Genomic DNA, 143441 nt, shown 5'->3' with positions numbered 1-143441 from the left:
GAAGCAAGCTATAATAACAGTTTTTGCTAAACCGCAACAAAATACCACCTTCCCTCAGAACTATCGCCCTGTCAGTTTACTGAGCCATCTTTCTAAAGTTACAGAGAAAATTCTACTTTTCCACATCCAAAGAATTCACCCTTCCAGGAGTTTTCTCCCAGAAAAACAATTCGGATTTAGCAAACATCATAGAACTTGCCACCAACTTCTAAGAGTTATCAACATTATCACACAACTGCAAGCTTCCGACCAGTGCCATATTCCTCGATATTGCGAAGGCTTTTGACAGGGTATGACATCGCGGCCTCATTTACAAATTAATTACACTCAATTTTCCAAATCATTGTATTCTCTTAATTGCCTCTTTTCTCAGCAACAGAACATTCAGAATCAAAATTGGAGCTGCATACTCAACCACCAGAGTAATCAAAGCCGGTGTTCCACAGGGGTCGTCACTTTAGCCGTATCTTTTTTATATTTATACGCAAGACATCCCTAAAGACCCTTCTGTTCATCTTGCACTTTTTGCCGATGACACCGCCATACTTACTAAAGCCTGCACAGCAATCGCAGTAAGAAGCCAACTCCAAAACTATCACATAAAACTGGAAAAATGGCTCACCCTTTGGAGGATTAAAATTAACACTAATAAAAACAAGGCAGAAATTTTCCATAAGGGAAACATAAACTATTACCCTCCACCCCCTGAAATATTTGACGAAGAAATAGATTGGATTGATGAAACCAAATACCTTCGAGTCCCCCCCCTGGATCAAAAACTGACCTTCAGAACCCACTTTAACTCGGTAGCACAAAAATTTTAAATCACCTCAGCTACTATAAGACCTCATTCTTCTTGGTAGAAGAAGCAACTTATCTACAACAAACAAATTAATTTTATATCGCTCCATACTTCGTCCAGCCCTCCTTTATGTAGCTCCGATCTGGGGACATGCAGCTAAAACCAATATTAAACAATTCCAAGTACTACAAAATAAAATCTTACGAGAAATTATCAATGTTTCTTGGTATATTCCAAACACTTACATTCACAGAGGCCTTGAAATAGAACCTATACAAGACTATTAAACGCTTAGAGGTCAACTTCTTTCACCCAGTATAATCCCACAGTAATAGCCTTATTAGCACTCTCGGACACTCCCCGCACACCCCAGGGAAAAACATCGCTATCCCTTGACATCATACTCACATAACAAATAAAACCAAAATTGATTCATTCACGTTTAATTGACTTTGCAGTTTCACCCGCTGCTTCATCTTGTAACGTCACTGACCCACCAACTTCGTCGCCACAAGCGCGGACCAGATCCTCTCAAAACCCACTCTTACACCTTCTACTACACTGTTCTTGTTTCTTTTTTCCCTAGATTGCTTTTCAGAAGCCGAGTAAAAAGTTGTTTCTACATCTTGACACTCGAGAATAAAATACGATCTTCATCTTCATCAGGAGTCAGAAGCATTATCTGCCGCCAGCCACCCACAAGTGCTTTTCTTTGGCATCGGAGCAATTTTCGAGGACTACTATTTTTTCTTCTCGCTATGACGGCATCTAAATGAACTCAGTCCATCAGTGTTTTAAACTGGAAAGGAATTTACCGTTCTTTTAAACCCTCTTTATACAGAAAAGAGTATAATAAATCACAATCAAAATGTACTGCTTAACAGTAAAGAAGGTCGAATTAGTCAGCGTTGATGAAGAATGATGCTGAATTACAAAAGATGAAGGTACTTCAAAAAGAATATATTTTATATTAATGTCAAAATTCGATCTAAAAATTATCCCACAGCTAATAATAGCTCTTACAGTCTTTGAAAGCAAAAGTGAATTGAAATTTTGCTAAATTTTCCTAATAAGCAGTTTTCATATTAGGACATCTTCATAAAAAGGCGCCGAAGTGAGGTGAAATTTGAAAAATAAAAACGAATTTTCATGTAAGTGATTATGTGGAATGTGAATGAATATATTATAATAAACTCTACTATTTGACAGCTGAATGAAACAGGATAACAAAGAGAACGTATTACATTACAATTTAGTATTGTATAATAAATCATAACTCGTTAAATTTACCAAAATATAAGAAAAACGGAATTTCAATTAAATGAAAAAATAAAATTACCAATATCACTTATTTGCATATTATTTTTTTAAAAAAATCGATTTAGCTAATTTTTTCCAAGTTAATTTTGGTGTAGTATGGAGGAGATTCAATAGATGGCACTATAAATTAGATTTTCATAGTTTCGCTTAGAAACTTTCAGAATACAGAGGTTCTTGGTTTCCTATACGTGACTGTAATAATGATTTGAAGCGGATAGTATATGTAAATTTGAAGCGGATAGACGACGCTTCAAATTCGTCTGCGATGTTGATTAGACCTGAGGTGAAATTTGTTTCTACCAGCGATCCTAAACTTGCGACCCGCGAATACATTTTCAGTAAACTAATTAGCATTGTTTTGATAATAATTTGAAGGAAGGTTTAAAATCCTGAGGATTTAATACACATCAGTAGCACACCAGACAATCTGTAAATAGAGCTTTAATATACTGTATGCTATAAATCTTATTCAGAGATTCCAAAACACAGATTTGATTAATTTTTGTTCGTGCATGTCAAAAAATTAGTATCCTCAAGTATGAATTTTTAAAATAAGAAAAATCACTTTGTTTGGAAGTATATTTAAAAGTGAACAGTTTTTCGCTGGTTGAGAATAATTTAGCCTAGCGAACGAAATACGAATGATCGATGAATATCTGCAGTACATGATGAAGTTAGTTTCTAGTACTTTTTCTGCAAGGCTACACACTTTATCAGAATCGAAATGTCATCAAGCATAAAAATGCAGTAAGAAATAAAGAAATTTATAATTATTTGCATACACATATATGTAAAATTTCTTTATTTATTGACTAAATCAACATATTAAAATTATTTTAAGCCTGAAAATTAAATATTTTGCTGTCAATACGCTTAATTGCAAAGTATAATTAGCCTAAATTTCTTACAGGTACCAATCTTAAATTTCTGATATAAAACAAATCAAAATATGAATTTTTTCTGTTGCGTTATTATAGTTATTTATGAATGTTTTGATAAATATTTAGTAAGTGACGGAACACCTAAAGGAAATGGAAAAGAAAAACTGAAAGAAAACAGCCTCATAACTTTAGCTACGGAAAGGAGAAAAGTATAAACTTGAAAAACAAAAAAGTAAATATAGATAAAATATTTGTAGAAAATACACTTGAACATTATTGAATGAATTTTCAACTAAACCATGCTCGAGAGAAAATAAATTAAAAAAAAAAAAATTCAAAGTTTTTCATAAACTTACAAGCAACACTTACACGCACGCGTCACGTGTAACACCGGATTATAAAGGATGCATCTCATATTTTTCATTTTGTTAGATTTTGATCCGTCAGATTGTTTACAGATTGCACATTCGATATGAATGCAGTTCGAGTTTGACACTATTGCTTAACTGCATGCTGTTTCTAAAAATTAAAATATTGTTTAAATATGGAAAAAAAATCGAAAATGAGAATCATTACTGAAATTAATATTCACTCAATTGTGCTTCTGTTTCCTTATAAACAATATTTTGAATTTCTTAAGTTTTTGAAGATTTTACAATTATAAATCCATTATAAAAGCTTTATTGTTTTGATAAGGGAATTAAGCTAGTGGAATGAAAAAAAATAATTCCCAATTCGAAAATACACTGAAAAAAAAACAGAGTAAAGGTCTTACACATTTAATCCGAAACATATTTCCAATGTTCTTCCAATAATATCAATGTACGTGTCGACTTTTTAGGACACAGGTCATATTTCACATCTTGGGAGGCTTACTGAAATCTTCCCATATATCAGGACTTGCACTAGTGCATTTGTTGAATACTTTATTTTTCTCTCACTTTTTTGTAGTTTCTGGGAAAGAAATGAGATACAGCAATTTGAAAAGTAGAATTTAAAATTTTACATACCGCTGCACGTGAAACTGGATTATTTGGATTATGGAAAAGCATGCGAGGGCTATATGCCTAAGAGTAGATTTGCTACGTTGAGGAGTTGCTAAAAAACCACCGGCTACGAAAACTCCCATGCAGTCGACCCGTTTACTAGATTTGGAACCAGTTCCGGATTTTCAGTTTTCCACGATTTTACCACCATATGTTTTGGACACTAATGGGACTACGCACTAGATGCGAAAACGTATACAAGAAACATTTGAAAAGATTATTAATAAATTTATTTCCGATACCGACAGAGGCTTATTTAGTAAATAATCTAATGTAACATACAGCAAAGCTACTCAAAACACTTGATGAAATAGCGAATTGAAAAGAGTGTTTATAAGAAGTAAACAAAGGGAACGAACTTCACAAGTTATTCTAATAATATGTCAAAATATAATTTACAAATTAGCGGTGATAGTTTTCTTGTATCCCTTCATTATTCCTAAATCAATGAGTAAATAAGAGGCTAAATTAGTTGGTATTAATATCTTTTCTGCATAATCTAAGAATAAAGGCAGATAGACTTCACGTGTTTTGCCATAAACAATCCTGTATAAGAACAAGAGGTCCCAAAGTATTTTTTAATTACAAATTATTCTTTGTTTCACATTGAAATCTTTTTAAACAACACTTTGCGTTTGAGTTTCTCTTATATTCGAAACGCTAAGAGAAGATTTTAGGCTTCGCTTCCAAAGACTAAAACGAAAATTGCAATCTGACCTTCATATTTGTACTTTAGTTTAACACCTGAAACAGTTTTAAACTAAACAGTTGAGATAAATTTTCTTAATTTAATAATAATTCCCAGAACTTTGAAGCATAGATCATAAAATCGTACAGCATATGTAAATAGCTGTTCAAAATGGCAGTGCCAAATGGTAGGAGCACAAACATGATACTGTATTGTTTCATCATAACTTAAAGCTAAGTTTTGACATTTGCATTTCTTTAATGTAGAAAAAACGCAGCTGTGCATTTTTCTCACTGAATTGCTTATGCATAAGCCTTGCAACATATATTCCTCGAAAAAGGAAGGGGGCCATAATTTTTATTTTGTCAGGATATGAATTTCATATTGAAGAAACGATAACACCTAGGATTTCAGGCACTAATAAATGAAAATCACCTTCTCGTAGGGAATCATATGTTCACTAACCATTTATTTATAATTTCAATCTTTGCTACAATTTCTTCTTTCCTTATTCCTTACCAGAATTCAAATTAGTAGTATTTAAACCTAGGTTTTTGGATTTCAGATATAAAGTGTTTCTGGTATCGCATGCGCGTTAGTGGTTAGTTTCCTGCCAGCTCTAATAATTGCAATTATTGGTCTTTGAGGTTTCTAGCTGCTCACACTTTAGTTCTGACGCTCCGATAGAGTTAATGAACCGGCTTCTAGTAATATTTAATTTTGTAGTCCTTGACTGATGTTCAACGTTTGATTTAACTTGACTTTTCTATATTGCCTCATCACGAGTTGCAGAAACTGATGCATAAGAGAGTGCCCTTATGTTCTAAACTCTATGTTTAAGTAAAAAAGATTATTTTAACCTCTTCAAAACTTGCTGTTGTTCTCAGACATAACGATAATTCGCTTCACGTCTGTTAGGGTTTATAGGACTAAAATAACAATACCAGATAAAGTATAACCTTATATACTCTAGCGCCCGAACTAAGATAGTGTGGATCATAATTCTTCACCATCAGGATTCGCTTACTGGTTCCGCTCCTGCGCGATTGCCTTTTAAGCGAAGCAGAATGCAAAGAATTTTCTTTTTCCTCATCGCACGCCTTCGTAGAATAATTAGAAGCAATCCGGCTAGATATCGGAAGCCCGTAGTCCGAGTCCCGGTAACGGCATCGCTGATTTTTCATATTTCCTCCTCCATAATAAATCTAATGAGTTTATAATTATAAATACTCAGCAGTATTGTTCATAAGTTTTGTGTCCCATTGTTCCCTAGTAAATTCTTTTTTACAAGCCAAGACCTGGTCTCAATAAATTTATTCATAAATGAGTTTCATATGCAGCTTCCAAATGGTATGTTTTCCCCATAAATTACTTTAATTCGAAATACTATACATGTTTTATTCCCTTGGCCGCAAAACCATTTTATTTCTTTTTCATACATAAAAGCAAAATTCATAAATCTCATAGTATAAAAGAAATCTCTGAACAGAGAAATTTCTGAACAAAGAGCTTCAAGCAAGACATCCCTGACACACACTGGTGTGCAAAAATTAAGGACGAAGTCGAAAAATTAGCATATCAGCTGAACGAAGAGGCAGAGCGGACAGAAAGACCAATCAGGAGATTAAGTAAGGTGATGTACGGTAGCACATGCGCAGATATGCAGGTAGACGTAATGGGGGATTGTCTGAGTAGTATAAAGCATGTTGTCGGTGTAAGATCAGTATTTCTGGCAAAGAGATTGCACGCCGTATAGCAGTTAAAATCACATCGAGTTGCTGCCTCAGCGAGAAATGGCGAATAATCAATCTGTTAGACGACATCTGGATGCTTTTACCCGAGGTCGAATCATTGGGAAGTTGGAGGAAGGCCGCAGTGTGACAAGTGTGGCTGCAGAGTTCGGAATTGCTTACAGCATCGTTTCACGACTATGGAGACAATTTCAAACTACAGGAACAGCTATCCGGGAGTTTAGTAGTGGTCGTCCACGAGGAACCACACCCGCAGATGACCGGTATATTGCCTTACAGGCCAGAAGAAACAGGCGGCAGACAGCGGGAGAAATCGCTAGACACACGACACAGGCGACTGGACGACCGACATCGCGTTTTACCGTGGCCAGAAGACTGCACGGTGGTGGTCTGTTTGCACGACGCCCTGTACGGTGTGTACGTCTAACGCCTGCCCATCGGAGAAGGCGTTCTCTGTGGTGCCGGGAACACCGGAATTGGAGAGACAATGAATGGGGACGAGTACTCTTTACAGATGAGAGCAGATTCAGTCTGAGTAGCGATTCTCATCGCATACTCATCTGGAGAGAGCGGGGAAGCCGCAATCATCCCTCGAACATCATTGAAAGGGACAGGTATGGAGGTGGCGGTGTTCTCGTTTGGGGAGGCATCATGCTTGGTAGTCGTACATACCTTCACATCTTCGACGCAGGTTCAGTCAACGGGACCCGTTATTGTAACGAGATTCTTCTTCCATATGTGCGTCTTTTTAGAGGCGCTATGGGTCCGCAGTTCCTTTTCATGGACGACAATGCACCATGTCATCGCACAGTAGCTGCCGAACAGCTCTTAGAGAGTGAGGATATTGAACGTATGGATTGGTCGGCACGATCTCCGGATCTCAATCTCATCGAGCATGTATGGGATTTTCTAGGCAGACGCTTGGCAGCCCCTACCTTATCACCAGTAACGATTTCGGAGCTTCGATTGGCGCTGCAAGACGAATGGGCAGCAATGCCTCAACAACTCATTGACACCCTCATTCTCAGCATGGGCAGACGCTGTGAAACCTGCCTAGCAGTCAGGGGAGATCATATCTCCTATTAAAGACCGGATGTTTCTTGCTGGACACCCATCACAGGGATGTTTCGGCCTTCAGTCGCATTGCGCTCCATGCTACTTTTTCAATAAAGCTTCTTTTTATCCCTCTGATTTCTCTTTTAGTAAGTGCTGCTTACATTACTCATGTCCTTACGTATTGGGGATCTTACGGTATTAAATGTTTTGATTTGGAAAGCTTTTGTACAAAGTTATATTGAAAAAACCGTCTCGTCCTTAATTTTTGCACACCAGTGTAGTCTTACTTCTCTGGGTAACGATATGCGATGCAGGAAAATTCTCCTTTTTGAAATCTGGAAACATTTCTTAGTGTTATATGCAAGTTTTAGTTTATATATATGTTTTTGGTTTTATTGAAACAAAATTCGTTAAAATGTGTCAGATTCTGACTCAAAAGTTTGTAAGATTCTCACTAGTGTATTTCTCAGTTACTGCAGAAAGTGACGAATCTTAAGAACTAGTTAGCGAATAATCGCTTAAGTTCGTGTAACAAGAAACAACAAGATGGAAGGGTAACTAACCCTTTATTATTTCAATAAGATTAAAAAAAACTCCGTCTTGGAGTGTACAATCACAGCCGACACTTGGGCTTGAACTTAAGAGACCAAAAATTAAACTAAAACTAAGATTAAAATATTAAATTAAAGAAATATAATATATTAAAGAAATATAACCGAAGCTATCAAAATTCTAATCGAGTTGGCCCCTTAACTTTATTTGACTACGAAGCCTATCAAGGGCCTGAGTACGGCCGAGCGTAATAACAGCTTTCAGAGAGAGAGAGTAGCCAAAAGGCAGACGCGCGTAAATCAGAAACTCTGATTCTCTCTTGCTCTGTAAGTATACTTCGCGGTTTAAATACCGCTCCTCCTCATTAAGTATTCAGAATGATTCCAAAACTACGTTCTGGACGGAAGTAGTAAGTTGAAGTTAAGAATTTGACAAGAAAGGAACTTTAATATTTAAAACTTAACTGTTAATAAAATTAACATAATCCTTACAAGTTAATCATCAGGACTTACTCCGGAAAGTAAGAAGAAAAATTGCAATATTTAAAAATAATATTGTTGTGTGCGTACGCGTTCGCAATAGATTGAACGCACACAGGTCCGACGATAGGTTGATAAAATTTATTTTATCAAAAGAAACATTTCAGAGTTCTGCAATTTTCCACAGAAATACTCGTACAGGTGTTCACAATATCACAGAGTACAATCAGTATTTACACCTCCAACTACTTAGAAGGTGAAACACAACGCATTGCAAATGGCATCTAAAGAGAAAGCTATACTCCGAACACACGCTGAACTAACAACTCGCAGCAGCAACAAATGAGAGCAGATGCTCTTTTCGTCATGATACAGCTTTCACTCTGCCGCCGAAATATGTCTAGTACTTTCTGTTTCTCGAAATTAATGGAAGGCAATATAAGGGTTTAATTACGGTTACATCTAATATAGTGATCAATTACATTTATTCAGTTACAATGCCTATTTCTGTGATACAGGGATCGGACTAAAATGCTGTCTAAGTGTTGCCATGTTTGGCGACTTTTAGCAATTTTTTGCCAAATTTGGTGACTAACCATTGCCAGCTTGGTGCTATGTCGCTAAATTACCGAGATACCCATTTACTCAATGCTAAATAGACTTCCCTCTGTATTCTTACTTTTCCGGCATAGTTTGTCTCTATAGAATTTTCATGTTACATTACGAAGAAAAATTCAACAATTTCACATATAATTGCTCTAAAATCATCTATCTATGTACAAGGTTCGTAACAATATCTTTAGAAAAATAGGAAGGAGCTTTCACTGGATAGTACGAAGGCCGACAGAATCGCGCTTATTGTGTGTTCTGGCAAAAATATTTAATCCTTTCCTCATAATTTTGCTGATTTTTAGATGAAAAGCAGCATAATCTTATAAAGGGAATAAACCAAATGAAACTGAACATTAAGTTAACAGTAATTAACATTAAGAACAGAATATTAAGATAGCCGATTATTTTTCAAATCTTGATAAGTTTAACAAACATCAAACATGATATAGTTGCAGTTTGTGAGATAGAACTAATATACTGTTGTGTAAAACATAGACAAATTTCATACAGCTTAGTTTGTGGAAATATATTATCAACATCACATTTTACCGATACAGAAATTGCATATAAATAACCTTCTAATAAAAAAAACGTCACAGAACTATAACTAAATTACTTGTTTAAAATGCTAAATTTTGTAAAATTTAAAAAATAATATAAATTTTTTTTCATTAAATTTTGATGTCTGATGAAATTTCACCAGTAATTTTTTTGTAAATTTATGCAAGATTTAGGAAATCATTTAATTGATTTTAGATATATTTTGCTGACAATTCAGTTACAGTTCGGAAAGATACATGCAATTTATAAATTGCTTAAATGCAAAAATAATAAAATCATGAATGTCAAATTCTCATAGCCCACAATACAATAGCCATGCAGTGTTCAGAAATTTGCTTCGGAAGACTTAGATACTGATATTGAAACTACACGATTAAATAATAAAACTACTTTTCAGCATCTGGAAAAGAGAAAATACCAACTTCAGTCTTTTTGGAATTTTAGAGGGTATTTTTTAGCCTTTTTTGATTTTAAAACTATAAAACTGTTTAAATTAATTTCTTAATTAAAAACTATAATCAAGACCTCCTATAAAATTTGCAATACTATGATTTAGAAAAGTTACATTCGTCTCGAAAACAGAAGTGTGCGTATATATTTGCATTGTACATAGCTATTTGTCTCATGTAAAGAAATGCGTAGGACGGATATGAGGACAGGTGCATTTAGTGATGTCGAAATGTTCCTCATTAGTGGAGGATTTATTTTAATTTCTAGATCATTTGCAAAATGTTCTCAATTATGTGTTCTTCTCTTCCCTAATTACAGCATTTAATGAGAGTATATATGTATATGTACACACATGTTCAGATAGGTCAAGAAGGTCTTTGTTCACACTAAAAGACAATCATCAAATCTTTATTCAAATTTGTCGAACAGAAAAAATAAAAGCAACCGTTTCAATCACGTTCTTCTGCGTAGTTCTGCTAATTGTAGGTAAGATATTTTTATCAAATTTTGCAGATGTTTCTAACAAATCGGGTAAGAAATTTAAAGTAAATCCTCCAAAAGTAATTTTTGGGGCTTTCTGATTGTTTTCCGCTTTTTGGAAAACATAAATTCGGTGTATTAAAACTTTATTTCAAACATAACTGTTATTTGGTTGTTTACATGGTATTTAAATTCGTTTTTATGTTAAAAAAGGAAATAATAGAATAGAATATTTCTACAGAGATAAAGAACTGAAACGTTTTAGAGTCTGTCTCCTAAAACCCATTTAAGTTAATATTTTGAATAGGGAAGATCGTTTTGATTACGAATAATAATAAAAAAAAATGCTTCGATTGTAACCCGAATCTGAATAGTCTCAAGCTGTCGACGAGTGCTTTACACTGATGTACTGTGAAAAAGATGATCTTTTAGACTGCAATGGCGAACTACTTTTGCTGAATCACTCTGTCGACCTTAATTTGTTGAACAAAATTTCAAACAATGATAGACTGATACCAATACACAAAAAAAGGGGAAGCTTTGGTATAAAATTTCAGAGATACTGTGGTAATAATTCAATATATTTTACTTCGATAAAATGATACCGTAGTAAAATGAAGAAATTCTTTATTTCCAATACTAATAATAATTCGTTCTTCTCCAATGACACTGCCCACTTGGCGATGCAAATGAATAGACAATCACAAACCAAAGTAACACAATACAAACAGTTTAAGGAATAGCAGCACTGAGTAAACAGTCTAAAATGTAAGTGTAAGAAAAACACGATTAATTATTTAAGTCTTTAAAATGCCTACAGTGCCCACATTTAGCATGCCCACAGTGCATGCTCTTGCTATGCAAGTTATTTATATTATTTACACAAATATTTCGTTACATCCTCTTAAGATTAAGAAGTTCATCAAAAAATAAAAGGTTATATCATATGAAATTATGAAATTAAACTAAAATACTTTTACAAACTTTTAAAGCTCCAAATAGGAAAGCAGTTACGATGATCTCCTTAACGTTTCAGGTGAAGTCTTCAAATTACAACTACTTATCTTACCGTCTCGTCTTACGCCAATTTCTGAAATTTTTCCGATTTTCCACGTATTATGGGGTTACTATAATCATCTTGGATTAACACGATGCCACCAGTCTTAAACTGCTGTGTCACGTCGACAGATGTTACGTAATGACAACTTTTTAACTGCAGCAGATACTCCTTGCGGCATCTACGCCAGACATTATTCAGCAACCTCTGGCGTTATAGGTACCTCTTCAGGACACCCTATCAGTGGCCGAGTGGTTAAGCCCGCTGAATGCTTGGTAAATCGTTCTGGGTTCAAACCCAGCCGAATGAGTCGACTGCAGATCTGTTTCTCGTGGTTTTCCTCATGTGTAACGTTAATACGGGCCAGTTTCGCTCCATGAACCCTCGCCTTAGACAGATGAGCTTTGCCATATTTCAACAACAATCTCCTCAGGGTGGTATTTTTGCTGCAGTTGCCTTCCTCGGTATATCTTAGCATGGTCAATACAAATGTCAGTCTTTCCTTTACTCAGAATTGAGATTGAGTTAGAGAAGATGATTCTAAAGCACATACATTATGCACATAAGTTATCGGCACAGAATTAACGATAGTTTCAGTTTCTGTTATTACACAGTTTAGCTCCTCATATGATAGTAAAGCCCTTCCAAGAATTTTTCTCAAAATGTTTTTATTATCTTTATCATCCTTCCCAGATATCTTCCCAACCAAGCAATTTTTACTACTATATATTTAGATCTGATTCCCTTTTTACCGTAATAGCTCTATAACCGATTATCTGTAACTGAATTCTATAATCTTTGAATACAGTATTCCGCTCTTATAAAGATTTTTGCATTATCACTATATTCAGCTTTACATAATCCCCGTCATGCGATGAAATGGTGAAAAGCCTGAAGATATTCCTCACTTTTAAACCCGAAACTGTCTCCAAACGAATAGCGCGTGTTACTGCACATGCAAAGAGGTCAATGTTTAATTTTTCACTTACACCTTTCACTTAAAGTGGTCCTGCAAAGCCCCTGCCTTAGCCTCAAATGCGTATGCTTCTTTAATTCTGTCAAAATACAGTGGAGCTCTTATTCTTTCTTCTATAGTCAGTCCACTGTCGTAACCTCAAACGCGTAAGCTTCATTAATTCTGCCAAGAGACAGTGGAGCTGTTACTTGAGCTCCTTAAAGTACTTTGAAACTTTTGCATTTATAACAATTGTTCAAATTCGTTTAAGGCACTGGCGATCTCTTATTATCTAGTAAAGGGTTCTAATTTGAAGGAGTGTATCAGAAACACTGGAATGCAACAACGTTTAACGTTCTCGTACAAAAGACACCGTTTAATATGATCGCGGCGAATGTTCTCATTCGGATCTTGTTATCGAATTACCAAAGTCCCGCCCATTTATACATGGAAACATTGAAAATATACTGTTTATTGTCCTCAACAGTTCAGTTAAAATGATCAAAATATCACTAAAATAAACTTATATAAATTCGTCAAACAGAAAGAAAAGTCGCCAAATAAGATCAAAATGGATTATAAAAATTGTTAAATGACAGAGAAGTTGTTGTTGCTGCTAATGCTCACTTGTCTGACCTTATAGTCAGCCAAAACTCACAAAATTCCTCGTGGCAAAGAGCGCTAGTTTACGCTTGTCGCTGGCAGCAGCTTTGAACACCTTACAGATGATAGGCGATTTAGCTTAGTTCCGCCCCCAATTTTGATGGAAAGCACTCCGAGGGAGCGTCGGGTCCGAGGTTTCTCACCCCTCTCTTCTTCTACCATCAACCTCTCGGGAGGACTTTCGGCTCGCCGCATATTTAGAGTGCTCCCATGCCGTACGGACACTATATTTTTAATGCCTTCTCCGGGATTCCAGTCCGGGCTCTTCGGCACGGCAGTCAGCGAAGCTAAAACTATACCGGTTGGGCGACAATATCGCTAAGTAAGGGGTTGAATAGCTAAACATCTTGGTTTCGATTTTAGTCAACCACTAAGCAAAAAAGCAAACTTAGTTTTGCATCAATTTTGAGGGCAATCCGTCTTCAGGAGCAAGAAAAGTCCATGCAGAAAAATTTTCTTTCCTTACACGAGGAAAAAAGTCCATGAAAACACCTATGCAAAACTAAGGTTGCTTTAACTGTCTAATTTTAAATTTTACTTTCGCATGTTCTCTTACAATAAGGAATGCCCTCCGTGTGTTAACAATAGGGGTATACCATCGACCAATTAAGCTCCAGAAGTATTATAACCAGGTCATAAATGAACTTTTACATTAAAGACATTATGAGCTGTTCGCAAACAAACTTTTGTATTTTCTTAGTAAAAACTGCAAACAAATTTTTGTAATTTCCTAGTAAAAAAAAAATTCAAATTACTGTCGGCCACCAGCAGTAGAGCGGTAAAGTCGCTGAGCACTGGTAGCTGAGTTCGAGGTTCGAACTCCGGCAAACTGGCTTTTTCGTAGTTTTCCCCATGTGTAACGTATATACGAGCAAGTTTTCCTTAAAACGTCCTCCACGGAGGCATCCCACCCATTAGGCAGGCAGCGATCGAGTGCTTTGTCGTAATTAAATAAACCAAACTAAATTCCTGTGAGATTTATTGTTTATATGTTTCCAGTAATATTTATGTTAAATTAGTCAAATTCCATGGCTATTTTAAGGTCATTTTTCTCATCATTTAATGTTATCATTCGGTTAATGCTATTAAAATAGCCATGGAGAAACGTGATCATATTACGGACGCCTATTGTATAATGCTCCTTTTGCACTTAAGAGGTGACTCTCGGTCAACACTTGATTTGATGCGGTAACTCGAGAGGTGACTTTCGATTATCACTCGGTTTGACGCTTTACTTCGGTAGCGGTGTTTATTTAGGTTTGGTTCGGGCAATACCGATTCATGAGTTTATTCAACAAAACATACTTATAAAACAACTGCCAATCTTTAATCTTAAATATGGTTTTTAGACTTATTTTTATATATCCGATACTTCATGAGTGTATTTAACAAAACATACGTATAAAACAACTGCTAATCCTTAATCTTAAATAAGTTTTTTTCAGATTTATTTTTATCAGTCCTGGATCTAGCGGGGGGCAAGCCGGGGTTCTTGCCCCGGGAGGCTACTCTCGTGGACGGCAAATTCAAATATAATGCTGGATCGTATTTGGTATGTTGTTAACTAAAACAGCTCTCTAATTTTAGTACAATGTTAATAGAGTTTAAAAACCTCTTTTAAGAAGATTTATAATTAAATACTAAGAACCCTTTTAAAGGAACATGAGTTAAAATAAAGTTAAGTGCAGTCGATTACAACTACAGTAAGATCAGAAAGAAGCAAATAGAAGGACTCCAGGCGTCAATGATAGAACCAGACTGACTCCATCAGTAACGTCTGAAGTCCCTCTATAGTTTTCTGTCTTGGCGGGGTGTATTCAAATGAGAAATAGGACGATAGTTTGTTGAAGAAGTCGCCTGGTTTCCATAGAAACATCTGCTGGGAAGCATTGTAACTATTTTCTGAGAGCAGACCCAAAAAATTTTACCTTGGGCCATCCCGGACAAATGAAATAATTTAAATTAATATTCGTCGTGTATATTCAAGACACCATCATTATGTCTTCAAGATGAAGCAAGGATTCTTCGGGATTAGAATTAAGATTAGGACTGAATCCAAAATTAAGCTCACCAGAAAGTCCGTGAAAGTCCAGAAAGGCGATTCTCCTAGGAGGGGACGATTTTCTAATTATGTCACTTTGGTACGTATTTTTCTTTATTAAAAAAAAAAAAAAAAAAAAAAAAAAAGCACGTAAGGAATTTAGTATAAAATGGAGCTTAGTTTTTTACTTCAAATCCTACCTGTTTCATATTTATTAAACAAATTAAAACTTGTTAGAGAAACTTAAAGGATGATGGGTGAGGGCGGAAGTTTTAGCTTTTGCTCCATATCAGAAAAATCAAAGATCCGGCGCTGATTTTTATATACGCGTCTTCGATGTCAGTTCGAACTCGACAGTCGTAGCAATAGGAATATTATTTTCAAAGTTACGGAGCCCAGTAAGCATGGACTATGGTGAAAGAATCTGTTCAAGTGAAGATGAGTTCTATTTTTTGGTTGAATGAAGAACGAAATTACGTTTCTGCATAGACCACTTGGCGATAGAGAGGAAGAAAGCGATGAAGTAAGAGGTGTAAGAAGGAGAAAACCGGAGTAATAAGCTAGTGAACGTGAAAAACGCAGTGATTCCTCAGAAGATGTAGAAAATTCACCATGGATAACGTTCAGAGAATCTGAAGAAAGAATACCATTTGTTTCCTGCGAAAGAGTCACAAGACCGCAAGTACCTTCAGATATAAAAAGAACCATTAGATTTCTTTTAATTGGGTATGTAATCATTTTAGTAAGTTGTAAGAAATTCACCAAATATGCGGAAATCATCTCTAATTTCTGGTTCGCCGAGAGTAGTAGGAAAGTGCCGGTTCACCGCCAGGAGGCGGATTGCGGACGAGCTCGCAGGCGGAGTACGCGGTGCAAGTTCAGAGGCGGATTGGGGAGGCGGTGCAAGAGGAGACGCAGCAGATAAGTAGGAATGTTTCGGGATTCATGATTTAATGGATAAAATTGGGATTCGAACCTGTAACAAAAGGAGTTCATAGAACAGTACTATGCTTTAGAGCACTACCCCATGACCTGTAGTCCCTGATTGGCAAGAAAAAGATTAAAAATAAATTACGAGTATATTTTTTTTAGGATTGTCCCAACCACCACCCGGTGCAGTTAATTGCACCTCGACAATGTAAGCTTTCCATAAGTTTTTCAAGAGGCCGAAAAGTAACACTATACTTAAATACCTATAGTGTTTATGAAAACTTAAAATGAAAGAAAGTAAAAATTAAATTAAGAAAAATATTTATGAACTAAATGTACTTAGTATCATTAAAAATTAAATTAAAAAAAGATTATATACAAATTTAATACACAGAACTTCATTAAATGCAAAAAAAATATAAACTAAATGAATAAATACGTTAAAACTAAATATATAAATTGCGTTAAAGATAAAAGATAATTCGATACATACATTGAAGTAAAAGTTAAGAAAAATCATTAAAATATGTTACATTTAATATATACAAGTTAAATATGCAAAATATTATTAAAAGTAACATTAAAAAATCTCAAATTACGAAAAAGAAAATTAAATGTAATAGATTAAGAAATAATTATATACATAAAAAAATTAAATAGCATAATGCCCATAAGCATAGCTGTTCACACTATCTATCAGATAGCCCTTATCATCATAGGGCGACAAAGTCACTTTGTTGGCTTCAACAGTGAGTTTGTGACTCTGGCTAGCAATTTGATATTTTACATCTCGTGATCGTTTCTCATTGAAGAGACATTCTTTGTAGTTTATATGTTTAATATGCTTCCCTAGCACAGTTCTGCTCACCCCTTTTGCTGTTTTCTGCTCTCCACAGGGAGTCAGCAAAGAATACATTTTTGCTTTTAGTCCGACGAACTCGTAAACAAGTGCTCCATTCAATTCGTTTTTAACCCTTTCGCCGTCCTCTCCTGTCCGCGAAAATTTCTCCCCAGCGGCCGTCTGTTTTTCGTAGCGTGTAATGTTGTTTTCTTTGTACATCATTTTCCATACATAACTTTCTTAGTGGATGAATGTCAATGAATATTAAGTAAAATTACAAGGAAATAAAGCATAATGGAAAAATAATACCTCTGCTTATTTCTAACAGCAGGATAATTTGATAACGTCTGTTCCAGGCGGTCCAGTCCTCCCATTTTGCAGTTGTAATCTTTTACAATTATTGGTTTTTTACAGTTCTTTTCCGTGTTCCAACATCAATCATCGAGCTATTATGGACTGTATTCATCAAACGTATATCCATCTTGTCTTTCCAATTCACAACCTCATTTCTTCTCTTTTTCTGCTGAGTAGACGTTGAAGCCATCGGCCCACCAGCGGCCGAGCGGTAAAGTCGCTGAACACTGGTAGTTCGGTCCGAGGTTCGAATCCCGCGAACGGGCTGGCTGCATGGGCGTTTTCGTGGTTTTCCCCATGTGTAACGTGCACACGAGCCAGTTTCCCTTAGAAAGTCCTCCACGAAGGCATCCCTCCCCTTAGGCAGATAGCCCTCGAGGCTTTGCCATAATCACACACACACACACACACACGTTGAAGCCATCTCTCACTGTCTTGTATCTTATGTAAAATGGCACGAATATTCATAAAAACCGGGGCAAATTCAATTAGAAATATAATGCCTGATTAGTAGTGCCCTCTAGGAGGTATTAGAACAAACAAAAATAAAAACTCAATTAAACATTTAGAAAGCGTTTTAAAATGTAGAAGAACGCTTGTAGCGAGTTACGGCCGCCTTGTGGAAGTTTCACTTGAAAGCGCTAGACGCGTTACGGACCACCGAAGAGGTTAAAACAGCCAATTCTCTTTTTTATTTTTCTCGCTGTAGAGGGGGTGCTTATTCGGATACTCGGACGTATCATACAAATATAAATGCAGACTCATATCCCTATAAATGTCCTCTGTTTGCACAGAGTAAGTCAATGAATCTGTGTCAGTGAAAAGGAGTTGAGCTTTTGATCCGTAGTTTTGCTTCATGTGTTCGTAATGACATGTGCAGCTTGCTCAGTTATAAAATAACAAAACCCACATAAATAGGTCGATTCAATGTAATGACATTTTTCCTACGTTGATGCCTACTAACACTTCATCAAAGATTCTAAATTCCTTAAAAGATAGAGCTGCGACGAGTCTTTGCGCCTTTCGCACATTATTGACAATTTGGATATCCACCCTATTTCGTACGTTTTCACGATCCGAAAACGATCACGGGGCACGACGATCCGAAAAATTTTAGCAGCTTAAACATAATGATGTCAAATTTAATTTTAAAAGCTGAAAACTAAATGTCACGTTGATTGCAATAAGAACCTCATTTCCAAATTTTATCCTATTAAAATCATTTTTTCATATTTAAATATACTTAGTTACGCTGCTGAAGTTCTGCTTTTAATTACACCTCTCTTATTCAAATAACGGGAAAATACATTAGAAGGTATTTTAAACTCGTCAGTTATTTCAAGATTGTTACTTCTCTTTACTGCTGCGTCAGTAATAAATTTCTTAAAAAAATATCTGCGGTCTTTGTAAACAAAAGGCTATGAGAATTTTTTAATCCTTACAGGTTCCTCGAATGTCATATTTATTTTTATAATGCATATAAATTTTTAAGAAAAAATGCAATGATGAGAGACTCTCTTAAATTATTATTTTTTTTCGCTCGATCTATAGTGTAAAGAATATTGTTTTCTTAATAATAATTCCTAAAAACATGATAATAAATTTACAGTAATAATTTTCAAGCCAAAATAAATGCTTAAACAAGAAGCTCCCGAAGTTTTTTAGACAAAAAAATTTCAGAATTCTTGACTAAGATTTGACGTCTATAATACTGCTATGAAAGCAACTTAATATATAGCACAGTTCAAATTTTATGGCAGTGCGACCCAATAAAAACCCAAACGAGCCCCAAAAAATCTTAAAAAGAGTTTGATAAAAATACTGATTTGATGAAAGCTGAGTTAGCTTATAAGGTATTTCTCCCGCCTTCGTTGTGTGGTGGTCTGCACGCTGGGAGCGTATTTCAGAGGTCAGTGGTTCGATTCCCGGCTAAGGCATTGCTAATTTTTCATCACTATTGTTTCCAGAAATATCTAATGTCTCTACAGTGGTGCCCGAACTAAAAGGGTGGTGGATGATCATTCTCCAGACACAGAATTTGGCGATTGGGTCCCCTAGAAACCCCAGTCGTCCTTTAGAAGGAGGGTATATAAGGTATTTCTCCAACCTTCTTAGTATGCCTTCGTAGTGTGGTGGTCTGCACGCTGGACGCGTATTCCAGAGGTCCGTGGCTCGATTCCCAGCGAAGGTGTTGCTCTTTTTTCATGACGCCTGCTTCAAAAAAATACCTAACGTCTCTACAAGCTAACGAACTTGAGATTCTTATGACAGCACTAAAAACAGTTGTTTATGATAGGTTTACTACTATTATCATAAACAACTGCTTATGATAACAGTTGTTTATTGTTGATGAAACTTCAGAAATTTGTGGACAGTCCGTTTCAAAGAAATTATGCGTTCAAGATAGAAACAAAATGGGGAATAGATAGTTGTCAATATAGGCCATGTGATGCGTTACATGATAATAATAAATTTACAGTAATAATTTTCAAGCCAAAATAAATGCTTAAACAAGAAGCTCCCGAAGTTTTTTAGACAAAAAAATTTCACAATGACATGCCTTTTTCAAAAGACATTTTACAGGAATCACAAATTGGCGGAAATGCAGTGCCTGCAAGAAAGGTTACAGAAGTTCCATCCACTTCGAAAGTGCAAGTTCCCAAAATAAACAGACGGGGAATCACAAATAATGAGAAAGAAAAGAAAATGGCCAAGGGTTGAATCATCAAGAGGAATTGAGCGGCAACAGAAGCAGGGACAAGACTTAAAAGTAGCAGACTTCGAATAAGGAAACGAGAAGTATGATGATCCATAAGATCAAGCTAGCAACCAACGGACAATTCACGCCTGCTCAGAGATCAACGGAAAAGATTCCAAGTGCCGAGACAAATTACCAACGACGGTTCTACACTACAAACTACTACTGCTGAAACGCCGAGCGGAGGAGGATTCACCACAGCAAGAGGAAGACGCAGAGTTACCAGATATCAAGCCAGCAATAGACGACGGACCAGATGGAAACAGCGTACCGAAGAGGATTCTACAAACTAGACACGGAAGCAGAGTTCCAACAGCGACGTAATAAAACCAAAAATTACCAGAAGAGCGCTTACAGCCCAATCAGACGGCGAAATATGCCCCAAAAGACAACTTCGAGTGCAGCAGACCAGAATTTATTCGTCATGGGACAAGTTCACAACCAAGTGGATGAGCGATCACCGAAAAAACGAAAGATAAGTGGAATTTATTTTCCTCGAGGTACTCAGTTTCTGTTTTATGTCAAAAAGTAAAAGAATTGCTATTTATCTTATGTTTTACCCTACAGTAAGGTAATTTCTTTTGTTGTTAAGTAGCAAGAAGCTTTTGAATTCAATTACGCATTATTCGCAATGGTTTTTAACTTTAGTCTAAGAAGAGAAATTCTGATTTTAGTTCAAGAGACTGATGTTTGAGGAAGTTTGGCGAACCTGAAAAATAACTTTGAGCAACTCATGTACATGTGATGTAAAGTGTAAATAAATAAGTAATTTTAGTAATTTCTCAATGTGATGCATTGCAAATATTTCAAGAAGGATGTTTAATAGCTTAGACTGCAAGCATAAAAGTTCTTTAATCTATGTGTTAAAGTAAAGGTTTGCATAATTGTAAAAGTTGAATTCTTTATGTAAATGAAATGTTCAAATGTAAACTAGCAAAGTAAGATAAAACTGAGATAAAGTAAAAGCTAGCAGAATCATGAAAATAAAAGTTAGACTCTCCATCCAACCAGTGGCGTAAATAAGGGTATGCAAAGAATGCCGTCGCATAGGGACCCGAAGGCTTAAGGGGGCCTTGAATGTTCTGCTGAACTACATTCACATGATTAAACTTAAAAGAAGACGCATTCTTTTATAAATACTATGACCAAGGGCAAGGTACCCTCATAAAAGTTGAATTCAGCGTTACATATACCAAAATGTCGGGTATCATATTTCAACGGAAATATCCATTTTGACCGTAGCCAAATCCATTTAGACGGGTTTTTTTCGTGACGTCTATACGTACGGACAGAATAAACGGCTTTTCCTTTCACAAAAGGATTATAAAAAGGGTTTAAGATGAATTCAAAAGGGATTTTCCTCGTGACATCTGTACGTTCGCATATACGTACATACGTATGTACATAGAGAGATAGAGATATATATCTCGCATAACTCAAAGATGATTAGCCGTAAAGCGTTGAAATTTCGTATTCCAGCCCCTTACCCGGCTTAAAAGTCCTTACCCGACCTTTATTTTCGCAGTCGTTGGTCGTAGTCATAGCTTTCCATTCAGAAGTCTCTCAGGACGAAAAATGTTTTGACAATATCAAATTTAAAAAAAAAAAAAAAAAAAAAACATAATTTTCGACACATAACCAAATTTAAATTTTCCTCCTGTCTTATATTTGGGAAAGTTTTATACTCATGGGAAAAAAAAAGAAAAAAAAAATTGCAAAAAGTTTGACTTCTGTGCAACAAAAACTGACCATGATTATTTAGTTTAAAATTTTAATTTTTTTATGCATTTTCTTCTTGCCTTCAGAGATCGGTTCATTAAATTAGAATCATTCAAGGAAGTAAGTTTAGATGAAACGCAGAAGAAAATGTGTATAATTTAATACAAGGAAGTCATATGGTGTCCATATAAAATTTTTTAATTATTTTCTGATCATCATCAAAATTATCATTAAGATTTTGGCTCCGGGAATCATCGAATTTGGGGGTGGAGAGAATACTGTAAATTTAATAGGGGGCCCAAAAATGTTTTTGCATAGGGGCCCAAGAGTTCTAGTTACGCCACTGCATCCAACACAAAAGTTTAATCACCTATTTTGTATACCACATTAGATTTAGTTTTGAAATTAAGGCATTTCTGAGATCTAATGTGTCTAAGTTTCTAACATGTTGAACATGGTTAGATGTTAATGTTGAAATACTTAGACAAATGTCCCACGCTCATACATTTCAGTACATTTTACTAGAGAGCAAAGAGGAAATAAAATCTAATTCTAAAATAAATGAAAACGTACGAAAGATTATGATACAACTGAAAGAAAAAAGATTCTGTTAAAGCGATTTAAAAAGGAAAATGATGTAAAATGGTTTGAATTTTTGCTAAAATCTTTTTATCTTTCCAGACGCCTAGAAGAATATCAGTTGTTATTAATATGTAAGAGGAAGAACTCTATTGAACTCAAGTTACAGGTACTGTAAAATTAGTTTGTAAGTTTATGGCTTGTAAAAGTTGGCTATTGGTCAGTTAAAATTTAATATCTTAACAAGGTCGTTAAAGACCTTCATTGCGATTACTTAAATTCTGGCGGGGAAAAGTGTAAGGTTTATTTAATTTGTTCAATCAGTTATTTTATGTTTAGAATCTTTACTGTCACTTCTCCCTTTCCGTTTACCTGCCAGAATGCAAATTATCTCGAGTGTATTTAAGTGAGGTTTTTGAGGTTGTTTAAACAGAGCGTGTTCTACCTCTTGAAGGCCACATTACTAGGTTTGCTATTCTAAGTTAAGAGTTCTTTTTTTCGGCTTTGCATTATATTTGCCGATAGCTAATTTCAAACTGGTGAAATTTCAAAGCTAACTTCGCAATTAAATTACTCTGCTTTGCCTTTGACTATTAGCTATTTAAATTTAACTTTGCTTCTGAGTTCTCGCCATAAATGCTGGCTGGTGGATTTGTAAGCACCACGTGTGCCTTCTCTTCATCTATTTTTGTTAAAATAAAGGGTCTTTTACACCATTCGCAAGTTTCTGTTGTTACTTTTAGACTTAAAAGTCGCTTTAAGTCTTCTAAGGTCAGATTCCAAAGCTACAGTAGTGAAAGACGTTATACCTTACGACTGCTTGGTTTAAAATTATTTTAAACGTTGACATTAAATACGTAAAACAATATCAAACTGCATTTTTTAATGTTATCTTTAAAGGTTTCTTAATTCTTTGAAATTTTGATAATAAATTCTTAGATGTGTTAGATTGCGATATGAAATCTTCAGAGTGTACACTTTTATTGTAGGGGATAACACTTATATTGAGGGAGCGTTCTATACTATTTTCTATAAAAATTTCCATCGAATTCAGTTTTGGTAAAGGTGAAGAGTTTTCCGCAAGAAAAATATCCGCATTATCGAAAGACTGTCCTTGGGCCTTTTTTTTAATGACAAATCCTGGGGTCTTATTTAATTTTATGATAAATATAAAATAGAGTTGTAGAGTCATTAGGTTATTTTGAAACAGGAGACGTGAAAAATGTGCAATGTCCTGTCCGGGACTCCAGCTTGGACCTCTCGAATACGCCCCAAGTGTGCTACCGTTACACCACGAAGGCATGCAGAAAGCAGGGAGAAACTACCTTATACTCCCCCTTTTAAAGGGAGAATGGGGATGAGACCCAATCGCCAAATCCTGGCTATGAAGAGTCATCATCCACCACCTTTTAGTTTCGGCGCCACTGTAGCTTTATTACGGTTTTTTTATGCGGGAGACGTGAAAAATGAGCAATGCCTTCGCCGGGACTCTAATCTCGACCTCTCGAATACGCGCTGTGCTAATCGTTACACTACGAAGGCATGCTGGAAGAAGGTAGAAAAAACCTTATAAAGTGCTTTTTTTTTAGCAAGAGATGTTTATATTTGTTAGTACAATGAATCAAGGCAAAAGTCCTACCATTGTTATGAATTTCAGAAAGAATTTTTACTTATAAAAATACCTTTGTGATTAAAAAAGTGCCTTCGTGCAGACTTTTAAGGGTGACCATATTTCTGGCAGGGAATTAATGCTCCATTTTAATGTACAAGCATCCTTTAGGGAAAATTAGAGAAAAAATGACATTTTAAACCTCAGGTCGAAATTTCATTATTTTTTAACTCAGCAAAATAAAGTTCATTTCCTCTTTCTAAGTTTTCTAAAGACAACCTTGCATATGAAGTACTTTTTTTTTCTTCCTTCCACTACTTTCCTTTACTTAAAATTAGGGTGAAATAATATTTACCTCTTTTCTTTGTTTCTTTTTTTTTTTTTTTTTTTGTATCTGTGTGTGTGTGAGAGAGAGAATTTCCTCTTGAAAAATTGGTAAAACAATTTATCTAAAGCAATATCCAATTTTGTAATCGTTTGCTGCCTAAAATTTACAGCAACATTTATTTTAAGTAATTTGCTGTCGATTTTGGATAATAAATACTTTGATATATTTTTCTGTTTAATTCTGTGCATCACAGAAGAATCCTAAGTACAATCTGCAGCTTATTTATGTATTTTAAGAGAAATCTGTTTTCTTATATGTGTATTATCAGACATAAGCTATATTTTTTGCAGGATATTAGACCCATCCCACTCATAATGATATGCATAATATTTTGAACTCAAGCACAGATTATACTACTATAATTATAAAATTGATTATCTAACCGTAAGTAAAACATTAAAAAAATAAAAGTAATTTTGTATTATTTGTGAAATCTAAGAGGAAAAGCTGACTATAGTTAAACATTAAATTAAATTATTCATTATGATGTATCATGCGATCTACCGCTTTCAGTTGGTTACTTCTTTCAGAGGCACCATCTAAGCAGAATAAATAACTAATAAAGCAGTAGATTGCAAACTACATAATTATCAAATTATTTAAATATTTGATTGTTTAATATATCATGATTGTTTTTTAATTTTTATTTTACAACAAAAATCATTTTCTACAGAACAATTACAAATTTCTACTTAATGTAATTACTTTGATACTGCTAGATATGTCTTATCATGGGCATTTTTAACATACGTTACACATTGGAACTGTAAATAACTATTATTGTGAATAAATCACTGTATTAGCTACTTAATCTCAGATAATATACTGAAGACTCAATTAAAATTACTTAAATTTTTATATGCGCATTTGTTCTTTTATTTGATGCCTCTCATTTGCACAAATAATATTTATATGAAGGTAAAGAAGAAAAGTAAAGTTTAACTTCATAAACTGAGCACTTTTCTACAACGTTTAACAGAACGTTTTTATTCAAAAGCTTTTACATTAAGAGAAGATACGATATCTTCACCACAAACATGAACACCACATATAGAAAAACTTTACAGCATACATCATTTAATGAAACTAAAAATTCTTCAAAACACTGATATACAGTAAAAACCATTATTAATTATCAAATTATTGATCTCATAAAGCTCAGTTCACACAAAAGAAAAGCATTACGTATAGTTTTCTTCAACACTTTTTTAAAGGTATTCATTTCTTTAGAATTCACAAAAAGTAATTTATGAAATCTTCACATCCTTCATGTAATTTCTTCTGAGTGGCTTCAATATAAAATCTTCGAAGTGAAACATTACAGTGGAAAATTTTTAAAGACAGCACAAATTTTAAAGTGAAAGATTTTCAGATATCATTCTTTTAATTCTTTTTATTCAAAAGCTTTTATATTAATAGAAGATATTACATATAACATATATATATATATCTTCATCACAAACATGAACACCATAAATAGAAAAACTTTACAGTATATATCAATTAATGAAAGTAAAAATTCCTCAAAACACTGACATACAGTAAATGCCATAACTAATTATCAAATTATTGATGTCATAAAGCTCTTATATAGCTCAGATAAAAGAAAAGCATTATATATAGTTTCTTCAACACTTTCTTTAAAGATATATTTCTCCAGGAATCACAAAAAATAATTTTATGAAATATCTACATACTTTATGTAATTCTTTCTGAGTGGCTTTAATATAAAATCTTCCAAGAGAAAAATTTTTGAAGTGTGTGATGCACTTTAAAAATTACAGTGGAAAGTTTTTAAAGACAGAACAAGTTTTACAGTGAAAAATTTTCAGACAACATTCTTTTAAAATAACCTTTTGTCAAAACTTTCAATTCATATTAGAAATGACAAAACTAATGACTTATTTCTGCCAAACGTGTATTAGTAATTTGGATATTTATAAGTATCAAGATCATTTAAAAAATACATATATATTTTACATAATGCAAAAATATAAATATGAAATACTAATTAGAAAAAACAATACTGTAGTATTGAATGAATGCAAAAATAAATGTAACTAACATATCAGTTTTATACAAATGTTTTACTTTAATCAATAATATTCTAATATAGACAATTTTATTCTAGAATTAAAAATTATTCTAGCAAAATAACTGCCCTAAAATGCTTAAAAAAACTTTAGAAGATTTTTTTCACAGAAATAAATAAATAAAATATGATTATACATTATAACTTTTTGTAGTTCATTATAACTTTTTGATCTTTACATTATAACTTTTTGATCTTTACATTATAACTTTTTGATCTTTTGAGAAGACTTAATTTTGTAATCTGAAAACGCATAAAATTATACGCATTTTATGTACTTCGTATTTATCTTAAAAACGAAAGTAAAAATATATGATTTTCCTTAAATGCTCCCTAAGGCATGCTACTTATGAAGATGCAAAATTAAAAAAGACGATAAACATAGGAACCCCATTTTAAAATAAGTTCTTTTCGCAAGACTTAAAGTAAATCAATTTTCAGTATTAAACTGATCAAGCTCAAATGTTTGGACAGAGTTAGAATTCGGACAGAGTTCTGTCTTCAGAGTTTTTTTAATATAACAAATATTTATCACCTTCAGAAGTTTACTACATTTTCAAATTTGTAACAGCTTACATTTCATTCCAGGTGATTTTCAAACCTATTACAAATATATCTGCTTATTCTCAGTTATATTAATCTTTTTATTTTCCCCTTTTCAATAGAATTCAAAAACATAAATTTCTTATTTAAAGTTTTTCTCAATAGCTACACATAAATTGCATAACATGAGGTGTATCTGATTAAACCTACAATGAAGATACTAAATACCATGCAAATTATAGCCGGGTATATAATTTTTTGTACATTATATCTTGGTCTTAACTTTCCCTAATGACCAGATGGGTGAGTGGTCAATGTACTCGATTTTTTTTTATTATTATAAAATATCAATATGGGCAGAGTAAGATCTAAATTATTGTAAGCTCAATTTTAAAGCATACACACACACACACACACACACAAAAAAAAAAAAAAAAAAAAAAAAAAATCAATGTTCATATTAAAATTACAGTCAGGACATTTAAAAGTAAACATAAATTACACTTAAAAATTTAGAAAGATCTAACTGTTTCATGTTGCACAACATTACAATATCAGTATCAGGCTTTAAACTTATTTACTTAATAAGTATAATTAAAAAGAAAAAGGAACTCTTAGTACTTATGCCCGCTTATGACTTAGGTGACTTAAATTTGTGCTACTGTAGATCGCCAAAGAAATAAATAAATTGTTTTTGTTGTTTTCAAAACAAGACATATCCAAATTTTAATAGCCTTCAATTAAAAAAATTACTATACTAAATAGTTTTTCTCGAAATAAAGTAAATGTTAAGAAGTTAAAAAAGGCCTTGTACAAAAAACTTTAAGAGCTCCTAGAAGATCCCATATGCAGAGAAACTTTGGGTTTTTATGTTCTAAATACAAAAATACATACGCTACCTTATACATAAGGCGTCGCTCGTAATTCTTCGAAAATAGTTTTAACTATTTTAAACTTAAATAATCTAGAGATACAGATTGTGTGCTTATTTATAGGTGAATATCTACAACAATATACATTCACCGTAGAAGCACAGTTTTAATTATTGGTTTCCAAAACTATATTTTTTATAATTTCAAAAGAATTGTCATAAACTATTGGCAATAATTTTAAAATGCATATGAATTAATAATACACATACTTAAAATATATGTCAGATGGGATAATAATAAAGAACATATGAGACACTTTCATCTAAATTTTATGTTAAAATAACAGCAGAAACAAGAGTTCAAATATATTCATGCATAGTGTAAATATAAATGATTATCTTAGATGACAAACTAATACATGATAAACAGAAAATTACAGTGATAAATACTACAAGAATAACTCCACTATGTAGGATGAAAATACTTTAAATGGTTACTAAATTATATGAATGAAATCTAATGTGTGATATTTCAAATTACTTTTAAGTATATTTCAGTAATTTTCTATGTTTTTACTGAAAAAATACTTAGATATACACATATGTTAATTATTTAAATTTCACAGCAATTTTTCAGTTCACAATCATACTACTATCAAGAGTATCAAGATATCAAGAGTTATCACAAATCTGTAACCACATAAGAAAATGTTACGTTTATTAATAAGAAAATTAGATAACCTCCAGAATTCGGACGCCATTACATACATCCTATATATGATTTAGCATTATTTTTGCCATTTAGGCCTCCAAAAGAAATGAATTAATTTAAAGATGTTATGCATTTTCACTACAGTTGTACATATGAATGAAATGAGCTGGTTCTAGGAAAAAAGTCATCAGGAGAAAGGCCCACAGGAATAATGCTCACAGGTATAAATGCTCACAGGAAAAAAGCCCACACAGAAAAAAGCTCACATGGAAAAATGCTCACTTAGAAATATGCTCACGCGGAAAACAGCTCACATAGATACATGCTCACATGGAAATAAGCCCACTGATAAATAAAATACATAGAAATATCATTACATTAATCAATAATAATTAATCGATCTAAACACCGTACACCTACTTAATTTTTAAAAGAAAAATTATTTAATCATTTGAAAAAATTATTGGACAAATGCTCACATTAACCTTTTCAGAGGCGAAGAAAATCCTCCACTATGTAGAGGAAAGAATGAAAACAATATTTCTCCACCACAAAAGAATGAAAACTATAGTAAAATTTTGCATGTACTATAATATTTTATACCACTGTCCCTGTACGACATTTTTATTTTTGTAACTGCGAATAGTTAATTTTTGTTTTTTTACTCTATTTTTGCATACTTTTGATGTGTATCTATAGGAATTGATATTTGAATGTAGTTATTTAAGTTTGGAACCAAAAAAGTTCTAGAAGACCATAGTTTCCAATCGAAGTGTGGAATCATTATGAAGCAGCCTCAGAAAAATCTCTTAAAATCATACATCGTTACGAAAGCTTTCATAAGGTACTAAATTCATTATTTAATTGTAGCCATCCCAGTATGTGGTTTTTATTTGACGGACTGAAAAAAGATTTAGCCTGTCAACGTTTATTATTAGATATTGTAAATACAGAGTGTACTGAAGTTAAAAAGAAAGAAAATATGAAAACTTACATTTAGTAATCGCGAATTATGTAAGAAACTATGATGAAATCGATGATAAAATTAGATATTTACGCATATTAGTTAATATTCAGTAATTTTATGTATTTATAACTTTTTGAAATACATATTTATGTTTTATACATAATAAGGTATTTTAAGTAATTTAAATAAAATAATTATTTATATTTGCTATTTTTCTAAATGTTTATATTATAAAATGTGTAACTTATAGTTACAATTATTTTTTTTAACAATTAAAATTGTTATAATTTTTCACTGTATATTCTGTTTCATTTTTCTTCCTTCCTCCTCTCCTTTTCCTAATTCAAAACAGTCCATTTGTTAATCTTATATAGCAACTGAATCTACACATAAGTTATACAGTTATATATATATATATATATATACATATATACCATATATGTTTTCGTAATTTAAATAATTTTTCTTTGAAAAATTCAAGTAGGTGTACGATGTTCAAATCGATTAATTATTGATTGATTAATGTAAGGATATTTCTACGTATTTTATTTATCAGTGGGCTTATTTCCATGTGAGCTTTTTTCCGTGTGAGTATATTTCTAAGTGAGCATTTTTCCATGTGAGCTTTTTACTGTGTGGGCATATTTCTGTGTGGTATTTTTTCCTGTGAGCATTTATATCTGTGAGCATTATTCCTGTGGGCATTTTTCCAGTCACCAAATGAGCTACATACACACACACATTACGCCAGCGCAGGCTTGAAGCTACATTTTACGATATGAATTTGACTTTTATCAATTAAATTCAACTGCTATTAAATAGCAATTAAAAAACAAAATGATTAAAAGACAAATTTATGCTTTCATTATATGTTTTAAAAAAGCTACAAAATAAGAAAATTATGATAAATCAAAAGCAGATAACATTTTAATTAACAAATTTTTCAAATAATTTTCGGTTTACTTTAATAACATGAATTTTTTTTCATGTAACTTTCACTTGCTTTTTATTTGGAAGACTGAAATCTTTAATTTCCGTATTCTTTTTCAAGCATTTCCAAGATAAGTAACACATGATACCAAAAGTCATATATATTCATCCTAAAAGAATTTATTAACAATTTATTCAGGTCACTGTATTCATTTATCATAATTTAGGTTTATGCTTAATCAGTACTTATTTCTAAAAGCCCTTATAAGTGGTATACAATACCGTTATGCATAAGTGAAACTCAAAATAATAGCTGCTTGTCTATGAAGTGGATAATTAAGTAATCAGTAAATGATATGTTCACTGGATCATTTGCACTTTAAAACTAATCACCTGTGAATGAATGTGTCAGTTATATGTAAGGATGTAAATCTCAAATCTTTTTTCTATATTGATAATGGAATCATTGTAAATATTATTTAATGCATTTAATACTTTTTAAAAACTTTTTATGACTGTACGAAGATAATGTAATCTGGCAGACATAACAGTACCATCCCACCCAAATCAATTTGATCATAGCAAAACTGTCAACTTTTTAATATTAAATATCCCCATAATAATATAGAAGTATTTTTGTCACATATACAATATGTGAATAAATTCCCCAACTGTGAGTTGAGATGAAACAAATCATTAATAAAATAAGTAATTATTAAATGATTTAAAGCAACATTTTCAGTAAATTTCAAGATATTCTGTAGATTGATTAGCAACGATCCACGATATGAATATCGAGGAAGAATTTTTGGAAAAGATTAAATAAAATTAAAATATAGATGGTAAAACGTAGACAGCCTACTGTTGACAGAAGAAATTTTTAGTGTCTGGATAAAAATATCTAACTAGTCATTTTTATTTAAGCTCTTTTCAGTCTTTTCAAGCTTTTCAGTCTTATCCACAACAGCAGCTTCCGAAACATTCTTTTTATCTTCAATTATATCACTCGTGATAATCTCTTCTGTAGTAACTCTTGGCATCTGTTGTTCATCCCATATTAATCCTTGGGGATAATCAGCTGTTTAATAGTGGAGGAAAAAGAAAGAGTTCCTTTAAAACAGTATCAATGAAATAATTTTTACAAAACATTTCTTCACCACAAATGATGAAGTGATGTCTTTAACTGATTACAAATTAAAAATGCTATTATATACAACATGAAAAAAGCCAATGATGCAATTAATTAATATCAATATTTAATTTTCCAAATAACTGATATTATCTCTCTGAAAATTGCTTGAATTCCAGTATTAAAGTTATCTGGCACTAAGAATTTTCAAATTAGTTTCATTTTCCAGTCATTCATTATTCAATTTCTACAAAAGCATCCTAAAGTTAAAATTCACTGATGATAACAGGGAACGTTCCAATGAATTACACATATAATTACATAATCAACGCACAATTTAGTAAATAAATTTATTCATAAATGAACATCAGAGGCGTAGCTAAGGTTTTCAGCGCTCGGGGACAACTGAAGATTTTGCGCCCCTTTCTGTGTTCCAAGAACGGAAAACATTTCATTCTGCAATTTCATCACATCAATTTGGCGCCCCTTGGATGCTGCGCCCGGGGACAGATGTCCCCCCTTGCCTCTACCCTAGCTGCGCCACTGATGAATGATGAAAATATCATTCATCAGTGGCGCAGCTAGGGTGGGAATCCCATGACTGATGAAAATATCGAAAAAGAAAATTTTTATCTGTCTGAGATAAGTAAGCAATAGAAATAAAGAATCTTCAATAAAATACCTTCTCATCATTTACATATGTGCAGCACTTTTATTTTCTTTGTTTTAGAAATAACACTTGTCAGGAATTGTAAGATATGTAAACAGCATCTGATTACTAACAAAGATTAAAAATACCCTCTATCACAAATATATATATAATTGATTTAGCTTTTAATTGCCCATTTTTATTTAATCCAATTAGCAGATCATTTTCATTTTATATGAAACTCCTAAATTACCGAATGATCCATAGTGATTTTAACTAAGTAGGATTGAATTTAAACTTTCTGCGTCATAACTAATTCTAGCAAAGGAAAGAAAGATGGACAGAGCAGCGCAGAGTCTTGTAGCTGCGATATTAGGAAGCAGTCTGACTGAAAAATGGCGCGTACTCAGTATTTATAGTAGCGGTTACGTAATAGACTAGCAAATTCTAGAAGGTACTGGTCTAGGGAGAAGATCCTATATTGCAGAAAATTAATTAAAGGTTGCGTGTTCGCGAAAAGCAAAGCCATCGTATTTTTTTTATATTTTACATATATATATACTATATACACACACACACCCAGAAGAAATCGAGCCACAATCACGAAACTCGGCATGAATGTCTGGTAAGAGATATGCTAATGACTTACATTTAATGCTAATGAGACAAGGGTAAGCGCACTATGCTTATATGAGATGCGCAGATGGAAGAGTTTAAAAGCATGATTGCCCGTGCAGTAGGGCTAGTCAAACGAGTCTGTCGACTTGGATGGACGGTATTGTGACTAGAGATGCCTCTGAGACGTAAGCGACGGCAGCACGAACAGTTGTCAAACTTTGAGAAGGGGGCGAATAGTAAGCCTCAAAGAAGCAGTTTGGCCGAACAGGCGTATCGGCCGCCACCTCGGTTGGAGCGATATGGTAGTTGCTCGGTGTTGGCGACTATGGATCACAGAAGGGATAGTCTACCGTCAGGGCGTTCCAGGAACACAAATGAGAGCGAGGATCGCGCAATCATAAAAGCGGCCACTACCACACAAACGCCGTAGCTAGCATCGATTAGATGCCATTTACCACCATTCCAGGTATCCGGTGGTATCAAGGGAGACTATTCGGAGACGACTGGACGGTACATGCTGCCGACGTCCACTAAGATACATATCACTTACCCTAGGTCATAGACAGTGTTGATTGGATTTTTGCCAAACCGGCCAAGCTGAAATGTGACCGTGTCGTGTGATCTTCAGCGATAAATCCTGATTCAGTCTCAATGCTGATGACCAACGCACACGCATGTGGAGGAGGCCAGGCCAGTAGTCCGATCGGGAATTTGTTGTCGAGCGGCATACGGCGATCACACAAGGGGTAACAGTGTGGGGAGTGATTTGTTGGGACACACGACACGACACTAGTCGTCTTTTGAGGCATAATGACGGTTCGCAGTTACGTGGACGACATTTTAACGCTGGTTGTACTGCCTATACTACCAAGTCGCCCATGTGCATTTAGCAGCAAGACAACGCTAGTCCACATACTTCGCAACTCTCCCAACAATGTCTTCAAGGATATGATGTACTCCCGTGGCCTGCAGGTCCCCAGACCTCTTGCCAACAAAGCACGTTTGGGACATGCTTGGAAGGCAACTGCAGCCGTTCCCGAATATTGGTGAATTAACTGCCTAGTTGCAAAGATTATGGCATGATCTTCCGCAGGGAGTCATAGGTGACCTACTTGATTCGATGCCACGCCGTGTTTCTTCTTGTATAGCTGCCAAAGGTGGTTATACTACTTACTGATTTATAGCCTTTTTCATGCCGCAACTTCTTAGTTAAGTGATCTTTTGTTCTGAATTTATAATAATTTGTTAATTTCTTCATACAATACATGCATGTTAAGTTTTGTGATAGTAGTTCGTTTCCTTCTGGGTGCACATATTTTTTTGTGATAGAGTGCATGATAACAGTTTTATACATTACAGCTTAAACTTTTTAAAATTGGAATTTCTAAAATTTATACCTGTTAAATTTTTAACAAAAAATTAAATTAAATATGCAGGTGATATTAGCTGAATTTCATATTAAAATTTCTGAGGTATAATATTAGAAGATACAAATCCAAAAACGACTCAATTATATAAGGTTAAAATACTTTTTGAATTACTTTAAGTCTATTAAAACTGTGGGTTAAATCTATCTCGGTTAAAAAGTAATTAATGTACATTCTGAATCTATAATAATGGACTCTTAACGACTCCCTAAGAAACAGTATGCCTTCATTATGAATTTTCTGAAACAAATTGGCTCTTCTTTGGGTTATACATGGAAAAAATCCTTGAAACTCCAAAGAGTAAGCCTGCATACAGTCACTTGAAGCCAAACCTATGATGAACTACTTGCATAGCTGCAAATTTTGAAGTAACGCGGGGACGCAATTTCAAGAGAATGTCAAACTGACTTGAAAGTTACTTTATAATACAGGACTCAGGTTACTGAACTATTGCTAATATAACACTTATGCAAAACATTGGATTACGATGGCCGGCACTAGCCATTTCGGCTTTTGCCACTAAGGTCAGAAGTGGTGGTCATTTTTTTATGGAGGCACCTAATAGGCGGCCATCGTTACCTCCTATGATGGAACGGACAATTTACATCCATACCTTCTCCACACTTCGAACTCGGGCCCTTCGATATAGCAGTCACTTATGCAGACTATATTAGCGCTTAATTGTGTATTCCAAATGTTATGTTCTATAACTAATTTTAATTTTTTATTTTCTTACACACTTTTATACCGAAAGAAATTTGATTAGGGAAGGAAAATCTTTTATTACTTATTATTTATTTATCTTTATCAAAGTACTTTTAAATATAATGCAAATAAAAATTAATAATTAACGTACCTAATATTGTGTGGATAAACTTAGTAATATACCATATATTGATGTAAAAGAAAATTAAATACAAATATTAACTGATCAAACGTTGCTTGGGTCTTCTTAAAAAGTTCAACAAATGTCTACATTTGATTTAGACAATTGAGATAAAACACAGTGAGAAAAATGAGACTGAAAATTATTCGGGATGGGAAAAGGAATTTGCACACTTTAAATTTCATTTATTGCTGGGAAATGTTTCCTTGGTCGTTTTCGGTAGTTAAGATTAAAAATTAAAAACCGGGAAATTCTGTTATATATCGGGAGACTGGAAGATAGTTGAAAAGCCGGGGAAGAAGTGTATAGGCCATGTCTCCCGGTAAAACCTGGAGAGTTAGAATTTACGCATTTTAGAGCTTTTATAGTGGATTGGCATTTCAACCAGTTTTACGCTGAGAACCCGCAGGGTTCTAATCTCTGAAGATTGTAAGTATTAGAAGAGTTTATGGATTAGATTGGTTTATTTAGATTATGGCAAAGAGTACGGGGGCTATCTGCCTAAGACGTGGGATGCTTTCATAAAGAACTATTTGTTACTATAGTGTAATTTTAAACGAAATATATATATATATTTTTTAATGTGATGGGAAGAAGTGGATATTACAAAGCTTGAGAATTACAGCATTCTTTGAAAACAAATGTCTGGTGTTTCACGGGCAAGCCTGGAGAAAGAATATGGTTTTGTGCAACAATAAAAAAAAATTTCATTTCAGAGTGTGACATGTTTCTTTTACATATTTTTAATGTTGAATATTACAGGTAAAAGGTAGTCTAAGAACTCATACGAAACAAAAATACTTTATATATAAGTATTTGAAATTCTATTTAATAATAGAGAAATTACTTATTATATTTATTAGAATGCGTAATATTCTAGAACTGAAGATTTCATTCCATTGTATTAGAATGAAAGAATTATTTAAAGCATAATGTTACGTAGAAAACATAATTTACCATACATTAATGAAACGCATTATCCTTCTCTATAGTAAATTAAGACATTCAGAAACAAATATACCTATTAATTTCATTTGTACATATTTATTTTTATGAAGTTTTTAGTATATACACGTAGCCGTAGCTTTAACATGTAAATGGCTTTACAAATTATTGTTGGATGAGGCCTATAAATAAATAAAGAATTGACACATTTTAAATACTTTTGGATTATTCTTTGGGCATTTAACTGAAAGTTTTGGATAACAAAAAATAAAGAAACTAAGCATAAAGAATTACGAGAACCTTATTCCGGAAGTACTGTTTCAGAAAACTCTATAAGAAATATTTAAAAATATATATATATATATATATATATAATAATAAAAATTCCATAGTCAAAAATACACTTGGCTGACGTCATTTCTTGGAAGCTCCGCCTTTCCAGAGGCTATAAAAGGACTCGCAAAGGAATATCGGAGTCTTTTCTTTAATGTAACGATGAAGTAAACTTCATACAAAAAGTTATTAGTAGTTCTTTTTTATTTACTTGGGAGATCTGATTTTTGGTAACTGCTATTTCTCCTGAATAATAATAAATGGATCCTGTTTTTTAAACTTATTGTCTGATAATTTAAGCTATGACTACATCTATGATTCTTCACCAATCTATTTAGTCCGGACAAAAGCTGGTGCATCACACACACACATATATATATATATATATATAAACCCCTCATGATGTTAAAAGTAGTATTTGACGAGATAGTAGGGTACGAACTGCGTGAAATTTAATCGAAGATCCTCCCCCCGTTATCTAATAGACGAACTGCGCGACATTTTCATGTCCCCTCTTTCTAAGAACTTAATTCCCAAGAAGATTGGGTCAAAAAGTCATTTATCGCCCTTAAAGGGACATTTTATTGAGACTGCAAGCCTCTATTTTCGTTTAACAATATTGTAAAAAAGTGAGCATACAAAACAAATATTAAAGTCTGGCGTGTGCTAAAGTAAAAATGAATTTATTTTACTCTCATTTTAAAGTTTTATGATGCTTAAAAGAATGATAAGCCAGATCTTTTTTATTCTCTGTAAGAATTAAAATCTTTCCAAGTTGTAGATTTTAGTCACTGATTTATATACACTGGTGAAATAAATTAAGAGAATTTGCATATTTTATCGAATTTCATGAAAACAAATGAACTGAAGGGAAAAAACCACTGCTTCTAGATAAAAATACAAATCTTGTACAGCAAATACGTAAGCGTACACGTGTGTGTAAGCTGAGCCAGCAGAAAAACAGGCTTTATAAGCGTGTGGAGGGTAAGACGAATTGCGTTCGATAGCACACTTTGGTGAATATTTTGGTGTTATCTTGCAACAATCGATTAAATTCACATCGGAACAGTAAAAATGAAAAACCACCAACGTTTAGATGATGGAATGAGGTGGCGAATTGTGGGGAGGCTAAAGGCAGGCCAATCGCAAGTCCAGATATGCAGAGAGTTAAATTTAACGCCCAGCGTCGTGTGTAACCTATGGAAACAGTTCCAGGATACTGGATCCATCGAGAGAAAGCCTGGGCAAGGTCGTCGAAGAGCCACGATGGCCAGAAAAGGTCCCTATTTATCCATTTGAGCGAGGCGTAACAGAGGGGCTACAGCTTCTCAGCTCTCTCGGCACCTGCATGCAGCCACAGGTACCCGTGTAACAAAGGTGACTGTTTCCAAAAGACTGAATGAGAGAGGGTTGTTTGCCAGAAGACCGGCTGTTTGCGTCCCGCTCAAGTCTACGGACAGGAGAGTCCGATTAGCATGGTGCAGGCAGCATAGTGATTGGAGTACGGAGCAATGAGCGACCGTTCTGTTCACTAACAAGTCCCGTTTTAGCCGATTCTCGTCGTACTTTCATATGGAGAGAGTCAGGAACCCGCTACCTAGCCTAAAGTGTTCGCGAAATCAACAATTATGGCGATGGCGGTGTAATGGTCAGGATAGGCATCCTGTTGGATGGCCACACACCTCTCCACGTCTTTGACAGATGCTCTGTGACTGGTGTGAGATATAGAGATTAAGTCTTGGAGACCTATGTTAGCCTTTTCCCGGGTGCAGTGGGCCCCGAGTTCATCTTACAGGACGATAACACAAGGCCACATAGAGCTCTTCTGGAAGACGAATTACTCGAGAGTGAGGATATTCGCCGGATGGATTGGCCAGTCTGGTCTCTAGACCTCAACCCTATAGAGCATGTCTGGGACGCTCTGGGGAGGGCAATTGCTATTCGCAACCCCCTCCGAGAACCATCCAGGAACTGAAAACACCGTTGCTGAATGAGTGGGACCCATTGCCACAGGCACTGATAAACTGCCTTATTTCCAGTATGACATCACGCTGCGAGGCCTGTACGGCTATAAAAGGGGACCATACCCCCTATTAACCCATTTCTTTTGTGTCTTCTGCAACCGCTGTTTCAGACTTTCACACTCCCATGAGTGTTACACATGAACATGTGTGTCTATTATAACTGTTGAATGTTTATTTTGTTTGTATTATATCAGCCTATATTCACACCAAATTTTATTAAAATATGTCCAGTAGTTCTGGAGATCGTAGATCAAATATGAAAATTCTCTTAATTTCTTACACCAGTGTATATCAGTTTTGAATAATAAAATTGATAGATTAATGACATACACACAACTGATACATAACCAATCTATCAAATATCGGATTTGTAGCGCACCTTAAATAAGTTTCTTGTCTCTAGATAAATATGAACAAATCTTCTTAGATAGCAGATTGGTTTTAACTTTCAAATTTACCATTTTAGGTAAACAGTTCTAATTTAATTTAAACAATTCTCTTTATTAAATCTAAAAATTGGATTTCTTAAGTGGTTCTAAATTCACACTAATATTATTGCAATATATTGCCTTATTAAGCTTTCCATTTTAAATCATTGAAGTTATTTTAAGGTTATTTAACTTTCTTACAAAGTCCATATTTTAATACTAGAAACGTTTAAATATTTATTTTGTTTTCCAGTTACTCTACGTGATGTACTTTGGCATACATTTAATTTCTAATACACATTTAATTAATAAATTGATAATTATGAGCGTCTGCAGAATTTTCATAATTAAAAAAAAAAAAAAAAAAAAAAAAATTCGAACTCCCTTATATTCATATCTTAGGATTTTGAGTTCTCTTTTTATCCATTCCTTTTTCACATATTTTTGCACTGAATTCAAGTTTTCATGTATGTAGAATTTATATGTTTTGTATTGTATTTATGCCAATTTATATTTAAATGATAATTTTTACAAATTCTTGCATCATAACTCTAGTTAAGAGAAGATATTTTTGACACCTTGGTAAAGCTTAATCTTCAGTATGCAGCTTATTTTCTAACTTAGTTTCAGGCTGAATTATTTGCAAAATTAATTATTTGAAATTATTTGTTAACAAAGATGGTCGCTAAATCACGATAATAATATTTCTAACTGTTGTAATTTATAATGCAACAAGTTCATGTGATTTATAATAGAATTCATTTATAATTTTTTCAGCAGTATTGAAATTAATAGCAGATATTGATTATGTTATACATTTAGATTATAATGATTTAGATTGCCATTGACTTCTTCGCTGATGCTTTTATGCTACATTCCTAATATTTCATATTAGCATACAGATAAGTTGAACTCATTCATCAAACATGTAAATCTCTAATTCAGCCCACTTTTGTTCTTACGTGTGCTGTATCATCTTTTTTCTTTGATATATTGTCCAGCCTAATTTCAAAAGGTTTGATGATCAAGCGGAAAAGTCACTAAACACTGGTAGTTCGACCCAAGTTTCTAATACCAGAAATCCCCCAAGCTCTTCCTTTTTTTTTTTTTTTTTTTTGTATTTATTTACTGTGTAAAAATGTATCATAAAAATTTCAGTTCATGAAGCAAAAATATTTTTTTAATTTATTATTTAAAAATATTGCAAAAATTTTCACCTTTGCCTTAGCATATCTTTTTACAAATCCCTTTAATGAGAAAAAATAAGGAAAGAAATTAACTCGAATTCGATAATTGATACCTCGGTCCAAATTATATGTAACCTTTTCCAAAAGCATAGAGTTTATGTGGATATCAATAAATTAAGGATTATTTCTACATCTAATTTGCTTAACATGATTATTCCAGAATTTTCTTTTCACACTGTAGCGCTTAACTTTATGAGTTTTTCTATAATCATTCAATTTCTGTAGCTATGATAACTTTGCATACCTTCTGACAAGAAGTCATATTTTTAACCACTGTATTTTAATTCCTGTTGACTATCAGTATATTATTCACTTGTTTCAGAAGTGCAAATATTTATTTTGTACGCAAATCTACGTAAAATAGCAATAAAACTTCAGTTATGCGGAGCTCCTGATCGATTGCTTGTTTTAGATTGAATGAAATTAAGCTTAATGTTACTGTTAATTAGCTTGTTATTAATTTAATTGTACGTTTCTAATTAATTATATGTTCAGATATTTCCAAGTAGTATATTACACAAACTTTTGCATCCCAATTTTTAGTTTTTGGTTAAAAAAATAAGCTTTTATTTATTGAGAGGTCTGATTGATTATATTAATTTGCAGTACTGTTTATCTAATTCTTTTCTTCTAGATAAATTTTAGAAAAAACTTCTTAGCATAATAATTTAAATCTATTTAAAATTTATACGTCAGTGTTAGTTTTCATGCTAAGTTTTTTTTTAAAAATTTAACTACTATTAATTTCTGCAAACATTCACATGATTACTTTAATTAACGAAAAATATTTCTAGCACACTTTAACACACTTTGATTCGGAATAATCTTTTGCACATCAGTGAACTATATTAAATTTTCCAGTCTAGTTCAGACATCTTGACAATTATTGATGCAATTTATAAAAAATATAATTGGTATGCTTTATAATTATTTAATTTATGATATTATTATAATACTCTTTGCTCTAATATTGTAATTAATGAAAGATGTTTGCAATGCTAATGTGTATGTTTACCAATACCTTTTATTTTCTTTGTTAGTTCTCCCATTTATTACTGTTATTCAAGTAATTAGCTTGCTTGTTAGATATTCTTTACTTGTTCTTCTGATTGCTGATATGTAATTCTATTTCTTTATTTTTATTTTCATCTTGGCTACAATGGGCATCAAAAAGTTAAATTGTAACCCTGTAGGCAACGGTGGAAAGAAATTTTGATTCGCGCAGTTGGATTATAGCAGGTCGGGGAGGGGATTTTCATCCGCGCAGTTACAGCCCACCCGACAAGGTAATATTGTTAAAGAGGTACCAATGACAAGGATAAATTAAAAACTCTAAACCTTCATTATAAAATTTAAAAAAATTAATAAAATAAAAATAATGTAAAATAAATAAATAACATAAATAATAATAATAATATAAAATTAAATTATTAGATAAACTATAGTTTTATCTAATAATTTAATTTTTTAACTTAATTATTTTGTTAATGATTTTACCTATTAATGTTCCAATCAAGGCATATGATCATTTTTTAATCCATACTTAAAATTAGAACTAACGTGTACATACGAACATGTTCCAGAAAAGGCCTGAAAATCTTGCATGACTAGGAGATGAAAATTACGCATGTATCAAACTGAACATTTGAAAGGAATTCCACAAAAATTTAAATATAGATTTGTTTTTCATATATAGTTTCATTCTTCTCTACTCCCTCCCTCCAAAATGGTTTCTTGTAAGAAAAGAAAGGGAAAGTAGAAAATTTCTGAAAGGCGCCAAATTTGAAATCGCCAACCGAGCCGAAAAGCCTAGCGTCAGCAGTGGCCAAAAGTGGTGAAGTAGCTAACTATTCCAACTGAAGTAGAGATAAAAAACAGACTTGTCTTGGAAAGAGAACCATGAGCAGAAGCTATTGAATTAACCCCTTAACTGCCGCGGGCGAATATATACGCCTTGCTCAGCCGATGCGTTAACTGCCCCAGATGCGCCCAGATGCGCAGCCGGTGCGTTAACTTTGCGAATAATTTTAGGTGTAGCAGCGCAAAGCAAATGATAGCAGTTTGGAAGGACGTATATATACGCCTGGGGCAGTTAACGCATCGGCTGAGCAAGGCGTATATATACGCCCGCGGCAGTTAAGGGGTTAAAGAGACAAATAGTAGCTGGCAGAGGAGTAAAATCATCAAACATCATGAAATGGAGATAGCTGAATCTCATGACATCATGTGACTATGTTTCATTCTGAAAAACTGATGAAACTGTTATGTGAAAAAGAATGAACAAGAAGTGAAAGAGAACCGCAGATGTTTTATTAAAAGTTGATCTGAGTGCAAATTTTCACAGTCTGGGCCAATATTTATCAAAATTTCGATAGTTTTGACTAGTTAACAAGAGGAGAAATCGTTCTTTTATGCCTTTCTGCTGCATAAATTATTTCCTGAATGAAATGATTCCCCTCGGAGTCGTGTAAAAGTTCTAAAATCTTACTACTGTTAGACGAAGAGTCTTTAAGCATACAGCTGACTTCATTCCACTTAAGGTTTTCGGAAATAACTGCAGGGAGGCTTCAGCCCCTAGGCAGCTTGTCACTAAGTATTCTGTTTATTTATTTATTGTGCACTCCTTCCCGGAGTTCCTTCGTTTAGGGGACATCTCACCCCCTTATAAACCTCAAGGATATCCTTTTCAACAGAAGTGGCCTTTGCCTTTCTCCCCTTTTTATTTTTGTTTTGACACATATACTTGAGGTGATTTTCAGCATATTTCAAGCACTTGCACTTAAAACACCCAAGCTATCACTGGCCAAATCGTTCGCCCCTATAGCATCGTATAAGTAAGTATCTTCTCAGCTTTGTAGCCAGCAATGTCTCACACTGAAGTGCTCTAGATGTTTCATAGATGGTGTATTTAGAATACGGCAAAGCACACTACGGCTACCTGCCTAAGGAGAGGGATGCCTTCGTGGAGGACTTTCTAAGGGAAATTGGCTCGTATACACGTTACACATGGGGAAAACCACGAAATCGCCCATGCAGCCAACCCGTTCGCGGGATTCGAACCTCGGACCGAACTACCAGTGTTTAGCGATTTTACCACCCGGCCGCTGGTGAGCCAGATGTTTCATAGAATAATTTTGAGACCTTCATATCTTCGCGGCAGTTTCCCGAAGAAAGTTGTGCTTTTTAAAATACCTGCTCTCTTCCGTGGGAAATGTTTCACCTTTAAAAGAGTAATTTTTTTAGCAGTTAAAGTTGTTAAAAATACCTTTTCTAACGCATACATTGGTAAACCTCTGATGACTACTTTGATTACCTTACCTTTCTCTTCAGGAAGTTGCAAAATTTTATTTCAGTTTTTTTGAGAGTATGTGATGGCATGGTTACGGCAAAGCTCACCGTAAAAGTCATATTTTATGTTTACATAACATTCCAGCGAATTCATAAATTGGGTATTTGGTGAACAGTTCCGAAACTTCGCTTTCGATCTATTATTAAATGTATTATTTGGTGAACAATTCCGAATCGTCGATTCTATACCCGCTCTAGGAGAAATGAAAGGCAAAAATACCCCCCTCCCCCTCGTCTGGGGACATTGGTGTTACTGTTTCTGTTTCTACAGGAACTTCCAACCATCAGTTTTCCATTAAGAAAAATGAAGCGAGCATATTTTTCCGTCGGATGGTGAAAGACCCGTTTTCCGTAAAATCTTGGGTATTTTCTTGCTTCTTGGGTGAGATCCAGTTATTTTCTTTAGCATCACTATTGAAGGGCTTGCACTCGAAATTCAGTGTCATTCTTTTTTTCCCCTCCTTTCTTTGTTTATTTCTGGCGGATAGGTTTTTCAATTTACTATTTTTTTGGCGTGCTTTCTTCTACAGACTTAATTCATCCAACAGGAGAAATGCTGACTAGTGGCAACATGGCGAAATCCGTATTCCCGATATTTCATTTCATCAAATACACCAGTTTTGAAACTAGCTTGGTTTTGGAGTAACTCAGACATCTTCATCATAGACCACATACAATTATCAAGATCATGTTTTGCCAGAGTACCCATTGAAATGCTTCTTTATATAGATATACATGTAAATTTATATATACATGGAAATTTATATATATGTATAAATTTATGTAACTTATATATACGTGCAAATTTATCGGACAATATATTTATTTTTGACAATGCACAGTACCTTTTCTGAAGCTAGCTGGGACGCATTGATTTTTAACCCCCAATCTATCCACTACAACAACGGTGCCCAACCTTGTGCTCGCCGATCGTTTTGTATGTGCTCGACAGCCCGATTAGGTTCTATGAACAAAAAATATTTTAAAAATAACCATTCATTTATAATTCTTAATTGTTAAAATATGGTAAGCATTTATAGTCATAAGAGATGTCTTGCAAGACGTTATAAAATAATTAATTGTTGACTGATGATAGCGAATATCGAATCTTATTGCTTCATTCCGATGTTAGATAGCTCAACAGCGGAAAAGTACTGTAACGATTTGTAGAGCTTCTTTCGCCAATGAAGCAGTTTTTCGGAATTCGGAAACGAAAATTATAAAGAATTGGACGATAATAATTGATTATCCGATTTGTATTTTCTCACGGATATAATAGTTAAACTGAACAAACTGAACGAAATTCTAAAGGGAAAAGACAAAACCCTTTTTCAATTGACTGGGACTGTAACTGCTTTTCAGATAAAGTTAAATTTGTGGATAAATCAGATGAAAAAAAAAATCAACCATTTTCAGAATTTACCAAGCCATATTAATAATCGCAAGGCAATTGAAACAGAGAAATACTCGGAAAACCTAAATGCACTGAAAAATAATTTTGAACTCCGCTTCTCTGATTTCCATAAAGTTCAACTAATATTATTATTCATCTCAAACCCATTTCTACAGACTTAATTCATTTAACAGGAACTTAATATTTCAGATGTATCACATAAGATTGGAAATACGTTTAACAAAAATGTTGATGTTTTGGAAACGCGCTCGCGATAGGCCAAAGGTTGGGGCACCACTGCACTACAACATGAATTACGTCTGCCACTGCCACTATGTGCTTTTTCTTCACCAAAATCATCACGAATCTTTTTTTACCGCTGACTCATTTTCGATGATGATGTTTTAATTAAAACGAAAAAACAGCATTTTTAAATGAAAACAAAGAGTAAAAATAATTTGATAACCACAATTGAGATAGTAAATATCACTATTTGGAAAAAATGTTATGCAAAATATTTTTCTCTTGGAGAACATATATATTTTACCACAACGAAATTAAGATGAAATAATTATTTTTTAAATGTTACTAATTTTGTTCCACAAATCTTTACGTTAACTAATGTAAATTATGCTGGAATCGTAATAAATATTTTTTGTATAATATTCCTTGATGTAAACATGATCTTGAGTTTGTATAATATGCTTTGGTATCGCTTTTTACATTAATTATGAATGTATTACTTTAAACCGAGGAAACTTTAAATGCATGATGTTACGAAATTGTTGGGAATATAATTTTTTTAACTTCTGCTTTCAGTATTAATATTTCCACGACTATAATTAAATGCCTGAAAATGCGTTCAACCAAATTGAAACTGGCAGCGGCTTAGCTCACCAAAAGACTCATGGGGAAAGTGCATGCAAATAAGAATGTTTCATAGCTATTTCCTTTCTTATTCATTTTATAACAATATACTCACAATATGTCAGCTGCTAAAAATTATCTCATTTGCAAATTTGAGGTAGCCAATATTTATAAAACGTCACAAATAAATATTTGCTATCGTTTTTTAGCAATTGCTCTAAGCAGTTAAAATTCATTTTCACAAGTAATTTTCCGTAAAAAAAAACTTTCACATTCTTAAATTTATGGCATTTGTATTTATGGAATTTACATTATTAATTTTTAAAATTTCTTAATGCGTACGGATGTTTGAAAGCAGTGTTGTCAGACTGGCGGCTCGCGAGCCACATTCCACAAGCATTGTTATATCGCCCGCGAAGACATTCCAATTACATATTTGTTTCAAATACGGTGATGCAAAGATTTCAAGATTTTAGTTATTTGTAGTCCAAGTTTACATTATTCATATTTCCATTAAAAAAGAACTTGAATAACGCACCAGAAAAACTATAAATGGCACTAATTAATTTATAATGTGATATAAGTCTTATTCAAAGATATGAAGATCCAGATTTATTTTTTATTTGTACTTGTCAAAATACACTAAGTAAATACACTAAGTTAAGAATTTTTGCACCAAGAACAAAAACCTTTATTTGGGAATTGAAATTGGAAAGAGCCCGAGTGATCGATGAGCATCTACAATCCGTAATGAAGACACTTTCAAGTAATTTCTCTCCAACACTACAAACTTTAGCAGAATCGAAATGCCATCAAGTGTCAAGTGTAAGAAATAAAGAAATTCATAATTATTCATGTACAGACATACGTATTTTTAGTATTTTTAGTTATGCGTTGAAGAAAAGTTTATTAAATAAGAGAAAGAGACCAGGATGCCATAAATTATTGTTGTTGTTGCTGCTGATGCTCACTTGTCTGACGGATATTCAGCCCAAGCCTACGAAATGCCTCGAGGCAAGAAGCGCAAGATATGCCTGCCGTTGGTAACAGCCTTGAGCACCTTACAGGTGACAGGGAGATTTAGCTCAGTTTAATGGAGAGCACCCCAGGCGAACGGGTCCGAGGATCTCACATCCCTCTTTCCCTACCATTAACCTCTCGAGAGGACTTTCGGCTCGCCGCATATTTACAGTGCCCCCCATGCCGCACGGACACTGTACATTCACAAACATCTATGCCTTCTCCGGCTTCGAGCCCAGGTCTTTCGGCACGGCAGTCAGCGACGCTAACCGCTATATTGGTTGGGCGGCCCCATAAATTATTTTCAAGTTCTGTGAAATATCAGTCTAATAATTTAAAATTTAACAGCGAATATATTTGAATTACAAAGTGCTACCAACAAAAATTCATTACAGGTACCAAACTTCAGATTTCAGATAGAGAATAAATATATATTTTTAATTTCTGATGGCAAGGCAAAATATAACAAGAAGTTCAAAGACAGAATATTAATAGTGGTGATCGAAGTCATTGCTTAAGACTATCTCTGGCACGCCAATATCGGGTGGTTTCGAAAACATAACCCAGAAATGCTCCACAGCGACGAAGGGGGCTCTCTGTTCGTGGGTTCCTTAAGATCATATAGTGCGCAAAATGGTAGAGCAAATATACCATTTCAGTAAAGATGTTCGCCCAGGGAATTCATGGCCTGCAAGTAGCCGAAAAAAGGTCATAGCATTACGACGTGGATATTTTGGCAGGCAAGCGAGATCTTCAGCCTTCCACTGTTTCGTCTTAATGCTATCTAACAATTTCAACTAATGTCTTTGCTCCACAGACTGTTTTATGTTTAGTTTTATTGAATGATATATTTGAGTTGCTTGATTGTAATAGTGATGCACCTTTTCGTGCTAGGAAATCTGCCTATTCATTTCCATAGATGCCACTGTGTCCAGGGATCCATTGTATTCTAATTTTCTTATTTTTCTGCAATAGGCTTCGGGTTAATTCTTGGCACTGACGAATTCCTGTAGATCTAGGGATTTCTAAAGAGCCAATGGCTTCACTTACTTGAATCTGATGGCAGGATAGCATTCTCGAATTTATGATGTAATGTCAATAATTGTATCAGGGCAATTTTAAGAGCACCTAACCATCAAATGCATTTCGGTTTTTCCCAGCAAAGGCATAGAAGAAAAAAAGGCTAGAATAAGCCTCCGAACATGCAGACATTACATCATCACTATATCCCCCCGTCTGTATAAACATGCCCCCAGTTATGATTCGGGTATTCGAAGAATAAACTTGATTTTTTTCCCTTTGCAGTAACATTATTATTAATTACGTATGTTTTAATAGATATTTATTAAGCGAACTTTCAAATTTAGTTAAAATACTACTTATTTTATTAATAAAATTTGACATTTTGTTAAAAAAAATATCTGGCCGATTGTGCAATTTGAGTTCGATACCACTGCTTTAGAGAATATCAGGAATGTAAGGAAAAAATATTAAACCTTTAATTAAGGTTGTCAATATCGAATTCTGAAGAGAAATACGAAAAATGTAGTTTATTGGATATTAAAAAATTAAAAACTGCAAAGACGGGATTAAGATAAAAGATAAAAGTCGATTTTGTCAATCTGACAGTTTTATATCTTTAGTCAAGAAACAAATATTTATAAGGAAAGACAAATTCAAACGAAAAAACATTCCAGTTCCCGAAATTTATACTGAAGAAGAAAGAAAATTGCACGAAGAAGGCTTTGTCATATTAACTAATTTTCCACAATCGCTAGATTAAAACTTTATCAAAGCTGTCAACATCGAATTCTGAATAGAAATAAGGAAAATGTAGTTTATTTGATATGAATTAAAAAATCAAAAACTGCAAAAGCGCAATTAAAGACAAAAGATAATGCCATTTTAGAAGATACTGCCATTTTAGATATGCCATTTTATCGATCTGACAGATCTAAATCATTAGTCAAGAAAGAATTATTTGTAGGAAAAACAAACTCAAACGAAAAACCATTACAATTCCCGAAATTTATACTAAAGAAGCAAGAAAACTGCACTACGAAGGCTTTGAAATATATAATTAACTAATTTTCCACAATGTGCCAGTGTCAAAACTGCACTATTTCCATCGAAGGATACGTTTTAGAAGCTCTCATTTGGACCATTAGACGATTCAAACGTTTCGCTAATAATTAATATGAGCAGCTTCTGCAGATCTAAAGTTCAAATTCATTTCTAAAGATTTAATTTCTTCTGACAGAAATGAGTCATAATTTCAAGTTTTTTATTATTTGACCATTTAAAATATAATCAATTTTGATCTTTTCCAAATAATAACGGAAAATAATTAATTAATAGTGCTTATATTTTCATTATAGATGATATTTTTAAAAGTTGTTGGAAATTTCTTATTTAGATTTATAATATTTGGTGGTGCAATAATAGATAGTCAGGAGTAAGCTTTTAACTTTCTGACTATCCGCCAGATGGCGGAGCAGGATGGTCCACCAACCTGAGCACGCTGTTGAATGCAGCATGTCTGAATACTTCTCATTAAATATTATTACGTTTTTACAATTTCTGTAGTCACTATACATTTCTGTAGTGCCATTCTTGGAATTTTGTTGCTTGTTTTTTTGTTTTACATCTGAACCGCAATATTAACAGAAAATTCGGTTATCAGTACACTATTTTATTTATCAATTAGTAAAACTTATATTGATACTAGATACTGAAAATATACATTTTGTTTTCCCCACTCAAAAGCAAATTATAGGGAAAACTTGAGCAGCTGAAAGATAAAAATCTCCCATGTCAAAACCCGAGCACATTACGAAGAGCAGTGGCGTAGCGAAGGGGAGGCAAGGGTGCGCATGATGCCCCAGGCGCCGCTCGCAGAGGGGCGCCAAATGGTCTCCAAACAAGATTTATCACTGTGTTTCTTTTCGGAGGGAGAGGGGCGCCAGAAAGGTATTTTGCCCCGGGCGCCAGTTATGCTCGCTACTCCACTGACGGAGAGGCATGTTTACGGACGCTACTTATAATATCTGGTCAAAATATCTTTAAATGGATTAGAAGACAAAATAAATAAAAATAATAAAATAAAGAGGCAATTTTTACGTGAGTGCAAACGAAACAGATCGAAATATTCATCGGCTTGTTTTAGCCACTGAATCATGTACAATTACTATTAATTTACTCATTTTCTATTTGTTTTATTATTTCATTTAATTTTGATGAATTCATTTTAATTTACTTCAGTTTGCTTGTTTTCATTAATTTGTATGATACTTCAATTTATTAATATTCATTTATTACAATGAATCAATTTTATTAATATTCTTATCAGCTCTTAGGTTCACTAGCGGGCGAGCGGTAAGATCTCTGAACACTGGTAGTTCTGACTTGAGTTCGATTCCAGAGAAACAGGGTGACTGCATTAGCATTTTTTTGGTTTTCCGCATATGTAACGTGTATACGAGCCAGTTTCCCTTAGGAAATTCTCCATGAAGGCCACTCGCCCCTTACGCAGATAGCTCCAGCGTGCTTTCCCATTATCCATCAAACTTTATCGGCTTGTGTTTTATTTAATTTTAATTGTTCATTATCTGTCACTGCTTCATTTAATTTTTCACCCTTCCTGGCAGCCTTCTGTAAGACTCCATCACCTCTGTGTGAAATAAAACCATACTCTAATAAGAGAATAAATTTACAGCTTTTCGTACACGAGATATCAAGGAATAATCTTCAGACACAGGAGCAAATGAGAATATCTATGAAACTTTAAAAGGTACGGTAGTTAAAGCAATAAAATTTAAATCCACTGCTAATGCAACAAGCGCGATTTCAAGACATTAATCAGTCTGCTGATTTTACATACAGAAAAAAAATAACATAAATCAAATGAAAATCAATGAAAGAACAAAATGTAAGCGCAGTTTACTATGGATATTTCCTATTACTGAGCAGGAACTTATGAACCATAGTTCAAAAGTTGATATGAATGCCATAAAAAAAATAACGGCGATTTCTCAGCTTGTTTCTACAATTCCACCAACACATAAAAAAAAAAAAAAAAAAAAAAAAAAAAAAAAAAAAAAACTATGGAGGATTTTTTCTTTTCTTTCTTTTTTCTTTTTCTTTTTTCTACCCCGCTAGAGAGACTGTATACTGAGCAGCGTGTAATCCGTTGACTGCACTTTGATACTGTAGTCTAAGCAAAAGCGTGATTTATCAGCTTTCTATTTAGAAATACGAAGAAAAATTTCCTTCTTCTAAGTACATCTTTCTCGAAATTTTATTAAACAAATTAAATACCATAACAAAATAAATACTAAAAAATACTTCCTGCAAATAACTCGAATTGGTTGCTGGAGTCATTTATAAAATATACCTTACGTGAATTAATACCATGTATAAACACCAACAGTATTTGGAACATTTATAAGTGAGACTTAAAGACATTCCATTAATTCCTCCAATATCAACATCAACTATATACCAGAATCGACTTTTATAAGCACTAAGAAGAATCAATAATTAATTTATTAACTCATAAGACGTGGAAATATACTGCAATGCATCTGCATAAACTAAGCTAAATCGAATTGCCACTCTCCGATATAAAGCGCTAATTAAACTTAAAGATCTCATCTTCAAATCATATAACTGCCGAATTAAAACTTTTTCAAAGTGTATTCATTATTTTATATTTTGGCCAAAACTTGACTATGTTAATATGCATATAGTATAACCAACTTCCGAAAATACATACATATAATATACGTATATACGCTTCCATTTGTGGAGTTCCAACCATTTATCTAACAGCTAACTGCGTAGGAACCTCGTGTAAGGTAAGCGAATAATTGCTTACCTCAGAAAACAGAAATGTAAATTTCAAGAAGGGTTAATTATCCTTTATTTCTCAAAATACGAACTTAACAGATGGCTCCTTCAGGGCGTACAGCAAAGCCTCCACTTTTGCTTGAACTCAAAGTACTGAGAAATAAACTTAATTGATGCTTAACTAAAAAGATATAGCAGACGCAATAAAGATTTCTATGTAGTTGGCCCCTAAATTATCAACTAAGCTGGCGAAGCTATCAAATGGCCTGCGCTAGTCACAAATTCTGACTGTCTAACGAAGTCAGCGGAACTTCGATTTAAATACCGCTCTTTCTCATTTGCATTAAAAGCGATTCTAAAAACACATTCTGGTAGGAAATTGTAAGCTGAAATTAGGAGGGACAGGATAGTACCTTTAACTAAAGATAACTGTTAAAAACTTAGGATAAACCTTACACATTCATTAATATAATCTTTTATTTAATTTGCTGCTTAAAAGTATGCTCTATATGAAAATTCAGGGTATGGCGCGATTTTTTGTCGATCGTTATAATCTAAAATTACAAGGCAAAAGAAGGGAGCGGAAACGGTATTGAAAAGAGAGGGAGAAGAAATCAATATAATAAGGCAGGAATTTTGTTTTTTCCGAATTGTAAGGAGGCGTTTGTTAATATCTATTACAATCGACATAAATGGGAAGAAAAATTATAAAAATAATTAAATTGTTTCAAAAAGAAAACAGGTGAAACAGGAAAAAGGATGTCATGCAAGTCACCAAGATAATACAAGCTTCATATATATATATATATATATATATATAAATTGTAGTAAGCTCGCCTTAAAAATTGTTATTACTGCTTTGCCTGATAAATTATATATATATATATCAGCATTTTTTACTACCACTTCTAAACCTGTAAAAGAGAAACTGCGTTACTTCTCCTATTGTTATCTGAAAAGAGAAAAACAGTACGGTCAAGGAAAGAATAAAAATTGATAAATACAGTAAACAGGATATAATTTGATAATTACGCAAACAAGGAACCGCGTAAACGGGAAGCCAGAGACGGTGAAGCAGGGGCGATAGCACCAGGCGGCAGAATTTAGGGGTGGCAAAAATTTTAGAGAAGCACAAATTAGCAAAATTTAGAGATGAAAAAAATTTAGAATTTAGGGTAGGTACTGGGCAAAAGAATTCAGGAGAGGCAAAATTTTTGGAATTTAAGAACGTGCCGCGCAGTATAATTTAGTAACTGCAGAAATTACAGCGAGCAGCAAAATACTTACCCTGACGCACTGTTGCCAGAAATTTTTAAACTAAATTAACAAGAGAAGAATTTAGAGATACGAAAAGTAGCACCAGACGACAGAGATCATGTGATTTTTGTGCCGTCATTGTCATTCTAGTATTTCTGCAGCGGAAAAGGAGAGACAATCCACTATGCCTTCCCAGAGATTCGAATCCCGAAGCTTCCCATTAACTAGCCGAACGTGCTTTCCAATTTCAATAGGGTAGTAAGCTCACATGATTTCAGCCGTTATCGCAAAGTCAGTTTCCGAGAGCTTCGTAGGTTACAGACTGTAATTCGATTGTTAGCCATTATATTATATATTTTAGTTTTGACGAAAATCTTCAAAGCAGATTCCTAATTTTCCGCTGTTTAAATATCTATTTCTTCTTTTAATGAATCCTCATTTAATTTAGGTTATTACTTTTCGGTTAATTTATTCATATCCCTTGTTACTTGCTCTCTCACGTTTGGACTGTTAACATTGCTGGACTGATTTTTTTGAGCTAACATTTACTTTTTTATCTATCGTTTCTTGCTTTACTTTAATTCTTTTTAGTTAATATTCCGTTCTGACTGTTGAACTTATTTTACTTTATCCAATTCTGATTGATAAAAAGATGTCTTCTTTCAATGTTAAATTTTTTCGTGTTGCTTTGATTTTTAATCCCTTTCAGTTGCCTAAGTCGCTAGTAACATTATAATCAGGAGAATTAATTTCAAATATATAGCCTACGGCCACAAACCCACATACGATCATCTTAGATTTTTTTTCAATTTAGTTCAAGACTTACTGAGTCAGCAAAAGTAATTATGAGCAAATACCTAATATGCAAAAATCAAAATTAAAAATAATAATTATAATACTTACTGGGAACTAAAACTAGTTGTGTCTCTTCGGGTGTCTGTGTGGATGCGTCCCGCATCTGAAAAATTCAAAGGTATAGCTTTCTCAGGAGAAAGTCATAAGGTAAGGTAGATAAATAATTATAAGAAATCATATCAGGGATATCTGCCTTGGATGGCAGGCATCTGTGGAGGATTTTCCTATGAGACTATAACAGAAATGCTTACAATAAGTATCTAGGAAATAAAAATACCCAGGCAGCTATTTACCCTCTCATTGTAAATAAAATCCAACAGTGAGTCAGATGTTTCATTCATTCAGATACTTATGGACTCAAACATTAATCCTGACACACAAGAGTTAAAGAAGATATCAAAGGTATTAAATCTTAACACACGGTTGACGGTAGAGGGGAATCGGGGTTCTTAATTTGTTAAAAGCTGAAGACAGAATAGGCAGATCAGCGTTTTTCATTTCTCTAGTGCAAAAAAAGGTAAACGTGAATGGTAGTTTTTCAGTTACAGGTAATGAAGAGGCAAATATCACATATTAAATAATAATCACTGCATGTGATCTGACTTTTTGTGAGAACGGGTGTGATAATTCAGAGGTACCATAGCCCTTCAGGAAATTACCATCAATACCTCACTGAGTTATCTTCAGAATGATAACTCAGATATGATAATTGATTATCAATATTATATTAATAATGTAAAAATTAATTAACATATAACTTTTTATTGCCCAATTCATCAAAACTAGAATCAGTAATCATATTTTATCTGTAACTACGGCAAATTCAAACTTCATGGGATTCATTATCCTCACTAAGCAAAACTTAAGTTTTACATGATACTCGTACACGCAAACATTCCTTTTTCAAGTCTCCAGCAAAACGATGTTATCTAAAAACTGTGATTACACTTCAGATAGTTATCAGAGGTAAATTTCATTTTTTGAATGCAATTTTTATCTACATATAAGCTACATAATACATTTCTGTTGCATTTTAACTCGAAAATGTTTAACTGTTCTTAATTATTAGGAGGAAGATAATCAATACGCTAATTAGCAATGGGTATATATATAATAAAAAAATTAGAGAAAAAGGGTAAATAATAGTGTATTGCTAGCGTTTTTAGCTTTTACCCATAGTACAATATACCAGCATTATTTGAATTACGGCAAAATATGCGAAGGCATACTTCCTAACGGAGGGCATGCCTCTGAGCAGTCTTCCCGAGGGCAGCTGGCTCATATTTACCTTACATACGGGAAAAGACGCTAAAATTCCATGTTCGTCGAGATTTAAACAAGGGTTGAACTACCAGTATTCAGCCCTCTTATGCCTCGATCACAATGAACATCATGTGAGCGCCAGATGATGCAGCGCTCTTTTTTGGGGAGGGAGGGAGTATAGGCTGTCATTTTGTTTTTTTAGTTCAATACAGAAAGCTGAAAAGCTGAATATCGTAATTTCTGTATTAGACTTATTTAAAAAATAATGACACTATAGTTTCTTAACGTGGGTGCCTAGAGCAAGAAATTTCCCAGTTTGTTGAACACCTTATTGGAATTGAAAGATCACATGAGAATTGCTATCATCAATATCCAGGTCCAACAGCGGCCGAGCGGTAAAGCCGCTAAACACTGGTAGCTCGGTTCGGGGTTCGAACCCCGGCAAATTGGCTGGCTGCATGGGCGTTTTTCTCATTGCTTTCCCCAAGTGTAACGTGTATAAGAGCCAGTTTCCATTTAAAAGTCTTCCACGAAGGCATCCCTTCCCTTAGGCCCTCGAGACTTTGCCGTAATCACACAAACCATCATCAATATCCTTAGCAATGTATTACGATGAGAAATAGATATTTCTCACGCCGCTCAAAAGAACATGAGGCGAAGCGGGGCCTTTACTTAAGAGAGATTATGAGCTGGTCAATCTTTTGATTAATAAATAGCATTTTCGTAACTCCTGTTTGACATTAAGAATAAGTAAAAAAAAAAAAAAAAAAAAAAAAAAAAAAAAAAAAAAAAAAACGGTTACACCTTTATGGTATGATTTTATAAATATGCTATCAACAGTGCCGCATCCTCTACATGATCGTCATTTACAATCTTTCAGGCATTATCTTCAGAAGTATTTACTTAGTGGAAATTTCTATAAAAATCTTCGAAAATGAAACAAATGAAATTGCAATTTTAATGCTGAGGTCAGAAGACAAATTACTTCCTTAATTTTTCCAAGCGTAGTTTGAAAAGATGCATCGAGAACTGTCAGCATCATTTATATAAGACTTGTTCCGATCCCACGTTTGTAAAAGGATTTTTAAATTATTGTTTAATATGTTGATAAAACTTAGAATTTGCTTACAGAGCGCTTCAAACGATTGCTTTTTCAGTCAAGATTTTAATAAAACTTCAGCTTTGCAAATAACGATAAAAAACACATTCTGAGTTTTAATTCCTATTCAGAAAACTCAGCTCTAAGGTTACATTGACCAAAGAAAGTATCCATGAGGCTGTTCATTGTAATATACACGTACAATTTATAAAACATAAGTAATTTACCTTTCGTGCGTATAGTAATGTTTCATACATGATCAGTTTCTTCTGAAGTTCTTACCCTTCTTTTCTATAAACTCTCTATTGAAGCGGGTACGATACTAACACTCTTAATCAGTATTGTGACTTATCTCACTTGTCTGACAGTAACTTCACAGCAAGCCCACGAACTTCATTGTGGCAAGGAGTGCAAGATAGTGCCTGTTGTTGGTAAGAGCCTTGGGCACCATATATATGACTTCGTTCAGTTCCGCCCCCAATTTTGAATGAACAGCACCCCGGGGGGACGGGTCCGAGGGTCTCCCACTCCTTTTCCCCTACCAACGACCTCTCGAGAGGCCTTTCGGCTCGCCGCATATTAACGCCATGCTGCACGGACAAACATCCATGCCTGCTCCGTGATTCAAACCCGGGCTATTCGGTACATCCCTTAACCACTATACCGTCTGGGGGGCACTTATGATATTTAAAAACTATTAAAGATAATCAGAGATAGTAAATGAACAAATCTGTCATAAGTAGTATTAAATCTTAATTTATTGTCTCCACAGGAGGAATAAGAGTTTCCTTCTGTAAAGAAATTATTAGTACGCATAAAGAGATGAATTAGTCTTAATCACTTGAATTAAATTTATATGAGATTTAAAAACTCAATCAGAGATTAAAGCATTAACTATATGAACAAACCTTTAACGAAAAGTATTAAATTATTACTTACTTCCTTGGCAGCACCATTTTTGCTTTTATCTTTTTTTGAAGCTCTGTAAAGAATCATTTGAATTAGCACAAACTATAATTTTTCTTAAACATAAAATTAATGTTTATTTTTCAATATTTTTCAAAAGATTACGCGGATCTCTTAATGTCTTCTCCAGAGTGTTTGTGTTTTCCAACACAGTCACTAATCCAATACAGACTCATTGTTATACAGGATGTCTATAATTAAAAAGCCCTATTTCAAAGCTGCCTACAAGCGAAACCAGTGACCAGAAAACAGTGAAATTATGTGGCGGACTTAATGAAGAGATGAGAATGTCTTTTAGAGAAAAAACAATTAGTTATAAATAGCGTCACCGGAGGGAGTTTTACTTTGAAAACCTGTAGCAAAAATGTAAACCTTTGTCGACTTCATGCTGCAGCTGTTATAAAACCTAGAAACATTCGTGAAACTTTGTTTTCAATATGCTTGTTGCTTACAATGACGATAAAAAGTTTACGAGATCGCGTTAGTATAATTGTTTTACTAAAACAGCCGGCACTTTCGTAATGTGTGGCCTTTCCAATCCTCAGACCTCAATCCATGCGATTTTTGGTTTTGGGGATATTTGAAACATCTGGTAAGTCGTGACAATCTAGGAACTTTACCTTATCTAAAAGCCAGCATTTCACGCCACGTGCTGAACATTTCCCAACACACACTTCGGTCAACTGTGGAACACGCCATCTTGTGATTTTAGATGGCTGTTGAAAATGATTGTCATCATGTGGAACATTTTTTTTTTTTTTGGTAACAAAATTTGTAAATTTGTAAAACTGTTTTAAAGGTGTGGCTAAATGTATAATTTATTAATATACTGCTCAGGTAATGCTATTTGTTACTATTTTTTTTTGTTTTTTGTTTTTGTTAAAAGACATTCTCATTCCTTTATTAAGTCTGCTACAAAATTTCGCAGTTTTCTGATTAGTGGTTTTGCTTGTAGACAGCTTTGAGTTCTTTAATTATGGACACCCTGTATATTGAAAACGTTTCAGAGACCATTTTGACAAAATTTTATTCATAAAATTGATATTTACTGCAAAACTTCTCTATAAGAATTTATTCTTACAAATTTATATTAAAAAACTATGTTTTCATAAATAATTTATTATGAACAATTTACTACCACCTTCATTTCAGCTAGGCGAAAAAGTATACTTCTCTGGGAGGGGGGGGGGAGACTTGATAAAATTATTGACTTGATTAAAAAAATCTACAAAAATAAGAAGGGCAGCTAATACATAAAATGAAAGTAAAAGGTAAAGGGTAAAGGGAGAATTGCTTACAAGTCATTTGCTCGACTTCCATTGATTACATGAAAAATCTCAAGTCGGTCATCAAACTCTTGCCATACTTGCTCTAGAGTAACTTTTTTACAGTCCCCACGGAAGTGAAACTACGGTTTTCAGGTCATGATGACATTTGTAAAGCGTCACAAAGTGCAGACGAAAGAAAAAATTCATAACCATGTAATAAAAATTCAGACTAATTGTGTCCTATGCAAAGGGCCATTGAATCAAGTCTTTGGATCCACTTTTGACATTTCCCACCCAGCACAGAGAAAATAAACCAGCCTGCGTAAGCGTGTTGGAAAAAATCTTAAAACTCGGGAATTTTTGATTTCATTTGCATGCAGTAAAACTCTGATAATACGGCAACTAAAAGTTCGGTTTACCTAATGATAATAAAGCTTGTGCCGTAAGAGTGACTATTATCGTATGCTACTTTAAAATGGGCACTTCAGTGTCACTACTACCCCCGTTTCGCTATCGTGACTCGTGTGATTATCACCGCTCAGCATTTGTTTTTTCCACATCATTTGTGCACTTCAAGGCAACCTTCATTCGAATGCTTTTCATGAAACAAGCTAAACAGAAATGAAGTGGGGAAAATATTAAGCGAGTTGCCTTTTTCCCGCAGCTGTTGTATCCGTGGTTACCAATCAAACAGGGAGGCGGAAAATAACCTTGAAGTTCCTGTGTTAAAGTTACAGACTGTAGCGTTCGGCAGCATTAGGAAAGGCTCTTACTTCGCATCTTTTTGCCATTTTCTGTTAGTCTTATGTTTAAAACTTGGCGTTTCTATACTGTTTCCTTTCTTTACTTTAATTCATTTAAAACACTGATGATTAGGGAACGAAAGAGAAATCTGTGACTTAATGATTCAGCAAAAATTGGACACTAATAATCTACTGCAAAAAAGGTCAGAATGGAAGCATTACAATGGAGAAATTTCGGCGCTAGCTCGTTTACTAATTATCATAGCAAAAAGTACAAAGGAAACCGTACAATTTCTTATCTGAGTCTGCTTAAATTCGATAAGCATTAAAAAAATTAAACTCGACTGCCTGGATAGCATACTGTATACATAATTCGTAAAAAGGTGTCTGAAGGTAAGTCTGTTGCATAATCTTTTTTTTTTTTTTTTTTTTTCCCAATGGCAGATTGTGAACAATTACAAATGTAATCAAGTTCATGTTGCATAATCATTGTTACTAAGAAAAGCTAAGCAATTTATCAAAGAAATGAATTTGTCAAGACTGTTTGTTTTCAGACGAGAAAAGAAAAAGGAAGGGGACAACAAAAGTTACAAAGCTGGGGAACCTTAAAATATACTATTTCAAAAGATTTCATACGCTAACACTAGTAATGATTTCAAATAAAATATCTATTAAATATAATTAAATTACTTTATTAATAAGTTTGACTCATTAAACATGCTTTCATAATTATTATATGCAAATCTCAAAGTAACAACAATCTGTTGTTGCTGCGACTTATTTTACTTGTTTGATGACAGCGTCAGAACAAGTCAATGAAATTTTATCATGACGAGGAGTCCAGGATTGCATTTGTCGTTGTCATGGGCCCTGGGCATGTTATAGATTCCTGTTTCCCAGCTATCCTCTCGGAGTGCATCTCTTTAATGACTCCAAGAGGACTTTTAGGGCTCCAATTTGGATTTACAACATTAAGAATACATTTTTCAAATATTAAATGAATTTTATAAGCAATTAAAAATAAAGTGTCAAAAAATTAGATTCTATATACCGCCCCCAAGCCAATGCTTCCCAACTGATTTATTGTGAAATACTGGTGCACCGCGAAGATACTTGAAGAGATGGAAAAAATTCGAATTTAAATATAAATTTTATGCCATTCAGAAAAATTCTACGCTAAATCCTATCACACATTTGTTTGCATTCTACTGAAACGTTTCAGCCACCTAAAAGAATTTTAGGCTATGAATTACACTAAAACATTTATCGTGCATTTCCTATGGAGCTGTTAAGTAACATTAATTTGAGACAGGCTGTCAACAGACGCAAAAATGCTTCTACTTCTTCCGCTTGATCGCTGAAAGAGAAACACAAATTTGTTTTTTACCATCCCGGGAAGCGGTATCATTGCTACTTTATTAATAAATAATAATATATAATAATAATAATAATATATGATAATTTAAAAATAAAACCGTGTTCAACAGCTAATTAAATGGAAGAAAGCTAATTAAATGGAAAGGAACAGCCTTTCTCGTATGATTTCATCTATTCCGTACATGCTATGATGATTAATTGATTTTAGATTCATATTTGTAACCACTTTTTTAGATAAACTTCGCATTAATAAGATACGCATTAGTGTAATACTCATATTTGTAATAATTATCAGATATACACACATGAAGTTGTTTATGTGAAGTATTAAAAATTATTACCTTTTCATTGCTTTCAACCTTGACTTTCTTCCCATCTAATAAAGAAAGAAAACACATATTTAAATTTCTCTAAAACTATGAACATAAGTTTTTTTTTCTGAGCCAAAAAAAAAAAAAAAGTGTTTCTAAGAAAATAGTAAGAGTGGATTGTTTCATCAAATTTCAGTGCATTATCTAATTCTTAAAATAAAAAAAACTTCAAGTAATCACAGTGATAACCACAAGTATATCACTGTGAAGATTAAAATTTTAAAGTTTAAGATGTTTAACATCATTTGGCCCTTGACCCAATGTCACCTTGGCTTACGTCACTTAAACAAACACCATTTCTAACAAGACTTGAGAATGAGCTGTTAATGACAAACGTGAAAAACAACATAAGGAAATCAAACTAAGCTTTAAATAATTGAATTACATTATTAATTAGGAGAGAATTGGATATTAAACACAGTTTTTTTTTTTTATTTATTTTTTATTTTTTATGAAAGTTCGTAAACATTCGTCGTGACTTTTTTTTTTTTTTTTTTTTTAAATTAAGGTTCATCATCAATGCAGCATGGTGTCAAGGTGTTTGTATTTTCTTCTATCCCGACAGTCTAGCATTTTTCGAGCATATGAATTTTCATTATCGTTATGGAAGTCACAAAAACAGGATTATTTGCTTTTTATTCCTTATTCACGATTAACTCATTGTGCTTCTTTGGGTTTAAATTACCACACACGTGATGTAATATAAAAAAAATTAAATAACTTATCATTATAAACCTCGATTTAAGTTTAAATTAAACTGCTGTTTGTTACAACACAAGCTATATTTAAGGGGCCAAAACGCTAAAGTCTGGCTTCGCCTGATAGGTGCTGCCTGAACGAAATTGGTGGAAAAGAGGTTTTTGTGCAATTTAGATAGTGTTTCTTTTAATGCCTGAAGTCTTCATCGTGAGGAGAATATCTAACGTGGAAGCTGATGGTGAAAAGCCTTGTAGATTTCCTGATCATGCAATGTCAAAATTCTAGAAGTCACCTTCGGCGATCTTCTAGAATTTCGTAACCAAACCAGTCCTGATAAAATTAAGGAATCTGACAATAAGCCTACATAAACTTTATGACCGTTTCAGAATCAAATTAAAGTTAAATCAAAATCTCCTGAAGCACACCATAAATATTCCCGTTGCTATATATTTTACGCATTTACAAAGCTGCGAGACTAGTTACAGCAGTGGCCTAGCGAACTTCGAATATTGGGGGGGGATGGTACTCATATATATCGTAAGCGAACTTCTCCTACAGATATTAATTTTCGCCGTTTTAGTTACTCCAGTTTGTGGCAAGGGAAATAAAATTTATTTCAATTCAAATTTTTGTGAAAAACGTGTGTGTGTGTGATTATGGCAAAGCCTCGAGGGCTTTGCCATAATCACACACACACACGTTTTTCATCTGCCTAAGAGGAGGGATGCCTTCGTGGAGGACTTTCTAAGGGAAACTGGCTCGTATACACGTTACACATGGGGAAAACCACGAAAACGCCCATGCAGCCAACCCGTTCGCGGGATTCGAACCTCGGACCGAACTACAAGTGTTCTGCGACTTTACCGCTCGGCCGCTGGTGGGCTTTCTTAAGGCAAGCGGATTACATTGAAAATCTATTAGCCAAAGGCACTCGTGAGGAATTAGATGTACAAATTAATGTTCTTCAGATTGAACGAAATAGGATCATAAATAAGGAAGTTCAGGTCATTTCTAACCTTTTCGATGAGCTTGACGCAGTACTTGCAAGCCTCACTGCAAAGAGAGTTCTCTTAGAAGGGAAATTTGGCGAAGTCCAGACGCAATATGCTAACATTAAAATCTCAGAGAATGTTACACCTACCACCCCATCACAAGGTTAAAAACATAAACACCCAAAATGAAAAAGCGGGAAATTGGACAGTTCCAAGAAAAATCCTCAAAAGAACACTTAGCGATGCTAGTAACTTTTCTATGACATCTGTTAAGAATAAATACAGCTCCCTTCGAACCGAAGATGACATGGATACTTTAACGGAGAATACACAAGTTATTAATTCCCAAAACACCCAAGATGACGGATTCATTAAACCGTTCAAAACCAAGAAAAGAATACTCCACATAATAATCTCAGATATTTGTAGAATGGAAACCCCTGCGTGACGAGCTGAAGAAACTCGTAGAGAAACTTGAGAGCAATTTTAAAGGAGGAGACATCCATATAAAAATCAAAGACTCAGATGAATACAGAGTTCTTACCCGTTATTTAGATGCAAAATCCATACCATACCATGCATTTCCTCTCCCACACGAAAAGCCAATCAGAACAGTAATCAAGAAACTCCCAGCCCACGCCAAAACCGAAGATATTCTTCAGGAACTCAAAGATTTGAAAATTCCGGTGTCAACCGTCAGACAAATTACTAAGAAAACTGACACCGAAATAATTAAATTACCCGTCTTCGTAGTTTAAGTCGAGAGAAGTCTACAAAGCAAAAAGGTTTATGACATCAAACATATTCATAAATTTTTTTGAAGGGGAGTTCAAATTCTCCCCTTCAAAACTACACAAGGACACAAACAGTGTCATAAATGTCAAAGATATGGGCACAGCAAGGCCCATTGTAAACATTCTCCAAGATGCTTAAAATGCGGTGAAAAACATTTCACTTACACATACAAGAAGGATAAAAATACAGCTGGGAAGTGTTGCTTGTGCGGTGGGCCGCACGTATCGTCTTATCATGGGTGTGAGAAACATCCCGATAACATCAAAAAATCAATCGAAATGAAAAAACTACACAAAGAAAACCAATCTTCGCCCCCGACAATAACATAAAAAATTTCCCTCCTTTACCAAGCCGGGTCCCAGATCCGCCACATGCAAATCTAGCCGATCAAAATCCCACCAGTCAGGAAGCCTCTTCTGAAAATACCCAAAGCTCCACCTCTGATCTCTTCAACTGGATTGAGAGATTTACCCTTTAAATAAGGAGTTTCTCCATGAGGGTTTTGGCTTTGATAAATCTCTCGGAGAAACTCCTTATAGGCTGGGAAGCCTTCGAATTATTAGCCAACAGTAATAATTAGACAAATTACTAATATCACCAATTTTCATACTGCTGACCCAACAGCCTAAATGTTGTGTTTTTTTAACGCAAACGGAGTCAGAAACAAAAGCACTGAAATTCAAAGTTTCCTCACCAAACATAATGTGGATATATTCCTTGTAAACGAGACCCATCTGAGAGCATCAAATAAATTCAAAATTCAAAGCTACAAAACCTTCAGAAATGGCAGGACCCATAACCGCGGAGGAGGCACGATGATTCTAATCAAGCAGCACTTACAAGCTACAAATTTTAATATCAGCGGCGTTACCGGTATTGAATATACTACAGTCATAGTTCATTCCCACACTAAAGAACCTACTATTTTTATTTCTGCATACAGTGCTCCCAATAATCTCATTACATACAGCGATTTGCATTAATTAACTGACAGCTCACACCCTATTATTATTGCTGGTAACATGAATTCAAAACATTCCTCATGGAATTCCAGAACTAACCCAAATGGAAATCTCTTGTACAACTATGCCCTTAATAACGACTTGAAAGTACACGAACCTAAAGAACCAACTAGATACTACCACGCTGGATACGCAGAAATATTAGATATTATAATTACTAAGAATATTACCCAAACTCCCTTTCTCAAAGTAATGCCTAATCTAAACGCAGATCATCTACTTGTACATTTTATTTATTATGGATTTGACAATATGACTCTCTTAAGAAGAATCACTAATTGGGACCTGTTCATAAATTCCTTGGACAAACTACCAGCACGGCCTGCCCTGTCCGACATAGTGGATATAGAAATGCAAATTACCAAAATAAACTCCAGTATCAACTCTGCTCACCTTCAATGCAACAAGGTTTGAAGAATACAAAATGCCCAAATTACCGGATGACATTTTAGAAAAAATGAAAGATAAAAATAGAACTGCAAAATTTTGGAGACTCACAGCTGATCCCAGAATTAAAATCTGGGTACTGCCGTGCCAGTTGTTAACAAGGCCACTTACTTCGGTGTCAAATACATCTCCAACTTTCAGTGGAAAGAGCACATAAATTATGCCAGAAGTAAGATGTTAGGGGTAATTCAATGCCTCACACTCTTTCTTTCCCCAGACTCAAAGCTGGACTTAGGACGCAAGAGACATATTTACATCTCGATCATTCGTCCCATTTTTGCCTATGCGTCACCCGCCTGGGCTTCTGTCCATAAAAGGTAACTCAATAAATCGCAAGTTACGCAAAACAAGTTGCTCAGGATGATGATCAGAGCTCATTACTTTGTGTCAAATCAGACGCTTCACAAGGACTTGAAACTTAAGACACTAGAGGAGTATTTGCACAGAATGAATGCAAACTTCTTCAAAAAAGCACAAGAGTGTAGGCACATGGGAGACCTTAATGTGTTTAAATATATTGTTCTTGAGGAGGACTCCATTTACAGACCGCTTGCGGCCCACCTCACTTGGGACCTGAATTTTCCTACTTAGTTAGCTCATTGCCTTGTATATTGTACTTTTATTACGCATTTTATATTGTGAACTTGTATTTCAATTTGTAACTTTTATTTTATTGTGCATACTGTGCCATCTATTGTATATAGCCTTGTATTTAGTTATGCTATTTTCTCATGTATTCTTTAAATTGCTCTTGTATCACTTGTCTGATTGTTCTTTGTTACTCACTGCATCAACACAAACATACACCACAGTGTAACTCACAGCTCCTTGGCTCATCTTGTGTTACGGCTCTTCTATACCTCTGTGACGCATGGTCATCCCTTTTTACGACTTTAATGACCTTACCGAATTGTCAGGAAACTTTACCGTCACGTGCCCACTAGGTCTTGTTTCATGACCCGGACACATCGCGCCTTGCGCGATATCCCGCCAATACTAGCTCGGATAAGGATAAAGACTTAGTCGTTTCTAAGACATGGACTTAGATTTCGATGGAAAGACTTTGTTTACTAAATTTACTTTTAAGAACTGGGGGTTACTCCTTATCAAGTGATTCTTGTCAACCAGTCAGGAGCCTTAAACAGCCAACAGTTTTACTTCAACTGAAATTTTGTTAGTTTTTAGATATTACATAATTAATTCCTCACAGTGCCTACTCGACATAATTGCCATGATTTTTCGGAACATTTAAGTACTAAATATGCCAGCGCTAACCAAGCTGTTTACATCGGGGTGGGTGACCACCCACGTGACTGGCCTCAGCCATTCACGTACCATTACTATCACAGCTCAAACGGCTTTCCTGATGCTTTCAATTTTACGTAATTTTTACTTGTGTGAGCTTCGCCATGGACGGCGCGGCTGTTTTACGCTTTATCACCCCAATTACCAACGCCTTAGGACACTATTTTCAAAAGATGCAGTAAATCTGCCAATGCTGCGAATGCCAACAACCGATTTGATTTGATTTTTCATAAATGCTTAACTTGGGGGAAAAATACTCATTTAATAGCTACCATAACGTAAAACCGTTATCAGACGAAAAACTAATCCCTGACTGCGCCCCCAAAAGAAACTTTTCGGGAATCCCGATTGGTTGTTTTACGCAGAAAACCTACGCGAGACAGAACTGCAAGCAAGGCATTTTCGACAGCGTCTCAAAATGTAGTCGGAACGTTGTTGTTTCTACCACCTGTTTGAATTCTGAATCTGGGCTTCGCATTCTTGCCGCCGAATTTAATATCACTTTGGTGTTGATTTGAGTCAACCAGTTAGGTTAAATCAATTAGTATAGTTTTGAGCTATTAGCTTATCTTTAAATTTAGTTTATGACAATAATCAATATAAAAAAATACCTGCCGCTCAACCAGGAGAATGGTTAGTGACTTTGACTGTCGTACTGAAGGGCCCAGGTTCGAATCCCGGAGAAGGCATGGGTATTTGTAAATGTATAATGTCTGTGCGGCATGGGGGCACTCAAAATATGCGGTGAGCCGGAAGTCCTCTCTGGAGGTTGGTGGTACGGAAGGTAGGATGGGAGACCTTTGGACCCTTTCCCCCCGGGGTAGCTCTCCTTCAAAATTGGGGGCAGAACTGATCAACGTCGTACTGTCAGCTGTATGGTGCCAAAGGTTCTTGCCAGGCGCAGTCTTGCTTCCTTGCTACGATGAATTTCGTGAACTTGTTGTGATATATCAGACAAGCAAGATTAGTCACAACAACAAAATATTTTTGCAAACTTTTTCCATCAGAAATTTGTAAAATTGTTGTACGTTTGGATTTAAATTGGAGACGCGGGTCGAAGACTAAATATAAGTGTAGGAAAAATAAGGTTCCCTCCAATATTTACATTATGTAAGAGGGTAATGACCCCATACACTACTTATGTAGATGACCAACTGCTGTTTAGGGCTCTCTGGTTCTCCCGACAGAGCAGTTACACTTTTGATGTTAAGATATACAATAGATTCTATTTAAAAGTAGACATATATTTACTTTGTTAGAATAGAAGAAGTTACGTAAGTATATCACTATCAGTTTATACGTAATATTTGGACTAATAAAATTGTTTAGCACTTTCAATATTCAAAATAGTCAATGGTCTCAAAGTAGTCCAAAACACAGCACTAGAATAATTGTAAAGATATACAATGATTTTAGTTATAGGTAAAATAGTCAAAGAAAGTCATTGAGTTAACAATCTTGGTTGATTTGATTTGGTTTATTTGAATACACCAAAGCAAACAAGGGCTGTATACCTAAGATGATGGATGCCTTCGTGGAGAACTTTTTAACGGACTTCTTACACTGGCTCGTATACACGCTACACATGGGCAAAAACCACGAAAACGCCCAAGCAGCGATCCCATTCGCCGGGATTCGAGCCGCTGGGCCAAACTACCAACGTTTATGCGACTTTACCGCTTGGGGGCTAGCAGTTTCAGATTTTTTTTTTTTCCGATGGCAAATGTGAACAGTTACAATATAACACGGTTCATTAATCTATACAAGGCCAGATGTGGTGGTCTCTTTATTATGGAGGCACATAATAGGTGGGCCACCATTGCCTCCAATGAAGGGACTGGCAGTTACAATCATGCCCTCTCAAGGATTCGAACCCAGGTTCTTCGGTATCGCAGTCAGTCTTCCGTAACCACTATACCGTTTGGGCGGCGTAGTTTCGGAAAATAGTTATATATATGTATAAATGATTTTACAATACTTGAATATATATATATATACGCTAAACGCCAAACAAGTGATGATTCTATTTTATTCTATACTTTTCGCTTTTATAACTTTTTCTGCTTCCCATTAAATACCGCTTTTATAAAAATTCTATAACATTATCATTAAAAATTCAATTTTTGGCTTTTCACACCAATATTTTTCTAACCATTAAATTTCCTTGCCATCAGTTTTTCTTACCTTTACTTGCTTCTAAATAAACAAAAATTATTAAATATAATACATATCTAATTTTTCACGATAAAACAATTTAAATTCTGTAGCTAATTTTGATCACTGCATTTGCATCTCTACCTATTTTCTTTTTGCGGGCAACTCAATTCGTTTCATTCTATCAAATCCTGTTTTATACTACTATCATATCTTGGCTAATTTCCTCTTCGTGGATACCTTTCCAAGGATTTCAAGAAAAGTATTTCATACAGGTTTATCATATTCTTTCTCATGTTCCTCTCAGTTTTTTATTTATTTAATTATTCTGTTTTTTAATTAATTCTTTACCCCTAAAATTGTGCAAACGTCCTTTCGAATTATTTCACAAATTTAGACTTACTGCTTTATATGTTTTTTCCTTTATTTCGCCGGTTTGGAAATCTAAATGATCCTTTTTTCTTTTATGTTAGGTGAGTTGCCTCCTTGAATAATTTCATTTCCTTAAGTTTTGATTTGCCGTCCAGACGAGAAAGTGATTAGTGAATCTGACCACCCTACCGAAGGTGCCGGGCTCGAATCCCGAAGAAGCCATGGATGTAATTTAGCCATCCGCTCATAGGAGGCCATGGATGTAGGAAGTAAGACCTTCTTTCTTACCTCCATGTAGTGGTCCAACGGTGGCCCACCTATTAGCTGCCTCCATAATAGAGAACACCGCTTTCGGCCTTATTCAGTCAATCAATACAGGCATTGCCGGGTTATCACTAATGTGCGATGTCGCCGGCTCACTGATAAATCTGCCGTGAAGACACGTGACTTGATAAGTCGGACGTAAAGAATGGCCAATGCCTATAAACATCTAGAGCCCGCCATTGGAACAAAACAATTAAAAAAAAAAAAGTTTTGACTTTAAAATTGATTCCCATTTGTTTTGCAATAGCCATTTAGCAATTATGCCATTTCTTAACATTAATTATCTGAATATTAATCTGACAGATAATTTTAACTTGCCCAGCTGTATCTCTAGTTTCTAATTTAGAATGTTCTGATTTTATATTGTTTAATTTTTACACAGTATTAATTTTTATATAATATAATTTATTTAAGGTCATGTCTCAGCAGATTAATTACATCGTGATTATTAGTTAAAAAGTTTCTAAAAAAATTTGAACTTTATTACTTTCATTATCATACAATTTATAAAATTTTTGAGTTAAATGAATTTAAATTTGGAGTTATTTTATGAATTTGTTTTTATAATCATCCAGATATAATTCAGAAAAGTAGCTCTGTTGAAAATTTTTCGGCCACTCCTTGCAAAAGACCAAAAAATTTGAATTATTTGTTGTTGCATATTAATAAAATTTGTATATTATTTGAGTTTTTTTTTTTTTTTTTTTTTTTTTTTTTTTTTAAGATTTTGATTTGCGTTCGTCCTTTTAGCATGTTACCAGTACCTTTTGATTTAATTATTATCTCTTGATTTTATATACATAATATATTTATAAAATTACTTTTCTTTCCTTCTTAAATGATATAATAGCTACTGTTGCCAGCTGACATAAGTAAATCTTTACAGAGAATATCTGCAATCAAATTAAAATTCAGCCCTTAATAAATTTCAGCTTTAAAAGCGTCTGCATATATTTTATTCTTCTCCTTTGACTTTCTTTTCTTAACTTTTGTTAAAAGTAAAACACTTAAATAATAATGAAGAACTGATTAAAATATATTACTGCTTGAGGAATTAAGATAAACAATAAATAATAATATAAAATTACAAAACGAAATTTAATAATAATAATTATAATCATTAATATTTATTAGAATTTTAAAAGTAGCTATAAAAAGAGGACTGCAGTCTGTACATTAATTTAAATTTCAGTATCTTCATTCTATATTACTTTGAATGCAGACAATAATCTACAGACGCAGCAGAATTCGAAATTTTTACGTCAACGTATTATATTGCATTAAAAACGTATTTCATGTATCACACTTCGGGTATAAAAATAACACTCGTCACAGATTGCACTTTTGGGGTATAAAATAACACTTGTCACAGAATCCTTTTAGTAAACACCAATAAAATAGCTATCTAAATTATTAACTTTCTGATGCTGATAAATAAAGCACGTTTCTAACATCAAATTAAAAAAAAAAAAAAAAAACTCACGCATCGCCGACCGGCGAAAAAGTACTCTCGCGTTTCGAATCATTACTCGTAACTGACAGTTTTTTTTTTTTTTTTTTTTTATCAGGACCTTTTCCGTACAATACAACACGCGCGAAATCGTTTTTTCTCTAGAAAAGTATATGCACCAACTTCATGCTTCCGACAAGAAAACACACTTTCGTCAGAAGCTCATTTCGGTTGACACATAAGAAAAATATCTCTTCGTTTTTTTTTTTTATTTAATTAGGTAAAGGATAAAATATAATTACACACTTTAAAAGCATTTTAATAAAAGTCACCAATGACGCTGCAATAACGGCTAAGAATAACATATTGTATTTAATAACAACCAACTGGCAACGTTGGCGCATATATCTTTCACACGCTGTTTGGCGTGTGTTGCCTAACTGAAAATATTTAAGTGGAGAAAAAAGGGGACGAAATCATTTCCCCTTCTCACCTAAGCTAAACTTAAACTTAGAATAACACAAAAAGAAATAGCTTATTTCTTAAACTTACTTCCGTTAGAAGCCGATAAATTCTTGGCACCTCAACAACCTTCGATGTTTACGCTGCAACGACCGTATGACGCACTGTCGGCAAATAAAGAATAACTGAGGCAATAAGGGAATAAGGTAGCCAATCAAACGTTTTATTCATGACGTCATTTGCTACCAGATACGAAAGTGGCGGAGCGACGAAATGCGTCTAGCGTGATGTCACAAGGAAGCTCCACCCCTTAATCACACCGCCCCTTCTAGCCTGTTACTGCAGCATTCTCGTCTTTTATCCGTTGATGCGCAACAGGTATTTTTTTTTTTTTTATTTTTTAAGCAATTTTAATGCTGGTCTGGTTTAATGCAAGTCTGGTAATGGCATTTTTAAATTTTTAAGCAAGTTCATTTCAATGTTGACTATAAGCCTGCTGACGAAGCTCTGAGTATCTTGCTAACCAAAAAATTAATTTTTTGATTTGTTTTGATATTGCTTACTCCGTAATTTTTTTTTTTTTTTTTTTTTTCTTTTTACCCTACGGTTTGAATTTCCATTGCATCTGCATTGCACTCGTATTTATTATTTTTTATCTCACTTTCTTTGCAATTTTAGGCATTCTGCAACATTACTTGCGAAATGTTTTGCAAAGAAGTTTCAACTTCTTGCTTTTCTTATTCATGATTTCTTTATTTTACTCTCTAACAATCCAATAATTTCGTGGCCTTTCGTAACATGAATTCTTCATCCATCCCGTAAATGCTCTTAATGGAAAAACTGCTAAACCTCAATTAATAGTTCTTATCAAAATTAACAATTTCATCCGAAATTCTCCAACTATTCGATTGCATATATCATATTTAAAATTAAAAAAAAAAAAAAAAATGCACTATTTTTTTCATTTGCATTCACCATGTTTAAGTTACAGAATTTTTGTTTAACTCTAAATACATTGATATTATATCACATTTGATCTATTTGATTCTCTCGCATATTACATAAATAAAATTCAGGCTTATTCCTAATGTTGATCAAACCAGATGAAAATTTTGCTTTGACTGAGCAGTGTCATCACAAACCACCGAGTTTTTCCAACAAAAAGTCATCTTCTTTTAATACCAAACTTTCAAAACTTCCTAGGAGTATCGCATGGATAATCCGCAAAAAACTGACATACGAATCATCGGGAGTTATGCGTACTAAAAATTTTCTCACTGAAGTCTCTTATTTTTTCAAAATATAGTGTAAAAATATATCAAAGCCGTAGATAAATTTTGAAGCAATTTTAAAGATTTTGAGAATGAAATCTCATTAAACGCGCAAACCATGCTCCTTTCTTAATATTTTGATATTCGTGAAATTTGCTAATTAGTCATGAAAATGCAATTTTAAATCTTAATTTTATCTTAATTTATGTATTATATTTAATTCTTTGAATATGCTAATTTTCGAATCCCCAGTATTAGCTTCATATATAATGCGGTTTTTTTTTTTTTTTTTTTTTTTTTTTTTTTTTTTTTTAATGCTCCATTTATTGCATTATAAAGTGCATATTGAAATTTCGTTTTAACTTGAAAGGAGAAATCTTAAATCTGCATTCACCATGTTGGACCGAATTAAAACGACATTTTCTCCCATAAAACGTCTGTCGGAAAATCGTACCTGCCTTAGTTATATAGACTAGTATTTGAAAAAGGGTACTACTGTATTGAAATACAGTAGTACCCTCACCCCCGGTATTCACATGGAATACGTTCTACGACATAAGGAAGATTAGACATGAATAAACCGCTCTTTTATGTGATCGGATTAGAATCGTTCGATCTCTAAAATGAATCGGTTCCTTTTTATCACTCACCGCTCACCCAGTGACGTAGCTGGTTTGAGGCAAGGGTCAGGGCCGGATTTACGTATAAGCTACACAATCTATAGCTTAGGGCCCCCACCTCACAAAAAATTAAAATATATTGTAACAGACTTATAAAGGGCCCCATATCTCAAATAGCTTAGGGCCTTATCAAGTCTAAATCTGGCTCTGGCAAGGGTTGACATCTGTCCCCGGATACGCAGCATCCAGGGAACGCGAAATTGATGTTACGCAGTTCAGGCGCTGAAAGCCCTAGCTACGGTTCTGCACTCGCTAACAATAATCTGGAAGAAAAAAGATCCGGAACGAGGGTTGAATCAAGAGCGGTTAGCGAGGTTGGAACGATGAGCGGAAAGAATCGAATGAAGTGTAGAATCGGAAAAATCGACTCAACTAAACGCTAACTCCCGGAATTCATTCTTTCGAGATTCCCCAAAACACCCTTTCTACACAGAATTAACAATAAAATTCTAGAAAAAATATTTTCAAAAAAATTAGAAATGATAAAAAAATTAAACTCACGTTAGTATGGAGCGATTAGCATTTTTTTCTCCCCGTAAATGGAAAACGAACTTTTCAGACGGGCTTCCAACAACAACTGCTCATTCCTTTGCTCAGTAAAGTGAATCAATTCGTGAAAGAACAGACAGATCTATGCTCCTGGCACGCTCCCAATAAGAACTCTCTGTGAACTGTAAAATATCTGCAACTTTCTCTGGAATCAGAATCCTTGAAACGTGGAAAACAGTTCTATGAATTTGAATGTTCATATTAATCTGCGACTCACCAGCAGCCGAGTGGTAAAATTCCTAAACACTGATAGCTCGATTACGGCTCGTATAACGGCAAACGGGCTAACTGCATGGGAGCTTTCGTTGTTTTTCCATGTGTAAAATGAATACGAGCCAGCTTCTTTTAAAAAGTCTTTTACGAAAGCATTTCTTCCTTTAGACAGATAACCCTCGTGTGCTTAGCCACCATCTAATTCAAACTATATCAATTTGCACAAGAAATCTCCAAAATTAAGATGGGTCACTGCACAGTGATTTAATATCACTCTGAATCAGTTTACGTCCAAAATTGAAAATAATCGTACACTTAGTTAGAAATTTTATTATTATTCGATTTCCTTCGGATATTTTTAAGATGGTTTTCATAAAAATTAAGAATATCGCTAAAAGAATTTATGTAATTATAATGTTTAAAAACTGAACAGGATATTCATGTATTTTAATTCCGACATTTATAACAATCATGTAAAGAATACAAAAGTAAATCTTATTTACATTATTGAAAAACACATAACATTCACAGCAAAAATAAAAGAAGATCTTTTAATTGAAGTTTCAACCAAATTCGAAAGCAATATCGGTTACTGAAATCCTTTTCATTTCCACCCCACCTCTCAATTCTTTGCCGAATAAGAGTTCAGTTTTCCCATTTTAGTGATTAATAATTTTGTAATGTTTTTTCCTAACACCTGTTTTAAAGTGTGTAAATGACGAGATTAAAAACATTAGTTATCTTAGCAAAATTTGCGAATTCTTAAATCTTATAGAATTTTGTACATAAAATTATGAAATTTTTTGCACTTAATTCAGTAAAGCAGTGAAAATATTTTCCTAATCTTACGATACACCCTCATGAGGATCATACAAAAAAAAAAAAAAAAAAAAAAGAATTCCTGTATACATAATTCTCCTACCCATAATGTTGAAATTGATGTCAGAAAGTTTCTATCTTAATTTGAGAGAAATTTTGCAAAAGGTACCTATGTAACAGGATGCACGTGTTTTAAATCAGTATCTAAAGAAACAGTCTTGCAGACTAATTCCCCCACACGCCATGTGTATCAAATGCAGTGCAACCTTGGATCACGAACTATCGGTCTACGAACGTTTTTTTTTTTAAATGAAAAATATCTTCTATGGCGATCGACGTCTTGAGATACGAATAAGTAAGCTGACAACAAATTATATTCCAAAATGCAGTGGTGTGTGTGTATGTGTGTGTATTTAATTATGGCAAAGCACACGAGGGCTATCTGCCTAAGGGGAGGGATGCCTTCGTGGAGGACTTTCTAAGGGAAACTGGCTCGTATACACGTTACACATGGGGAAAACCACGAAAACGCCCATGCAGCCAGCCCGTTCGCGGGATTCGAACCTCGGACCGAACTACCAGTGTTCAGCGACTTTACCGCTCGGCCGCTGGTGGGCCCCAAAATGCAGTGGAAAAAATGTCTTCAGAACAAGAAGACGGGAGGAAAGATGATTGTAGTTATTTGATCAGTAAAATTTGTGCTAAATATTGTAAGGTGCTAAGGTTCATATAACATTACCACCCTGAAAATGCAGTAAGTAGTAAGTCGCCGTAGCATAACTATTTGCAATGAACCGTAGCATAAATATTTGCAATGATAATAACATGCCTTGCTTAAGGAAAATTTTAAAACGCCGACGAAGACAAATCTCATAGAAGAAATTTCCACCGAGAAAAGGTTAAGAGAGACCACGAAAAACAGCAACTATCTGATGTTTTTACGGAAAAGGATTTCCTTTTCAAATAATAACATTTTGCATCTTCGGCTTCTTCACCATTTATGCCATCAGTTTTCTAGTTCAAGTTTTCTACTTTTATATGTTTAATGTTGCGCCAAAAACCATGTATTTATTAATATAGCGTAAGTGTTAAATTTAATGAATACCACAAGTTTTGCATTGCAAAGTTAGATTAAAAATATTCTTTTCCAAGCAATCATTTGCCCACCAGCGGCCAAGCAGTAAAGTCGCTGAACACTGGTAGTTCGGTCCGAGGTTCGAATCCCGCGAACGAGCTGGCTGCATGGGTGTTTTCGTGGTTTTCCCCATGTGTAACGTGTATACGAGCCAGTTTTCTTAGAAAATCCTCCACGAAGGCATCCATCCCCTTAGGCTGATAGCCTTTGTGTGCTTTGTTATAATTAAATACGTACACCACACCGCCACCAAGCAATCATTTAGGATCCGGTAACGTATTAATTCATTTAACGTTAATTCCTATGGGGAAAATTGTTTCAGTTTACGAATATTTCGGGCGAAGAACTATCTTTCAGGAAGAAATTAATCTCGCGAACCAAGGTTTCTTTGTAAAAAGCAAGCAAATTAGAATTTCAACGTAAATATGTCATTAATATCCCTACAGCTGCGTAAAAATTGCAGCAGTTACCATAAACTATAGTTTCACTACGGTTAGTCATTTTAATAAATAGTAAAGGAAAGTAAAAATAAACATTTATTAGTACTTTTGCAATATTTATTACTACCTCGATGTTCAAAAGGTTCATGAAAAATGTTTATAAGACAGTTTTACTTGAAACGAAACATAAATTATTGCTTAATCGCATGCAAAGTGCCAAGTGGCGGAACGTACGCGTACGTGTTTTGCCTGAGGTACGCTGCTAATATTTCAGGGAGCATAGAGAGAATGCCTCTTTCAGTACCTGTTATAAAGAGCCAGTCACATTCAGGATAATTTGAATTATTTGAAAACATTCTTCCCGTAGAAAAGCGTTTCTTAATCCTTTTGATGAGTGGAATTCTTTTTGATGCCCACTTTTATCGTAAACCTCTGGTTTGCTTCAATAGTATGGTTTTAAGGTAGCCTTCTGTAATAAAAATGGCAATTATTTCAAATAAACCAAAATTTAACAATAAAACAAAATCGGGCGAGTATGGTGGGTTAATTTGAAAATTAAACCAAAAATTCTTAAAATAACTTAATAACATATTCAAACATGATCGTAAAATTGCAATTTTAATGACAGAAGAGGTCGAAGCGGTCGAAAATATACTTAATAATAGGATTTTTGGTTGAAATATGAGTCTTACGTTAGTTTCGGCATAATGTCTGTTGCGGTATTCTTTTTTTTTTTTTTTTTTTTTTTCCTCACTGACATGTAATAGGGAGACCGGAAAGTAATGTCGCCTTCTTACATTAAATTCACACGAATAAATTTTTAACACGTTTTTGTTTTTAATCAATAATGTAATCACCCTCGTTATCATCAACATTTTGCCATCTAATGTGCAGATTTTCAATCCACGGACCGATATAAATCAATTGGTTTTTGAGTAAAATATCTCAAGATGGCATTTTGGACATCATTCAAATTTTTTGGCACTAAGAAAATGTAGGGATCGGAATAAATGGAAATGTGAGTGTACGATATCGGGCGAGTATGGTGGGTGATGCAGCACCTTCCATCCCGATTCATTCATTTTTTCCAGTGTCCGTCTTGCATTGTCGTGTTGCAGAATGATGCCTTTTCTATTGACAATCGCCGGATATTTTTCGATTAAAGATTGGTTCACTCGATCCAATTGTTCACAATAAAGATCTGCATTAACAGTTTGTCCAGGTTTCAGCAATTCAAAATGAACAATTCCGCGAATACTCCACTAAGCGCCTTTTGGGGATGTAAACCCTTTGTAACCTCTATTAAAACTGCCTTTTGCGTTTTGGATTATCATACAGGACCCATTTTTTGTCTGCAGTAATGAAATGATCAAAAAACGGCTCCGTATGGGGCCGTTGAAGCAATACGTTGCATGTGATGGATCGGTTGACTTTGATCTCTTCGGACAGATTATGGGGGACTCAAACACCTGCTTTGCTTATTTTTCCATTCTGCTTTAAATGTTCTTGGATGGTCGACCAAGGTTGGTTAAGAGTGTTTGACATGGATTTGCTTCCACTTCTGCCCTTAGCATGTTGTTGTCGACATGCGCAGAAACGACATTACTTTCCGGTCCCCCTATTAGTTGCAAATGGTAAAAGTGTCAACAGGTCCATTTATGCTAATTTAGGATTTTCATATTTTAAATTGCGCCAATATTCACTAATGGCATTAATTAAAATTTTTCTTGTAAAAATTAACCAGATGTCATTTCAGTGAAAGTTTCGTACTATCCTGCTGGTCGTGCATTGAAAATAAACGAGTTTTTAATCCAAAATTCATTTTTATATTTAATCTGCTGTTCATTTGAAGAATACTGATTAAAATCTTCACTCAAACCTTTCAAGTGCTAATTAATTTCTTCAATAAATGTTTCCTTATTTCAACCTCTTCCTCTTCTGAAAATTCTTTTATTGTTTAGAAGCAATTAGAGTCATTGCAGCGCACACGAATTTTCCAAAATTTTATCGTTTTGTTTGAAAGCAAGAATTTGCATGTTTGCTCTGAAAGGTTAAATTAAGTTCATCGATCTTTGTAAAAATGTTGCTTCGATAGGCAATTTGAAGAAACCAATTTCTAGCAAATAATCGACTTTTTAATTCGAAATTATGTTCTGAAACATTCACGCACCACTTTTCTTAGCTCAAAAATACGGATTTGCATCTTTCCCCATGATAACCATCTGTCTTTACTATGTAAAAGAAGAGATCTATGTACACTTGCCATGCCCTCGCATAGTACTATTTTGAATAAGCGATTACTTGATTAAGCCGAGATTTTACGAAGTAAATGACTGTGCTAACGTCATTAAGAGCAATCTTGTAACTGGGACATAGTTGCTTTCCAGCAGATGCCTATCTATGGTTCATGCAGTGGTTTTAGAAATCTGTATAGCCCCATTAATTATGCCACTCATGGCCTTTGATCCATTAGCACTGATATCAATGCAGTTGCGCCATGGTATTTTATACTCTTCAAGAAACGAATTTAGGAGACCACATATTCCCACTCCAATAGTATGTGTTGGTAGAGATTTGCAAACCAGAAAATAATTCAATAATACATTTGGAGGGATTAACGATACACGAAACGAGCGTCGATAAACGTGCACGAAACGTATATTAACGATGCTGGTCACCTAACAATGACAATTAATATTGCGAGTCCAACTACATCGGTAGAATCATCTATTTGTAACGAAACGTTTTAGGATTTCAATCGAAAAGTAAGTTCATTTTTCATATTTATTCCTGAATTTCTGATGCGCTGAGCTACCCTGTCATTCAAAAGTAGGATCTTAGTTATTTCATTTTCTGTTTTTTTTTTTTTTTTTCCCCCATCTAACATTTATTTTACTATCTCTACAGCTGAAAGTTCAGTAAGATTTTCCTCAACTGAGTAGGCTTCCCTACTTCCTTATTATTATTATTCCCTTCATTGAGCTATCTGATAACTGACTAAGTAAGAAGCTTCAGTTACTTTTCTGGTCACCGTTTTCATGGTTTGAACCACAAACATTTTGAATTTTAATAGTTGGCCACACTTTTGAATGCAGATTTCATCAATGTTTAATTTACACTGGCCACAAACAAATTCCTAATGACGACGTATTTTAGCTGCAGCCATAGAGCTCGTTGGGAGAAATTTACTGCATACAACAGAGGATTACCATCATTTTTCATGCAGACATATAACATACAGTTACAGTTATACAGTTATACAGACATATAACTTTCATTACACTTGCAAAGTTTTTAGTAACTGTTCTGAATTGATTACTTGTAGAAGTATTAACTGGCCTAACTATTTTGGGGCAATTTCATTTGCATCACTCATTATTACCATCATTATCTTTAGCAAAAGAGCTAGTCGTTGAGTCCGAAGCAGAAGAGTTAAGTTTCTCAATAGAACGCTTTAGAGAACCTTTTTTCAAGCCACCTTTCCATCCTGCAACAAAATATCGAAAAAGATTCAAAGACAAAAATTACAGTGATAGCTACCTTTAAAGGCCGAATAAAGTTTAAATGTTCACTTACGTTGCTAATATTATTAAAAGCGAACTATAAAACATAAACAAACTATTAATTCAGTTTCTAAATCATAAAATTTCAGATACAGAAGAAGGAATCCCGTCTCTATCTGCTCTGGATTACGTGCACTTCATAAAGAACAGTCCTTCATCAAGCAAACTTTAACATGTACTGCGGATCACCTCTGGGTGTATAATCATTAAAAAAAAAAAAAAAAAAAAAAAAAAAAAAAAAAAAAAAAGGTTGTCAGTTAGGCCTGGTTGGATTTCTTTAAAATTTCCGTTAAGGCTTCCGAGGTGTTGTGTATTTTACTTCTAATCATATGAAAGAGTATGTGTGATATGATATTTTAAGAACCTGTAGAGTTTATCAATAAGCCAAATCTTAAAAGCGTCCACCAGCGGCCGAGCGGTAACGTCGCTGAACACTGGTAGTTCGGTCCGAGGTTCGAATCCCGCGAACGGGCTGGCTGCATGGGTGTTTTCGGGGTTTTCCCCATGTGTAACGTGCATACGAGCCAGTTTCCCTTAAAAAGTCCTCCACGAAGGCATCCATCCCTTAAGGCAGATAGCCCTCGAGTGCTTTGCCGTAATCTAATAAACCAAACCAAACAAAATCTTAAAATTAAAGAAAATAATAATAAACACTTTGTAACATTCCAATATGTTAATTCAACCAGTTATTATGATTTAGATCTTTACTATCATTTTTCCCTTCTGTATCCTTGCCAGAATGCAAATTAGACTGAGTATTTAAATTGCGGTTGTTGGACTCTGACAGCACGTGTTTCTGCCTTTTGAGACCATGTTATTATGCTAGTTAGCTCAGGTTGTATTCTTCGACTTTGCATTATAGTTGTGGATATTTAAATCGTCACGCCGGTGAGCAATTTGAGCCAACTTCGTGTTAAAGCATTTGTGTAGCCTTTGGCTACTAGTCTTAGTTTTAATTTTACATTGGAATTTACTGTTTCTTTATTGGCCGATTTTTAAGCACTAATCGTGCATTTATGTTCCAGTTTTGACTTAGCTCAAAGATTTGTTTTAAATCCTTCTTAAAGCTTTGTAGTTCTTTTCAAAGGAGCGATAATTCGCTCTTATGTCTGTTAAGAGTTTAGACTTAGTTTATGCTACCAAAGCAAGTCAAACTTTGTATTTTATAGGATATACATTGACAAGTGACAGTTATGTCCTTTTAATCGCAGTATCCTACGTATGACATGATGTTTTAAAAACCAATAAAGTTTATAAGCAAAAATTTTTAATTAAAAACTTTCAATTAGTTTATATTTTATGACACACAACGAGAAGACACTATTATGCTCTGCTATTCGCAGCTCCCTTTTTATATTTTTTATTATATATTTTATATACATTTTTTACCCTAAAACTGTTAATGAAAGCTCAAATGTATCCCTGTTTCTCGTAATTTCACAGAAATATTTCGAGAGAAGCTAGGTTAATTGCATAGTATTTATACTTTGCTTACATGCTTACAGTTAGACATAATACTCGAAAACTAGTATACTTCAAAATGCCTGAGTGTCATTTGGATGACTTCTGTAATATAAATTGAAAAAGTAAATAAATGTATTATAAAAATATTGGTCCATTTTGGATGACTTAAATAATAGTTATGCAATAAAAATATTTTAAATATGATATATTTAATAAATTTAAATTTATTCGTTAAATTTTATGTCCTTGACCTTCAAGAAGGGGTGATGTTTCTGACTGATATTATAAGAAAAACTGAAAAGTAAGCAATAACTCCACTGAACCTGAAAATGCTTCCAAATTTCGCACATTTGCAAGAAACTAATAAGGTCAACAATGCCTGATAAACTGAACTTGTTGGCAGTTGAGGATTCAGATCTGAATATGTGAGCCTTGGTATTTATAAAAGTTAGCCAATTTCATATCAATATGTAAATCATCGTATGTGGGAATCAGTGCCTATTATAAATTAAGAACAAATGTTATTCTCGATTGCTTGGTATGTTTACGTACTAACTTTTTCTATTTTCTTTGTAAGGATTATGCTAATTTTATTAAGAATTAAATTTTAAGTTAAAGTTCCTTCCATGTCAAATTCTTAACTTCAACTTACTACTTCCGGCCAGAAGGTAGTTTTAGAATCACGCCTGAGTATATAATGAGGAAGAGCGGTATTTAACCGCGAAGTTCTCTGGCCTTAGCGAGAAAGAATGATTCTGATTTACGCGTGTCTGCGTTTTGGCCACTCTCTCTCTCTCTCTCTCTTACACACACACACAAGACTGTTATTACGCTCGGCCGTACTCAGGCCCTTGATAAGCTTCGTAGTCAAATAAAGTTAAGGGGCCAACTCGATTTGAATCTTGATAGCTTCGGCTATATTTTTTTAGTTAATATTAGTCTTAGTTTAATTTTTAGTCTCTTAAGTTCAAGTCCAAGTGTCGGCTTTGATTGTACACTCCAAGACGGAGTTTTGTTAAATCTTATTGTAGTAATGAAGGGTTAGTTTATAAGGTATTTCTCCCACTTCCCTAGCGTCCCTTCGTGGTGTAACGGTAGCAGGCTGGGCCGGTATTCCAGAGGTCCGTGGTTCGATTCCCGGCGAAGGCGGTTGCATATTTTTCATCTCGTCTGCTTTAAAAAAAATACCTAATGACTCTACAAGTGGCGCCCGAACTAAAAGGGTTGTGAATGATGATTCTCGCACCCAGGATTTGACGACTAGGTCAACTAAAACCCTAGTCACCCTTTAAGAAGGGGAGTATATAAGGTATTTCTCTCACTTCCCTAGCGTACCTTCGTGGTGTAACTGTAGCACGCTGGGCCGGTATTCCAGAGGTCCATGGTTCGATTCCCGGCGAAGGCGGTTGCATATCTTTCATCTTTTCTGTTTCCAATTAACCTAATGACTCTACAAGTTACCCTTCCATCTTGTTGTTTCTTGTCACACGAACTTAAGCGATTATTCGCTAACTAGTTTTTAAGATTCGTCACTTTCTACGGTAACTGAGAATTACACTAGTGAAAATCTTACATTTGGTGCCCGAAAAGTTTTTCAATGGACCATGTCTTTAGAATCCGGGACGTTTGCGTTGACCCTTCCGACTTTTTAGGTCCCTCAGACATCCACGAATCCTATGGAAGGGTTTGGATTTATTTTGGAAGCGATGCGGGCCTCCATGAAGCCAACAGTAACATTTGACGGCAAGGGCTCAGTTCTGACGTTTTTGGAGCAATTGGACCTACACTTCACCTTGCACCCTGTGAATCAGCTGCAAAAGGTGACCTTCGCTACTACAGCCTTAAAAGGTCAAGCCCTCAACTGGTATAAGGGAATAGGGAAGTTCTTGTTGGGGGACCCAGCATCTGAATCATATAACTGGGAAAATTTCAAGTCGGCATTAGTGAAAGCATTTCCAGTAGTTAAGGATCGTGCGAAGCTAGAATCAGAATTGTATAATAAATACCAAGGGCGGTTGTTTCGAGGATTTGACGGAGTTCATTTTAAGAAAAATTCATATTTTTAATTTATTATACGGGAAAAAGCCCGATAATGAACTTATTGAAGTAATTCTACCCCGTCTACTACCGTCAGCCCAAGACTTCCTCGAAGTCCGTAACCCGCAAATGCTAGAAATTCTATTCCAGCTTGGCCCACCAGCGGCCGAGCGGTAAAGTCGCTGAACACTGGTAGTTCGGTCCGAGGTTCGAATCCCGCGAGCGGGCTGGCTGCATGGGTGTTTTCGAGGTTTTCCCCATGTGTAACGTGTATACGAGCCAGTTTCCCTTAGAAAGTCCTCCACGAAGGCATCTCTCCCCTTAGGCAGATAGCCCTAGTGTGCTTTGCCATAATTAAATACACCAACACCTATTCCAGCTTGCAGTGAAATTCCAAAGGAGAAGAAACTCGGAGAAAGCGCGTGCAAGTCAGTTTGGCCAGTACTCAAGGTTTACTTCGCAAAAGAAACCGCAATTTCAGTACAACGCGTATCCGCAGACGGGTAATAGTGAAAAGTTCAATAACAAGAGCACAGATAAAGCAAAGGGTGGCGGAAAGAAAAATCAACAAAAAGAGGCAGCGGGTAACCAGAATTTAAACACATACCGGTGATCGAGAAGGGCAACGGTCACCGAGTGGGAAGGAAGACCCCTCAGAAATTCGTTTAAATACAGTGGTGGTACAAAATCTAGCTATGCCGGAGATACAGATTTTGGTAAATAATGTACCAACCACTGCACTTCTGGACACAGGGGCGCAATGTTCATTCCTCTCAGAAGATTTTTTTAGAAAGTATTTTCGTCCTTACAGACTGTTTAAAGCCACGGGATAAAAAGTAATTGCCGCCCAAGGCAAACAGTGCGAATGTTTGGGGAAAACCGCACTGCATGTTCAGATTAAAAACGAGGTGTCAAAAGTTAATTTTCTAGTCGTGAAAAATTTACTCAAGTCCGTTATATTGGGGGGTCGATTTTTTACGCGTATCCGGCGCAAATCTTAATTTTCAGAATTCTATGTTTCAGGTGCACATGGACCCTGTAGAAGAAGATGAAGTTTCCATGCCGGAATTGCGCTTGGACCATCTAAAGCTTGAAGAGAAAGAGAAGATTGAAGGACTGGTAAGAAAATTTATTTCTTTGTTTAACGACAAATCTTGTTCTTGTCAAGTAGTTAACCATTCTATTGATACTGGGAATGCCCCTCCAGTCCGGTCAAAACCTTACCGGTATGATAAAATGAAAGAAGCAATTTTTGAAAAGCATATTGAAAAAATGCTAGAAACCAAAATAAGCGTGCCAAGCACGAGTTCGTACGCAAGTCCGGTGGTCCTTTGTAAAAACAAAGAACGGGCTACCGCCTGAACACCCTGACGCGTATAGGTTTGCAGTTGATTATCGTAAGTTAAACAGTATAACAAAATATCCCACGTATTCCCTACCAATAATTGACAAAATAATTAGAAAAATTCGCTCGACGAAGTTTATGACAACCCTAGATTTGACTTCAGGTTACTTTCAAATCGCCGTTAAGCCGGAGGATGTCCAAAAGACAGCGTTCATTACTAAATCAGGCGTCTATGCCTTCTTAAAAATGCTCTTTGGTTTAAGCGGAGCGCCAGCTACGTTTCAAAAAGCTATGGACGTAGTCTTGAAGCCAGTTTTAGGTAAAAGCTCAATTATTTATCTTGACGATATCATAGTTACCAGCGAAACCTTAGAGGAACATTTGAAACATTTGGAAGAAGTTTTTGCCTTACTTAACGAGGCCGGTTTCAAAATAAATGCAAGAAAATGCAAGTTCGAGGCAAAGGAATTGCGATACCTTGGATACAAAATTTCTAATAAGGGCATAGAGACTGATGATTCCAAAATAAAGTCAATTAAAAGTTATCCTCCCACAAATATGGCTAAAAAATTGTCTTCATTTCTGGGCTTATGTCCATATTATAGAATGTTTACAAGGGATTTTGCAAAAATAGTTGAGCCTCTTCTAGTGCTAAAAAGAAAGAAAAGTAGATTTTCTTGGACAGCCAAGGCGAACACCGCTTTTGAACAACTAAAGAATGCCCTAATCAATGCCCCAGTCCTTAAATTTCCAGAAGGCAAACAAGGTCTAGAGATTTCAGCGGAGGCATCCGATTATGCAGTTGGAGCGGTGCTCTCCCAAAATGGGCAACCTATAGCTTTTTTTTTCGAAAATCTTGAATGCTACCCAGAGGAACTATTCCGCTACTGAGCGAGAAACGCTCGCTGTCTAATTAGCAGTTTAGAACTTTCGTGTCTACTTCGGGAAGTTCTCCGATAACGGTCTACTCAGATCATGCGGCAGTGGGTCGCTTGTATTCAGGAAAAAATTTATCGCCTCGCTTGATGTGGTGGACTTTAAAATTACAGGAATTGAATCTAATCATAAAACACACACCGGGAAAAGGAAACGTAGTCGCCGATGCCCTTTCACGAATAAAAATTGATGAAGAGGGAAACACAATCAAGTGTGCTATGCTCACCTCAAGAGTTATTGAGTCCCGTGATACAATAGTCGAAAAATTGAAAAAGGAACCGGAATTTAAAGATATTTACGCATACCTGGAAGATCCTGAAAAGTTTGATATATTATATAGCATATAGATTTAATGGCTATTCGCAGTAGGGCGCAGCATTACGACAAACTGATTATTTTATACGAAATTAATAAATGATCATCAGGAATACCGGCCAGTGATTCCAGTGAATCTATGTTTGAATATTTTAGAAGAACTGCATGACTCCCCGGTGGCTGGTCATCTCGGAATTCGGAAAACCGTGCAGAAGGTCGGCGAAGCGGTTTACTTTCCGCAGTTACAAAGAATAGTTACGGCGTATGTTAAGTCGTGCCATTTGTGCCAATTAATTACAGCCCGGCCGGGTATTTAAAAAATAAAGACCACTTTTCCAAATGCGATTGTTGGCATTGATTTGCTCTGACCTTACCATTGAACAAAAATAAATAAAAATAGATATTTGTTAACAATAGTAGATCATTTTTCAAAATGGGTAGAAACAGTCCCTCTTAAACGAGCTTCAGCTAAAATAGTCGCAGATTCATTCTTAAATAAATATATTTTAAAATGCGGGGCACCACTAAAAGTAATATCAGATAACGAAAAACAGTTTGTTAGCAGTATATTTAAAAATTTGTGCACAGGACTTTGCATACGCCATCTAAAAATGGTACCATATAGACCGCAGTCGAATATAGCGGAACGCGTAAATAAGAATATTGCAAAATTTATCAGGGGATATGTGAAAAATTTTCATGACCGCTGGGACAGCTGTATCAATGAGTTAGGTTTTGCCTTGAGAACCGCAAAGCATGATACTACGCAGAAGAACCCCGCGGAGTTACTTTTAGAAAGAAAAATCATAAAGCCTTTGGATAAGCTGTTCTTTGTACAACAGAGACAAGAAGAATTCAAGTTAAAAGACATTCAGAAAATTATCGACGAATCAATTAAAAGCTCTGATATAGCAAGACAAAAGCAAAAAGTCTATTGTGATAGAAATAGAAGGGAAATGGAATATAAAGTGGGACAGAAATTTCTTAAGTTGAAATACTCGGTATCATCTGTAACCGAAAACAGAGTTGCGAAGTTTGAGCCCAGGTTTGAAGGGCCGTACATGGTCGAAAGAATAAGAGAAGCCGCTTTTTATTTAAAGGAGGAAAATGGCCAACAACTGGTTGCAAATATTGATCAAATCAAACCATACTACAGCCGTAATGATTTTAAAGTTTTACAGGATTTATTACAGGATCCTGGAAGGGAGGAGAGAAGGCAGACAGCTCAAGAGCACAGCTGGGGTCCCCCAACAAAAAAAAAGGAAGCAGAGCCAGCAAACTTCGACCAGGAGAATCCATTCCAGTAATGCTACAAGCACACGAAAAAGGAGGAAGTTAGCACTGAGAGATCAACGAGCCAGAGCCGAGGATTCTGCGGAAACTCCAGTATCACTGACCAGGAGAGGAAGGCCTGCTGACAAGGTTCCAGTAAAGGATAGATTTCAACGAAGGGTGGAAACTAGACGGAAACCGCAGTTTCCAGCAGCAACAACTACATGGGATGCCCAAGGAGGTCCAGGATGGAGACCGAAAAGTCCTGTGGGGACAGCCGTGCCTGACCAAGAAGTTAGAAGGGCCAAGAGAAAATTCAAAGACCCTGAAGAACGGATATCCCCACCGGAGCTAAAAAGGAAATTGGCGTTCCAGAACCCGCAACCCTCCCGCAATAGTCCCAGATTCCTAGACAAGGGGCAGAAAAGGAAAAGGTCGGAAGCGAACGGCGCGGAATATAAAAGTTCGAGAAGAAAGTTGGAGGTCATCAGGTTCCCGACGTTTGAGCAATTCTGCAACATCAGAATGCAGGAATACAGAAAAAGATAAGTGAAAATTTCTTTGCTTATTTTTCTTTGAAGTTCAAATTATTTCATCTTGTTCTAAGTTGCTAAAGATGTTTAGAAAAGTTAAATCGCAGATAGCGAAAGCTTGATTGTAAATGTTGGTAGTCATAGATTTTTATGTTAGCAATTTGGCGAAAAGCTACTAGCGTTACTTTTGTTATGAACTCGCAAGTTGCAAGAAGTAAATTGTGAATAAGTTTAGTCGGAAGACTCTTAGAATACTAAAATCTGTTAACGTAAAGTTAAGATTTCGTGTAAAGATGGTAAAATTGTAATTAAGCAACTATGACTGTTGATGTAAAGTGAATTCAAAAGTGATGTGTAAATATTTAAATGTTCATGTAGAAATGTTTAATCTTTGTGTTGAAATATCGTAAAGTTAAAATTGTACAAAAGATAAATTTTGGCCTCGGTGTATTTGAATTGTGAAAGAACTGAATGTTAGTATATATGTGTGTTTAATGTTAATCTCTTCAGTTAACACTTTTAAAAGTAAATATAAGCTTTCGCTTACTACATTAGGAAAGAGTTTTCGTGTAGGGAGTCTTGTAAGGTCTTGTGTGTCTATTTTAACGAAGTTAGATGTTGTGTAGCGGTAGTTTTGTTCGCGGTAACACGACATAAAATACTCGAAGTACATTTCAGTACATTTGCTGAAGAGCATGGGGGGAAATAAAACTGTAGTATGAATGAAAGTGCATGAGGGTCAAATGAGGAAAAAAAAGCGTAATTTTAGGAGTTATAGAAAAGCTTTGTAAAATTCCTTACTAATGACATTTCCTTCCAGATATGGAATGATCAAGACCTGACTTAGTTGTAGCCGAATAAAGAGTCCATTCAAGAAGATGTATGTCCAGAGCAGAGGAATTGCTGTAAAATTTTATTTTTCCTAGCTTTAGTCTAGCTTTTAGAATTGTTGTAAAGTTGACCCTAAAATCAGAACTTTAAAGTGATTTAATTAATTCAAAAGTTTGAAGTGTGTAGTTAACGTAAAAATTTTTCAGACTTTAAAGTCTTAAACAAGGTCGTTTTGAGACCTTATTTTTCGAGTATTTAAAGTGTGGTCGAAGCTATGTAAGGATTATGTTAATTTTATTAATAGTTAAATTTTAAGTTAAAGTTCCTTTCTTGTCAAATTCTTAACTTCAACTTACTACTTCCGGCCAGAACGTAGTTTTAGAATCACGTCTGAGTACATAATGAGGAAGAGCGGTATTCAACCGCAAAGTTCTTTGGTCTTAGAGAGAGAGAATGATTCTGATTTACAAGTGTCTGCCTTTTGGCCCCCCCCCTCTCTCTCTCTCACACACACACACACACAAGACTGTTATTACGCTCGGCCGTACTCAGGTCCTTGATAAGCTTCGTAGTCAAATAAAGTTAAGGGGCCAACTCGATTTGAATCTTGATAGCTTCGGCTATATTTTTTTTTAGTTAATCTTAGTTTTAGTTTAATTTTTAGTCTCTTAAGTTCAAGCCCAAGTGTCGGCTTTGATTGTACACTCCAAGACGGAGTTTTGTTAAATGTTATTGGAATAATAAAGGGTTAGTTACCCTTCCATCTTGATGTTTTTTGTCACACGAACTTAAGTGATTATTCGCTAACTAGTTCTTAAGATTCGTCACTTTCTACGGTAACTGAGAATTACACTAGTGAAAATCTTACATCTTAATTCATATATTTAAACAATAGAGTAATGAGGAAATTAAACAGTTGTAACTTTGAAATTTTAACAACCAGTTGAATATAACCCTTTTCATAGCAACCAAAGTTGTCTAGTACATATTTATTTGCAATGCTTACAGCTTCACAGTAGTATTATGAGAAACTTAGACATAATTACTTGAATCTAACATTTCACTTCGAGAACAAGGGCCAAAATGTTTCGACTGCCATGCACTGTGCCAATGCCTGAAATTTAAACCATTTCATAAAAAATCTTTAAAAGGATGATGAAAGCAATGAAAAATCTTAGATCATAACCTGGTCGTTTACACAAAATATTTTGTTACATTTTTTTATCAATAAAATAATATGCTCTTCAGTGTTGAATGAATTAGCTAGCAATGGGGGAGATCCAAAAGGTGTGAAACCACATCGAATTTCTTCTCTAACAATATTTATATTACAGCATTTTTTATGGTCTTACGAGGCAAAAACGAGAAAACTTCAAGCAAATTCATGTATATAAACGTAAACTAGTATGTTTTACATTTGTTATATTTCTGTGCATTTACCGAAAAAGGAAAACCAAAATGTTATTTAATACTTAATTCACAATTTCCTGTTCTATGAAATTATTTTTAAAGTAATGAGTGGTGGTGTGGTGGTGTATTTAACTATGGCAAAGCACACTAGGGCTATCTGCCTAAGGGGAGGGATGCCTTTCGTGGAGGACTTTCTAAGGGAAACTGGCTCGTATACACGTTACACATGGGGAAAACCACGAAAACGCCCATGCAGCCAGCCCGTTCGCGGGATTCGAACCTCGGACCGAACTACCAGTGTTCAGCGTCTTTACCGCTCGGCCGCTGGTGGGCTTTAAAGTAATGAGAGTTTGATAGTTGAAAGTTCTATATAAAAGATTTTCGTGAGCTTTACCAAGTATATCTGCCGTAAAATGTTTTAAAAGTTCTAATTTTGATTCATGGAATTTTATGATCTCAGTTAAAGAAAAGTCATTTTAAAATATTCTTTGAAAGCCGATCTGAGTTCATTTCCAGGTCGAAGTTAGATAAGGCATCAGCTGGATTAACTTTTTAATTTTATGGCAGCTGACAGGCTGTCCTATTTAAAAAATAATGGGATTAAGTATAACAGAAAAGGGGGGGAAAGGATTATTCTATAGCATCCTTTTTGTCTTTTTATAAGAAATAAAATTTTTTATTTTTTTTATTTTTATTATATTTAAATTTCTCTATTTATTTTATTGTTACGAATGATTATCTATTAACTGAAAACATATTTTCAACAACTTTATCTTTTGCTTCTATATTCTGTGTAGTCAACTTGACAGATATAATCTTGACAGTGGTTGACAGACGTAATTTTTAATCTTGTTTTCGTGTTGCATGTGCACCTTTCCTATAACTTGCATGTTAACACAATTAGATATAGCATACATGAGAACAATCTGAGTGTAGCTTATAACATTAAAGTGCAATGCTATTTAACCCTTCGCAAAAAAAAATTAGATACATCAGATATACTTTAATAATATTTTAGGATTATTAAAAATCATCATCAATTCTTACATGTTCTATCTGCCTTTTAAAAATTGAAGTTGTTATATTTGTTCTTTCATCAGCTTCTTCTGTTTAATAGATATTTGATAATATAAGGATTTAAGTAAATTCGAACCAGTTATATTTCATATTTACCAGTTGATTAAATTAAATCATATTGCTTTTACTTTTTACATTAACTTCAAATAAAACGTTTCAGCACATTTTGACTTAAAAAATGATGTGATCACTTGCAGAAAAATTAGTAAAGTAAAATGATTCAAGTGCACAAACCTTGCCTCAGTTTTATTTGTAATACAATTAAGCTGTACCTGCTTAATAGTTTTTTATACTTAATAGCCTTTTAAAGTTCTAGTAAGTACTTAATAGCCTTTTGAAAACGATGCGTTCCTTTAGAAAAAATTAGAACAGTGAAGAAACAAATGCTTTTATAAAAATTTTTTTCTTAATTTTACATAATGTTCAAATTTAGAAAGATTTAAAAAAATTAATTACACCATGGTGAACTTCTGCATGTGTGTTTTATGCATATGTATGTTGGTATAAAGGATGATAGTGTGATATATACGGGGTGATCAGCGAATAAGCCCTGATTTCAAAATTAAATATCTCTACAACAAAGATGGATAGAATTATGCCGTAAACTGCATGTTTATTAGAAAAACTGTAAAACTGGTGTACAAAAGTTTAGAAAATTTAGTTACGAAAATCGTTAACAGATGGCGCTCTAATCGCAATGACCTATCAACAGCCTTTAAAAATGTGCCTTGAATTCAAAAGTGATCAGTACGACTGTTGGCTAGTGAAAAAAGGCTGAATGTTCAATTGGCCCCGATGCGAAAGCCATTCGCATGCTCTTTGAAAAATTGGAACGGAAATATTGGGCCTAGGCAAACTGTAGTCACTCCTGAAAATTCAGCCAAAGTTTCTGGAATTGTTCAGCAAAATCCTAGAAAAAGCATCCGACGGATGGCATCAGAGACAGGTTTGAAGTACACGAGCAAGCAAAAAATATTAAAAAATAGCCTACAGCTGTTTCCATACAAAATCCAAAGTCATCAGGCCATACCCATGAAAGTTGTGCAACAAAAGGTTGACTTTGCGAATCAGATTTTTCGTACAAGAAATGATAACTACTGAACCTTCCGTTACAAATTTGGAACAATTTGTCAGCACTCAACTAGCGTTGGAGGATCGGCTGGTTCATGCAAGATGGGGCTCGACCACATCGAACAGATAAAGTTTTTCGCTTTCTTCATGAATAATTTGGAAATAGAGTAATTGCGTTAGATTATCCGCAATTTACTGACACAGGAATAGCTTGGCCTCCATATTCTTCAGATCTGAGTCCTTGTGACTTATTTCTGTGGGGCGCATTGAAAGACACTGTCTATCAAAACAATCCCGCTACTCTAGATGAGCTTGAATCGTTGATTGATGTTGCATGTGATTCCATTTCCGTTGAGAAATTGCAAGACGTGATGTCAAATTTCATTGCTCGTTTACGCCACCTCATTTTTTCGAACGGTGAACATTTTGAAAAAAATTGTATTTTGATTGCAAAGGCTGCTTCACTTTATTGTTTTTTTTTTTTTTTTTACTTCTTTCAGAGAGTTTTCAGCGCAGAGCGCCATCTGTTAACGATTTTCGTAACTAAATTTTCTAAGCTTTTGTACACCATTTTTACAGTTTTGCTAATGAACGTACAGTTTACCGCATAATTCTGTCGATCTTTGTTGTAGAGATATTTAATTTTGAAATCAGGGCTTATTCGCTGATCACCCTGTATAAACATATATGCACTTATATAATATCAAATTTAATGAAATGTAAAAATATATACATACCTGAAAGCAATCTTGCTGTAGCATTTGGTTTAGAGTTCTGCGCTGTTTACTGGGTATTTGTACTTACGCTCACTTCTTCCGCCCATTTTTTGAACTCTTCTGTTAAATTTATACTTGATCTTATCATGAATCCACTGTGAACTTTCCAACTGTTGAAGCAGTAACAATATTAATATTTCTTACAGGAAAAAAGCAAATTTTAACTCTGCAATTATTTTACGCTTCGAATATATTATATAAAGATTTAAACGCCGCAATTGTTTGCACTCAGACGGTGGTACATCTACCATATACAGTATTTATTTTCTTTTCAAATCGCGCCAAAGTAATAATTGGGCCAATTTCCTTCTGGGCATGAGCCCACCAGCGGCCGAGCGGTAAAGTCGCTGAACACTGGTAGTTCGGTCTGAGGTTCGAATCCCGCGAACGAGCTGGCTGCATGGGTGTTTTCGTGGTTTTCCCCATGTGTAACGTGTATACGAGCCAGTTTCCCTTAGAAAGTCCTCCACGAAGGCATCCCTCCCCTTAGGCAGATAGCCCTCGAGGCTTTGCCATAATCACACACACACACACCTTCTGGGCATGAGCAATAAGCGACATTCGTTCAACATTGATGAACTCAGTCTGCGATCTGACATTATGCCCCCAGGGCAATCTACCAGCATTCAGTGGCTTTACCGCTCATCCGTTAGTGGACGATAGGAATTACGAAACATGTAATGAAAATACTAGAAAAGAAATACTCGAGGATAAGAAATACGCAAGTAAAATACGGTACATTTTTGGGTTGGCTTTGCTGTATTTCCGTCTTCCTCATAATTTTTTTTTAAATGTTCTGTAAAGTATCATTCGAATTAGTCAAACAACAGTTTTCCTTAAGAATAAGAAATGCATTCAAATCCTTTTAAATAAATTTCAAGGGATTGTGAGAGCTGTTTAGAAAATTCTCGAGAGCGTTCATCTTCCTGCACTGTTACTAAACACTGCAGATTCATTCTTAAATATATACTAAAAAAAAAAAAATGAAAGACAATGAACGAAATTTTATCTACGAGCCTCACATTCAAGTTTGCATACACAGAAATAAAAACGAAAATTTCACAATATTTTAATTTGAGAATTTACTTCTGATAAAAATCTCGAAAAGAGTTTATTCTTCCAAATTTATTTTGAGGAATAGTTAGTTCATTATGGGAAATTAATGGGTCAGATGCATTTAAATTTCTTTAAAGAACATTTTTTCTCAAAGTACGCAAATGTCCCAAACAACTGACTAGATTTTAAATTACTTTAAATCTGGAATTTCCAAACACAGGAAATATAAGTAATTCAGAAAGCAAGCGTACACTAGAAAGGAAATTTTGTTACGCCTGTTTTATATGGCTCTTTTAATTGTGTTAACAACGTCAGCGCGATAGTGAAGTTCTTATCCTACTTCCGCTAGCATAACTTTTGTTACTGTCCTTTTGAGAGAATAAACATGCAGTTTTCGAGCAATGCAACTTTATGGGCAAAGGCAGCCTGAACACAATATTAACGTGCTTTTTATGTTATAAGATCTCGTAACTAAAGAAAAGATTCATGCAGCTTAAGAACTTATGGGGGCGGCTGGAGAACACAAAGCAATCCATTTTTGACTTATGCTACTGCTGAATTACTGAATTATAGATAAATGAGCATAATTTAATTACACTCAGCATTTACATCGACTTGTTTTGCTTATATTCAATCTTTCAAATAAATCGGAAACATAAGAAATTCATTTAAATATACTTTTCAAATAATAATAATAAAAATGATGGAAATTCCCAATAAACCACGACAAAAACTAGAAATGGAAGTTCTAAAAAACGCTCAGAAATACTCTGCGCTTCACCTCTCGGAATAATACACTATAGAATTAATTATTCATGGGTCATTAAGTTATTCCCTCCTTGCATAAATAACTCTTTGTTGTTCAGCAGCAAGAACAGGAATTTAAGCCGAAACATACACAGAAAGAAGTTAATAGATAAGGCAATCTGCAGTTTAGAGTAAACCACGAATTTGTACCATCATAAAAATAGGGGAACCCAGCTTCTAAATACTAAAGTAAAATGATAAATTTAAATACAGAGTATTTAGAAATACGGCCTTCACTATTCTTTGGTTTGAAGAATAAATTAAACACGTTCCAGTTTAAAATATTTTTAATTCGTTTCCGATCAAAAATAAATTAAAGTCACCAGTAATTTTAGCGTCAGACGCAGGAGAACCAAACAGTGCTCGTGTATATCAGTTCGAGAGGCAACATGGAAAGAGTAATGTATATCTTCAGAGAAAAATGCAACTACACAATGAAGAAGGGAAATAATTAACGTTCCCTGTCGTGGATTAGCACAATAAGCACGAATGGGGGAAAACAGAGGGGGGGATTGTCTTTGAACGATTGTAAAAAACGTCCAAAAAAAGGAAAAGACTAGTCACGAATACGAGCCCTTTAGTCGAGCTTCGACGACAGCTTTATATTTTGAATTTTTATGATATTTGTTTCTTCCATGTTTTGATATTTTAATCACGATTTTATGCATTCTTTTATTTCATGTTCATTTCATTCATTTGTAGAGACATTAGGATTTTTTGGAAGCTGGAGAGAAGAAAAATTAGCAACGCCTTCGCTGGGAATCGAACTATGGACCTCTGGAATAGCGGCTCAGCGTGCAAAACCACTATACCACGAAGGCACGCTAGGAAGGCGAGAGAAATACCTTATACTTTTATTTCATGTTCTCATGACTTTATAGTTTTTCACCTATTAGGTGGCATTCTAATGCTTATTTTTACATATAGCAAAGAGCCTTTGGGAATAATTAACAAGACAATAACAGGCTGAAGACGATAAAGCTGTTGCCCGTCTTTTATTTAGAGCCCACCAGCGGCCGAGCGGTAACGTCGTTGAACACTGGTAGTTAGGTTCGAACCCCGCGAACGGGCTGGCTGCATGGGTGTTTTCGTGGTTTTCCCCATGTGTAACGTGTATACGAGCCAGTTTCCCTTAAAACGTCCTCCACGAAGGCATTCCTCCCTTAAGGCAGATAGCCCTCGAGTGCTTTGCCGTAATCTAATAAACCAATAAACCAACCAGTTTTTTATTAAAACGTATTGAATATACTGGAATAGGAAGGAATATCAAAAGGAGAGGGGCTTGTAAAATGATATAGCAGGTAGCTTCCAATATGTGTGTGTGATTATGGCAATCATCAGGTAATACATCAGGTATTTTGTCTTTCTGTTGTTTTGTATTCCCTACTTTTCTACGTGATTTGAGAATATCGTCATCTATTTTTGAAGAACTCGTAATATATTGTGCATTAAAATATTTGTGAACAAATAATAAAACAAACCTAGATTTTTCAAAATGGAAAAACGGCTAGGATTGACTAAGCAGAAAAGTGACGATACACTGGTGATGCATCTAGGACAATCTACTAGCACTAAGAATATTGTTATAGTTTTTGTATTTAGTTTGCTGTTTTCAGTAGAATTGTTATTAAATTGTTTCCTTTCCTCGTGCAATGCTGCGCGCGACGAGTTTTAAGAGAAAGCTACTCCGAAAAGTAAAAACACAGGAGCACGCGCTTTTAACATTTAATAAATAGATATCTCGTAATTGTACTCTTTTGTTATCTAGAAAAATCGAGAAAATACCAGAATAGTCTCGTGCATGAATAAAAAGCTTAAAAAAGCCGGATTAAAACATCTCAATTCAGTGGTTTATTTAGTGCTGTGACTGATTGTAGCGTATTTGCAGTGAGATGGGATTAGCTTTCCTGGATTTTGAATTTCAGTTCTATTTAACGTTTTAGTAGTTTAAAATATAACTATTGCGGGATGTTGTGATATTGTACGAATATCTCTGAGGAAATTTCAGCATTTTGTTTTATTTCTTAGTATAAGAATAAATTTTATTAGCTTTTTTTCAACTTGTGCATTCAATCCATTACAAACCCGTACGCACACAACACTTTTTGGCGTCAGAAGTGGGATTTGAATGCCAATCACGAAAGCGATGGAAGAACTATTAAGGCAATTTATGGCAGCCTTTGCTGCATTTAAAGAAGAGATGAAAGATATTGTTAAAGAAGAGATGAAAGATATTGTTAAAGAAGAGATGAGACTGTTAACGAAGAAATGAAAGCAGGACAAGGAGAGATGAAAGCTGGCCACGAATCCGTTAAAGAAAATATAAATACGGGTCAAGAATACGTTAAAGAGGAGATGTAAGCTCTTCAGGGAAAGATGGATGCTGGTCAAGTTTCTGTTAAAGAAGAAATGTAAGCTGTTCCAGAAAAGCTGGTCAAGTTTCTGTTAAAAAAGATATGAAAGCGCTTTAAGAAAGCTGATCAAGTTTTTGTTAAAGTAGATATGAAAGCCATTCAAGCAAATATGGAAGGTGTTAAAGATGAAATGAATGTGGGCCAAGAGGAAATCAAAACAAATTTGAAGCTATAGCAGACAGAATTGATACGGTTGAAAACAAAGTTGGAGAAATTGAAGAAAGAGTTTCTGCCGTTCAACAACAAATCGAACAACAAATTGATAACAGGGTTTCTGCAGTAGCCAAGGAAGTTGATACCTTAAAGAAATTCGTAGCGACGGCAATGAGCAATAGTGATGGTTTTAAATTATTACCTATGCCTGGTCGTTCCTCTCTGAAGTTATCCACGTATGATGGGAAGACCTCCAGGAAAGTAAGACAGAATTTTCTATAGTGACAGAAGCGAATGGATAAGACCCCCAAGCTAAGGCCTGTCATCTCACCGCTTCTCTGAGAGCATACGAGGCGGATATCCTTCAGACTCTTCCCGAAAACAAAAGGCGGGATTTCGAAGCTCTGTCCGGCGCGTTGGAGCTGCGCTTTGGGGAGAAATGATTAAAAGACTACAGCAGGCTTCAATTAAAATCCCGTCAACAGAAGCCAACGGAAACACTACAGGAGCTCGCCACGGATGTTGAAAGGCAGTCCCACCTCGCCTTTTCGGAGTGCCCTACAGAAACAAGGGAAATCCTGTACCTGCAGTGCTTCATCGAAGGCTTCCGGGACCCTGAAATACAGAAAGTTCTACGAATGGCGAATGTCAATGATTTAAAAAGCGCTTTAGTGTACGCCATGGAATTCCAGGCAGCTCAGAAAGTAACTCTTAGGCAACGCCACCCAATCAAAGCTGCTCAAGTGCAGGAGCCAGTGTATCAAGTCACTATTCTTCTAGATCAGGGTTTCTCAACCGGTGGTACGCAAAGAAGCAAAGTATTTTCAAATATTAAATTAAAAAATTTAAACCCCAACATGCTGATTCAGTTTTTTCTCTAACACGCGTAAATTTATCCGAGCTGAGCTTTGTTCAAGAATGGTGGTGGTAGTAGCACTTTTTAGTGGTGGTACTAAAGGTTTTCAATTTTTGTTTAGATAGTAGGCGTTAGTCAAAAGGTTGAGAACCGCTGGTCTAGACGATTTAACCAGACAGCTCAATGCCTTGAAACGAAATACTAGTGAAAAGAAACCGACCTAAAGTGTTGGAACTGCGATGCGGAAGGGCACATTCGAAGAAGTTGCAGAATACCCCAGGGTACGGATGTTGAGATCACTCCTAGCAAGAAGGAGAGAAACTATTTAGTGGCCAATCTCGTGAGGCGGAGGTTGCCAGGTAATGAAAAGCCCCAGTTTAAAGCGCTTCAGATTTCTGCAGTGAGAGGCGGCAGTAACGCACTTTTCATAATGGGACATATCAATGTAGTTCCTTGTAATATGGCCACCGACACAGGAGCCAATGTTACAATCATTCGAAAAGATTTGGCTCAACAACTAAAAGGTAATCTCATCTAGACTCCGCTCTGCGTTACCCTCCAGACCGTTTCCAGGGATAAATTCCACATTGGGGGAAAATTAAACGCTAACATCACGTTTGGAAGCGCCACCTATCCTAACACGACATATGTAGCAGAGATTACAGATCCTTGCATACTCGGATCGGACTTTATATGGAATACAATTTTCCTTGGACTTTAAAAATAACGAACTGCATTCTACCTCTAAGGACATAGCCAATATACAGATGATATCATAATACCCGCAAGAACCGAAATTTTACTTCCTGGATATTACTAGGAGTACTAGTAGCCTCAAAACTCGTCGTCCTGTCGAGGACCGTTATCCCGGTGAGAGTTGCCATGTAACTGAGAAGGCGAGAGTTATTAAGAAAGGTGAGGTGGTTGCAGCATATACTCCAGTGACCGGTACTAAATGAAAGAGTAACACTCCAGAATTCGTGTCTTCTGAAAGCACTACATCAGAGTCATTGCAGAATGCATACTTGAACGATGAAGAGAGAAATGCTGCCGAACGTGTCATTCAAGATCTTTAAGATGTTTTCTCCCGCTCATCTTCTGACGAGAGTCGAACCAGTTTGATACAGCATAGAATCGATACCGGTGTTCATCCACCAAATTATGCAACATCCAAGACGTCTACCAATTGCTAAACAGAAAGAGGTAGGAAAACTTCTAAAGAGCGTGAAAGAGAGCGATGTCATCGGACCTTCAGCAAGTCCATGGGCATCTCCCATCGTCTTGGTCGGAAAGAAACACGGTTCGACTAGATTTTGCGTTGACTATCGCCGGTTGAACGAGGTTACGAAGAAAAACAGCTACTCTCTTCCTAGAATTGACGACATTCGGACAATCTTTCAGGAAGCAAGTGGTTTTCGACATTTGATTTAAAGAGAGGATATTGGCAATTAGAGATAAATCTTGATGACCGAGAAAAGACAGCATTTACTACGGGATAAGGACTTTGGCAGTTCAAGGAGATGCCGTTTGGACTGTTTAATGCGCCGGCAACATTCGAGCGCCTGATGGAGACTGTTTTGAAAGGTCTTTCCTACGAAGCCTGTTTGATATACCTGTATGACATCATCATCGTTGGAAAGAGTTTTGAAGTAAATCTACAAAATCTTAGAAAGGTACTTCAGAAACTAAAGGAAGCCAATTTAAACTTAAGTCCTGCTATATGCAAATTATTCAAAGAGAAAGTGACGTACCTCGGACATGTCATCTCTGCTGAAGTTTTGTGCACGGATCCTGAAAAAGTGTCCCGTTAAAGACAGGAAACATCCCGAAAAATGTCCATTAGCTGAGAAGCTTCCTAGGGCTTTGCACCTATTATAAGAGATTCGTTTAGGACTTTTCTTCCATCGAAAGACCCCTCACAAACTGACAGAGAGCAAACAAAGGTTCTTGTGGACAAAAGATTGTGTGGTTGCATTTAACAATTTGAAGGAAACTTCAACATTGGCTTCAATTCTGACGTATCATCAGCTCGACAAACCATTTATTCTCCACGCAGATGCGAGCAATGAGAGTGTCGGTGCTGTTACGTCAGAAGAAATAAACGGCAAAGAACGTGTCGTTCGTAGACTACTGGAGCAAGTGCCTGTCAAAACCGGACAGGAATGCCACCTCACTAAAGAGTTGCTGTGACACCACTGTGTCATCAGGAAAGGCCCAGGACAGGAATGTCACCAGGAAAGAATTGCAGTGACACCACTGTGCCACAAGGAAAGAGTTGCTCACCATAATAAAAGCCGTAGAACAATTCCATCATTATCTCTACGGTAGAAAACTCCTACTCCGCCTGAATCATGCTTCGTTGATCTGGATTTTAAATCTCAAGAATCCTGAAGGTCAAATTGCTAGGTGGATACAGAGAAATATGACATCGCTATCCATCATCGTTAGGGATCATCATATGGAAACGCCGGCACTCTGTCTAGAAGACATTGCCCAGAAAACTGCCGATATTGTTCCAGAGTCGAAGCGAAATACGAGCTGCTGAGTCCGGTCTCACGACAAATTACAACATGAAAATCGACTGACCGAGACCCATGGAGTGACAGAGAAGTCAGGAAAGGCCAACAGGAACACGGCGACATTAAACCCATAAATGAATTGATGGAATCTTCAAACAGAAAAACCTACCTTTCAGGACATTTCGATCTATAGTCGTACTACAAAACAATACTGGGCTTTCTGGGATTCACTCCACATTCAAAACGGCGTTTTGTACCGGAAATTCGAATCGAATGATGGAAAGACGTTCGAATGGCAGCTGCTACTCCCAAGATCCCAGACATCCTTAAAGAACTACATAGCAGCTCAGCAAGAGGCCAATTCGGAATAATGGAGACCTTGCGTAGAGTTCGAGAGCGCTTCTACTGGAATAATGCAAAGGATAGCGTGCAAAAGTGCCGATCTTGCGATGCCTATGAGGCTCGTAAAGGACCTAAGAAACGCAGCCGAGGCAAGCTGCAACGTTACAACGTAGGAGCGCCTTTTGAACGTATCGCCTTTGACATCATGGGACATTCTGCCACGAACTGCTGATAGCAACAAATACATCCTTGTTGTCATTGATTATTTCGCCAAGGGCCCTGAAGCATATCCTATTCCTGATCAAGAGGCTGTCACAGTAGCAGAAATGATGATACAGCACTGGATTTCCAGGTTCGGACTGCCTCTTCAGCTACATTCCTATCAAGGAAGGTATTTTACCTCGGCAGTAATCAAAGAACTCTGCAAGCTGCTCGGCATGGACAAAACCCAAACGACGCTTTTACATCCCCAGTCGGACGGCATGGTAGAGAGGTTCAGTCGAACCATCCTTAATAACCTCTCATTAGTGGTTTCCAGAAATCAACAGGACTTGGACAAGAAGTTACCGCTGTTTTTACTGGCTTACCGCAGTGCTGTTCACGAGACTACCGGCTATTCTCCATCTCAGATGTTCTTCGGTCGTGACCTCCGTCTGCCTTGTGATCTTTTGTTTGGTGGTTCTCCGGATGGCGTATTTTTACTTCATCCGTAGGAAACGCAACCCGCGACTAAATTTGGCGATTTATCAGGTCTTGGCGAAATTGTGACTCCAAGCGCATGCGCGAAAGGAAATAACGCTGTCGGTTTATGTTTCAAATTTGTGATGGCTGCGAGTATGTCGAACGAAGTGAAAATGAATTTTATAAAATTTTATTTGATGGATATTCTTACGAAGTAGTGTCTTTCAAGTTCGGAGGAAAAGAGGATTTCGACTTTGAGATCAGATGTGATCTTAACAGTGAAGATAAATGGGATATGGTGGTGTGGTGTATTTAATTACGGCAAAGCACACTAGGGCTATCTGCCTAAGGGGAGGGATGCCTTCGTGGAGGACTTTTTAAGGGAAGCTGGCTCGTATACACGTTACACATGGGGAAAACCACGAAAACACCCATGCAGTCAGCCCGTTCGCGGGATTCGAACTTCGGACCGAACTACCAGTGTTCAGCGATTTTACCGCTCGGCCCATAAATGGGAGAACTGGAAATTACATTTTGAAGCTGTTTCCCACGTGCATTGGATTGTATCTTCCAAAACAAAACAATGCAAATCGGAAAGAGCAAAGTTTATTTTTAAGAAAGATTATGTGTGTCAACATGCAAGACTAAATAAGAAAGAGGCTAGTTTCAGAAATAAAGAATGTTTAGCTATTTTGCATGTCAGAATTAAAAAAAATAATAAGTATACAAGATGTCGTGATGAGTATGTAAAAAAGAATCTGTGTGCACTTTGATTAAAGTTTCATTTCGGTATACACATTGATGTGATGTTGCTGAAGCGTGGAATTGCTTACGCTCAATTGATTCGGTGAAAGAAGTGTTCATCAACTACTTTCGTGCCGGTAAAATATCAATTAATAATATAATATTTTTATTCTGCTACACATCCACAGAGTTCACTGTTAGTAAAGACCGTCAAAATGGTGACGATAAAGGCAGTCTCATAAACATGTATCTGAACATAGAATTGTTCTACCTAATGGGCAATATGTTTTATTACTTTTCATGATATTCGGTACCTCATATTTCGTACAATGAATTTTACTTAAGATGTCGGCATTATTTTACTTGCCCTAGTTAAGAAGCTTTGAAGGCATTTTTTACAGCAGCTGAAAGCACACCAGATTGCAACTGTTAAGCATAATAATTCATCCATTACATTATGGAATAAGGAATAAATTTATAGTTTCTATATGCATATTGAAATGACAGCTTCAGAATATAAAATTATTCAGACACGATAGAAGGAAAAATCACTTAACTAAATGATTATTTAATAATAAATTAATTGAATGTTGAAGCAATTAATAACACGTAGTAACTTTTGATTTAGTTAAATTCTAAATATAATCACAGACTCCTCTGACAGTAATATCAGATTAAGCCCACGAAATCATTGAGACGAAGAGTGCACTTTTTTGTGTCTGTCATTAGTTTAAACCTTGGGCAAATTATTGGTAACATTACATGTGCCCAGCTCTGTCTCATTTTGAAACAATGACCGGGAGATAGAGCCAAAAATCATCTATCTCTCTTCCATTCCCACAAACTCTTGAGGACTTTTTGTTCCATGCTATTTAAAGTGCACCCACGCCACAAAGTAAAGAGAAATTTAAATGCCCCCAACCTGTACCCCTTTTATTCTCATTCTCAAGTTTTCAAAATAAATACAGATTTATCATGTGAATGCAGTGCATCAAAACCAAAATATATGTGGTACTCAAAATTTTTCTGTGGAAAGTGCAGAATCACCCACTGCTTGGTGCGTTTTTAAGAATTGCACATACTCGGTATCCATGTACACATCGACCTATTTTCACTTAAAAAGTCAAAGAAAATTGACAAAAATCCTATTCTTCTTACTCTTGTAAAAAGCGTCAAACACATAAGTGGACGATTCTGCACTTTACTCATTTTGCTTTTTGTTCATTCTTTAAAAATCTCTCTTCTGTGACCAATCATTTGAAAGAAAATATGAAATTATATCTGAACAATGGCAAGTTTTGTATTTTTAGTAGAAAAACCCATTCAATCCCTAAATATTTAGGCTTAATAAATATTTTTAATACTTGGAAATTTATTATTCCTGAATTGTATGACTATAATAACTAAATCCTTATCACATATATCCTTTGTGCCACTTCCCTTTTACAGAAGTCTTAAATCTACTCCCAGAAAGAACTAAGGGTTTTAAAAGAAAGCATAGGTTTTCATTTTTCTAGAATTAAAATGTGAAATTAGTATTTAATATTTTTATTTAATGTAATGACTGCAAAAATGTACGCCTTAATTTTAAGAAAGTATGCTGATCTAACACCGCTTTTTCAAAATGCTTTGATCATGTATGAAAAAAAAATTTTTTTAATTGAATATATTAATTTTAATACTTTATGCTAACCATAACACAATATAAACCTGAATTGTCAGTGCTGTGAACAAACAGGCATAGAAATCATAGGAACAGTGCACACTCAAGCAATGGTTAAGTCTTTCTGCATAAAAAAATTGCATTTCTTACTATCAAATCTTTGACAACTCAGGATACCAAACATAATCATTACTCAACCACCTGTAATTATAATGCACTTGCTGGCCTTTTAAATGCTAATTAATAATATATATATTATTAATTAGACTATATATTTATGATATCATTTTATATTTTAGTAATTTTAATTTGTTTAAATATAATTTGAAAAGTTTTTTTTCCTAATCCAAGAACCTTTTTCAATTTAAATTAATGGTAAATAGTTCTTTGATTTATACCATTTTGTTTATAAAAAGGTTCATTGAAGGATTGCTTTCATTATGTATTAAAAAATCTGGTTTTAATTAAAATTTGAAAATTGTTCTGTAATTACATCAGCTTGGCACTATTAATTAAAATAATTGCCATAATTTTCAAACTTTAAATTTCAAGAGAGTTATTTCTTATAAGCGCGTAGTGGATATTAATAGCACATAACCTAAAATAGCAACAATATGCCAAATTTATGGTGTACATAATCTAAAGTGACCACATTTTCATTGAAACAAATGGAATTAAATGAGAATTGTAATTTAGTTATGAAAGCAGACCAATAATTAAAAAAATGTATTTTATTGTATACATTCATTTACTTATCTATAAATATACAAAAATATATTCATTATTAACTATTGGTAACTATAAAAATATTTGTAAAAAACTATGATTTGAATATTATGTTTTTTAATTAATATTTTATTTAAAAAAATTCATGGTTGTCTTTCACGGTCATGTTTTTTATCCGAGTGAATACTTTGCAATATATTCGGATCATTTATTAAAATGTCGTGAAATTTCTCACATGAATTGGTCAAATTATATTTTACGCTTAATTCATATTTTAAAGTTTTTATGTTCAACTGCGTTTTTTCAATTGTCTACATTTTATTGATACTAGAAAAAACACGTTCTATTGCTGCATTTATTTCTGGAAGGGAGAGCGCATGTTCTACAATTTTCAAAATATTTTCATAAGGAATAACTCCGTCCATTTTTTTGTCTGTTTCCACATTTGCAGACAACGAACATTTAATTTTTTCTTCAGTAACTTATATTTTTAAAAATGACACCTCATCAAAAAGATAATTTTCGCAAATATTATTTTTTGGAAAATGGTTACTAATATATTAAAATGATTTTTCCACATATTCCCATAAAATCTCTCTTTTTTAATGTCACCCAATGAAAATATTAAATATCCTCGAATTGAACTGTCCGTTCTTCAAGATATTCCAAGCAGTTATTATAAAAATTTCTGACTTCTTTCAGAAAATCAGGTCGTTTAATGGCACCTTGTTCTTCTAACCTAGTGATGTACTTTCGAATAACTAAAGGAACGTAATCGTTAACAATTCTCGCAATTTTGTTTTTAAATTATTGATTTCATTTGCCACTTCCATAATTGAAATTTTTTCCCCTTCAATAATTTTCGCATTGTGAAATAATGTAGCTTGATTGTGGATAAACTGATGCCAAATTTGTGATGTGTCATCTTCAATAAAGAGCTGCAATATTCTTCGACATTTATCTAATAAAAAGTATGATTTTAATGGTTCATATATTTAAAAAACATTTTCTACAGCTTGTAAAAGAGCTAGCCATCGTGTTTTGCTGTAACCATAATTCTTCTGCTTTGATTTCTGCTTTTTCACAAAAATCCTTCAAACTTTCAACACACACATTGTATATATATAAAAATACGAATACATTTTTGCATTAATATTTTCAAGATCCACAGGAAGTAAGTCAGATGGTGTTTGAATAGTACTGTGTAGAATATGCGCTGCACAACCTACCCCAATTATTTATTGGTTCAAATGTTCGTTAAGTTTCGTAAAAACGTTATTGACGCCTCTTCTAGCCTTTCAACCAAAATTTGCGTTAGTGTTATCCTCACAGTAGGCAATAATTTTATTGTTCAAATTATTACTTTTTAAAATAGTACTTATTGAATCAAAAATTATTTGTGAAGTTTCACCCGGCAATGAAACAAAATCTAATATTCTAATTGTAATTCCTGTTTCTGGATCAAAAAGTCTAACAATTGTGGGAAATAATATTAAATCTTTGTGTTTGTGAGCAATAAATGTGTGATATAAATGTGTATTTCTATAATTCTTTCTTCTGTTGTGAAAACGAATATAGTGAAAAACATTACAAATAATTGCTTCGGTTTTTGTCCTTGCACATGCAAATTTTTTGTCGTACAATGTTTTGATCATTTACGACATACAATCAATTGATCTGAAACTTCTCATTGTGGTTTATGGTGTGGAAAGCAAATAGCCCTTCAGCTAATGCTAGCCGAGCTGTTCCTCCGTTAACAATACATATTCCTTGCCGAGACGTAACGTTAATGATCGAACATCACCGGGTAAATCTAACTCGTTACATCGCCTAATTTAGTTTACCTTACATGCATTTTATGTGTTTTTTAATTTATGTATTTATTTCTTTATATTTACTATAATAATTAATAAATAATGGGTAATATATTTTTACAGTGCATTTAAAATAAGAAATGCAGATGTTTTCCAAAAAGCGGACAGTTTTAAAAATCGGCGGGACGCGGGACAGTCCTCCAAAAAAGGGACTGTCCCGCCAAAATCGAGACGTGTGGTCACTTTAACATAATCATTACTGTATAATAAGAGGGAAAAATATTAAAAACAAGTCTTAAAATATTTTCATGCTTTTAAAATGAGATATATTTCTTGCAAGAGATGTAACAGATAAAACTGTCAATTTAAACCCTACATTTGTCAAATTACTTAGCTGATACATTAGAAATAATTTTTCTCTTGCAGTTAATGCTTCTATATTATAAATCTCATGTCGATTAAGAATTCTCTTAACCTGTTCAATGTCCATACATTGCTATTAACTCCAATTTGCTGGCATGATAAATGCTTCTATATATTTTTTAACAATTTTCATAAAAATTAAAATTTGTAAGAAATAATTTCTAACATTTAGGATTGTGCACTGTTGTAGTTTAAATGAGAAATCAACTAGGATTTGATAAAATGACATTTATTAACAGACTTCAGAAACAAGCATGAGACATACCTAGATATAAAATGGTTTAAAAAATTTCCGCATATAATTGTTCCAATCAACAACTGTATTGCATATTATGAAACTCAACTGAGGTCAGTCCATGGTACCAATGGTACATAAATTTTACAGCTCTTAGGAAATCTTGATGCGATCCTTCAAACCGAGTGTGAGATCTGAGACTTTTTTCTGGGCAAGATCTAAGATTGAAACGTTATTTTGGTGTATCGTAATTGGTAAAACACATCATTTCAGGATTATTTTTACAAAATTTTCAGCTATGAGGAATCCCTTTATTCTATAATACTTTCACTGCTTCCTCCTCATTTTTTTTTTTTTTTTTTTTTTTTTTTTGTAAATCCCAAGCAACTTTGCTATTGAACAAGAATTTCTGTCTATAGAATTAAAGAAAAAGTATTAGCACAAAAAATTAAACAAGTTACAATGAAATAAATGCTTAATAAAGCAAACAAATAAATATTTAGCTTTTTTTGTACATTTTGATTCCCTTTAGGTCATACATACTTTGTTATTTCATAAATCACCATTTCATATTTTTAATTTTATAATTAACATCTTACTGGATTTAAACTTAAGATCTAATATGCAGCAAAATCCCAAGTCTGAAATTGCCAAGGTCACGAATATTCTAGATCTTTGACTTTGTACTACACTGACTACCAATAAGTATTTGGACACCTATGCAAGTGACGATATCTGCGGTCCTAAGGTACGTCACGGACTCCGCCTATATATATCGTGTAGGAAACAGCATCGGCTTTAGTTGCATGCAAGATGCCTCGCAGTTCGGAGCTCTCTGATTTCGAGAAAGGTATAATTATCGGGTATCACAAAAGTGGCCGATCCTTAAGGGACATATCTAGCGATCTGAAGTACCCAAAATCGACAGTGGCCCATGTGATTAAGAAGTGGAAGGTGAGCGGTGATTGTCGGAATGTGCCCAGAGTCGGCAGATCAACGAAACTGGGAGATGGAGACCGACGAGTGCTGTCCAGAAATTCGGAAGAATCGCACCCAACAGATGGCCCTCATCCGCGAGGAGTTTCAACAGGCATCCGGGAGTATTGTTTCAATGAATACCATCCGTAAGGAAGCACATCTGCTTAGTTTTCATGGTCGTGCTGCTGCCCATAAGCCTTGGATCACAAAGTCCAACCGTGCTGCTCGGTTAATGTGGTGCAAAGCACATCGAAATTTGACCGTAGATCAGTGGAAACGGGTTCTTCGGAGTGACGAATCAAGGTTCACCCTTTACCGTTCGGATGGCAGGGTCTGGGGTCTACCTGGAGAACGTTTTCTGCCAGAATGCATTGTGCCAACAGTCAAGTTCGGCGGAGGTGGAATTATGGTCTGGGGGTGTTTCTCCTGATATGGGCTGGGACCCTTGGTCCCCATTCATGGTAAGCTCAACTATGATGATGATGAACTATGTATGATGCCTACTGCACTATTTTGGATGACAATGTGCTTCCTACGTTGTGGCAGTTTTACGGGTTGGACCCCTGTTACTTTCAGAACGACAATGCCAGTTGTCATGTTTCGACGTTAACCAAGGCTTGGTGTGGTGTCAATGGAGTTCATCGAATGGACTGGCCGGCCCAGAGTCCAGACCTGAACCCTATCGAGAACCTCTGAGACGAGTTGCATCGCGGAATTCAGGGGTGCACTACCCGTGCAAAATCGGTGAAGGAACTTCTATGTCCTCTCCAAGCCGAGTAGAAGAAAATACCACTAGCTGTCATACAAAGACTTGTTGAAAGTATGCCCCGGAGGGTCCACGCTGTAATTACTTCTCGTGGAGGTTCTACCAACTATTGATTTTGAATAGAGTTAGTTTTTCTTTTCTATCACAGGTGTCCAAACACTTATTGGTAGTCAGTGTATATCTCAAACAGCAGTCAGTATAAAGCCATTCTATACAGGATATAAAAAATTGCAGTGACAACTTCCTTTTCAAGGATGTTCATGGTCTGAACAACATTTTGTTACTTAGGAAATGCTGCTTAGCACAGCCAAAAACAAGTCCAGCAGACATTAAATTAAATCGATGGAACATCGTGCATAATTTTTTTTAAATTTCTGTGGCATATGCTCAGAATGAGAATGCCAAACAGGGCCCGATAAATATGTTCTGCATGCTTTCATAGAGGACTGGAAATAAAATACATCTTCTGTTTTGAAATGACATCAAAAGGAACATTTTCTAGATTTCATTACAAATGCTTTATTTATTGCAGTCCAATACACAAAGACTACGGTTAGTATTGGAAAATGCACAACCCAAACTGAACGGCATGTAAATTATATTTATTTATTGAGAATAAGAAAGTATAATAAACAAATAATAACACATGAACATTTGGCTCAGTTCACTCATAAAACCAAGACCACTTGGCTGATCACATTGTTGCTATCTTCAGCAAGTTATCACGTATTTTAACACTGTTTTTTGCAGTGCCCATATAACAGAAAAAGTACCTACTTTCTAATAACAGTTTTTAAATGGAACACCATGATTATGAGTTATAAAATATACTTTTTATGTCCTATTAGGGCAAGTTATTAAATTATAGAATTTTTTAAAGTGTGAAAACTAACAGTCTCTTAATGAAGAAAAAGTTACAGAAATGATAATTACTTATGTCTAAGTAAGTAAAAGATATATTTATAATTTATTTAAATCTGTTTTTAAAGGGATAGTAATAATCAATTATTCAAGTATATGTTAAAATCTAAAATAAACCTAACACTTATAAATGTAATAATTTCTTAAAATGATTTTTCAAAATATATTACCTAACTATGTTACTTCTGATTAACATTTCTTACATGATAAAATATTTCTCAGATTAAATTTTCCTTTAAAACTTAAATACATATTTTGAATATAATGCCACTCATGATATCTCCCCGTATATATATATAAAGGAAAATATATCACACTTGGTAAGTGTTAGTATATGTTGTAAACTAGACAACGGAAGCAAAAACCAAAAGAAGCAAACAAAGGAAGATGAACTGAGTTAAATAAAAACTGTTAAAATAAGTACATTATTAACTTTTATACATCCACTTGATATTTTATAAGAAACAAAACATATCTTAACAGAATTATCTAATAGGTAAACATATACAATACATATTATAGTTGCAGAGTTATTAGTACTGAACTATATAGGCTAAACTAAGAATAGTCATTAATAAATTAGAAAGAATTATTATTATTTTATTGTTCACTTTCAACCAAATATAATCATTATTAAATATCATGGTTTACTAAATCCTAAAAATTTACAGGAAAGATGTAATAACACAGGTGCTGAGACATGGTACGTACAACTCCAGCATTCCATAAGCCAAAAAAAAAAAAAGCACTTCTACCTACATTGCTATCATATCCTATGAGCTCATGCTCAGCTGAAGCATTTCCCCCCCCCGTGTATACCTAACATTTATCTTTACTGTAATGCGACCACGCTAACCATATGCAGTGTTAGTAACTGCCAATAGTTCGATACGCAGTCAAGCCATAAAAAAAAGCACCGTAAGTACACTCTGTTGAAAAATGAACCGCCATTTTTCTTTATTTAATACTTCCCACTAATCATATATGAAGTTTGCTGCTTTAGTAATTATGTTTGACACATGCACAATTACATGTAACCCGCGATTACGAAATATCGGCGATCAAGTATCACACTATAAAATACGACATATCATCACGATAGTTCGTCCATCTCTACGCATGTGCTAGCCACACAATTTCGCCAAGACCTCGTAAATCGTCAAATTTAGTCGCGGGTTGCGTTTCCTAGGGAGGAAGTAAAAATACGCCTCCGGATGCGCCTTCATCGCCTGAGGAATACCTCCAAGATCTCCAGGACCGATTGGAAGTGATGCACAATCCTGTTCGAGAGCGAGTCAACTTGGCGACGAAGATGAAGGCTATTGGACATAGAGTCAACGAAGGAGATAAGGTGTGGTTGTGGAATCCAACTCGACGGAAATAATTCTGTCCGAAACCACAGTCACCCTGAGATGGTCCGTATGCAGTCGTAAACAGACTGAACGACGTCGTGGTTCGAATGCGCAAGTCATCGAACTCTAAACCTAAAGTCGTTCATTACGACAGGTTAGCTCCTTACTATGTTCGTATTACGTAGCGTATATAATCGTAGCGTATATAATAGTATTGTAAATAGTATAAGACCATAGTCCTTTTTGTTTCTAAATGTGTGTTTAATTTGATTTGTATTTACTATTTGATAGCATTTGATTAAAGTTACTTATTGCAATTATTGTTTATGTTGTTATTGTAATGTAATGTTTATTAGTGCATTTATGCCTTAGTAGTAAGTTTGTCTTCCTGTCCAAGGATTATACTACTCGGGACGTGCAGTCCTTAGGAAGGGGGCAGTGTTATAGTTTTTGTGTTTAGTTTGCTATTTTTAGTATAATTGTAAGTAAATTGTTTAATTTCCTTGTGCAATGCTGCGCGCGACGAGTTTTAAGAGAAAGCTACGCCGAAAAAGTAAAAATACAGGAGCACGCGTTTTTAACATTTAATAAATAGATATCTCGTAATTCTACTCTTTTGCTATCTAGAAAAATCGAGAAAAAACTAGAATATTCTCGTGCATGTTTAAAAAGCTTATAAAAGCTGGATCAAAACATCTCAATTCAGTTGCTTATTTAGTACTGTGATTGATTGTAGCGAATTCGCTGTGAGATCAGATACGCTTTCTCTCTGTTTTGAATTTCAATTCAATTTAACGTTTTAGTAGTTTAAAATATAACTACTGTGAGATATTGTGATATTCTACGAATATCTCTGAGGAAATTTCAGCATTTTGTTTCATTTCTTGGAATAAGAATAAATTTTATTAACTTTTTATCGACTTGTGCCTTCAGTCCGTTATGAACCCGTACGCACGCAACATTCTAATTGCACCTCACGCGACATCGTCTGTTTTTGAAGAACTTGTAATATATTGTGCATTTAAATATTTGTGAACAAATAATAAAACAAACTTCGAATTTCAAAATGGAAAAATGGCTAGGACTGACTAAGCGGAAAAGTAACGATTCACAGATAATGGCTCTAAGACAATCTACTAGCACTAAGAATATTGAAAAGAAAAGTTATTTCTAGAAAATATAATGAAATTTATTTATCATTTGGATTTATCTGGAATGGAGATGAAATGGACCCTCAACTTCAACGTGTTGTTTGCGGTGAACTGTTATCCAATCAATGTATGAAACCATTGTTTCTTAAAAGACATCTTGAATCTAAGCATGCCAATTTAAAGGATAAATCTGAAGAATATTTTAAGAAGAAATTATCGGAATTAAAAAATAATAGACATTGTTTTGTTACTTCAAGTAAAATAGCTTTGGTTACCTAGTAAGCCTAAGAATTCCTAAGACTGGGTAGGCTCACACTATTGGAGAAACCTTATATTTCCAGCAGCTAAAGATATCGTTTTAACATTGTTCAACGAAAAAGCGGCGAATGAACTTAATAATATTCCGTTACCAAATAAGCCGACATTATGATACAGTAAGTCGACGAATTCATGAAATGGCAAATTCCATAAAAGAGACACTTATTCAAAAAATAAAACACAATTAATATTGCAATTGGATGAAAGTAATGAGGTAACAGATTTACGTTTCGGAGAAGATAAACGAATTGCTGAAGAGTATTTATTTTCTGAATTTCTTCATGATAGAGCAACTGCAAGTGTAATTTTCAAAGTAATTGACAATCCTATGTATGAGAATGATATTCCTTGGAATAAGTGCATTGCCGTATGCTCAGGCTTTTAACAAGAGCGCGGGCTTTAACAGGAAAACATTCTAGTGTTATATTCAAATAAAAAAAGTCGCACCTGAAACTAAATCTACTCAATGCTTCGTTCATCGCGAAGATTTAGTAACCCAAACAATCCCTGAAACCCTGAAAATCGTTTTAAATTAAGCATTGAAAATTGTTAATTTTATTAAATGCCGAGCTTTAAATTCAAGAATATATATGATTTTATGCCAAGAGATGGGCAGTGAACATGAAACGCTTTTGTTACATTACGAAGTAAGGTAGTTATCCAGACGCAAAGGTTTAAATCGTCTTTTTGAATTTCGATCAGAAATTCAAAAAGTTTGTTTTTTGAATTTCGATCAGAAATTCAAACTTTCCTCTGTGATTCAAAATATGAATTACAAAAATGTTTATTTAGTGAATTATGGTTGGCGTGTTTGGCGTATTTAGCTGATATTTTTGTAAAGTTAATTTAATTAAATTTAGGATTACAAGGACAAAATGTTAATTTGTTTACTGATAGAGATAAAATAAAGGCAATGATAAAAAAACTCGAGCTAATAATCAAAGAATTGGATAATAATATTTTAAGCTTTTTGCCATTTTTAGAAAGTTTTATAAACGAAAATGATTTGAAAATAGAAGAAGAATTAGCATCCGACATTAAAAATGACTGATTGATAAATAATTTCAACATGTATTTTCCCGAGGATTATATAAAAGAAAATTGGATTAGAAATCCATTTTGTTCATCAAATATACCTGAAATTTTATCTCGCGAAGAAAAAGAACACTTGATAGAAATTTTCTGTGATCGAACTCTAACTGAAGATTTAACAGGCAAAATTAAACTTAAAATTACTTAACTTAAAACAAATTCTCTTAAACAGGCAAAATTTCGCATTAAATTTTAGAATTAAAGTGTTATAACTTAAAATTTCCATAATTAAAATGGTAATCAATTTTTAATCTAATATTTTTATGTGTGCATATTTAATTCAAATAGCCAATAGGTTGTGCAAACAGCAAAACATTTTTTAGCCCAAAGGGCGTTATCCCAGAACGGCTATTAATTTCAAAACGGCGTTTTGCGTTGTTCACTTTTCAAATTGTTGTTACCAAATATTATCGCCATGTATTATATATAAAGAAACTAAGTAATGATGAATCTGCATGAAAGCACGAATGTTTCTCGCTGTGAAACACCAAAGGTACCTAGGCCCACCAGCGGCCGAGCGGTAAAGTCGCTGAACACTGGTAGTTCGGTGCGAGGTTCGAATCCCGCGAACGGGCTGGCTGCATGGACGTTTTCGTGGTTTTCCCCATGTGTAACGTGTATACGAGCCAGTTTCCCTTAGAAAGTCCTCCACGAAGGCATCCCTTCCCTTAGGCAGATAGCCTTCGTGTGCTTTGCCATAACTCAACACACCAAAGATACCTAGAGCCATCAAACTCTGATGTCACACGACTGTGAAACAACAAATTTACCTAGAGCCATCAAATTTTGAATAACATAGTCTTCCAACCAAACATGGCCACTTGGAAGCGACTTTTGAATTTTGAATTCGTTTAATTATCCATTTCAAATATTTCAAAACTTTAACGAATCTTTGATTAAAAGACTCAATGATTTCAAAGCGAGCAATGGCAACACTGTACGAAAAAAAGTAACATTTTAATCTCCAGCGCGCGAGACTGTGTATCGGAAATTTTAAAGGTATGCTGTTTTGATGTTATTACATATTTTGTGATATTGCTATTGAATTAAATTTTATGTATTTTAAGTGCGAAGAACATGGTTATTTGAGCAATATAAAGGTAACACACCAAACGTTGAATAAACGCCCTTTCGGGCATAATGTAAAATCTGAAAGCTTTCAGATTTTTATTTTTATAATTTTATATTTGCTTTCGAATTTCATAGTATTGTGGAAAATTTTCTTTCTTTCATTTTAGCCCAAAAGAGCTATTAACTTCGTTTTGGCATTTTGTGTTGAAATCTTAAATGTCTGTTTTACTTTTCAAACTGTATTATCGCCCTGTGTTATATTTAAAGAAATTAAATAATGAAGAATCTGCATAAATGTATGTATGTTTCTCGAATCGTAATCAAACAAAGGTACCTAGAACCATCACATTTTGAATAACGTAATCCTCCACTGAATATGTGTATCTGGAATCTCTAATTTGGAATTTGTTTTACTATCAATTTCATATATTGTAACACTTTAATGAATTTTCGATTAACAAACTGAATGATTTCAAAGCGAGCAATGCCAAAACTGTACGGAAAAAAAAAAAAAAAAAAGTTACCTCCAGCGCGAGAGACTGTATCGGAAATTCTAAAGATATGCTCTTTTAAATATTTTGTGATGTTGCTGTTGAATTGAATTTTATGGTTTAAGTGCGAAGAACATGATATTTAATAAATAAAGATGACAAATAAAACGTTAAAAAAACACCCTTTTGGGCATAATATAAAATCTGAAAGTTTCGGAATATTTTTTTTAACATTTCTATTTAAAAACTGAAAAAAAAAAATACATTGTAAAATGTAGTGGTGGTACTAAAGGTTTTCAATTTTTGCTTAGATGGCACGCGTTAGTCAAAAGGTTGAGAACCGCCGGTCTAGACGATAGGAAAGTTGAGAGAAAAGTTACAGGAAAGAGAAGACAGCAACTGAGCTCGAAAAAGAGAAGAAAGGGTGTTAATGTCACGGTAGAAGTGCGGTTCCCAGCCTATAGTACGCGTCTCTGTAGTTTCAGGTTTATATCAGAGAACCTCCTGTTTCTCTCGGGAAAAAACCATGTCCGCCGAAATGACCAGAAAATGATCAAGAAAAAACTCGTTACGGACATCCCCCCTTGCTCGGTTCCCTTGGACGAAAAGCGAAAATGCAAAAAAAGGGGGTTTTTTGTCTGAGAAATGCCGGAGGAGTAAATCGACCATGCAATGGGAAAGCTGCTGTCTTTCGCCTTCTGTAATTATGCATTTTTTTTTTTTTTAACTTTTTATTTAACCAAGAAAACTTGTGTTAAGTTTACAAATAAATTTTTAAAAAGTCAGTATATTTCCATAACGGAAGTTCGTCACGTTACAGTTAAAAATTATTGGTGACAACGGTTTTGGATCTAAAATCCACAGAAGCAGATTGCGGATGTCAGTCCGGGTAATGAGAAACGCCAGGTTCCTGAAAGTTGAAAGCATAATGTGCACATTATAGTAGTGTAAATTGTCTTGAATACAGCTCATCTTTAAGTTTGCGAAATCAGAAATCCACGGAAGCAGGCTGCGGACGTCAATCCGCGTAAAGAGGAATGCTAGGTTCCTGAATACAGCTCATCTTTAAGTCTGTGGGACAGTCCATGTCCTAAGATTGTAGAGACATTATTATAATTGGAAAAGCCGGAGAGATGAAAAATGAGCAAACGCCTTCACCGGGAATCGAACCACGGACCTCTGGAATACGCGCACAGCGTGCAGACCAGCGCACCACGAAGGCATACGAAGAAGGGAGGAGTACATTATAGATTCCCCCTATTAAAGGTCGAATGGGGAACACAATCGCCAAATCTTGGGTGAGGAGAATCAGCATCCATCACCCTTTTAGTTCGGGTGCCACTGTAGAAACATTCGGTTAATTGGAAAAGGCGGAGAGATGAAAAATGAGCAACGCCTTAGCTCGGAATCGAACCACGGACCTCTGGTATACGCGCCCAGCGTGCAGAACACCGCACCACGAAGGCATACGAAGAAGGGAGGAGTACATTATAGATTCCCCCTATTAAAGGTCGAATGGGGAACACAATCGCTAAATCTTGGGTGAGGAGAATCAGCATCCATCACCCTTTTAGTTCGGGTGCCACTGTAGAAACATTCGGTTAATTGGAAAAGGCGGAGAGATGAAAAATGAGCAACGCCTTAGCTCGGAATCGAACCACGGACCTCTGGAATACGCGCCCAGCGTGCAGAACACCGCACCACGAGGGCATGCTAAGAAGGCGGGATGAATACCTTGTAAGATCTTCATATCTGGTGGGATAGTTCCTTGTCCGAAAATATTTAAAATATGAAATTGTAAAAATTTGATCTATTTAAGAGGTGGTTGTGAAAAGTCTTTAAATTTCCGGACTATCCGTGTCCGAAAAGTGATGTGCCGTGAAGTGTAAAGTGTTTCCGGTGATTGTGCTAAAATGTCTCTGCCACACGCGTCCTTAAAAATCATTGAGGCAATGAGTTAAGTTATTTTAAGTTATTTTTATAACTTAATTTACACACGTTCACGTAACTGTTTTTTATTAGTCGGCATTGTTTTTATAAAGCTATGTGTTGCGTTGGTTTTGTGTTTCAAGCATAAATTTGAGAATCTGAATTTGTATTAATAAATCCTTTAATGCTTGAAATATGAGTTTTGCTGAAAAACAAGACATTGTTTTCTATAAAGCTTAAAAATATGTTGCTTTGTTTTTGCGTTTCAAATAAGAAAGCATAAATTTTAAAATCTGAATTTGTGTTAATAATAGATGTTTTAATATCTGAAATGTTGCTACTTGTGCTGAAATTAAGCTTATATATATGAATGGGAAGCACTTCCGCAAAGGATCCGTTAAATGTAAACATCGCCAAAATCGGCGATAAAAGTTCAAAGCTGGTAACCCGGCGAATTTGTTTGTCGGAGGTAGCAACCTGGTTCGCTTTTAGACAGAATATTTCTCGTCTGTTCGGGGCTGCGTTTTACCGCTCGCTAGGGGTGCGTCACTACCAGGTGACGTGGTGAAAATCGGCGGGGGGGGGGAATGAATAAAACACGGCTTTTTAGAATAGTATGGCTGTGTTCTTACGTAATTTTGAAAGACTTTAAACACGCGGCTCCTAAAATATTATGATTAACGTGGGCCGCAATAATATACGTTTTAAATAATTAAGTTTTTATTTTTATTACTGTTATTTTTACCTAAAATAATAAGAATTAAATCAGTTTTTAATGCTTAAAAATTTGATATGTTTTTAACGCATTTTTAAAAATTACTTTTCAGAGGATGCTAGGTGTTTATATACAATAGATGATTAGAATTGAAAAAAAAATATTATTGGTTCTCTGAGATGACAAAATACTTTTATGTATTCCCACTGCTTTGAGTAATTAATCAAAGTTTGAATGAATCTTGAAAGATAACAAGATGTATAATGTTTATTCTAGTTTTATTTACAATGCTACTTTAAAGAATTTGAATATTATTGAAGATACTTGGCATTGTCAAATTTATTATGAAAAAGATAGTTGTTTCAAAATAAAATATTTTAAGCTATCAGCAAGTAAATTCAAAAAACAACTTTGCTTGCGTAAAATGAATGTTTTAAATGTATTATTTAGTAATGAATCCATTAATCTATTAAATGTACAGTAGCACTAATTATTAAACATAATTTTGAGAATATCGACAAGCAAAGTACTTAATGAAAAAGACATGTTTTACTAAAAATATTAGATAGGCCCACCAGTGGCCGAGCGGTAAAGTCGCTGAACACTGGTAGTTCGGTCCGAGGTTCGAATCCCGCAAACGGGCTGGCTGCATGGGCGTTTTCCTTATGTGTAACGTGTATACGAGCCAGCTTCCCTTAGAAAGTCCTCCACGAAGGCATCCCTCCTCTTAGGCAGATAGCCCTAGTGTGCTTTGCCATAATTAAATTCACCAAAAACCAAACCTAAAAATATTAGTATTCTGTATGAATGACAGAAAATATATGTAATGAATACCATGGCCAAATACCTATATAATGAAAAAGAAAAAAAAAAAAAAAAAGTAGTATTCTCTACCTCGACATTTGCAAAAGTAATCCTGCTATGCAACACATAGTTAATTTCTGATTACATGATATTGCAAGCATTTTCTTCAGATTTTCCTACAACTGGTATTGAATACTGGTAGTTTGATCTGGTTTCATATCATGGTTAAAGGGCTGGCTGCATGGTTGATTTTTCTAGTTTTCCTCATATGTAATGCAAATACAAGCCAGTTTCCCTTAGAGAGTTGTTCAAAACGGCATCTTTTTTCAGGTCCATAGCCGGTATTCTTTGCCATATTCGAATAACCTAAACTTTCCTTCAGATGCTACATTGACATGATGTATCTTGTTGTAAGCAGGACAATGATCATCCCGCCTCTATCCGTGTAGCAGGAGTGTATTTAAAACATGTCAGAATCATGGGATTCATAACAAAATCGACCATGTTTTAATCTTGAAAACTTTATAAATTTTCCGGATTTTCTTACGTCATGGGTTTCACTAACAAGATATTCATACTTTTGTTCAAGTTCACAAGCAGTTGAGCAGTACAACAGCTGAATACTGGTAGTTTGACCCAAGTTTGAATCTTCAGTATTCAGTATCTTGGGCCATCACACTGTCATGCCCCCTAAAGTTATTACTGCTTGGCATAATAACAATCTCACTTGACCATGTTACCCACTTTGTCAAAACTAGTATATCAGCTGCAGTCTCTCCAAAGACATTCACTATAACAGAGATTTAAAAATATCTTTCTTAGAATAAAAATAGGTTTGTCAACGTCTGACAACAATTCATGAACTTTTCACTCAAAGCATTTACGACTCTTTTCAGATACAACATTTTGAGACGTGTTTCATCTGCCTTTTCCATACGTATGGCTGCGCCATTCAGAAGAAAATCATGTTGTCATGTTTAATTTCATCAGGGTTTTCCCCACATCTGTTATAAGGAGAAATAATTTCAATGATATCCTGGAACTGGAATTATTATCGTAGGGTACATATTAATTTGTCAACAGCATTGGTTATTTCATAAATGGAAATGAGAAAATTGCTTTTTCCATTCTCACTTTGGATATTCTAAATTGCACTAATGTATATAGCATTGAATTAGGTCCATTTTAAGATAAATTTGCGGAACATCATTTAAGTTTTCAAACATCTTTTCAGAGGTGGACTTTCTTACAAGATTCAGATAATGAAGATATTGTAATATTTTGTTATTTAACAAATAAATATATATTTATTATTGAAGTGGCAACGCCATATTTGTATGATGTGTGTGTGTGTGATTATGGCAAAGCCTCGAGGGCTATCTGCCTAAGAGGAGGGATGCCTTCGTGGAGGACTTTCTAAGGGAAACTGGCTCGTATACACGTTACACATGGGGAAAACCACGAAAACGCCCATGCAGCCAGCCCGTTCGCGGGATTCGAACCTCGGACCGAACTACCAGTGTTCAGCGACTTTACCGCTCGGCCGCTGGTGGGCATTTGTATGATGTAACCGTTGCTCAGCAATGTAAGAAATTGTTTAAAATGAGAATTTTGAAGTTTTACCAGCTAGTAGTTGTATGAAAATTTTGCCACTAAAGAATTTTATTCAAATTATCTATCTCCCTAAACTAAAAATAAAATTTATGTTTTATTAAGAAGATCATCTGTTATTTTGTCAATTACTGCAAAATACTTTACAATATATTTAGTGATCATCAGTCTGAATCAGAAAAAGAGTGCGACTCTACAACTATTTTGTAGGAAAAGATAAAACAACAAAATGGAAGAAAGAACACTTTCGAATTCAAAGATTCCCATAATATCATAAAAAAATTGCCTGGCAATACACATATATCTAAGGATGTGGCTTCACCTATCGATGCATGGAAGCTAATATTGATGACACAATGATTGAAATGATTGTGAGATGCTCTAATATTTATGTAAAAAATATTTCGAGAAATTTTAAAAGAGACGCAAAACCTATGGAGAAAGAAGAGTTTCATGCTTTTTTAGGACTCATACATAGTCCATACTTCTCTAACATTTACACGGGAGGATTGCACAAATCCTCCCGTTTAAATGCTAGAGAATAATGGACGACTGATGGAACAAGATTGGATATTTTTCATAAAACAAATGAACTATAAGCGTTTTCTTTTCATTATTCGTGCCCCACGATTCGATAATGTCGGAGCACGGGATGACAGAAGAAAGAGTGATAAATTAGCTCCAATAAGAGATTTGTTTGAAAATTTTGTCGAGAATTGTCAGAAATTATATTATGTAGGGGAATACATGACTTTGGAAGAAAAGCTAGAACTTTTTCGAGGACGATGCTCCTTTTGGCAGTATATGTCTAAGGAACCTGCAAGGTATGGTATAAAGATATTTACTGTGGTTGATTTTAGAACCTTCTATACTTTGAACATGGAGATTTACTCAGGTCAGCAGCCAGATGGGTCATACAAGAAAGTCAACAGTTCTTGTGAAAAAGCATCCTAGCTCTATTATACAATTCTGGAAGAAACATTTTTCAGAATTGTCATGTTTTGTTTGACACAGACAGCTGGTATACCAGTTATGAATTGGCCAATTTCTTACAAAAAAAAAATAAAATTTCTATCGTTGGAACAATATGCAAGGATAAGATTATCCCACCTGAATTTGTGTAGATAAGAATAGAGAACAGCATTCAACTCTCTTGGGGTTTCAAAAGGATATAATGCTACTTTCTTATATGGTGAAAAGAACAAATGTGTTAACCTTTTGTCAACTATGAACAATGATGACCATATTGATGAAAGCACGGGAGATTTGAAGAAATCTGAAGTAATTACGTTTTATAACATAACAAAAGGAGCAGTTGATATAGTCCACGAAATGGGTGGCACTTATTCTGTGGCCAGAATATCAAACTGGTAGGCATATTTTTTTCCCTATTAAATATTGCCAGCATAATTTCAAGGATATTGCTTTTATCTACTAAAACTCCACCACAGAAGTTCAGGAATAGGAGGCACTTCTGATTTGGCCTTTGCACTTTTACATCCTCATTTGAAATCATAACAGAAACAGTAGGAATACAACGAAGATTCTCTTGAAGATTCGCAAACAAAGAAAAGAAAATTATGTTACCGGAGATGTTACATGTGCTCAAGAAAAAAAGACAGAAAATCAAAAACTGTATGTGTGAAGTGTAAAAAAAAAATATATGTCAAGAGCACTGTGAAATAGAAGCTTCATGTATAAACTACAAAATATCTAATTATTCTTGAGCCTAATTGATTTGAAAATTAATTATATAACTCATTGTCCATGTAATAATTCTACATAATTTGGATTATAATTTCATTCAAAAGTAAAAAATAAAAAAAACACAAATTTCTCATAGAAATCAATGATTCCTAGTCATCTGAAGAAAATGTAAGTACTTTTATTTGTTATTAATTTTAAAATTAACATTATTTTAAAGTTATTTTATATAATAAATGTTGCAATTAATACAGATTGCATTATTTTACTGAATTGTAATAATACGTTTCATTTGTATGTCATTTAATTGCGACGCGCGTTCTCGTGTTAAATAATACAGCGTGCGTCCTCCCGGGTTAACTATACACCGCTATGTCATTTATCAATCTATTTATTTTACTTATATGTTTACTTATATGTTAAATATCTTATAACTTGACTAGTACACCGCTACAATCATGGCTTCCATATGATAAATACCTTGCAACTGCAACTTTACTATACACCGCTAAAATCATGGCCGATTGGCCGTTGGTGAGCTTGGCGAATAAATACGCATCGGCGCCAACGGATCCGCTGAAGGTATAAGAGAAGGGAATTACTACATTTCTAAAGTTTCTAACTGTTAGCTGGTATTCCGATATATCATTTTTAAATCGTCTCGAATGTTTTAAATATTAGAATTTTCCGATGAGGAGTATAAAAAATTAGTTTGTTTTAATAATTATAAAAACTGACATGGTTTTAAATTAACTGTGTTAAAATGAAAAACTAGGAATTCCCAGCATCTGATGTTTTAATTGTTGTTGTATCAATGTTTAGTTATGAGCATGTATTCATATATTCTTTTTTAAATTTAACTTACCTCTGAATGCATACTTTAATATACCTCGAAATATTTTATGAAACTATATTGTATTATCATAGGTAAATGTAAAGTATATTGTATTATCATAACCATTTGAGTTTTAAAAGTGAAAATGAGAACTTAAAAACCACTTATTAACATAGCAGCGTTAGACGCTGAAAGTAGCTCTCCGAAAAATGCTTATAAAATAGAAGACGGGCTGCTACATAAATGACCGTTTAGGAAATGTGTGGGAATTACTGGTCGTTCCCGAAACTTGTCGGACAAAAGTATAAAGCCATGAACAGGTCTCAGTATATCTTGGAATATCAAAGTCGAAAGATTATCTCGCGAGATATTTTTGTGGCCCAAATGTTACCAAGGCGTATATTCGAAATTGTGATCTTTGTCAAAGAGTAGGAAAAACTAACGACTGAAAAAAAAGCACCTTTCAGATTAGTTTCATTGTTTTTAGAAGTATTTTCGAAAATTAACATAAATACATGTAGGCTCTTGCTCATCACACCTAGAGGAGAGAAATATATGCTAATCGCACTTTGTTTATCCTCCAAATATCCGGAAGCGATTCCAATAAAAGATGTCATTTCCGTTACAATAGTGGATGCGTTGCTGAATCTTTTCAGCAGAATGTGTGTTCTAAAGAATTTCAGTGCCATTAAGGGACTTCATTTATAAGCACTTTGACAACCGAATTGTTTGAACGTTCCGGTATTAAAATTAGCCATAGTTCGGTGCACTACCCCTACTCTAATCCGGTGGAGTGATTTCATCGTACCATGAAAAGAATACTATGAGTTTTATGTTTGGAGATTGGTTTTGATTGGGAACGAGTTTTATCATCGGCCTTTCTAGAAGAACACATGCTTTTTTGAGTGCTAGATTGCTTTAAAAAAACAACACTTTTTTTTTCATTTTATTATTGCAACATGACTAATTTTTATATAAAGTGTAGTGGTGATGGTGCGTATATAAGAGGACTACATATAGTCCTTATTCGTTTTGTATATTGTCCATATTTAATAGTCCTTATTATATTACATATTATAATAATGCATTTTAGTAATACTTACGAAGTCGCATTGATCCCTTGACACCATCATTTTCTCCTTGAACGTTCCTCTTGCAATAAACTTTGAATGTTTCAGTTTCATCATAGAAGGGGAATGTTTTTCATACTGAATTATTTTTTATGGATATTTAGAGCTAGGATTTTTGTACGAAAAATATGAACTGAATTTTGTGCTCTAATTTTCCATTAAATTTGACCAAAAGTTTTGGGAAATCCTCTTGTTATTGAAAACTAATGCATATAAAAGTAGAAGATAGTAGTTTCTCTAAATTGTTTTGAATTTCTTTTAAATGAATGTCAAATGCTTCTGCGATTAATGTATTCCTAAGTTCAATGGTTAAGAATTGCTATAAAATTATAGCTCATAGGAAATGTAGAATTATAAAGCAATCAGATAATTATGAATTTTCTCATCTGTAATTGAATTTTCTCAGAATTCTTGAATCCTTTTTTTTTAGTATTAAGTCATCTATGATTGTTTCACTAATGACCTAGCTGACTACAGTGTTACCAAATGAGTCTTACAAAAATGCATGATATTATGATCCTTAAAATCATTTAAACAATATAGATAATGGATATCTGGTTACATCTTTGTGTAAGGTCTTTCTGATTTGTATATAAAAATATTTGCGTTACATTTATTTTATTGTCAAATGTTTAGAAAGCAGACTTAAAAATCTGATTGACTTAAGGTCTTTACATTTATGACTTAATGTAGGTCTTTATACCGAAAATAGTGCTAGTTTCACAACTCCCTACAATTAAATATAATATGAATTTCTTGCATATGTATGAATTTGCACTTTCAACGACACACACGTAATTTGAATTTTTGATTTTCTTTCTCCAATCCAGCATCAAAGAATAAATAAATTCATCAATTTAAACGAACAAGATTTCTAATTTTTCTACAATATTCATTTGTTAACAATTATGTATAGAGTTTGAGCTTGATTGCAAGAGAGAAGACTAGAAATGTTGCCCTTTTGTTTGCTCGCATACCTGCTGTGAAAATATCTGGAAGTGGCATTCGAGGGTAATTTGAAGTTTTTACTTAACATTAATATAATACATCTTAAACAAAATCAAGTAATGTGACATACATTATAGAAGATATAATTTTACCAAATAATTACAATATTATTTTAAAAAAATACTGGTGTAAATAGCTTATTTTTCTTTCATGGCTTTATTTATTTATTTTGTATCAAATTACTAAACAAACTGCGTACTCTTGACCGATCTTACTATAAAACGTGTGGTTCCTGGACAAATCATCCAAAAAATATAAAATATCATTTAAAATATGAAAAAGGTTAGAAAGGAAGCAGGCAGCTGAAGAGCATTCGATATTCCCGTTTGAAAAGTAAAGAAAATATATATCTTTTCTCATTTTAGATCTTTTTTTTTTTTTTTTACACGAACCAACCTTTTCACATATAAAATAAATAAAGCTTTGAAAGCTGCAGATCTCAGTAAGTTCAATCTCAGGGCAGATTTCAAAAGTTCTCTTGATGCCCTTCAAGTTTCACAACAGACATAAAAATTCCTGTCAAAGGCATTTCTCGTGAATAAAAAATGCTTTTTTATTTTAACTAAATATGTTTACTTTTTGTTTATTTGTATTTTTTTCTATCGATTAGTTCTTAAATGTTAATGTTTTTTAAAGAAATCAATATATTCATGGGCTGAAAAATTCTTTCCCTATGCTATTCACATACCCATAGCCTGTGCTACTTTCAGATTTTGCAGTGCGTCAGGAAATACTATTTTGACTCTATACTTTAATGAAAAGTTGCCATTCTTAATATTATACTAATTTTATTCAACACACTGCTTTATAATCCACTATTTTTACGATTTAAGTAATTATCAAAATTTATAGGAGTTATTGAATAATGAAAAATATTTATGGCACCCTTATAAAATTTAGCCTTGTTCAAAATTTGTAGCTTAAGAATAAACAATAATTTTACTTTCCTTCATTTCGTTAAAAGCTGATATCATGTCAAAACTTTGCAAATAATGCACCATCTATTAATGCAGTTATAAAAAATTAATTAAAAAATAATAAATACTTCATTATATACATTTAAAAAATTAGGAGAGCGAGAAAACTGTAAACATAGTAGAAATTTCCGCCTAAGTTAGAACTAACATAATAAATTATTTTTAAAATTATGTTATATATCAGTACTGATCAAAATTGAAATGACTAGGGATTTAAAAGCCAATCTCTTACTCAGTTTTCAAATTTTCTTCCTTTGAAATATGCAGAGATACGAAATAAAATACCGTATTGTCTCAAAACATAATAGTGTCATATATAAACAAGTTTAGTCTTTTAAAAATGTTTCAGAAAGACAAAAGGGGCTTGCATATAAGATGTGCCCACGTATATAAATTTCATATATCAAAGTAAGTTACAAGAAAAGCCATTAAAAGTCTAATCTTATTATTTGAGATAAAATTAAGTAAATATATCTCCCATTGCTTTACGAGTTAAAAAAAGAATGAAGTACTCAGCTAGGATAAATAACATAGAAGGGAATTGACCGGGAAAAAAATAACATGAAAGACAGTGTTACTTAAACCTCAATGAATTAATATGCGTTATTTTCTGTCCTGATAAATATTTTATGTAGGTTTGCAGTAATTAAGTCTTTTAATTAAGTTTTGTTTAATTAGGTTTTCGTTACATCGTGTGGAATTCGACCATTTAAGGTAATGTGGATTACCTCAGGTAACAGGAAGTGCGAATAAATGGGCAACTGTAATTATTTCATAAAAAATTATCAATACGAAAATCTATTGCACATGGTATTGTTATTACGCAGTGTTATTACGCACGGTGTTCGGAAAAAAATTTCCCTGAAAACATTATCCTGGAAAAAGTGTTCCAGTAAACATGTTTCCAGAAAAAATTAAATATATCTGGAAACTGTATGTCTGTTTTCTTATTTTTCCAAAATTTATAGCAAATTATTTAGTATCATATCATAAATACCACCGCAAGTTTATATAACTTTTAAAATAAATTAACATTATTTAGATTTTACATAAGAAAGTTGCCTTACATTTAATAAAATCTGTTATACAGATGTACTAAATGTGAAATATTCTATAAAAGAGATTTAAATTTAATAGAATTAACCATGCGATTGTGTTATGTGGATAATCAGATATAAATTTAAACTAGCTTTTTGGAAAATTGTGCAATATGTATATCAATGTAGAGGTTACGTCGATTACTTTTTTAACCATTTTCGTCGTAAAGGCCAGATAATATTCCTAATTCGTAAAGGCCAAATAATATTCCCAATTCGTAAAGCCATATATCATACTCCTAATTAATAATATTCCGTAAAATCACATTCACAATTCGTAAAGCCGTAGATGCTGTTTCAAGGCCGTAGATGTTAGATATATCATCATTTATACTTTAAGGGGCTGTGTACAATTTTAAATTTCATTTTGTATAAATTCATTTTTTTAAAGATTACATTTTAATTTAGAATTAAGATTAATTAGATAATTAAGATTACATTTATCAGGTTCAATGTTTCTTCTAACCTTCTTCGGAAACATACAATGACCTGACTAGAACAGAGAGCTTACTAAAGCTATGTTCACTAATTGTAGTAAGTAGACAGGATACAGACGAAGGGTATACAAAACCCTTTATTTTTTTTCTTTATATACAATGACTTCCGTACTTCGGAATACAATGACCCTCCACTCGGGGTCTAACTTAAAAGATATCAAAATAAAACTAAACTCTAATTTAACTTTAGAATAAGATTGGCCTTATAATAACAGAAAGCGTATGTAGCACAGAGACTGTGAACACTACAATACGTTTAATTTATCAAGAGGATTAAAACCTCTGGCCTGGAAGGCAAAGTAGCAACTGCGTAACTTCTAAGGTAAGCGGCCTGCTTCGAACTCACGGCTTCCTCTCTTCTGCTTGGCAAAAAGGCCACACTTAAATACTTGGCGTTCGCCAGACAACTTTGCATAAACTCCTTCACGCTTATAATTCTGGCCGGAAGTAGAAAATAAGAAGTGATAGTAAAGATTTAAAATAAAATAAACGTTAGTAAAACTTAAGATCCTTACACATTTTAATTTAGAATTAGTTAGTCCTGTTATTATGTAGATTTAATCGTACAGGAACAGGCGTTGTGAACACGAGAAACGCAAAGAAAGACAGTCGTGTGGGCGTTTGTTGAGCAATCGGAAGCTTAAATACATTAAATCGTAAAAGCAAATTTTATTATGTTTGTGTGTAAAGACCGGAAACCAAATTTTTAAAGTTATTTTGACAGATTAAAACATGTTTCAGGAAAATCTGTATATTTCTGTTATTGGTCTGAAGACGTATTTAATAATAAAGAAATAAATGCATATTGCAAAGTTCTGTAAACACACTGCTTAAAATTTATATAATTAAAAAAATTATTTAATTTTGGAAAATCTTGTTCCTCAGATTCTAAATATGTTTCATTCTCAGCGACAAAGTTTAAATTTATGTTTTTATCATACGTATAATCGGGAAGTTTCACCTCCTTAGTCGAACTACATGGATATGTCATTTTATTGGAAAAAGATTAAAATGTTGTATTATTAATTATTCGTAATGCTGAAGTTTGGCCAAAAAAGAAAGAAAAAGAAAAAAATGTCAATTAAATCTATATTTTAATATAATTCATTGATGAAATTATATATTAATTAAATAAATCTGTATGTATGAATACATATATGCAAAAGAGGCAAAGGGCTTTATCAAAAACAAGCAAGAAAGGGCGATATAAACATGTTTGGTAAACTCTGAACTAAACTTTTCTGGGTTCTCGTTTTAAACTGCATGGTAGTTGTAAAACAAACGCATACGAAGTTTAAAAATGCTATTTCTGTCTATACGTGAAGCATCATCAGTATTGACCGCAATTTTCAGCTGTCTTTTATTAACCAAATAGCCTTAAGCGTTAAGAGGGGACAGATCCCCAGGAATTAAGCTTGATCGAAACACCCGCTCCCACGGTTGACTCTCCCCAATAGTAAAATTAGCTGTAACTCGTTCCTCCCCTTCCTGAGTTCAGCTGCTTAGTTTGTTTTTCAGCTCAATACTCAAAATTAAAAGCTTCAAGCGTTAGTTTCCCGAAAAGTTCCTAATTGCTTTCATTTTGCGAACAGATTGCTACAGTTCCCAGCCAAACCCTGATTCTCACTTTCTCTTTCGAAACAAATATATGCTACTATAGATGAAAGAAAAATTTCATTTTGTGAATAAAATAACTGAATATAAAATGTGAAACTAAATCATTTATTAAAAAATGAACTTTTGTAAAAAACTCATAAATCAATTTTCTGAAAATTTTAAGTGCGGTGAAATATAGCATTTAATTCTCTCCCTTAACCTTTTCAGTCCCAATGGGTGATAAAAGTCGCAGTAGATATTTAAAGAAGCCTAGAGGGAATTACACGCATCAATTTACTACATAGTGTATGTCCCATTGATAGTAGGCATCATTTCTAACATCTCCACTACAAAATTGTCGCGCGCCTCTTCTTATAGAGGCTTAGTTACAGACTGTCAATTTCTGTCAATGTCATTTGTGTCATTTGTGATAGTTACCAAGAATACATAACAAAAAATCAAGTCAGTTGAAACAAACAAATAAATTGGGACTGAAAGGGTTAAACAATTTAAGATGTTTTTTAAATTTTCAATATTTAATTATTCAGATTTCAAGCATCAAAATCATTTTCTTCAAACGCATTTGTTAAATGTATTTAACTCCTCAAAAACAGTATTTTTCCTTTCATTTAAAGATTTGATATTTTGATAACTTGTACATCTTGTTTTTGATATTCTGCACTATATCACACGTAAAATTATAAATTTTTGCTCATAAAAAATGCATAGATTCATGAGTCTATTTGAATTAATTGTGCTTCTTACATCCAAAAGCTGTTTAATATGAAGACGTATATTAATAGAGTTTTATAATATATTTTCAGTAGGAAATATGCACTAACATATAACAAGCATTAAAATAATTGAGTCACAGGATCATTAAGAAACCACAGTTATTACCAAAATAAATAAGAACAATGTACAATGTAATAAAGACTACAAAAATGAATGAGTACAATATTTAAAATAAATAAGGACTATATACAACTTCTCACACTCCCACACCATCGCCAATATATAAAAATTAAACATGTTGCAACAATTAAATGAACAAAAAAGAGGAAGTCTGAGCAAACCAGTGCTCCAAAAAAAGCATGTGATTCGAGTATATACAAGTATTAATATATAGTATGAATCACAACCAACATACTAATTAAGCCTTGCATGTATATAAAAGAGAACGCATATCAAAGTATAAGAAATGGCTAGCTCCATGAAGTATAAAGATGAAAAAAAATTTTCTGTTTGATTTAAAACGTAAACTATGGGAAACATGCCTTCTTTAAAAATATCTTTCTCCAAAATGTGTTAGATACTTTTAGTTGAATGCGTAGAATACTAAAGACTTTCATTTTATTGTAAAAATATTCTTTCTGATTATTTTAATTAAAAAATAATCATGCACGAAACGAACTCGGATTTTAAAATTTAGTTATGGTTGATATTCAAAATCATCTGTTTATAAAACATTTAAAATGATACATAAAAAAGTTACATTTTCTTATTCCAAATAATTTGTCATTTAAGTACAAAAAAATTGTACTTGAAACGTTTCAGTCACTGAAAATAAAAGTAAATGTAAAATACGTGCAGTTTTTATCCTTGAATAAAATTTAAGGGAAATTTGATTTTGTTTTTATTTCGTTAAGTTTTATCTTTAATTAAACATTTACAAGAAAAAATAGTCGCTTCAAAGTTATTAGGCAAAGAATTCCGACGACAAAAAATCGCCACAAAATAGAATCTCACTCAGAAATATTTATTTTAATTTCTGGAATGCATAAATTAAAATATTCTGAAAATTAAGAAACACGGAAGAAAAACATTAAAAATTGTCTTAGGAAGTTGGTCATTGTAAGTTCAATAAGTAACTATGAAATTTTCGAATAAAATGCATATGAAAAATTACATAAAATACTTTTAAGTGCTTAATAAGAAATATCTAAATCTAATTTATTTTATTTTTTTATTTTTTACCAATGACAGTCCCTCAGCCGACTTCGGCTTGGCCACTACTAAGAAGTGATGGTCATTTTATTATGGAGGCACCAAATAGGTGGGCCACCTTTGCCTCCTATGAAGGGACGGACAGTTACAACCATGCCTTCTCCGAGATTCGAGCCCGGGGCCTTTGATATGGCAGGCCGGCTCCCCATACCGTCTGGGCAGCTTTTACTTTTAAATCTAAAAGTAAATGTAAGCAATTCAATTTAAATCGATCACTCAAAATTCCATATCTTTTTAATCTTGTGTGGATGTGGTAAAATTGCGTAATGATTAAAACCTATGTTTATTATTCTCAAAAACATTGTTCGTCTTAGGGAGACAGTCAACAACAAGATTCACTGCATGTATACATTATTTCTAAAAAAAATAAGAAATAAAATAAAAATAAATAAATAAATAAATAATAAAAGCTGCGTGAAGATTTTCGTGATTTTCCTGAAGTATAATGTGCATATGAACTAGTTCCTGAGAATGTACTCCATAAAGGAATCCCACCCCTTAAGCAGATAGCCGTAGTGTGCTTTGGCATAATCTAATAAATCCAAACACTACTGAATTATTATATAGCTGACTTTCGTCATAACTAGCAAATCGACATTCAAGTAACTGACTGCACGCTGTGCATGAAAATTTTAATGACACTTTAAGAATAAAATGAAACAAAACAAGAAAGAATTTTCACTATAAGAGTATTAGATTAAAACAAAAGTGAAGAATATAATCTTATAATTAAGTTAGCAATTTTCTTATATTTAAGGTCATGCAGTTACTTACCTTCCTTTTTCTAATCTTTTTTAGATTATACTTTTCATGAAAATTACCAGTAAAATCTGTATAAAAATGATTTATTAATGACCTTTGTTAGTTAACTATGTCGGTTTAAAATTCGATTAAGTGCTATAAGTTGCATTAATTTTCTATGCTTAAGTTTCCTTCTTACTTTATCAGCAAAAATTTATTAATGAATAAAAAGTATGAAAGTAAAAATTATCCTTCTTTCCATCTTGCGCCCACAAATCATCATGAGAATACCCATTTACAAGTATTAAAGCCTGAAAAAAGCATGTCTGCGATGTTATGGTCATGCGACGATTTGTAGACACTTTAATTTTTATCACGATATTTTCGAAAGCGATGTTTTTAAACTTACGTTTTTGAACCGCTTTGTTTTCGAGGACGATATTTTGTACTACGATGTCTTAGAATTGCGATGTTTTCTCCCACGGTGTTTTGTAGCACGACGTTTTCGCCTTGCGCTGTTTTTGCGTTGTTCCGAGGTGTTTTTGCCGCGATGTTTTCGGCTGTAACCAGGCCAAGGGTACCGGAAACCGTCGGATATTTAAGACCAACGGCTGTAAGAGATATCCCAACACCAAGACTAAAACTGATATATGGGAATTTCTAGGATTGGCGGGGTGCTATAGCCGTTATATTCTGATGCATTCAGCAATCGCCGCTCCGCTGAGTGAATTTTAAAGAGCAAAACGTTAAAAGGTGTTGTTATTCTGTGGAATACACGATGTGTCATGGTTTTCAATGAATTGAAAGAGAAATCAACCAACCACCTAGTTTTATATGCACTCGATTTTAGTCTTCCTTCTGTTCTACAAACCAATGCATGTGATCATGGACTGGAAGTTGTTCGAGCACAACTCTCCAGCAAGGGAGAAGAACATCCAAGTATATTCCCAAGCAAGAAGTTTACAGAGGTAGAAAAAAGATACTGCACTACTGAAAAGCAATGTGCCATCATTCTTTTCGGAATCAGGAAATTTCATTATTATCTGGAAGGACAGTACATTACTGTGCAAACTGATCATAATCCGCTCACTTCGTTACGAACTAATGCCAGTACTAATCCTCGCTTAATGCGATGGGCTCTTGCTCTTCAGCCATATAATTTCACAATTGTCCATCGTTCAGAAAACTCAATAAGAACGCCGATATGTTAAGCCGGAAGACTCGAGATTATATTTTCTATATCTGCAATTTTTTTACAGTCTATGTAGACTTGTTTAATTCTGTCTAATATTTAAGGAAATATATTGTATAATACTGTAGAGTTATTAGGTTTTTTGAAGCAGGAATACATGAAAATGAGCAATGCCCTCGTCAGGACTCGAACTCTGGACCTCTCTAATACGCGCCGAGTATGCTAACCGTTACACCATGAAGGCATGCCGAAAGGAGGGAGAAAATATCTTATAATACATGCTTGCAGGGAAAAATGTAAAATTCTATTTTGTATGGGTGTAATTAAGTTTAGTTTTTAATACTGGCCCTCAGTATATAAGTTTCATACTTTTATCCTTGGCATTTGACTCAACATAGTGTAAATATTTGTGCTTTATATTCATTGTTTTTTGCTGACTTTTGTATTTCTGGCAGAGATATCCAAGCAGAATATATCTGAATTCTACTACCAACAACCCCCGCTGGGGAAAGTTAGGAGCTGTAACATCAGGTTTCATATTACAGAACTTCCTGTTTCTCTTGGGAATAAACAACAGTGTCCGCCGAAATGGCCGGGACGCGATCAAAGAAAAACTAGTTAAGAACAACCCTTTTGCTCGGTTTCCATAGACAAAAATGGAAAATAGGGGAAAAAAAAAAAAAAATCAGGATGGGGACTTTTGTCTGAAAAATGTCGGAGAAGTAAGTTGCATCACGCGACGGGAAAGCTGCTGTCTTTCCCTTTTTGTAATTGAGCTATTATATTACTTTTTATTTAACCAAGAAATCTTCTTTTAAGTTTCAAAATAAATATTTAAAAATACAACTCTGGTCTTAATATTTCCATCACGGAAATTCTGCAAACGTTACACTCCCTGTATTTTGGATGCATATTTAATATTTGCATTCCTTTTTTTCTTTTGCCTTATTTATTTTCTCATAATTTTATGTTATGATTTTTATAATAATCTTGTTACTGGCAACATGCTTTATTTTACTATTGAGTTTGTGCAGTGGCGTAACTAGGATTCCAGCGCCCTGGGACAACTGAAGAATTTGCGCCCCTTTCTGTGTCCCAAGAATGGAAAACAGTTCATTAAAAAATTTCGTAGCATTAATTGGGTGCCGCCTGGATGCTGTGCCTGGGGACAGATGTCCCCCCCTTGCCTCACCCTAGCTACGCCACTGAATTTGTGTGAATGGCAACAGCTGTTCATGTTTATGTTTCAGTAGAATAGGGTTCTTAGATGCACTGTGCTGCAGGCAATTTTCTTAAAGAATATTTCATGTTTAGAATATTAATTAAGTTTATTTACAAGGCTGATGCTTTTTAGTTCAAAGCAACTATTTGGTTCCCCAGGTGAGGCATTTATTGATTTTTAATATATTGTTATTATATGCTTTAGAACTGTGTTTAACGAATTTTTTAAGTACTAGCACTGCGAATCGTCTGCATGACGTTAGAAAGATAAGTGGAAATATTTTTTGCTGGTTAAGTATCTTGTTGAAGTTATTTGTGTTTATTAATCATTATTCATGGTAATAATGACAGAATTAAGTGGAGTTGATCTTAAAAGATTAAGAGGACGAACGAAATCTACCGTAACGCGGCTTCACAATAGTTTCAGTAATCAGTTAGGTATAACGAAATTAAAAGCGCGATTAGAAAGGAATTGAACAAATATTTAAAGAATTTGATCAATATGATGATGCTTTACCCGATGAAGCTTCAGAAATTGCTGAATTCGAAGCTAAATATTTTGAAACGAAAGTAATGTATCAATCCACCATTGCAACGGCCAGAAATGTTTCGATTTCAAATCCCAATGCAGTTTAAACTTCCCTGTTTAAACATTCCGAGTTTCATTGGTAAATGTAATTGACTGGCTTAATTTTAAAGATCTGTACATGGCGACAGTTCATACCAATCAGTCATTAGCGAAAATTCAAAAATTCCAATATTTGATAATACTTTTAACGGACGAACCAGCTTCTATTATTAAGCACATTCCGATTTCCGAAACTACATACGACGAGGCTCGGGACAAACTGATGAATCGTTTTGATAGAAAAACTCAAATTGTCATGTCGCTAGTCAGAATATTTCTTGAGCAACCCAGAATTACTAGCGCTCATTCTGTTAATCTAAGAAAAACTACCTGATACATCCAATGAAGTAGTCCGTAGATTAAAATCTCTTGGCGAAAATGCTTCGTCTAGAGACGTTTGGCTAATTTATTTTTTGTTAGAAAAGGTCGATCCGGAAACACGCCATTTATGGTCATAAAAAATTGGTGAAGAAGAATTTCCTACCTTAGAATGTTTTTTGGAATTCTTAAACTCAGGATGTGTTTCACTCGAAATGTTGAACACTCATAATACTGAAAAGCTAGTATTGCATAAAAATCAGTGGTCTGTTTCTAAGAATATTTCACATAATAATAAACATTCTGTTCTAAAATGTCAGCACTGCAATGGTATACTTTATCAAAGTGTTATAAATTTAAAGGTGCGGATATTACGACTAGGAAAAAATATCATCCGGAATAATTTATTATGCTTCAACTGTTTCGGAAATCATCAATTAAAATTTTGTTCATCGCAGAATTTGTATTTTATTTGTGAAGCAAAACACCATACTTTGCTGCATGCCATAAGTAATAACGTAGTGGTGTCAAACTCATCTCCATCTGATGAACAAATTTCTAATTCAGACGAAAAAAATAATATTTCGAGTTTTTCTATTCAGGGTCAGACTACTTCATTTTGACCAACAGAGGCAGTAATAATTTACGATTCTGGTGGTCAAGGTCACGAATGTATCATCTTTTTCGACAGTGGAAGTGAAGTTTCTTTCATCAGTGAATCATTTATTCCACTGTTAAATATACGCAGACAAAATGCCCGTAAAAGGACTTGGTGATTCTGAAGCAGCTTTGATTCGTGGTTATGTAAATGTAAAATTGTTTCCGAAATCTGAGCTGGAAAAAAAAATGGTGTTTTAATACAAGCATATATTCTTAAAAAATTAACTTCGCGTTTGCCAGTAAAGATTGACAGCAAAGACCTTCATTATTTGAATTCAATTAATCTTGCAGATCCGAATTTCAGTACCATGATAATTGGAGCTGACTATTTTTTTCTCTGCTTCAGCCAGGGCAGATTGTTGTCTATAAAAATGTAATTGCGCAAAATACTATTTTTGGTTGGGTTGTATCGGGCAGAATTAAAACAGAAGGCAATGCTCCACATCCCATTAGTGTTAATCGCATTAATTTACATATTGAGGAAAAGTCGATGCAACACTTAAGCTACTTAAGCTTTTTTGGGAGTTGGAAGAATTAACGTCCCAAAATCAGAAATCAACGGTTGAAGAAGAGTTTTGTGAGAAGTATTTTAAAGAAAACTATCGAGTAAACGAAAACGGCAGATTTGTTGTCCAACTGCCCATTTTCGGTAGAGCTGAAGACTTAGGCGACTCTCAACCTTTCGCTATTTCCTCGTCTTCTATCCATGGAAAGAAAATTTGATTTAGATAAAGAACTTGGTAGGCAATACAAGGAGTTCATGCAAGAATACGAAACTTTAAATCATATGGCTCCAGTTGTTCAGACTGAAGAAAATAATCAAGTATATTATCTACCGCATCATGCTGTTGTTAAGCCGAGTTAGCTCTACCACTAAACTTCGTGTAGTATTTGACGGATCATGTAAGCCTAAAAATTCAATTTCTTTGAACTCTGTTTTAGGGTAGGTGCAACACTACAACGAGATATATTTTCAATATTGCTCAACTTTCGTATACGTAAATTAGCTTTTTCTACTGACATAGAAGAAAATGTACCGCCAGATTTTAGTAGGTAATGAAGATCAACATTTATAAAGAATTATTTGGACAGAATCTGTTAATTCAAAAATGCAGACATATAAATTATGCACAGTTACTTATGGCATTGCTGCTCCATTTTTAGTGACACGCTGTTTGTGGCAAATTGCTTTGGATGCAGAACAGGATCATCTTCATGTATCTTCCGTTCTTAAAAATAATTTCTATGCAGATGATTATTTATCTGGATCAAACAGTTTAGAGGAAGCAGTTGACCTATGCTCTAAGCTTTTACAGCTATTAGACAAACGTGGATTCAATTTAAGGAAATAGAGATCAAACTGCCCTAAGCTTCTCGAAAATTTATCCATTGATAATCAGGAAGAAGGTGACCTGGAAGTTCACTCAGATGATTGTGCCAAAACTTTAGGGCTCTTTTGGAACTCTACAGAAGACGTATTTTTATTTAACATTTCAACGGATTTCGGGACTGAAATTACTAAAAGAAGGTTCATTTCTCAATCTTCTAAAATCTGTGATCCTCTTGGCTAGCTATAGCTATGTACAGTCAAGTTGAAAATGTTTTATCAACAATTGTGGTTTTTAAAACTTGACTGAGATGCCCCACTGCCTAAAAAATGGGAAGAGAAGTTGCAGCCACTTCAAGAAGAACTAGGTTCTCAGAAATGTTAAAATTTCGATGTGGCTTCAAACTACGTCTAACCACATCTATCTGCATGGTTTTTGTGACGCGTCAGAATCTGCTTACGCTGCTGTCATCTACTGTGTTGAACCAACATCTCAAGACAGAAATGAAGTCAATTTGGTTGTTACTAAAACCAAAGTTGCAACCATTAAACAAGTGTCCATACCTAGACTGGAACTACTAGGTGCATTGCTCCTTGCCAGACTAATTAGAGCTGTCCGTAAAGTCTTTTCCAGTACTGCAATTTCCATTCACGCTTGGACTGAATCTAAGGTTGTTCTCTGTTGCTTAGCAGCTCACCCTCGAAAATGGAAACCTTTTGTAGCAAACAGGTCTTCAGAAATATTAGATGCTATTCCCTATCAACAGTGGAACTACATTTCGTCGAAACAGAATCCTGCCGAACTTCCTTCTAGAGGAATCGATCCTAAACTTCTACCGAACATATCCCTATGGTGGCATGGGCCATCATTCTTAGCATTCGACAGTTCAAAATTATTTTCGGATAATGGTACGAACTTTGTTGGGGCAAAAAGAAAATTGTCCGAATTGCACACTCTGCTACTTTCACTTAACAGCAATGAATTGATTTTAAATTATTTGGCTCAAAATACTATGGAACAGAAAATGATCCTGCTTCTCCCTTCTTTGGTGGTTTGTGGGAGTCAGGGATCAAGTCCATAAAATTTCATTTGAAAAGAATGATAGGAGAGACAAAATTAACATTCGAGGAATTAACTACTTTACTAACTCAAACTGAAGCTGGGTAAAATTCACGCCCCTTATCTAAAACTAATCACAATGATGTAGCTAATTTAGATGCTTTGATTCCATCACATTTTTTAACTGGGGATGTTATTACTAGCATCCCAGAACAGGATATTTCAAATATTCTCAAACCCATTTTATTAAAACGATGGGAATTATTACAGCAATTGAAACAAGACTTTTGGAAGAGATATTATAAGGAGTATTTAAATTCCTTACAACAAAGATACAAATGGAAGGAACAACTTCCAATTTTTCTGTAGGTGATATTGTATTAATTAAGGAGGACAATCTGCCTCCTGGTGTTTGGCCTTTAGGTCGCATTGTTGAAATCCATACTGGAAAGGATGGCAATGTTAGAGCTGTTACAGTAAGAAATGTTAATGGTTATTTTAAAAGACCTGTAGTAAAACGTTTACCATTGCCATTACATCAGGAATGATCTATTGTTAATGCAATAGCAAGGGTGGGAATTAATGTTGGATGTATATTTAATATTTGCATTCCTTTTTCTCTTTTGCGTTATTTATTTTCTCATTGTTTAATTTTATGTTATTTTTACAATAATCTTGTTACTGGCAACATGCTTTATTTTACTATTGAGTTTGAGTGAATGGCAACAGTTGTTCATGTTTATGTTTCTGTAGAATAGCGTTCTTAGACGCACTGAGCTGCAGGCAATTTTTCTTAAAGAATATTTCATGTTTAGAATATCAATAGTTTATTTACAAGGCTGATGCTTTTTAATTCAAGGCACCTACCCGGGTTGTACGCGTATCCTTGGGAGTCCGTGACGCATATTAGCATTTCGTACTGCGCAGCACGCTTTTTAGTTCAAGGCAACTACCCTGGTTGTACGCGTACCCTTGGGAGTCCGCGACGCATATTAGCATTCTGTACCGCGCAGCACGCTTAGGGAAAAATTCGGCCTTATGATCAGATATGGCTTCAAATGACATAATTTCCTCTACGTTTCGGAACGTCTTGACTTTGCTTTGGCTAGAGAGTACACCTTCATATCGTTTGTTTGCATTTTGATAGCAGTACCGAAACGACTAAATGAAATACGTTGTACTTTTGTTACTATGAGATTACACTTCTAAATAATTTTCTCACAGACAGGTTTTCTTACACGGCCCGTACAAAAACTTTAGTTTCAATAATATTTTTTTATTACTAGATATCATGCACCCAAATTATCTTGGCTTAAATATCTATCTTATTTGATTCATTTATTTCACTGTCGTCTTCGACCAGCTATTAAAGATATAAATGTGCAATATTTTTGAAACGGTCTGTATCAATAGAAGTTACTGCCGTAAATAGGGAGAAAACAATGAAAAAGAGTAAATTAGCTTAGGCGATTTTTATAAAGGTTTACAAGATTAAAAGTAATTCCGAAACTAACATTTATGAAAAAAATCTTTTAAATGTAAGCTATGAACGTATTTTTGAAGCTTTAAAATAAAGAACAAAAAATGCGGCACAATCGAATGAAAAAAAGAATAGCAGTCATTAGCAAATCGATCATTTTTAAGCAAGAAAAGACTGTAGCACTGCTAAAGGGGTGGAATAATAAAAATGATAATAAGTAAAAAAAATAAATTTATAAAGTTAAGAGAGCTCGATCATCTAAACTGACAATGAAATTCCGGAAAACAGAAACTGTCTCTTTAGTCCGTATGAGTTCAGAAAAAATTGGTGAGAAAGATATAGACAAGTCTTTCAAAGTGGTCTCAAGTATCTTTCTTTGCTGGGCATGATGAGCGCAGTCAAGAAGAATGTGATTAATATCTTCATCGCCGGCTACCGCATCTGCACAAAGCACCTGAAACAAGTCCAAATTGCTTTAAATAGCTTTTAAAATTGCCATATCCAGTCAAAATTTGAGTCAATTTAAAAATAAAGCTGATAAACTTTCATTCTGCGAAAACCTATGGGAAAAAAACCTTTTGGTCCATTGTGCTTTTGGTGAGGACAGATATATTCTGTTCCAAATATTGACAGTATCATTTCTATAAAAGCGCTTCCAGTGTTTAACAGGAACATGGGGATTTAAATCAATGTGAAATTTCGAGGCTAGCTTTGCTTAAGCATCAGCTTTCTCAATTCCAAAATTTCCAGTGCGTACGAATGGTAGCAGAATGAATGTCGATATCAAGATCTTGCAAGGTCTTAATAATAACCTGAATTTAAACAACAAGTTTCTATGAAACAATAATTTTCTGTAGTAATAGTAGCGAATCAAGATATCACTACATATCAAAACGCGCATTGATCTCAAACTGCTACAAGAATTTTGAATCCATTTCGTAGCAAGTTTAAGCATAGCTACTCAGCCTGAAAACAGAGCACTCATTGCTAATTCTGTACTGTTTGAAGTCTTTTTCTTGTTTGTCTTCTTCATATCCAACAAAAGTATGGTCAACCTTATCATTCATCTTACTTACATCTGTAAAGCAAATTAAGTGGTACTCTTCAAGAATAGCATTTCAATAGCCATAGGGTTCCTGTTAAAAGGATGCAACAAAGAAAAAACTGGAAGATAGCCATCAAGAAAATTTGATGAGGAGTGTCTGTAAATGCTTTACTTCATCGTAATATCACTCAAAATTTCAATATATATTGGAATACAAGCGATAGCAAAAATAGACGCAAATAATTCTTAAAAGAGATCTTCTTTGGAGCTTGCAGTTTTTTTCAGTAAATAACCGCCCCATACCCTTAACGCATAGGAAATAACCGGCACTATTCCTTGCGTATAGACCAATTTAAGAAGATCTGTTTCGACTTCAATAAGTGTTTTTAGAAATTTTAAATAAAATTCTGATAATACCATTTCGAATTTGCCTGAGAGATGGGAAATATGATACTTCCGCTAAAATTTCTTATCCAAGATAACTCCTACATGCTTTATTTGAGTAACTTCTTCTATAGGAATGTACCCAGTTTATTCTTCAGTCAGTATTCATCTTTTTATGTACTCTCATAACTTTGCTTTTGAGCGGGCCGAATTTCAATTTATAAAGTTTAGACCACTGAAAAGCAGTATCAAGGATATCAAAGAACAAGCATCAGCGAACCTTTTGCATTGAACAATTAAAAACAAATCATCCCCAAAAGTAATATTAAAACAGTTCTGAATTGCAGATAATTCATACAAAAGATCATTAATGATAAGATTTCACAAAAGTCTCCAGAGACTAATTGAGGACAGCTTTTTTCCAAACTATATTCTTTAGTAATATTACACAGAGAAAGTTCTACAGTGCGAGTTTGCAAAACAAAAAATAAATAAATAAATAAATAAATAAAAATAAAAATAAAAAGTCCTTGATCAGATAGAAGATGTTCCTAGGTATATTAGCACGTTTCATTAAATTTATGATTCTTGGCCACCACTAAGAATTATCAAAATCCCATTTTATATCCAGAAACATCAAAATCGTGACGTAATTTTATAAGGTATTTCTTCCGCCTTCGTGGCGTAGTGGTCAGCACGCTCGACGCGTATTCGAGAGGTCAGTGGTTCGAGTCCCGGCGAGGGCATTGCTCATTTTTCATATCTCCTGCTTCGAAATATCCTAATTTCTCTACAATTTTTCCGTTTACTTTACTTTACCATATGACATAAACGAAGAAGCGCATCTTCAACTGACCGCTATGAGGAGTAAAGCCATATTGATCTTCATCCAAAATATTTCTGCTTGTTAAGTGCAAATTCAATCTGCTTATATGAAGTTTTTCGAATTTACTCAAGCATGGCAGAAGGCTGATATATCTGATGTTTTCTATACTAGACCCCTTAACTTCATTATTTTTAGGAATAGTCATTATGCTAGTTTTCTTCCACACCTTGAAGAAGAGGTTTTCGTTTAAATTACTGATTCACAAAAATTTCTAATAAACTTTTGAAGGAGTTAAGATGAAATTTTTAAATATTTTTTTTAAATATAAGTTGAAGAGCACCATTTTCCTAACATCATTTTTTCCACTAGTGGTTTTCCCCATGTGTAACGTGTATACGAGCCAGTTTCTCTTAGAAAGTCCTCCACGAAGGCATCCCTCCCCTTAGGCAGATAGCCCTAGTGTGCTTTGTCATAATTAAATACACACCATTTTTTCCACTGAAGATATTTTTATATCGGAGGTACTCAACTCAGAAACTGTAATAAAAGCGTTCAAGACATCAAAATAAAATAAAGGAAGAACATTTTTAAACACACATTAAGCTGAATAAAAATTAGGAAAAAAATTAAATAGGAAGAATTTTTTTAGCAAGGAAAAAAAAAATTCTTGAGCAAGGCGAAAGACAAAATTTATAAAAATTATGTTTAACTTACCTTATATCCTCCTTTGAGGCTTTTGATTTTCCCAGCAATGGATTTAGTCACCGTTTGCCAGAATTTTCCGAACGCTTCGTTGTGACAGCTGTGAAGCCTGAATAATATAAGATATATTAATCTAAAATGCATTTGTCATTCAGAAAAGCTCTACACAAATCCTCTTGCTTATATGTCATGAAGGCCATGAAGACAGATTATACCAAACTGTCAACACCTATATAAAATTTTAATTCACTCTTTCTGCTTCGCGCATTAGTAGGTGAATAAGAACTCATGGGGAGAATAAAAAAGAATTTGAGAAACGATGAGGGATTATGAGAAGATCCTCTCCTGGGTTTTCCGTCCCTCTTCACCGCCTACAACTAGGGAGCTCATGTTGCCACTGGGTGATTCAATGTAGAATATTACTTAATTATGCATCATCTTAATTAATTAAAATTGTTCGAATTTTATACATTTTTAATTAATTTTTAAGCAACTTCTTTTATAAAATTAAAAGCTTTATTTTATATGTTTGAAAGGTATTTTCAGTTTTCTACTTCTTTAAACCGA

The 143441-nt window shown here is 34.4% G+C and overlaps 1 protein-coding gene and 1 long non-coding RNA gene across 2 annotated transcripts; one reads left to right on the top strand and one right to left on the bottom strand.

The window, feature by feature from the left end:
- Positions 1-25528: 25528 nt before the first annotated feature.
- LOC118186653 (uncharacterized) lies at positions 25529-71241 on the bottom strand. The gene is made up of 5 exons (XM_085810173.1): positions 71161-71241; positions 61019-61053; positions 57263-57305; positions 54010-54064; positions 25529-31765 (listed from the first exon to the last, which is right to left on the bottom strand). Exons 2-5 carry the CDS (start codon positions 61051-61053, stop codon positions 31593-31595), a joined length of 306 nt encoding a protein of 101 aa, XP_085666299.1. The 5' UTR covers positions 71161-71241; the 3' UTR covers positions 25529-31592.
- LOC146992732 (uncharacterized) lies at positions 59313-89228 on the top strand. The gene is made up of 3 exons (XR_015039279.1): positions 59313-59693; positions 84265-84360; positions 88463-89228. It is a non-coding gene; the product is annotated as an uncharacterized LOC146992732 (long non-coding RNA).
- The last annotated feature ends 54213 nt before the right edge of the window (positions 89229-143441 follow it).

Source organism: Stegodyphus dumicola, chromosome X2, assembly GCF_044657685.1.
Source record: "Stegodyphus dumicola isolate Sdum_Otavi_A_Nest chromosome X2, ASM4465768v1".
In the NCBI taxonomy this organism is placed as follows: domain Eukaryota; kingdom Metazoa; phylum Arthropoda; class Arachnida; order Araneae; family Eresidae; genus Stegodyphus; species Stegodyphus dumicola.
This window is presented reverse-complemented; position numbering and strand designations above follow the sequence as displayed.

Excerpts from the sequence above, each read along its gene's own strand:
- LOC118186653 (XM_085810173.1), bottom strand. The coding sequence starts at position 61,053 with ATGGGAAGAAAGTCAAGGTTGAAAGCAATGAAAAG. Across the intron at positions 57,306-61,018 it reads AGGTTGAAAGCAATGAAAAG|AGCTTCAAAAAAAGATAAAA; the intron begins GTAATAATTTTT and ends GATTCTTTACAG. Across the intron at positions 54,065-57,262 it reads AAAATGGTGCTGCCAAGGAA|ATGCGGGACGCATCCACACA; the intron begins GTAAGTAATAAT and ends TGAATTTTTCAG.